This window comes from Nesoenas mayeri (assembly GCF_963082525.1).
Source record: "Nesoenas mayeri genome assembly, chromosome: 10".
Classification (NCBI taxonomy): domain Eukaryota; kingdom Metazoa; phylum Chordata; class Aves; order Columbiformes; family Columbidae; genus Nesoenas; species Nesoenas mayeri.
The window spans coordinates 24,489,035-24,616,527 of record NC_137560.1 but is presented as its reverse complement, the minus strand read 5'-3'; the positions used below and the strand labels follow the sequence as shown (position 1 = coordinate 24,616,527).

At 48.5% G+C, this 127,493-nt stretch overlaps 1 protein-coding gene across 1 annotated transcript; it reads left to right on the top strand.

Annotated features, from left to right (window-relative positions):
* Positions 1-41,897: 41,897 nt before the first annotated feature.
* Positions 41,898-120,370, top strand: FGD5 (FYVE, RhoGEF and PH domain containing 5; the record flags this gene model as incomplete). The annotated part of the gene is made up of 22 exons (XM_080350196.1): positions 41,898-41,904; positions 42,147-42,350; positions 53,662-56,569; positions 75,547-75,676; positions 84,829-84,887; positions 84,997-85,027; positions 91,236-91,387; positions 91,944-92,100; positions 93,331-93,418; positions 96,261-96,311; positions 97,762-97,820; positions 101,344-101,415; positions 102,115-102,183; positions 107,870-107,953; positions 108,967-109,046; positions 113,163-113,262; positions 113,639-113,776; positions 114,787-114,889; positions 116,558-116,688; positions 118,154-118,282; positions 119,475-119,623; positions 120,315-120,370. The coding sequence occupies 22 exons, from the start codon at positions 41,898-41,900 to the stop codon at positions 120,349-120,351; spliced, it is 4,938 nt and encodes a 1,645-aa protein (XP_080206322.1). The 3' UTR covers positions 120,352-120,370.
* Positions 120,371-127,493: the final 7,123 nt, after the last annotated feature.

Sequence of the window (127,493 nt, the reverse complement as noted above, 5' to 3'; positions counted from 1 at the left end):
TTTACATTCAAGGTAGAACCTTGTGCTCCACCAGGAGTTAAAGACAAAACTCGTTTCACTGTTTTCTAGTAAAATGTACGTGGTAAAACACTTTCTCTAAGGGAACCAAGTATATTCCATTCACAGCAGATTTCTGTCACGTTGTAATCTGCTCTAAATGCTTTTCTGTAAAAGACAGACATTAAAATCAGGTATTACTGAATTTAATCTTTATTACACACACTGCCCTGGTGCCATGAAAAACCTGCTTTAAAGCATCAGTAACATACAGTTTTTGCACTTGATTTCAAATACACCTATGCATAAAGAGCTATAAAAAATGTGCCATTAGGTAACAAACCTAGACAAGCAATTATTCATGCCCACACTTTGGTTCTTGGTACTTACACTGGATGTAGTCAAAGATGTCTCTTTCACACTCTACTAGCTAGGGCCTCCCCCAAAACTCACACAAGCTGATTACAGGCGGGACTTGAAAGTCAGAAATTCCATACAACTGCCAAATTGCCTGACTGCCACGACTTTTCAAATTTGATTGAGAGTGGCCTGGCAACTGTATCAGCCAGTTCCCCCAGGACACGGGAAGGCCCCTCAGCGGCCCGTGGACCCTGTGCGTCCGGGTTCCTAGGGTGCCCTGGAACGCGACCTTCACTCCTGATGGGAGGGACTCCATTCCTCCATTCCCTGTGCGGAGGTTCAGGGGCTTGAGAGATGTGGTAGGAGAGATGACCATTGAGAACTGAGGCCAAAGAACTGCTGACTACCTCAGCCTTCTCCATGATCGTCGCCTCTAGTTCTCCTATCTTATTTATTTGGGGGTGTGGTATATGCATTTCCTTTCATCTTCCTTTTATGCCCAACACATCTGCAGAAACCCTTCTTATTATTCTTTGAACCCTCTGCCAAATTCAACTCCAGCTGTGTCTTGGTTTTCCTGATCCCATCTCTACACATCCAGGCAGCATTCTTATATTGAAAGAAAAGCATACGTTGAAGACAAGTTTGAGGTTACAAGTCATTTGCAATTCAGCCATGCAGACATTCTAGATTTACAGTCTATTCAAGTGCATGTATTCCAGAATTCCATACACTTCACTTTCCCAGACACCTGTTGCAAGAACAACATTCCTACTCAAGAAAGGTCCAGCACAACTGCCCTGACTTATAAATTACTGGTGTTCAACCACCGCAGTTACAGTGCTAGCACTCACACTACAAAGTAATGTCAAAGCAGCATGAGAACATAGGACGTAATTCTGAAACTGGATATGAAGACCCAGTTGTGAGCTGAAGTATTCTCGCTCATAGAGATCTGCAGCTGTGCAGTGCCTTCCATACTACACAAAGAACCCAGATACCTGGTAAGTGAGAGGTTTGGAAAGTGGAAGGAGATATTTGAATGCAGAACTTCAAACAAATGCCCGTGATGTACCAGACATCTAATGTACTCTTAGCTTTACTGGTTAACAGTTCTTTTGTGTGGACAGGCTGCTCCATCTTCTTTATTTGGCAGCTGACAAACACCATGTGATGAAGCAAAGGAAGCAAGAAAATAAAAACGAAATTAACCAGATTTTGGATCTGTCATACAGGACTTGGCTGATGCCCTGCCCCCAACCAGATTTTGAAAAGCACATTTCCAAATACATGTACTGTTGAGATCACTTGTATTCTGGATAGGCTAATAATAAATGGCACATGTAGAGCAGGCATGAAATTGTAAACATAAGCCTCAGAACTGTATAAAGCCAAGATGAAATTAGAGCCCTGTGTTAAAGGTTTCCCAAGCTCTGTGTTTCATTCAGAAGGTGGAAGCTTTTTGAACGCCAGTTACAAGGTCAGCTGTACCAACTGGCACCCCGGTGTAACCTCCCAGCACTGCCCAGCTCAGCAGCTGCCAACGGACCCACGCGGAAGGACGGCCCTGTGCCTCGGTCATACCCCGCAGACAGACCACCGAAGGGTTAAAAAGAACAGTGCTCTGAAACATCTGGGTTCCCCAGCCCTCTTTCGCTAGCGCCTTCCTCAGTGCCTGGATGAGATGAAGCTGTTCTGTTGAACACGACCTCCAGAGGTGCTGGAGTGAAAGGACGAAAGCGACACGCGCAGCCCCGCACGGCGCAGCATTCAGCCCTTCTGCACTTACACGGCTCGGGTTCCCATCAAGCAACCCCTCCACGCACGGTCTGCATCCCCAGCCTTCAGCAGCTGCGCCCTTTTCAAGTTAATGCTTATTCCTATGGGGCGTAATCTACCTGTTCCATCCCTGGACTCCCCCCCGTCGACACCACCTGTTGACGTGACGGTTTTCCCTCCTCAGCCGAGTGCCCCTGCAGGGCCTGTGCACCCCGCTCCTCTGCGGGAGGAGACGTGAGCGTTTCCGTGGGCAGCAAAAATATTTTGATGGAAGTTTCTTTCCCATGGCTGGCTGGAAAAGCTGAAATTATCCATTTCTCTTCCAGCAAAATTCTCATTCTGCTTCCTTTTCATGGCATAGTTTTGGCTGCTACTTTGAACTGGAGTCGGTCAAGCAGTGAAGCAGCACCATTTATGCTGACGGCTGAAGGCTGGCTGAAGTCACGCAAGATGTCTTTATTTTTTAATTTTTTTTTTAATGTGGAAGGCTAGAAGTCAGCCATCACCAGCCCTGGAAAGAACCCCAAGGTGGCTGTCTGCAAAAGGAGAGCAGAGAAAAGCCTTGGCCACCTTAGCTATCGAGTGTCAAAACAACAAAAACCCACAAACCTCCAAGATCTGGGCTCAGGTGCAGCGACGGCCCTGGCCAGGCGAACAGCGGCCCGCGGAGCCAGCCAGCCCCACACGGGCAGGAGGCTGCAAACTCACCCTGCGGCTGAACCGCGGGGCCTCTCAGATACTGACAGTGGCTGCTCCATCAGCTTCCTTTTGAGCGAGGTAATGTCCTCTCACATAGTATAGTTTGGGCTGATCTGGGCTGAAACCAAAGGCCGGTTTCATCTACAGAGGCTGCCAGTTAAGTTGTCTGGCTGGAGGAGTTCCCGCCCGTGTCACCGCAGCGGACGCAGGGAGCGAGGGGGGCGCGAGGGGGGCGCGAGGTCGCTGGTTCCAGCCGCAGCGCCGGGCTGAGCTGCCGCAAGCCACATGTGGGACTAAGGCACTTTAATGTAACGTCAGCTTCGGATGGAGGAGGAAATGGTTAAGGCTCAGAGTATCATTAAAACGCACCACACACACACAGACATGCACGCAATATATCTATTAATCAGCTTTGACTACTGCACTTCAAGACATCTTTTAAAAATGCTGTAAATATTAGAAAATATGACCAAAATTAATATCAGTAACTCAGTCTGCTGGGAAAGAATTCGCCTGTTTCATATAGTCATTCCCCAATAATGCTGTGAGTCAAGGGAAAGCAACATTGTCTTAGGACATCTGGGATACAGGACAGTGAAACTAACTGTAAATAGGAAATTAAACAGATCTGTTCTGTTGCCGGTTCCAAATTACAGGAAGTCTAAAAGGAAGGAAAAGGAAGGAAACACCATCACTGGAGGAAAGGCATTGAGTTTTGGGGCTTTGTTTTATTTTTCCTTTTTATTCTGTTTACAGAATTTGTTTTAAATGCTTCCCAGATTTTCAGTTTGGAATTTGTTTCATATTATACCCCATCATGTTGTTATTTCTGCAATGACAGTATCCTTTTGATTCGTGCATTTAAAGGTCACCAAAAGAAGTGCATGGCTGGGAGCAGGTGTAAGTGCATTTTTACAGAGCAAACGTATGTTGGGCAGAGAGAAGCGGCCAATCCGACGTGCGCGGCCCCGCGAGAGCCCCACCCGGGACAGCTGCAGCAGCCCAGGGCGCTCCGAGTGCTCGCACGTCTTGGGAAACACTCAACGCTTCTCCACACGAGCCCTGTCCTGGTGTGCACGGGAAACATCTCCGCTTTGGTCACTGAGGAGGGCGCAGGGCTGATGGGAGGTTCCTGCTGGCAGCCTGTTGTGCTTTGTTCTTGGCTTCATAGGACTATTTTCCCTGTCATGTTTTGTTCATATCATCAGGGAAGAAAACTGGTTCCATAAACTATCCATCAGATTATAAGTTGCCTTTCAAGCCGTAATTCTCAATTACTATCCAGCTGCTCCACACAGCCTGCAGAGACTGACAACGCAGACGGCCAAAGGAGTGCCATGTAGTAAACAATTGTCTAAAATGGGCTGTGGCTTTCAATCCTTTATTATTTTTTTTCCCTACTTCTCCCGTTTTTCTCTTTGGTTCTCAAGGAGCAAAACAGGAATCTTTAAATAGAATGAAGGACACACCAATAAATACCTGCCACAAAAACATGTTGGTTGAAATGGCACAGTACGGTACAAGCTGTAGCGCTAGGAATTGTGGATTTGAAGTGCTGACCTTTCAAATGGTGATTTGTTATTAGCACTGCATGATAAGTACCAGCGCTGTCAGGCCCGCCTGGTTGCAAAAACTTATTTTTTAGTATGTATTATTTTGCAGTACTACGGTGCAGTTGAGAAATGAGACCCCACTTCACAGCTAGAGGAAATAAATAAAACATCAGTTAAAGTATCACCGAGGTCAAAGTGCAGCCTCCACGTGCAGAGGTGATGCTTTGGGAAAGCACACTGACCTGGTGTGATGACGGCCGATACCACCTTCTTCTCCCACCCTCGCGTTCACGGTTGGGCTGTGACCTCAGGCTGGAGTGACAGGAGCAGCGCAAGCAGCTGGTGATTTTATCTGCAACTCCCCAGATGGGCAGAGCAATGTCACCTTTGTGCTGTGTGGTCTCACCAGCCAAATACAGTGGATGACAGAGGAACTCAGAATGAATTTGCTGGCCACAAGCACGGGCAGTCACTCACTCAGTGAGGCTCATGGCTTGTAGCCCAGGATGTGCTGCCATCAGTCGCTCACCCTCTTATGTCTCTGCATGTGACACCTGCCTGCTAAGGGATGGCTCCTGCTAAGGCATGTACAGGTTTCACAGTCGGATGTGACTAATTAAATGCACATTTCCCTTATCTGAGAAGCCCACACTGCAGTGAGAAATGGAGAACAGGCTCCAGGCGAGCTGCCAGGGGACTGACAACCATGTGGCTCAAGGAGAAGAAAGTTGCCCAGGAAAACTCCCTGCGCATTTGCACTGCAAGTTCCTGAGTTAATGGACTTTAACGAGATCTTAAAAAATACACATTTTTTTGCCCAAAGGAGAGCACAATGACTGTGGGCCAAAGGTTTGGAGTTCATTGCACTTAGAGCTCATGCCACTGGAAATGAGCCCAGCAGGCTGAGGTGGGCGGCAGGGCCGGTCCCTCACTGCACGGGTGGTGAGGATGCCGGCCAAGAGAAGCCTCTGCACGGGGCCTCCAGCACCGTCACTGCAGGTCTGTGCTCCTGCATGGGGAAACGCTTGGGCTCTGGGGAGCTTCATCACGCTCCCCGAGGGTTTTGTTCCTGTTTCTTTCAGTCTAGTGCACATGGGACTCTGGTTCCAACATGCACTGAGAAACGCATCATCAAGCTCCTGCAGCCACAGGGGAGGTGGACATGGCAGGGCCAGGAACAGGGACATGCTTCCGGGGAGGAGAAACACTTCAGTGACGTCCAAGTTTGCAAAGGGAAAATGACAGCGAGCAAAGTTCTCTTCTTCAGTCTGCTTAGCTCCTGAGCCCTCCTGGGGAGTTAAAGGTCACAGAATCAACGATTTCACAAGTCTCTTCCCATGGGCTAAGTTCATCCTCTTGATGCTGCTAAGGGTGATCTTCAATGATTGTTCATATAGAATGTTTATTGTATTAAATACTAAAAGCTCTGGGGACACAGAGATTCTCAGAGAGAAACCACTATATAAAACAGAATCGTACTGTGTATAATGTACATATTCAATAAAGAGCAAATTGCACAGGTTCTGAAAACAATAACTCTCTCCCCCAGTTCTGGGAGATTTTTGCTCTTTACCTTTCAATAAAGCTGGCAAAGCATTTGACAGGGTATCTTCATAACAAAGTGCTCTCTGGAGAGTGTGATAAATTAATATGGGCCAGAAAACTGCCAACATTAAAACAACACTTTATTGGTGTGCATGTCTAGCTACTCCCCATGCAGACTCATTCTCATTATCTAAGAGATGCTGTGTGAAACTATATAAATCTGCAGGGCAGGAGGAGAGGAACGGGAGAGAGAAAGAAACCAGTAAGAGAACCTCAAGGACCTCTAAGACCAGGAGAAAACAATCCACCTTCATTTGCTAAGAAAATCTCCCTCCCCATGGGAGCCAGGCACTGCATTTGTGGTGGGCCACAGAAAAGTATATCTCCCTCCCTCCTTTCCCTCATTGCATGCAAAACATTGGATTTCTGTTAAGTGCCTTAAGATCTTACCTTGTTAAAGTACTGACCATAAATAGGCCAGAATCCAGACAACTGTGATTCTGTGATCACCTGTGAGGGACCACATGGATACGACTCCTGTGATGGAGTGCAGTTCTGCCATGGTGGAAGAAAAGGATGTGACCACAATAGCACAAGTATTCATCAACAATTCGGTGTCTTGAGAGTTAAACACACCAGTTCTCTTTGCAAAGTCCAAGTAGTCAAAGGGAGGTGGTTCTGTGCGGCTCACATAATGAAGTCATGGAGCTCCCTGCCACAGGGCAGGTGGATGTCAATAGTTTAAGCAGATCTCAAATGGGAATAAAACTCCTCTGTCTCCAGGAAATCCTGGAGCCACAGACCTGTGGAGAACGGGAAATCAGCCTGGAGACGATCATAACCTACACATCTGCATCTGCTCCTCTGGGACACAGGACGCTGGCCTGGCCAGACTTCTGGTGTGACCCGCGTTGTCACGCTTACCTCCTTGGGCACCGGGCGGGAGTCCTGAGACTCCAGGAGAGTGGCACATGCCAAGAAAACCGTCCTGTAAGGCCACAGGCGGCAATAACTGGTGCGGTCCTTTGCCATGGCAATGTGTGGCCAGACACAGGCTACAGACACTCAGCAAGGTGTCCTCCGAAGCCCTGGAGGGGAGGCCACTGCCCACAGGCCACACTCTTCATTCTTCTCCAGCTGGGACCAGACTTGCTGCCAAGGACAAGAACTAAACTAAAAGCAGTTTTGCAACAATAATGCTGTTCTCTAGAATGAGCTCTGCTGTCAAGAAAAGGCACCTCTGCCTCCATGCAGGCTGCTAATAGTGTCCTGCATCCCATGGCCCGAAACAAGGGATTTCTCAGACCTGTCCTGGGCTGCTGCCTTGAGAAAATGAACACAACAGCTGCAATGGCAATACCCTTCACCACCTCTCCATAACAGAGATATTGACAATCTGGGAATCAGGAATACATTCCCATAGTCGGACCCAATTCCAGCTGGGAAAATGTAATTTACAATCTCAGCAGCTCAAACCCATCTGGAGTACTTCAGGACCATATATTCTGCAGGCAGCATGGATTATTTATCCTGAAAATCTTTGGTGTAAAACACATTTAAACCTCCGTTTAGTATCATGATGTGAAAGTCAGCATCTTTTAAAGAGCTTACTCCATGCTCTATCAGCATGGGAGAACTTCAGCCAGCAGGATCTACTGACTACAGCGGAAGATGGCGATCCACGAGAGCTGAGCCTGACCTTCCGCCTCTGTGCTTAGGGCAAACCAGAGTGCGATTATCACAACTAACAAACAGCTGCAGGCACAAATAGTGCCTGTGCAGAGTTCTGAAGTACACCAATATAGGATTAGATCCTCCACCAGCATGACCCCGAGTCAGTCTTTCCAGCCTGCCTGGGCCTTCATTTTCTGACAAAACAAGGAATGAGAAATCCTTTCTTTCAAAAGAGGCAGGATGAGAGCAGTAGCCAACACGATAAACAGCTTTTCTGAGCACTTAAGGCTGCCGATGAGAGGCACCATGGGAATGAAAAGCACCTCGCTCCCTCTTCTGCAGAGGAAAGTCCCTCTTGACCCAGCCCACCTGGAGACAGGCAGAGCGGGCTGCGACCGGGTGCCAGCCAGGGGCAAAGCTCTCGACAGCTCCAGTTCTGAGCCCGTGCTCGCTCCTCGTGCTTCCATGATACTCTAGTTCTAGTCTACTCTAAAGGCACCGGAGTTGCCTGGGGCTGGTGTCCCTGTCAGCCCTCACAGCTTTGGGCAGTGTCACCTGTGACTGTGGGGATGCCGTGCACGCCCACGCACAGCCCGCCCGGTGCAGGGATCCCGCATAGCCCGCCCGGTGCAGGGATCCCACACAGCCCGCCCGGTGCAGGGATCCCTCACAGCCCGCCCAGTGCAGGGATCCCACACAGCCCGCCCGGTGCAGGGATCCCGCACAGCCCGCCCGGTGCAGGGATCCCGCACAGCCCGCCCGGTGCAGGGATCCCGCGCAGCCCGCCCGGTGCAGGGATCCCGCGCAGCCCGCCCCGTGCAGGGATCCCGCGCAGCCCGCCCCGTGCAGGGATCCCGCGCAGCCCGCCCCGTGCAGGGATCCCGCGCAGCCCGCCCCGTGCAGGGATCCCGCGCAGCCCGCCCCGTGCAGGGATCCCGCGCAGCCCGCCCGGTGCAAGGATCCCGCGCAGCCCGCCCGGTGCAGGGATCCCGCGCAGCCCGCCCCGTGCAGGGATCCCGCGCAGCCCGCCCCGTGCAGGGATCCCGCGCAGCCCGCCCCGTGCAGGGATCCCGCGCAGCCCGCCCCGTGCAGGGATCCTGTGCCAGGCCGGCACTGGCTGTCCCAGCCTCACTGGCCCTGGCACTGCCGTGTGTTCGCTCACAGCCAAAACCGCTCACCAGCTGCTCCCACAGCACAACAGCCACCCCCGGGACCCACCGGGACCGTTCCTAGGGCAGAACAGCAGGGACGGGGTGATGTACGGGCAAAGTACCGCACAGCTAGGAAAACTCTGCTGAGGGACCACTGTGCGCGTTTGCTGTTAAGTGGCTTACAGATGAACTTCAAGATCGAACTCGTGTAGAACAAAGTAACATCTTAGAGAGAAATGACCAAAACACTCATCTATATTGTAGAGGAAGGAAAGAACACAATGATTCAGGGACAATGAGACCTAGTTATGTGCTGATTTGAGACACTGATCCAGGAGGAGGATGGTGATACCTAGGGAAATGTATCTTAATTTGAAGAATCAGATAGCCAGTGAAAAAGAAACAGAAAAATAGACAGAAAAGAGAAAAGCAGATTTACTTATATGCACTAATATAGCACTGGGAAAAAAATACAAAACTGGGTAAAATAATCCATCCAGATTTACTGGCTGTAATAAGGCTGTAATAAGGTTTAAAAAGATTAATTAATCACAGAGACATGGTTCTCTCAGCAGCCATGTAGGACACTACCTATTAGAATTACTAGATCGTAGTGCTACCCCAAAGGCCCCTGTTGTGATTAGCAGCACACGCTTCAGGTAAGGTGCAAAAGACCAAGCGCGCCATGGAGATGAAACACCCTGAGAGGTGGATAGCAAGGAGAGGAGTGGAGACACGTGGGCGAGGGCAGGATGGCACGCACCAACTGGGCTGGTGCTCAGCTGCCGGACCAACCAGAGCCAGACCCCAGCCCTGAGTGCACAGGTGTGAAACTGCAGCCACTGTCCTGGCCACGTCATCCCAAGCCCTGGTGTGACAATCCAGTAACACAACTTCAGACCCCTCCTATCCCGCGACAGCCTCCCCGCCAGCGTGCTGTGGCCGGCAACCATGGATTCAGAACAGCTCTAATCCTGCTTCTGGTCCTGCCTACCTGCTCTATCACAGCTGGAATAAAGTTATCTAAACTCTGTGCTGTGTACAAATCTTTCCATGAATCAACACCCAAAAGAACGTGCGAAGTATGCTATCGGAAAGAAATCAGCTGTAAGCCAAGAGAGGTGAAAATACTGTATTCACGCCAGGGAAGGTAATCTACGAATTCTCAACACATGGAATTTTCTAATAGTCAGTAAGTGTATAAATGTAATGCAGCAGAGTCATTCAGCAGCATTTTGTTTCCATTTAAACCAAAACAGTTGCTTTTAAACAGGCTTTTTATCATCATCCCACTCTGCTTACTCCACATTTTCACTATCATGGGCCTGAAGTGAAATTGGCTATAAACCAAAGCTAAGCTGCCTGTCTTGCTTTCTCTTCGCAGACACAGGCGAAGAAACAGCAGTGATTGTGCACACAGAATTAGATTTCAAAAATCGTGCAGCTGGCTATACAGAGAAAGAAATTAATTATGCAGCTTTTAAATTTACGGTGTTGGGTTTTGGTTTTGTATTTTTTTCTAAAAAAGGAGGTCAAAACTGAAAGAATAGAATATTAATCTGACACTCCATTTCTATAAACGCTTTAAAGTAATGATACTGCTAATGAACGCTGAATTACAGTGTAAATCTAATAGATCAACTCCTGGCACCTAGATTATGATGACAGGACTTCATCAGGTGTAATGAATATACCAGAGGAGTAAACAACGATTATCTCATTATGTTAAAAATGTTACCTATTTTTCTTTATTAAGGAAACACGCATTCCATTTTTCCCTGTGACAATGCAAACACCTGCGGAGGTGCTGGGCAGCCGGGCTGAGGCTGAGCGCTGTGCTGCCTGCAGAGGTGCTGGGCAGCCGGGCTGAGCGCTGCGCTGCCTGCGGAGGTGCTGGGCAGCGGGGCTGAGACTGAGCGCTGCGCTGCCTGCGGAGGTGCTGGGCAGCCGGGCTGAGCGCTGCGCTGCCTGCGGAGGTGCTGGGCAGCGGGGCTGAGGCTGAGCGCTGCGCTGCCTGCGGAGGTGCTGGGCAGCCGGGCTGAGCGCTGCGCTGCCTGCGAAGGTGCTGGGCAGCCGGGCTGAGCGCTGCGCTGCCTGCGGAGGTGCTGGGCAGCCGGGCTGAGGCTGAGCGCTGCGCTGCCTGCGGAGGTGCTGGGCAGCGGGGCTGAGCGCTGCGCTGCCTGCAGAGGTGCTGGGCAGCCGGGCTGAGCGCTGCGCTGCCTGCGGAGGTGCTGGGCAGCCGGGCTGAGCGCTGCGCTGCCTGCGGAGGTGCTGGGCAGCCGGGCTGAGCGCTGCGCTGCCTGCGAAGGTGCTGGGCAGCCGGGCTGAGCGCTGCGCTGCCTGCGGAGGTGCTGGGCAGCCGGGCTGAGCGCTGCGCTGCCTGCGAAGGTGCTGGGCAGCGGGGCTGAGCGCTGCGCTGCCTGCGGAGGTCGGGAGCTGTGCCTGCTCGCTGCTGTCAGAATGAAAGCGGTGTCTTCAAATGATGAAATAGCAAATTAAGGAGGCTTTCTTGGTTGTGTTGAATAAGTTTCACTTTCCAGTTGTGCTTCCCACCTCACCTTCGTGCCTTTTTCTGATTGATTTAGCATCGGTGTTTTCCAGCAATAGTGGAAAAATGAGGTTTTGTCATTGTTCATAGAACACATGGTCCAAACATGAACTTTCTGCAATGCACGGTTTGCTCAAGGGTGTTTGTTAGCTTTAGCTAAGAGCAGCAGTAAGAACTTTTAGACGGGGAAACAGAGAACGAAGGCTTTTGATTTTGGTGCACGGTGTCTCAGTGAACTCAGAGCTACCAGACAGCAACGTCTGCACCAGCCGAAAAAATCCTTTGTGTGAGGACTTGGCAGCTGCTTCAGACCACGCAGACTGGGGGCAGGGACACACAAGGCCAGGCAAACCTGGATACCTTATGATACTTTAAAAGGTTACAGTAGAGCAGAATGCTCCGCCTGCTTTCTGCACTTGTCTATAGATACCATACAGCCATAAACTCAGCTTTAAGAGCCAGTTCAATGGATTTTGTCATTATGCTTAATAGTATACAGCAACAGAATAAAATTGAGTTTGAAACTTGGTCAAGAAAGCCTAGAACACTTTAGATCCAGCCATGTCTTACAACCATGTCGCTGCAGCCATTAGCTCTGCAAAATGGTGAGTTTGTGCAGATGCAGGACTATACACCTGTATCCACAAACTCTGTATTGCAACCATTGTAATGATACTGGGGGACCTTTTCCTGGGTAGAACACAGCAGAACCGCATTCTGGAACAGACACAGCATTCTTCACTTCCCTGAAGCTGCAGACGTTGCTTACAGTGCAGCACAGGTCACAGCTGGTTTTTGTAATGCCGCATGTCACTGCAGGATGGCGGGTACAGATACATCCCGGGCAGCTGTCATTAACAAAGCCACGACTCTGGGTGGTCTGACTCCCACCTGGCGCTGTTTTAAATCCAGCTACCGCTCAGCTTGTCCTTTAATGATTACCTGTTTTTCCAGTCCTTCTCAACATTGTTCAGAAGGTTCGAATAGGTGCAATCCTGAGCAGACACCCAGGAAAGTGGTGGTGCTCAGCACTGGGCATCACTGTCTGATCATATGCTGACCAGTGGAAAGCAGCTGCAGATCTACTCAGGTGGAAGCTTACAATGTTTTGATTTTGGCCCAATATAGATACTTTACAGCATGGGCGCAACACGAGGATCACACAGCACACACATCTGTTCTAACTGCAGCTGGAAAGAACTCCAGAAAACCGCTCCGAGCGCCTCAGGCGCGGAGCCCCCGGGGCCGGAGCCGGAGCCGGAGCCGCGCCGGCCCGGGCTCGGCACCCGCTGCCGCGTCTCGCTACGTGACAAGCTCCGTCATCAACACTGCCTGGTTTTTTCCTTTCCTTCCTTCTCCTCCCCCACCCTCCCAAATTTGTTTTAATTCTCTATTTTTATCCCACACAGTCGGAATCCAAACACTGTGAAGGAAACCAATACATTTGCATTCTACTGAAGCACTAGGTGCAAATGTCTGCCACCAGGCCCCTACCCGACCACATCTAAGTTTTATGACTCCTGCAACGCATTGACTGATGTGGTAACTGAAATAATCTTCCCTCTCGAGTCTTGGGGACAGCTGAGAAAGGCTAATAATTCTTGATTTTTATCACAGACTTCGTTTCACCCATACTCTGCTCGGGGAAAGGCAACATTTAAAGCCAAGTGAAATTCTACAGCTCTAGGGAGGAGTTCAATACGAAGTGAAAATTACAAGCTACAGAAACCAGGAGAACACAGTATAGATACAACTTTCTCTCAGTACTCACAGGAGTCTGCCTCTGGAGCGGTATTTCCAACTGACACTAATTAGTTTCTAAAGGCTGGTTACTTGATGGTGTTTACACAGTTACGACGAAAGTTTGTTGGCAACTGGGGCTCGAGATCCAGGACCCGTGGGATCTCTACTAAAGCTGGGTGGGGGTTCTGCCTCCTTCAGGTATGGATGTGGGTATCTGCTTTGGACAATGGTCACATCATTTCAGATGGAACACTTCTATTTCAAGCAACCCAAAGGGCTGGAAAGAAAGCAGTTAAGTCTCTGTTGTGCATAGCTTGCACGCATCCCTCGTAAAAGACCACGATAGGTCCCTTCCTGGGAGCAGCAGCTGCTCCTGCAGACAGCAGCTATATGGATTTTTAAATATAACTAGACGGGGAGAAATATAACATTCAAATACACTTGCCTCCCATACACATACATGTAGGAGTCCTGTATCACAAGATATATCAGAAGATCTAGTCTCCAATTAGATCCAAATCTTGCTTGGATTTGGGCCTATTTCTGATTGTTTCTAATGATACTGTAACCATGTACAAGCCAGCAAATACACTAGAAAGACAAGCAACCGCAGACCTAGGACTCCTCCTCCAAACAGCTACCTGATTTGCTGATACGTTAATCCATCTCACTACTTACAGGATTTATCCCCCTTTCTTGTTCCAGATTTCCTAGGGGTTAAAAGGCAAGAGAAAGCTGCTGCTGGAAATGCAGTTTTGGTGTATTCTCGGGGGGGGATTAACTCAACGTGAAGAGGTGCTGGGGCCTGGAGGTACTCAAACCAGGTCACCACGTGCTGTTCAGGAACGCCAGCAGCGAGCCTTGCTGTCAGTGCGCATCTCTCGTTCGCCTCATCCCCAGCCAGCTGAAATACTTCCAATCAAATACCTCTGTGCATCTACCTGTCTGGATAAATCTGCTGTCCCTGATGAACACAGAGGGATCGCTAGATCGCCACTCTATCACGAACGGCGGCGTTGCTGGGATGCAGACGGGCTGCGCTCTTCCTGCAGGGCGGGGTGGAGCTGGAGGGCATTTCTTGACAGAAGTGCATCCCTGCCAGCTGGCAAAGTACCTCCTCTTTGGGGAAGACCTTGTTCCCCACAGTTCACATCAGGAGCCCAGAGCCCACTGCCCTCTGCACTGCCTAATGCTGACAAGGAAAACCTAGCAGCACATGAGCAACGTGCTTCACCTACTTTAACTGCAGGTTCAAAACTGTTCCAGTACGGACTGCCTGGAGGTGCACAGGATGTATCAGGCTGCAAAATGGAAAACAATACCACAAGGGTCCATACATTTAGATAATTCTCTACTACCATGCCTTGATCTGGAATTTAAAAGCCCTGTGCTCCGAAACAGGCCAGAACTAAGACAAGAGTGTGCAGCCATCCTCAGTTGTTACATTAATGGTATTCATTTTGTTGGTTATTTTTAGTATAGCCATAGGAAAATGCTTGCATGTCATGAACAATTACAGCTCCAAACACACCTCTTCACTGAAACAACAGCTGTGGCAGCCGACTGGAGGCGGCTCCTCAGGCTGGACCCGACTGTGCTGGTCCTGCATGGACCACCCGCGGCCTCAGGACCTTCCCCCAGCACCAGGTCTGCCACACGCATCCAAAGATGCTGCTCCTACTGTTTGTGTCTGCAGTAGGCATGAGGCCAATCTATCACACTACTGTTTTTTCAGATCTGATCCCAGTTTTATCAGCTTCCCAGACCTGAACAAGGAATTGATCTGGTTTTCTTCCATTTACAATGAGTCAGTTTAAGAGTTAGGAGGTGGGATTTTCTTTTATAGAAGCCAAACACTGAAAGCACTTTTATAAGCTTCATAATATATATTGCAGGCAATCTTCTTATTATAGAGATTTTTAAAAGTACAATGAGAAAAACATTAGTTGGATGCCATGATCTTTCATTGTGCGGCAGCATTAATGGATGAAAAAATGAATTGTTCCTTTTCATCACCCATAAGCAACATGACAAAGGGCACGAGCTCCTTCCAAGATTCAGCCAGTCTTCAATCCTTGCAATATATCTTACAGCACATTTCAAAAACTCATACCGTATGTATGACGAGAGGGGAAGTTAATCAGTGCCACATCTCTGGCTTGTCGTCGTGGGTCCTCCGATCATACAGGAAATGTGGCAGAGAGGTGGAGTAACTCACATCTGACAAAAGCAACGGTTAATATTCATAGCCATCTGGGCAAAATGCATGTTATCTGACGGCTTTTCAGGAAATCATCTTCATGGTCTCATTTTTTGGTCTGCACTTGGAGTCTTTTTTCACCTTTTCTTTTCCCCGTGTAAATCACAATATTTTATTGAATGAAACAGACACAATCTAGGCTCAGTCTGGAAGAATAAATGCTGAGATCATTCACTTCTCCTCATCTCGGTCTCACGACAAGCCTATGGAGCATCTCTCAGACCAGTGCTCATTTGAATGTCTTTCAGGTGTGGAAATGTTAAACACGGTCCTGGCCACTGTGCAATGCAAAAACAAGTCATTGACTGGTGGCTGATTCTGAGCTCCAAGAGCACAGTCTCATGCTCTATTGGGACTGTAAGTGAAAATGCTTAACAACTTCAGAGCTTCTCCGCATGCATGAGCTTCCAACATCAAACCTTGCAACTCCACTGCTTCCAGGTCCTCGGTCTGCATGGGAGGCTGCTCGGCCAACTCACACAGATCAAAACTGTGACCAACAGGCTACGGTTTTGCACCTCGTCTTTGAGACAACTAGCTGTTCAAAGCTGGGCACGCTGAAGTGACGATGACTTCAAATATTGGGTGTCTCACGGGACAAATCCCGCAGGGATCCCAACCTGTATCCCCAAATAAATAACCATCCTGATTGACTTTTGAGTTAACTTCTTTCCAACAAACCTTCATCTGCTAAGGGTATGTTGGGGCTTCACTAATGTCTGTAAAGTGCTGCGGGACTTTTAGCTCCATGTTAGGGTTACTGTTCATCTTGCTAGCTGTTATTAATTTGTGATCAAAAACCATGTAACACAGCACACAAATAAACCACCTGTGCTTTGAAACAAAAAACAACACAGCAATGAGGAGTGCACCGGAATTAGGGGTCATCACCAGCATATTGAATTCCTGGGCATAACCGCATGCTTATGAATATGGAAGTCCAAGTAAGGGCAAGACCTTCATAGTGGGGTGAAAAGTCACGAGAGCCAGGAATTTTATGTGGACATTTCCACACTGGTTACTAAGATGGCTCAGTGCAATTAGAGAAACTTCTGATGCCAATAATTTTTCCATATTCATCCTCACATCTAAGATCATAACCCTAAGGTTACAAGGCTATTGATTTGAGATCCATTTCTCTGAAAGACGTTTCCCACCACAACAAAGGCTACTGACAACAGGCAAGAATATCCTTGATGCCATCACAGATCACCTTGGCAAGTACCAAGCTGTCCCTCAACAAGTGATCATTCTGCAGATGTCTCCAGCGTAGTCACTTGATTACGCCAGCCCTCAAGCAGCAGTTTCCTTCAGCAGGCACCAGGGTGGTATGGAGGAAGGCCAGCCCTCTGAACAGATCCATAGGAGGAAGGGGGTACTGTGGATGCTGTTTGATTGTCAGGCTGGAAAAAATTTCAGCTCCCAATTCCCAGTTTCCCACGGCTCTTCTTCCACCCTCTATCTGCACCCTCTCTAACCTCTCTCTGCTGACCCCTCTCACCAGCATCACGAGGTGAGCTGGCAGGATGTGTTTCAGTACCGGACATGTCAGGGTCAGTTTTCCATCCTGCTGGTCCTGCCTCCTCAAGGAGTCAAGGAAGCCGCTGGCATCTTCAGTGCGATTACTTCACGTAGCTCTTTGTAGGTTTTGCTGCTGGATCTCAAGGTTACTAAATAAGCTCGACATACGCTGTGCTGGGCCTCTGGAAGTAGGATGCGGGCAGCTCTTGGTATGTTAAGCAGACAGGTAGATCATGTGGAAGGGGAGAAGTGGATAACCAGTACACAGCTTGAACCAGGGTTTCGAGTTTGCCTCCGTGGAAAACCACTATTTACAGCCTGTAAAATCAGAGAATCATTTTGTTTGGAAGAGACCCTCAAGATCATCGAGTCCAACCATAACCTACCCCATGTACTGCCCCGTGTCCTGAGAACCTCATGTCCGTCTGTCCAGCCCTCCAGGGCTGGTGACTCCAGCACTGCCCTGGGCAGCCTGTTCCAATGCCCCACAGCCCTTTGGGGAAGAAATTGTTCCCACATCCAACCTCAACCTCCCCTGGCGCAACTTGAGGCCGTTTCCTCTGCTCCTGGCGCTTGTTCCTGGGGAGCAGAGCCCGACCCCCCTGGCTCCAAGCTCCTTTCGGGCAGTTCAGAGATCAGAAGGTCTCCCCTCAGCTCCTGTTCTCCAGCTGAACCCCGCAGGTCCCTCAGTCTCCATCACATTGTGCTCCAGCCCCTCACCAGCTCCGCTCCCTTCTCTGCACTCGCTCCCGCACCTCAAGGTCAGCATGCTGTTGGCCTTTTTGGCCACCTGGGCACACGCTGCTCCATGTTCAGCTGTCTCTTGACCAACACGCCCAGGTCCTTTTCCACCGGGCAGACTTCCAGCCACTAATACTCTCACTCTGCAGCATCTTGTAGTTCATTTGTAGACAAAAATGACGTATTTGTGTTAAAGTCTTTGGTGGATTTTTCTTTCATGGATGTGCCTAATCAATTTTTGAATCTAGTTAAACTTCTTATCTTACTATGGTTTCACTATACCTTGTGTGAAAGCAATTATTGAGAACGCTTTTGTCTATTTTAAATCTAATATCTTCTAGTTTAATTTGCCATCTTCTGTTCTATTATCAGCGGAGAGCTGAACACACTGTCTAAAAAACAATGAAACAAACCAGGTGTCCTCATCCTGGAACAGAGTTGCTGGGATTGCCAAAGTCTCTCCACAGATTCGGTTGTCTCATCTACTCTTCAGACTTTCTAGTTTTATAGCCTTCTTCTGACACGGGGCAGGGCCGTGGCACTGATGGTGTGACCACGATGCTGCTTTTTCTGTTGGAGTAATGATGTTTGCTTCACTGCTTCTTCCTCTTCTAAACACTCCTAGCAGCTGACATGCTTTTTGACCATGACCAAATACATCCACAGCAGAACAGCAAGCACTGACCACAGCTCTGTATTTGCAAGAGCTACCAAAGGATCAATTTTAACATGATGGCAAGTTGAACCTGTGACAAGCGCAATGCAGATCTGTGACTTCCAGCGCGTTCCTCAGCCCCGGGCTGACTGACAAATACCAGGTCACGGCTCGCGTCTGGATTTCATACACTCAAGGTTCAGAAGAACTCTTCAGGATCACGTGGGGAACGCACAGTTTGGCTGGCTGATGATAATAACTGCCCATTCAGAAACTGTCCCTGGCAAACACTGATTGCTTGTCCTGTACACAGGCATGGTTCTTCCACACTTCATCAGTATTATCTTGCATTTGGCCTTTTCTTGAAGGGAAAAGGGCTCACACATGACTTCTAAAGAGAAGAAAGTTAAGTTTCCCTGAACACTCAATAATGAAGGACAGAGCTTTCACAGCCAAGACCAGTAGCTGACTGTGCCCTTTGCAGTGACCTCTGTCTGCATAATCTAATGGCTTTGCATTGATATATGAATGTGTTTATGTCTTGAGGCAATTGCCGAAAGCGCTAGAGGGCAACAGTAAATGTAGTCAACCATTAAGCAGGGTCATTATAAAGAAATCAAGAAGGTTTTAATGAATTTCACTGCAATACAAAAGCTTCAAGAGGCTACTTCGTGTTCTGCTTTGTTCTGCAAAACAAAATTCAATAGAAATTAAAGATGCAGAAAGAGGTAGGGCTGCTCACCCACAGCTGCAGTTTTATAATCCAGCCACGCATCGTAGGTTCTTCTAAGACCAGGGGACTTTCCATCCAGGATTTCAGTTCCTGGTTCTTTTCACTTCTCACCCCACTATGAAGGTCTTGCCCTCACCTGGACTTGGATTCTATGGTTCTGTGATTCTTGGGGAGAACAACAACACGCTCATTGCACTCCCACCTGCCTGTTCTCCATCCGCTTTTCGGCCAACCAGGTAGAAGACACAGAGCCGCTGGTCTGAGCTGATGCCACAGCTGTTGATGTTCTTATGATGCTGAAGCTAAGCAAATCTTCTCCCATGCCTTCACAGTGTATTACAAACTTACTCACTGCATTAGTCTCACCCAGGCTGAGAGAGACAACCTGTTGTTTGATGCCACCTTCAGTCATCTAGAGACCAGTCAGGTATGAACTGGAAAGCTGAGCTGAAAGACACTGAATTTCTCCCTCTCCACCCTTCCTGCCCCCAGGGATCCCTGTCCATCCAGATCACACACTGCTCAAGTCCTGACCCCACCACAGTCTGTATGAAAAGAACAGGGGATCCGCAAGTGTTGCCTCATTGTAGGCAAGCACTGAGCGATGGCAAGCAGGGAGTCACTTAACTGCACAGTTACTAAGATTCCAGCTGTAAAAAATACATCACTTTTTAGCTTCTCAGTTTTGTTGGGTTACCCGTGTCTGTCTGAGAATAAAAACAACACCCCCCCCACCCCAAAAGCCAAACACATTTTAAAATGCCAACTAATCACTGCAAGTGTTACAGCAGTAGAAAGAAGAAATAAAAGCAAGCAGCCTGGGCTCCTTTGTCACATCTGTGCCTAAAATAAATCACCCAAATAAAGGTTTTAATACCACATTAGTGCATACAGCAGTTTATTGAGTTTATGGCTGATGGTTAAGCTTTATGAACGCTTAGTATTTCAGTGCCACAAGGAAGGAAGTGCTGAGCACAGATGTTTAAAATGAGTGATAATAGGATAATAAATTACTGCAAGGTAAAGACAGACTCTCAACACCATGGACGTACTGCCGTTGTTTACGCAGCACACTTATCTGAACACACCGAGCAGGGAGCTGCGGGCAGCGCCCAGCAGGAGCTGCCCCGGCGCCCGCGGCCTGGGGAGCCGCTGCTCCCACCTGACCGCGAGCGCTCCTTTGCTCACAGCTCCAGCTGAAGTCTGATGATCACGAAGCCACCGTTGGAGGTGGCAGAGGCTGGGAGGGGATGGAGGCGTTGTGTTCCCTCTTGAAAGGCAAAGCAAAGCAGTTCTCATGTCACAACTCAGGGGAGGGAGAAGGGGGTTTTAAAGAAAAGGGAAGGACAGCTCCAACAGGAGCACAAGAGTTGAGCCCTTCATTTTAAGACTAGACCAATAAAAGAAATGTAGAGTAGGTCTGTGCCTAATTTTTGCCTTTCTTTTTACCACCTGCTCCCAGCGTGTGCTTGGTCTGGACTATCAAAACCACACAGCCCGTTCCTGAGACAGGCCTGCACTCCAGCACCTGTGCTCATCCTGACGCCGCGCTGCCCGCAGCCCTTCCACCTTTTCTGTACATCGCTCTGTGGCCGCTGATCCTGTTTCAGAATTTAGACAGCACATCAGGCAACCCGCCACTGCGGACCTACTCGGACAACGTCTGACTGAGGGACAAAGTCAGATGAGGACTCGTGCAGGAGAACAAGGGCCAAGGAAAAGCTGAGCAAGGCAAAGGGGAACCTGTCCCCCGCCAGCCGGCTGCAGGCCAAGGAGCCACCGGGAAATAATACACAGTCACTGCTGCCATCTCAGGCACCGACGTGCAGAGGCTGGAACATTACCATGGACCACGACCTCCCCATTCAAATAATTCGTTCTGGAAGGGAGGTAGCCAGGGAAAGAGGTTTCTCAGAATTTCTCACCAGCATTTTGTCACACAAGCAACTAAAAAGGGGTCTTACCTTTCCCTTTGCAGGGGTAAAATAATTCATATGTGGGTAATTATTTTCTGTTCGTCTTGCAAATATGAGAGGAGCCTACATTTTCTCTTTAGTTCATACCTCTACCAAAGAGAGTTGGTCCAGAAAGAAGAGTTTCAAAATGTCTCAATTTCTACAGTTTAATTTACTTTTTCTCCTTTTGGCTGAGAAATTTTAAAGCCAAATGTCTGACTGTGGTTCTCCCATTGGGAAAGGAACACAGCACCGGTGGGCTCGCTCCCACCACAGCCATCAGCCCAGCTTCAATGTCTCACGCTGGGTACTCACAGCTGACTAAACCCATACATGGTTTTAATATGTCAAAAAACGCTGGGCAATTTGCCATCTGCCTAAATGCATCGCTCCAGTTTGTCTGTTTGCTCATTGTTAAATGGTATATAATACTCAGGCAGACCGCACGTACATGCAAATCAGCATGTAACAAAGGAAGGAATCAAACGCACTGCTCTTGGCTCTTTGGTTTGCTACTAAACCCTGATGACAGTTCTGCCACACACCTCATTGTTTAGCTTATACATTCATGTTTTCCACTGTAATCCTGCTGGGTCTTGGCACAGGTGCAGAAAAGGCTTGTGCTCAAGCTGAGCAGTAAATAACTGAACTTGCAATTATGAGAACTGATGTCAACACTTCATGGCCGTTTCATAGCGCCCTGTGCTGAACCAAGGCATGAGATCTCCCTTCTTTTATTAGCTCTCCTGAGAGATACAGGATTGTTAATATTCATCTTCTTTTGATATGATTTAGTTTCAGAGACTCCATGGGAACCAGCTGGATTAGAATAACAAAATAATAGTAAATTGCTTGTGGCAGAAATTGTATAAAAAGTTCCTCTAATACATTCAGTCTCTGGACAGCAACAAGAACATGATAACTGAATTAGAATTTTAACCCGATTCTGACGATTGATGAAGCAAATACAACCTTTAAACCAAAAAGTTCCCTCCCCCCGAGTCACATCTGAGCTGTCAGTACAGAAATCTGGTCCACCTCCTTCATGAATTAATCTATTTATGTATTGCCTTTCGCAGGGTTCCTATTTGCCACAAAACCAGCCAACCCAGCTTATTTTGTTCTGGCGTTATTAAAATTACTATTACCATTGCAAATGCTTCCAAGGGAGATAATATTAATAACAGTCTCTTCCATCAGATCGTGTCAGGTCCTGGGGTGATTAATATTTCTGTCTGCAAGAAGCATTGTATCATTTAGAGAGAGCATATTGCTTGGCTCGTAGGCTATTCTTCACGGTCTGTGAAGAGTGCCTTGTGATCTGCCATTATTGCCTTACTGTTTACACAGCTTGAGATGCCTCATAAAGCAGTTAGGAATGAGCCCAAATTCAGACAGATTCAGATCCGAGAAATGAGAAAACCTGACCCAAAGGTCTGCAGGGTGCTGGGCCCTCTCCATCCCCGCGTGGCACCCCGCTCTGTCACCCCTTCCCTGCCCGGGTGCAGCTGCGGTTCTGCGCGCAGAGCCGGCGAGCCCGGCCGTGCCACGGCGACCATGGGCAACCTGCTGGCCCCAAAGCACCACGGGCTCCTTACAGTTGTGTTCTACATAATACTATACTGTGTCTGTGGGGAGCTGCTATTCTATTTTGAGACAAGTCACTTCAGTTCCTTGACAAGAACCAGGAATCAAGATTCGTTTTTATTCTCATGGAAACAGCCATAATCTGGATCTCCACAGGAGGCTTGGTGACCCACTCTCACTTGTGTAATACAGACCTGAGTGGAGCAATCCTTATTTTGAGCACAAGTTGTTCATGGATTCTATTCCTGAACACCCAATGAAAGGTGCACTTTAATTTATGCAGATCACACACAGCGCGTGGGTTAAACGGCCAGTTGCTAAGGCAAACTCGAGCGCAAACCTTGCTTCCACAAAGTCTGGTCTGTGCCACAAATGATGGCTGAAGGTCCAGGAAGATCTGTCTCCTCAACATCAAAGTCAGTGATGGCTCCTATGCCTTTAGTGCATAGGTTTGCAGATTACTTAGATCACCTTGTTTCTCAAGTGGTTGCCCCCAGATATCTTTTCCCAACAAAGCTTGGACCATTCTTCCTGCTTCCTGATCACCTGGTTGTAATGTGCCCATCCTAATCTCCCTCCCAACAACAGGCAGAAATGACTGATTCGCTTAAAGCAGCCAGTATATCCTGCATTGGGTCCAGCTTATATGTGTGGCAAGAGGACATAATACCCGGTGGCTGAGTGAAAAGACAGCCCTGTGAAAGAGAGGGAAGAGAGAACAAAGCACGACGTGAGAGAGAGAGAAAGGACAAACAGGAGGGAAATAAGCAAATGAGAAGCCAATTATGTATTTCTGATTTTTTTTTAAATTAAAGAGAGAGGGAGAGAGCGTTTCATCCTTATGGGCGTATTTTACTGTGGGAAGTGTTTTAATTGCTTTCATTCTAAATCGAGGTGAATAATCACTATCATAGCTTTCATTGCATATTGCATTATCACAAAACTGTCCAAAATCAGAGACGGGGCAGTCCCTTGATACTGCACACAAACATATTAAGACACACACAAACACCAGAAACCACCTGAGACTTAATTACTTCTGTCTCTAGATTTACCCTAGAGGTCGGTACATGCTTTCCCCAAGCTGCGGAAGACGAAAAATGCATACTGTGAAATCTCTGACAGAACTTGCTCATAGAAAAGCTTAGTTCGATATGGTGGCCCTTCAGAGACAGAATGCCATCTGAAACTATTACAAGTCAGAAGGGTGCCTGGATCTTATCAAGCTTGTTCCAAAAGCTCTCAGAAGCGCTGGAAAAACGTGAAGGCTTTCTTTTATCCTATGGCTTGGCTAAATGACCTCATTATGGAAAACAAACCGTGTTCCAGCCAGCTGTTATCATTTCATCCCCACCCCCGTGCTTATCTCCTTTGAAGCTGAGCAGAACGTGGAGCTACCCAGAGACGACGCGCGCTCCCCACGCTGCCCGCTGCCGTGCGCAACAGCCTCCCGCCGCGCACAGCGCAGCGCCGGCCGCAGCGGCTCCGCAGCCCCGGAGCCCCCGAGAAACACCCGCCATGGGCCGCTCAGGATGTGCCGGGACACCAGCTGCTGCCGGGAGCACATTTCAGACCTTCCCATCTGGATCTCGCAGTCGGGAGGGTCACCCCGTGTGGCCCCACGCTGCCAGCGTACTTGGGAAGTTCACTCATGTCTTCCAAAGGTCACGCTGCATGCAGAGCAGAGTCAAAATAGAAAATACAACTGGAGAGCGGAGCTACAGCAAATGGGGAGGAGTAATTACACCTCTTATATTTAGCTCATCTTTTCAAGGTGCTAAGTTGTAAATACAGTTTTGAAGCTCAGCTGTAAAAATTCACATCTTGTTTGTGTGTTTTTAAATTGCGTTCCACAAACACATGAGTCACATTCTTACGTAGTATGCCAAAACCAAACCAAACCAAACCAAAAACCACAGAAATATTAGTTCCAGGAAAACAATTATTTCCCTTTTCATTTTTGAAGTTACTTTACGACAGCATATGTATGTTGTTTTCTTTAATTATTCTTAAAAAACAATTATCAGTGTGTGTATGTTTATATTTATACGCCATAAACACATGTACATACGCACACAATAATCAGTGCATGTGTGTAAATACATACACAAGTACGTATGTAAATCTCTATGAACAATAAGCCTATTATGTGTATATTTAGAAGCCTGACAGTTCAGTTGAACCTGATGAGAAGCTTGTAATCTTCCAAACTGGGATGTAAACCAACAAATTACAGGCATTATGAGGTTGTTCAGTGGCCAGGTCACATCAATATGGTGAGACACACTACGGATTAATATCACCTACCACGACGAGTCACTGAAGCTGACTTGCCCGGGCAGTAGTTTAACTGAGGTCCATTACATAGTGCCCAAAATCAAGTAATTATGGGAGCACAGTCCTGGGAGGTGTCTTGAAGACAAACACAGGGCCAGATTCTCTTCTGGCGTGATGCTGGCGGAGCGCGGGACCCTGCTGGGAACTGGCTGTCCTGCGGGGACAGCGCGGCCGTGTCCCTGCTCGGCGGCAGCCGCTCCGGCCAGCTCCGTTCAGCCTCTCGCCTCTCCGGGAGCTTTGCGGCAGGACTCCCGTGGCGCTCGGGCGGGACACTGTCCAACGCGCCTGCGGCACGCGGACCCGCGGTCCTGGCGGGCACCAGAGCTTCCCGCTGAGGCAGCAAATCTTGCAGGACTGCACGGCACTCACTACAGATCAACAGATCCCCCTATCCCTGGCGCCCACTGCAAAGGACAACTTAGGTGACCAGGCTGTTAGAAATAAAAAGATGTGTGACTCCTTCCAGGAAGTGTCTTTATCATCATTCTGCCTTCGAGGTGCAGATTCCACCCCGGGATCTACACACCTGGCCTCTTACAGACATTCTGTTCACAGGGTGCTTAGAACTTAGCCAATAGCAACACAAGTACTAACACTGCCAATATTTATCAGTTTCTTCTAGTCTGTTTCAGTTTTGTTTAAGGTGTCAGCTCTTCCAGCAGGAAAAACGTATTTTTTCCTTTGTATGCTTAACAAATAATAACAGCAAATCAACTGAAAGGTCTTTGGGACACATTGCATCTGTATACATGTTCATACTTTCTTCCCAGATAGATCCTAGTCATAGTTTAAAAAATAACACAAACTACTGTCTTTGCTAATTAAATCCAGATGTGGACCTATGTTATACAGACTTCATTTCAACTGGTTCTTTTATCAATTTTTGCACTATACCTACAAAAAAAAGGCTTTGTGCTGCACTGGTACAGAGGAAGCAGATGAGGCTCTAGATACGTGTGAGCAGTGCAGGCGATACAAGGACAATCATGCACATATTTTTCCTTCAAACTGGACTCTTTGCAAATCACTTTCCTAAATTCTCCTTCCTGCCCACTGAAGAAAATTATTCAGTGATTAATCTACATCTGGCCTACAAAGAAAAAAGTGGAGGTAGAAAAATTTGAGGAGCTTACTCCTGCTATAAAAAAGGATGGAATGCAAAAAGCAGCAAGAAACTCAGCTGGGCAAGGGAGTTTTATGGGTACATCATATAAACCAGGGGACTTCCAAGCAGGAGAAAACCACGCAGTGAAAACTGTGAAGACCGAGACAGGAGCGTGGAATCAAGGATGTGAGGCAGAAGATAAAGCGGGAATGTGAAGAGGGCAGGACACAAGCAAGGAAGGCGATCAGCAGCTGTGCTCCGTGCAGGCTACGGCAGAACAGGACCACTGCTAGATCTGAAAATTAGAAGGCTACAGTAACCAGGAGAGAAAGGGCCAGGGTTTGGGTAACTTCTCTGTCTGAAAAGACAGTTAAAAACAATTCCTAGAGACAAAAATTATAGCCTAACATCTTGTTTACAGTTGTAATTTCTATTTGATGGAGTTATTGTCAAAGAGATTAGCAACTCCTTTCAGTTCAGAGACATTTAAATTTAGCAGCAGGAAAAAGAAGTTTGTTGAGTGTGGAATCCACCCCTGCTGCTTCAAAACAATCAGAAACAGGAAAAAGTAATCAAAAGGGAGTTCTAATGAGTTATAGAGCCATTGTTTACCGGGGAGGGCTGAAAGCCTGAAGCCCAAGCCTGGAGGACCTCCGTGACCCTGCACTGCCTCTTGGTGGCAAAATATTTGCTTGAAATTACGTCAGAACAACACAATGCGTGTGTCTGAAGGCCAAGGGGGGGACACATTGAGAAAAATAGTGGAAATTCCCTGAGTCTCTGAACGTACTGCAGGCTTTCCTTGAGAAACAAGGCCAGGTGGAGCAGCCGTACGCGTGCGCCCGAGCCGGGGAGCAGCGCGTCCAGGGCAGGGGCAGCCCGACCCACGGCGGCAGCGCCGGAGAGCCGCGCCGGGAAGCAGCGCGGGCAGCCCGACCCGCGGCGGCAGCGCCAGAGAGCCGTGCCGGGGAGCAGCGTGGGCAGCCCGACCCGCGGCGGCAGCGCCGGAGAGCCGCGCCGGGGAGCAGTGCGGGCAGCCCGACCCGCGGCGGCAGCGCCGGAGAGCCGCGCCGGGGAGCAGGCTCTGCTGGAGACGGGCTGAGAACAGGAAGCTCGTTTTTCCAGGGAAATAATTATACAGAAACACTGGGGTTTTGAAGAAGAAGACTTGTTGCTTTCCCAGAACTCTCCGAGGTAAAATAGCCCAACAGTAACTCACTGCTCAAAACCGACGGGGCAATTGTGCTGCAGTGCTCACCAGCAGTTACTTAACCAGTAGTATGTGTCTTAGAGAAGCCTGCTGCACCTGGCTGGTCATGGAATGATCGCATTCCTCTCTGCCCGTCCCTCGGGACTTCTTGGGTAGAAAAATCCCTGCCAAAATGCTCATGACTTGTACTTAATGCAAGTCACACTCCAGAGAGCGGTACAGACTCCAGAAGCCTTCTCAGAAGCAGCTGAGGAGGAGGAAGCCAACAGGTATAAAAATAAGCAAAAGGACGAATGTTTCCCGGGGAAAACAGGCACATTAAAATGGACAGCAGACCTTCTCCCCTGGCTGCCCAGACAGCGGTGCAACACGTGGGCTCAGGTCACGCAGCGTGACCTGCTCAGCCACACGCTGCATGACCTACCAGCCCGCCAAAGCCATATTCCCAATATGACAACCGGCAGCGCGCCAGCCAGGCCTGGGAACAGCGCGGTGTGACGCTGGTGAGCCAGCTGGCCCATCTGGCGTGGCCGGTGGCACCGTGACAGCTCTGCCGTGTCCCCAGGATGCCCCAGCACTGCGGAGCCAGGCGGGACACGACCCTGCTGCCTCCAGGTAAATGGTCCCCACGCAAATTTCAGTTCTTGCAATACACAGCTAATGAAAGCAAGTTTTCCTTTTGCCAGCATGATGTCACTAACAAAATCCTTCAATTTTGTCATTGTTGCCACAAATAATGAACTGAAGAAGACAGAAGAGAGTCATCCTCCCTACAGGTAAAAGGGAATGCTATTTGACACAGTACTCAACATTTAACAAACACTAAAACTGCTGCTGCTTTGTATATCTGTTTCACTAGGAAAACTGGAAAGCCAGACCAAGTATTTGTATTTCACCAACACCTAGTACACTATGAACAGGTTTGTTAAGCTCCCAGATTTTATTTCACTTTCACCTTTGTTAAAATTCCAAACAGCCATGTTTTATCTGCACAATACCACTTAATCAGGCATAAGGCTTTCTAGAGAAATGTAAAACAATAGCTTTGTCTAAAGTCATATAATTTCCTATTGACTTGTCTCACTCCACCAAGAAGCCAAAATACTTCAATTAGATAGAATGTGTAAAGTCAAGCTGCAAATAAGAATTTACAAGCAGAAAATACCTATAAAGAGACCTTTGAAGTGGCCACTAAAATTCAGATTCTTCAGCTTTTTGCAAGGCCAGCTAAAGATTTTTAGTACATTCACATCCATAACACCTACAGCTGCCACTGTAGCTGCAGTCAGCACGTCTGCAGGTCAGGTTCAAATGCGCTGGGGCGCAGAAGCCTAACTACAACCATTCTTAATATTTTTGGCACTTATTCTTCAAAACCACAGGCCCTTACAAGCACTCATTTAGCTGCCAATCTGGAAAATGCCAGAATGTCTCAAAATGTTATTTACAAATGAAATACAGGTCATCAGCTTGACCTCTGGAGCAGAAGAAAATATATATATTTTCAAGATGGCAGGAAAAATAGCTGTAGTTTCCTTTCTTGATTAAGAAAAACATGTTTTGCCTTGTCTTATATCTGTAAGCAAAACTGGATCTGGGAAAAAAAGACATATAGTACAAGGCACAACTACCCCCGCCTTCCTCGCTGCTCACTCTCTCCTGCAATTGTGTGAAAGCGAGGAAGTAGAGGCCTGGTAGAGACTGAAAAACATGTTTTTCTTTGAAAGTCCATCCGCAGAAATATTTATCAGCTGTTGGCAAAACACACAAAAAAATAATATTCTTTTTTTAAAAGCCAGAAACAAATAGGTCCTCTTTTCACGGAAAAATGGAGGCTGCTTGAAGTCCCTGCTGTGAAAAACATGTTTTTTATTTACTGCTCACTACAAGTCCCTCGGGTGTTTTGCCGCTCGGATCTGCAGCATTACCTCGTGCGTTGCTGCCCTGGTCAGTCCCAGCCTTCCTTCTTCGTGAATGGATGTCACCAAAGCCATCCATGGAGAAGAGAATACAACCCCCACTCACCCAGCTGCTGTGAATACCTGGCTGGTGCGATGGGCAGCGCAGGACGGCCGGGGCAGAGCGGCCGTGTCCTCACGCCCCAGGGCAGCTGCAGCAGCGCGACTCCTGGGAGATCCCTCACAAGGTCTCTGGTTTGGAGGATGGCGTGGCCCCTGCACAACACACCAGGTCCGAAGTCCAGCCAAAGCCAAACCCCAAACCCTTCTCTGGTTCGACACAGGCAGCCTGGTAGGTCTCGGTCCAGGATGGTCTTGTGGGTACATAAGGACATCATGAACTAGGAGCTAAACCCCTCTGACAGCTCCCAGTGGGTCCCACAAACAGACCTTTCTCCCCAGCTTCCCTCCTCTCTTCAGCTCACAGCGGGGAAAGTTGCTCCCAAAGGAAACACAACAGGATCTGCCAAAAATGGATCTAAACTCTTCTGCCACAAACAGCTGCCCAAGGAAGAAACAAAAAAGGTAGAACGAAGTCCTTTATTTTCCCACTTCATTTCCTTTGTGTCCAGTTATGCTGAAATCGCAGCACTTCACAAGACGAAGAAGAATCCTTCATTACGGCAGGAAGAAGGACGCTTCGAAAACGTGGAGAGATGCAAAAATGTCCCAGAACTAGCATGACTTGAATTCTAATGGCTTCAGTAAAGAGGTGTGCAGAGCACTGCAAGAACTTTAGAGTGGCTACTGTGTCTGTGTTGTAATCATATGGAAGTAATGGGCTAAAACCACTCTGATGCACAACCGGTTCTATCACTGTTGCCTTAACTAAGGTATTCAAAAAACATCCTCAGAATGACCACGAAAAGGGTCTGGATAAGCCACAGCTAAAGGAAACCAAAGGTGTCTTGGAGGGATGAAAACCCAGGTAGAACATTGTCTAGCTGGCTGCAAAAAAAAATCCAATATTCTGATTTTAGGAATGCAAAGTACTTTTAGCCACATTGAGAATATAGGAGCTAGTGGGTGCTCCATAGCTCTGAACAAACAGTCCGAAAAACGGTGCAGGGCAGGAACATCTGGGGACACACTGGAGTCTCCTGGTTACACGCATTGAGAAGGGTCAAAGACAATGATGAAACTGTCTCCGCTACTAGAATCAATTACGCTAATGGACGTACAAGAAGAGGGAGTAAGGAGAGGCCAAGTGCTTCGTAGTCATATGAATAATAAGGTGTTAGTGTCTCATATCCGTCCTCATAAATCGAAACACTTAAGAAAATGAAATAGTTTCTCATAATGTAACTTGATTAAATTGTGTCCCTCTTTTCCTCTGACTGGATCATAAGCGGGCTCTGGGATCTCTAACTCAGCTTTAGAGGTATCATAAATACTACCACTCAGAATATACAACTCTTGTGTGTCTTGTCACTTCAGTCCTCCATATTGAACTCCCTTCAGCTGAACTTTGTAGAGCGAGATAAGGACTCAGCAAAACAAGTCGATTCAATGTGAATCACGCTAAGCCATTTATTACAGAAACAAGTCTCCTTATATACGTAACTATATTCTAATCACGCGTCCACGCTCCAAGCATGGATTCGTTAAATGAGTATCGTGGGCTGTCCGTGCGCTGGAGTCTCGCTGATGATACGTCCGGTGATTCACGCCACGCCAGGAGCCCGGTGATTGAGGAGCGCCCCTCTTTCTCACAGCAGACTCTGTTCTCGAAGGAGCCCTGAGATACCTTTGAGCCTGACTAATTCAGCAACCGGTCTTAATCTATCAAAACCCATCCACAGAACTTTACTCCTCTCTTCTTGATGCCCTGTCACTGAAGATCTGAGTCTGGGACTGGCACGTAGACAAGAAACGAAACAGCGTGAGAAGCTGCAGTACGAGCCCACGCTACCAGACGGTAAGGAATTCAGTATGGTTTTTATTTAACAGCCCACCTGCCGGGAAGATCTTTAATTCAGACTTCACATGATGTCTGACTTGAAAGGTAACCACGACACAAATTTACGAGAAGCAAAGTTTCATTAGCTCCAGGACTCAATACTTCTGAAATAAAGTACTACCAGAAAGCTGGTAGAAGATACTCTTGCTCTACTTGGACAAAATGCTTGTACAGATACCTCCTGCTTTGTGTACAACTTCTTACCCCAGTGATGTCTAAAAATGATCAAAATGTATAAGTGGGGACTGATTCACTAGGAACAGTATGTGGCAGTTGTGCTACAAAACAACAAAGAAGTGCTGCAAAGAAGTGAGCTGCTAGATACCTTCCACAGAGAAATCCTGGTGAAGTCTGAACCTAATGCTGGAACGAGGAGTTAAAGGGATCTTTACATCCTTGAACAGCTGCAATGAATTAGAAATGCCTGCTAGAGGCAAAGCCGTGCCAGGCAGAAGAGGTCTCAGTGCCGATGCTCCAGACAAGGAGCACACCTGAGCGCGCAGGTCCCAGGAGCTTTCAGACGTCCTTGCTCATCCAGCAAACTACGACTGGTGTTAGTGGGGCTTCTCACCACACACACCAGCGCCCAAGAGCACGCTGAAGCAGTTAACTGCCTGGTTCAGTGCGAAATGAGTCGGCGTTGCTGGAACACCTCACGCGCACCTCCACGCGAAGCACAAGGACCTGCGCTGCAGCCAGGCTGGGGGAACGCACAGGAGCTGGAAAGCACCTGGCCTGCTCTGGACAGGTAGGAACAGAGAAAATGGTCTTGGCTGCCCATCCTGGTTTCAGTTTGGACAGTTAGTTTTCTTCCTAGTAGGTGGTATAGTGCTGTGCTTTAATATGAGCGTAACGTTGAGAACACACTAGTATTTCAGTCGTTGCCAAGCAGTCAAGGACGCTCCAGGCTCACGCTGTGCCAGGTGCACGGGCGGGAGGGCCCAGGCAGGACGGCTGCCCCGCTGACCGCAGGCACCTCCCGCTCCGCGCACCGTCGTGCTCAGCAGACAAAGCTGGGGAAGAAGGAAGGGGAGGACATTCAGAGTGATGGCGCTTGTCTTCCCAAGTAACCACTGTGCGTGATGGAGCCTGGCCTTCCTGGACATGGCTGAACACCTGCCTGCAATGGGAAGCAGCGACTGAATTCCTTGTTTTGCTTTGTTTGTGTGGCTTTTGCTTTACTTATTAAGCTGTCTTTAGCTCAGCCCACAAGTCTTCTCACTTTTATTCTTCCGACTGTCTCCCCATCCCACTGCGGGGAGCAAGTGAGCAGCTGTGTTGTGTTCAGTTGCTGGCTGGGGCTAAACCACCACAATAAGAAATTCTTTGCACCTCAGAACTTCTTCATCCCAGTTTTGGCTTCCAGCAGAACTGGCTCCAGGGGACAGATATATCACAAGCAATTTATCCCACAATCTGGGCCACTGTGAAAAATATTTACATATTCTGATCATACCACTTTTGTATTAACATCTCCTCATGCAGTGTAACATCAATTTTTAAGACCTAGCTTTAGGTTTCTTCCCCCAAAGAATAAGTCACAGAAACAGTGATGAACTGGAAACCACATAGAAGCTATCTTGTGTCACACTGCATTCTTACATTTATAACTACACTAAACCAAGGAAAAGTATATCCAGCTTGTATTTAGCTTAAAACTCACTGTTTCGTCACCTCATCTGCTGAGGGCAGTGAACACGAGCTTGTCTGTTTTATGACCAGGATCAGTCAATCTATCAAAATAAAATGCTTCTCTCAGCAAACTTTGTTTCTCCCTTGAAGAGCCACTTGCAGCAAAAGGACACACTCCTGTGTGTACGAAAATCCCAGGAAACATGTGAGAATCCCGTCACTCTGCTCTCAGAAGGAGCTGAACGCAGGGGCAGCCTCTGAACGCTGCCGTGTCCTACCGCGCTGCGCCCCGGAGCCTCGCAGCCAGGAGAAGCACCCGCACACCCAAACGGCTCCGCTAGACCGGCGGAGCCGACAGGGACAGGTCTGCGGCTGTGAAAAGGTGATCTGGCAGGCAAAATTTACACCCAAAACCAAGATAAGAACAAGGATTTATCACTGTTCACTATTTTCACCTACTGCACTTGCTTTTATTCTGTGAGGTGCACGTTAACACCCTATCAGATACAGCTGACCCGCATGCTTTTTTAAAAGAACCCACCACATTTGAATTTTAAAGGCAAATTTTTGACTGTCTGTGCAAATACAGAATTACAGAAGTTAATGCTCATTTCAGCCATGCTCCACTGGCTCTGCTAGCAGTGGTCCTTCAATGATGCAGACTGCCAATTACAAGCATGAGTGTATTTTCTCCAGGCCTACAATGGACTGCATTCAAACTACAAGTGATTTCCCAAAAGCTCCACTTTGTACTTCTCAAGAAGACCTGACCATAAGTGGGAAACTATTCGATGAGCAAAGTATGAGATGTCAATATTTTCAGTCATATGATACTTGTGGGATACAAGAAGTGGTCATTAAAGAAAAATATTACTACATGGTATTAACATACAGTATGCAAAAAAAATGAGAGGGTGAGGGTGACAATGTTGCCATGCTCAGTCACCTCTCCAATGTCAAAGTGGAGGGACAATATTACAAAGTTATGTTCCAGAGGCTGCTGACACAGGATTGGTGTTTAGTTATGAAGATTGAAAGTATTTATAAATGCTTCCATTGGATAGGATTATGATGTGCTAATTAACCTAACAAGGCATGGGCACAGAGGGGTGGGAGCAGCAGTGCACGGAGGCACTGCCCAGCCTTCAGGGCAGATTATGGCTGCAGCTGTGAACTCCAACTGCATCCGCTATGGCACGCCAGGGGTTAACAGGAGCCTCCTTTGTCCAGGGGTTGCTGTGAGACGGTTCCTGTACCTCAGGAAGCAGGGAGAAGAGAAGTTTCCTGTTTTGAAGAAGGTTCAAGAACGATTTTCTTCCAATCAGCCAGCAGATGCCTGGGCAGGAAATGGAGAAGCAGCTGCTAGCCATGCTGTGGCCAGCGGCCGTGCAGCCCAGGCAGCCAGATCCACCATGGCACTGTGGCCAGCGGCCACGCAGCCCAGGCAGCCAGATCCACCATGGCACTGTGGCCAGTGGCCGTGCAGCCCAGGCAGCCAGATCCACCATGGCACTGTGGCCAGCGGCCGTGCAGCCCGGGCAGCCAGATCCACCATGGCACTGTGGCCAGTGGCCACGCAGCCTGGGCAGCCAGATCCACCATGGCACTGTGGCCAGTGGCCACGCAGCCTGGGCAGCCAGATCCACCATGGCACTGTGGCCAGCGGCCGTGCAGCCCGGGCAGCCAGATCCACCATGGCACTGTGGCCAGCGGCCGTGCAGCCCAGGCAGCCACGTTCCTCATGCACTGCGGCCAGCGGCCGGGCAGCCTGGGCAGCCAGATCCACCATGGCACTGTGGCCAGCGGCTGGGCAGCCAGATCCACCATGGCCAACAGGCCGCAGTGACGAGCAGGCTGCAGAGCGGACGGGAGGACTTGTGGTGGAAGGTGCCTGGAACGAGACTGACACTGGAGCCAGACCAAAACAAACCCAAATACTGGGAGGAAATGGGTGTGCTCCTTCCTCCCTATATGTACCTCTCACACAGCGCACTGCACCCAGCATATGGCCCTGATAAAAATGAGGTGTGTAATTAATTGTTGTGGTTCAAAACAATGCTCAGAGGTAGCAACAGTCATTGCTGCTGTAACCTTTTCTCTCACTGGTGATTCACTGCCGAGGGAGACTTGTATGTATTGGGGGTGTCAAATTCATGGTCCCATCAAATGCAGGAAACCAGTCAGAAATTTCTCCAGCTGGGTGGGGCTTTTTTTCCTCTTCTTTTTCAGATGAAATTTAGCAAGGGTGTCTGCTGACCTCCAGGAGCTAAATTCAGCTCTGGTCCCAGTGCAGACAGAACTGCTGTTGACTTTGTTTACACCAAGTCTCAGCCCTTTGACTCAGTGCCCAATTTTTCTTTCACTGACACCACTTTTACACCTGTATAACGTCCGACCCTCAATGGTGTTGCTCCTCACTCACATTTGCTCGCTTTGAGTGAAGTCTGGAGCACCATCTGCTACCCTTCAGCTTCCAGCTCACCATTTGATTCTTTGTGATGTTACTTCTGCTGGTGCTTTATGCAACAGACAGCATCTGAGAGGCTGTGAAAGGCTGGAGAAAAACAAGACTAGCTGCATTAGGTAAATGCATAGAAGCCTGTTTTCAGGGACTCCACTGTTTGCTGCCGGTAGAGCTCTACTGACACGGCAAATATGGGCACCAAGTGTTTTGAAGTGAAGGACTGCCACATCTTACTGAGTAAAGATAAACATGTTTCTGGACACATCCTTGCCCAAGCTAAATTACATTAAATGAAGCTTTGCCTGGGTAAGACATGGGCCAAAACTGAGCAAGGGCTTAAGAATTAGGCATCTGGGCAGTTGAGAAGGAAATAAAATCTCCACAGCTGTAAGGAAGGAGTGGACTCAACGGTGGCACTGTGCAAGCTCTCAGATTTTGTACCACTGCCTACAAATATGCTTTTTTAATAAGAACGATAGGAATCTCAAGAGACTTGATTCATCAGAGGAACTTTGATGGCACCATGAACCCGAAAGGAAGCACATAAACCTCATTCCTGAGAGGACTGATGCTATTGCTAGGGGCCCATAACTGAAAATGGCAAGTGAAACCATTAGCTGTTCATTTGCCTAAGGGGCGGTCAAAGACTTATTTAGAGGATTTCACAGCTGTATTCCTTTGTGAGGAATACAAACGCAGACTGTTCTCCCAGGGGCTGAATCCGCTGTCCTTCCAGCCTCCCTCTCCTAAAGCATTCCGGGGTCTGTACTCACCAGCCATCCTTCAAAATCTACTTTCTCTTGCAGTCTGTGATGAACTCCCGTAACTAGATAATGGACAGCATGTTTTCAGTGCTACTCATGAATAACTGGCAATTGTAATCCCTTTTCTCTTATTGCAAAAAATAAGAACTGATAAAAAGATATGCTATAAAGTAACAAACTGCTAGTACAGGAGAGAACTTGTACCTATAACTCTCTTGTACCTGTAACTCTCCTTTTCCTCTCCATTCTCTTGGTGTTTGTCTCCGCTTTTCTTCTCTTGCCTTTGATTAGGATATAAACTGTTCAGGGCCAAGGCTGTGATGTGTGTTTGACGGGTTCTGTGCTGTCAGCTCTGATGTAAAGAAGAGCAAAAATATAGAGTGAAGGAAGCAAGCAAGCTCATTAAAAGGTACAGTGGTGCTCAGAAATTGGAAGAAATTATCTCTGTATGCAAATTACACCAATATGAGGAGATAACGCTGTTCACTTCAACATGAGCAAGCTTCACTTTAAGATACTTTCAGTTTAGCTAGTTGATGGGCTCCTGGAGAGTCAGGGGTTTCCTACCAGTCCCCAAAAGACTCAACATTTGTTTGAACTTCTCTCTTCCTAAGAACGGTTCCCCACTCATCTTTGAGATCTAATCCAAGGGATGGTCCCTCATCTTCCTTCTCCACCAACAGCTCTCAAGAGAGCATTAACATCAGACTGCAGGGTCCTGGAACGCTGCAGGGCAACAGGCCTGAGACAAGGTCCTGCCAAAGCACCGAAATGCCACCACAGCAGCAAACTGGCAGCGGCCTCGGGCTCCCGGCAGCCAGGGCCAGGCTGTCCAACCGGCACTGCCCGCGCCTCCCGGCAGCCAGGGCCAGGCTGTCCGACCTGCGCTGCCCGCACCTCCCGGGGCAGCCAGGGCCAGGCTGTCCAACCGGCACTGCCCGCGCCTCCCGGGGCAGCCAGGGCCAGGCTGTCCAACCGGCACTGCCCGCGCCTCCCGGGGCAGCCAGGGCCAGGCTGTCCGACCTGCGCTGCCCGCGCCTCCCGGGGCAGCCAGGGCCAGGCTGTCCGACCTGCGCTGCCCGCGCCTCCCGGGGCAGCCAGGGCCAGGCTGTCCGACCTGCGCTGCGCGCGCCTCCCGGGGCAGCCAGGGCCAGGCTGTCCGACCTGCGCTGCCCGCACCTCCCGGGGCAGCCAGGGCCAGGCTGTCCAACCGGCACTGCCCGCGCCTCCCGGGGCAGCCAGGGCCAGGCTGTCCAACCGGCACTGCCCGCGCCTCCCGGGGCAGCCAGGGCCAGGCTGTCCGACCTGCGCTGCCCGCGCCTCCCGGGGCAGCCAGGGCCAGGCTGTCCGACCTGCGCTGCCCGCGCCTCCCGGGGCAGCCAGGGCCAGGCTGTCCGACCTGCGCTGCGCGCGCCTCCCGGGGCAGCCAGGGCCAGGCTGTCCGACCTGCGCTGCCCGCGCCTCCCGGGGCAGCCAGGGCCAGGCTGTCCAACCGGCACTGCCTGCGCCTCCCGGGGCAGCCAGGGCCAGGCTGTCCAACCGGCACTGCCCGCGCCTCCCGGGGCAGCCAGGGCCAGGCTGTCCGACCTGCGCTGCCCACGCCTCCCGGGGCAGCCAGGGCCAGGCTGTCCAACCGGCACTGCCCGCGCCTCCCGGCAGCCAGGGCCAGGCTGTCCGACCTGCGCTGCCCGCGCCTCCCGGGGCAGCCAGGGCCAGGCTGTCCAACCTGCGCTGCCCGCACCTCCCGGGGCAGCCAGGGCCAGGCTGTCCAACTTGCGCTGCCCGCGCCTCCCGGGGCAGCCAGGGCCAGGCTGTCCAACCTGCGCTGTCCGCGCCTCCCGGCAGCCAGGGCCAGGCTGTCCGACCTGCGCTGCCCGCGCCTCCCGGGGCAGCCCTGGGCAGAGGGGAACGAGAAGAGAGGGTGAGGCAGACACGACCTCCCAGTCACTGCAGGAACACAGGGCTTCACAGGCACAGCAACTGGTCATCAGGCAGCAATTACATCAGTCTACAACTGCCCCTAGTGTTATTCCATCACAGCAAGGTAAATATCTAAAAAATGGTTACCTACCAGTATTCAACATAGGTGACTATAACTATACTCAGCTCATCACAGCTGCCCACATTTCCCTGTAATTTTATGTGCCATCCCAAGGAACGCATGTAGTTGTAACATGTATTCACTTTCTTCCATCCTGTTTTAGTAAATGATTTCTCTTTTTGTGACATGCAGCATCAGCTTACCCATGAATGATTTAAATGCCTGTGTACAATAAAGTTAAAGCAGATCCACGCCAACAGAACAGCCTTCCCCCCATACCTGAAGCCTTTCGGATGTGCCGGGCACCGTTCAGAGATAAACACGGGGGATCAGCAGCCCCTCCACGCTGGGGCTCTGCCGGGTCAGCAACAGGGGCGAGCGCTGTTCACCCACCGCTCCCTGCCCCGCGGCCGCCCGGGGGGCACTGCCAGCTAGAAATCACCCGGAAATACCAAAATAACGTGAATATGGGTCATTTCTCAGGCAACTAAGACCAGATGCATGTAAAGATTTATAAGGTTATGTTTTCTGAAACTGTCCTTATTAGGAAGTAGGAAGTTTAGTTCAAGGTCATTTTGGGGGGAAAAAGCCTCCCCTCCCAATGCTGTATTCTTAGTTGGGTGCCACTGACACCAAAACAGCAAAGAAACCCCTAAAACCCAAACCTATATACGTCAATGAGAAAGGGACAGCAGGGTGAAAGATCATGAAAAATGCCATGACATACAGTTTATAACGAAGCAGACCTCAACTTGGAGAACATCGCTATGCAATAGCAGGAACAGGCTTAAAATGACCATCAGGATGCCTAGGTGGTGCAGTATGATAAACAGTCACTAGCCTATATTACGAAAATGGAAAACAAGCCTACAACATGGCAGGTAACTCTGATCTAATAGGGCACTTGAGTACACTGAGTAGCCCTACTTCAAACAGATGCTTAGATTTAAGCATGTATTTAAAACATCTGTGGGATGGGGACCTGTAAGCCTAGAATGTTCACCTGAGTTTTAAAATTCATTAGACCTATTAAATGGATAGTTTGGCTATGTTTTGAATGAAATGCTTTGTTAAAAGTAATCTTATTATTAAAAACTAGTTGGAATTATCTAAAACCCATATGTTCCATTTATTTTAGTAACTGAGTAATGAAAATAGATGTGCTGATTTCAATTCTAGTCAATTAAGTCACGGATTATCCCTGAGGAAGATGGTTCCTCTGTGCTGACCTCTGCTGCTTCCAGGAGTGTTCTACGCAGCGTGGCCTCCACCCTTCAATGCTCTTCATTGCAGAAAATTCTAGCAGAAGTGGCTGCAGAAGTTTCCTATGACCCTTCAGCACCTCCTGAACTTGCATTCTCCTTCCCATCCTTGTAGCACAGACCATTCCCCACTATTTTTGAAAAGGGTTAGAGGACAAACTGACAAATTTAAAGTAGTTCTTCTAGGGTTCTTATTTGCATTTAGCTATAAAGCTTCTAAAGCTTTTCATCATTTCAGTACAGGAAATTATATCCTGGATTGTCTTTCAGAATGACGACAGACTGTAAGTCTTTTGCTTACTAAAGATACTTTTGATTTTTTTAAGATAATGATCACTGCACAAATGTTTGTTTCTTTTCCCTTACTGCACCCAAACTGTAGCTTAATTGCCCATGTAGCAGAGTCCTTGGGGCCCAAAACTAGCCTGAACTGCTCAAGAACACGTTCCTTGGTGAACAGCAGGTTATCCCGTAGCAGTGCGTGCGCTGCATTTTTAACCAACACAACCCAGTTCAGAGTGCACAGCGCCGGGTCTGGCGGAGCAGCGGGGGCGCTGGCTCCCGGAGCTGCCCTGGCCCCGGCGGAGGGACGGGCAGGCGGGAGCGGGGGAGACGCCTCACCCTCCCCAGAGCCGCTCCGGAACGCACCCCGGGCAACGCGGGCCCCAGGCCAGGCCCCGCGGGACCGGCACCTGTCCCCTTGTCCCGCAGCACTGGGTTCTGCTGGAGTGCTGAGCTGCTTTCACAGGAAACCGGGAGAGAAAAAAGCCATTCTGCTTCCAGGAAATTTTTCACAACCTGGTTGGCTGGATCGAAGCCTATGAAGTTTCACAGTTCTTTGCCCTACAGCAGACCAAAGAGGATTTTGAGAGAGACGCGCACTAAAAACAGCAGAGCAACTACAAGACCAACTGGTCTATTTGCAATTTCTTTTACAAAGGCTTTGTTTTGCTACTAACAGACTTAGCCAACGTGTGTCCGTTATGTAGCCAGGTACAAGAAAACTTTGCTACCTAGACTATGTTTTCTAGACTATTAGGAAAAAATCCCAAATTCTGCAGCCCACACTCTCTGTTCTTCTATGAAAACATGTTTCCTTCCTTCCTGCTGTCCCCTCCCCTTGTGCATTAGTATTCTGAAGCTGCTTAGCTAAAAAGTTATTCCCCTAGAAAACATGTTTAAGAAAATTTTACAAAATCAACTGTACTGTGCTTGATTTTTTTAACTTGTGCTTTTTTTTTCCATTGTGTCACATAAACTTTTTCCCCCACTTTGCAAGACTCTAAATCTGTATTCCTGAACCCGCTCCAGACAACACTTTCTATTGACCTAAGTTATTTATGTTGATTGACACAGACATCAATGCTGCGGGTGGCAAGAATAAATCAGGGACCAGTGCATGAAGACGGGAGAAGACCACATGCCCGCTGGCCATAGGTGGGCCAGGGAAACCCATTTCATTCCATGCCCCAGGGCACACACCAGGCACGTTATGCTGTGAGGGAATATACAGGTTTTTCCATCTCTTCATCATGTCTGTCAGAACAGTAACAAGCGAGTTGCTACTGTGAATTGATACATCTCCAAAACCATACAGCACTGCTAAGGCTTGCTTGGAGATGTAGTGATACAGCCAGGGTCCCTAGAGAACCAGAACCCCGCAATCCTGGACACCAGCCCCAGTGGCAGAGACTCAAGCCCACAGAAAGAAGGGTTTAATCCCGATTTCTCTCACTGCTTGCTTCCTCTCTTCTGAGGTCTGCGCACTGATGTGCAAGGTGCTCTGCACTCCACTGACAGTGAGAGCCTGGGCTACACTGCACAGCATCTGCCAGCAGGATGATGTTAGTTATCAGGTACTTTGCAAAAGCAGGACTAACGGCATCTAAAATGAAGTTGCTCTGGATAGTGTTAGCAATAGTCCTGATTTCTGTGGGATTCAAAGTGTCAAAGCAGGACCTGACTGCTTCACACACACGCCGGCCTCAACACCAGGCAGGTACAACGTGCTGCTCCTTCCTCTCCCCAACCTGCTGGAATGGCAGGGCTCTGGGATGTCCTGCCCTTCGCGGGGACAGCCCCTGACTCTGTAGCAACCCTTGGGAACAGCTCAGCCCTCCTGAGGCTTCTTTGCCAGGGAAGGGAACTTTGCAGAGTTGTTTTCTTGCACCAGCAGTACCTGCTCCACAGCGAAGGACAGCATGGCTCTGTCGTGCCCCCACTGAAGGATGCAACACACTCTTGTCTGGGGGTTAGTGCTGCTGCCAGCTTGAAAACATGCAGGAAAGGCCCAGCCACAGGATGCCTATGTTAACTTCGTTGAGTCGGGAGCTGCTTTGTGGGAGAGGGGAAAAGACAGCAGCCCGGAGCTGCCTGCAAATGCTCTGAGCAAGCGTGGTTTGTGCGCAAGGGCCGCCCGGTGCTTCCCTGCGCTCAGACACCGCTTCCAGCAGCAGGTGCTGTCGGCTCCGCAGGGATGCTCCGGGGCCGCGAAAAACGCCCGGGTGCGGGGCGGGGCTGGGCCGGGGGCTTCCCCGAGCCTCCCTCCTTGGGGGTTCCTAAGAGGGGATGAGCGTTTCCCGCGGAGGAATGGAGCAGGGAGGGGGGGTGAACGCACTGGAGAGGATGGATGGAGGAGGGGAAAGCATGGAGAGGAGAGAAGGATGGACGGTAGGAAAAGGATGAAGATGGGGAAACAAATGGAAGGGATGAAGGGGGAAAGGATGGATGGAGGAGGTGGCAGGAGGGATGGGGGATGGAGGATATATGGAGGGAGGGGAGAAGGCGGGAGGGGGCAAGGCAGGAGGAGAACCAAGGAAGGTGCAGAGGGGGGAGCAAGGGCGGTGGACAAGGAGCGGGGGACGAACGAGAGGGAACCCGCTGCGCCTTTAAATGTTCGCGCCCTTGGGCAGCCGCGCTGCGTTCCCCGGCCCCGCGGGAGCCAGCGGGCTCGTCCGCGGCGGGGGCTGCCCGGTGCCCCGCCCGGCCCAGCGCCGCCGGCCGAGCGGGGCCCCGGCCGCCGCCACCGCCCCCCGACGGGCCGCACGGGCTGGGCGGAGGCGCCGCGCTGACCGCCCCCGAGCCGGCACCGCCGCCCGCCCAGCCCGCCGCGCCGGGTGCGGCTGCCCCGCCTGCGCTCCCGTGCCCCCGGAGGGGCTGCAGGGCCGGGCTCGCCCGCGAGGGGCGAAGGCGGCGGCGGCCCCCCGGGACCATGCTCTGAGCGCCCGGGGCAGCCAGCGAGCAAAGTTGGGTGGAAGATGAACACGGCCGGTAAGTGCGCGGGTCCTGCGGGACGGCTCTCCACCTCCAGACATCTTTCGCCCGGGGCCCGCAGCCTCCGTCCCTCGGGCCGGCACACCCCACCTGCGGGGCCGACACCCCGGGGACGGCAACCCCGTCCGGGCGCTGTCCCTCCGGGGCTTGCGCTCCCCGTCCCGTCCCGGCATCCGCCCTCCGGGGCCGGCGGCCCCCGGGGCTGGCACCCCTCCTCCGGCCACCCTCGGTCCAGGGCTGGCGCTCCCCGCCCCGCAGCCCCGCGGGCGCTGAGCGGCTCCCGGGGGCTGTGCGGCCCCGCCGGGACCAGGGGAAGCAGCAAGGGCGGGCGAGGCAGGGCGGTCCGGGACACCCCGACCGGCAGATCGGGAGGGCTGACCCGCTGAAGGACGCGGCTCTGCACCCGCTCTTCCCGCGGACACATTTAACCCCTCACAAAGCCCCTAGGAAACGTGCTGTGACTTTCTTTCTGAAAGGTAATGCTTTTTTTGCAGAATTTTCTCTCTAAGGCAAACCCAAACCTTTCCTCCTTCCGTTAACTTCCCAGAATTTTCCCTTGATGGCGACTGAGAAGGTGAAAGAGACAGAATGAGAAGGGAACAGATAATTAAAGACAAGATATTCAACAATTAAACACTAAAAGAAGTCACTGGAAAATTGGGGCAAACTTTAAATTCTCCCCAACATTTTCTGATTTTCAGGGATGATGCATATGCAAAAAAAAAAATGTAACGATCTAGGAAACAATTATTACTAACTCTGGAGTTGTTTAGAAAAATCTACTGCTGCATCTATAATTAAAGAGGAAGAGAAACAGTCCTTTTGTGTTAGCCCTAAAATTTCCCCCTCCTTGTTCCACGAGGTGAACATTGCTGGGCACCTCACTTGCACGGGTACATCCTGAAGCCCAGACATTTCACTGCTAGATACCCTGCCCCACAACTGTCATGTGTTGGGAAACTGTGAATCATTGTTTGCCAAAGCACTGGAACATAGGATTGGAAAGGATCTTTTAGGTCAAACCCTGCTGTTGTATCAGCATGTTGTACCACTCCTCTGAATTTAAAGCAAAAGGTTCTCTTTCCCCTCGGAACAGGGAAGTGAGACACTCTCCTACCCGAGAGGTGGGGACATTTCCATTCTATTTTCTGATCCTGTCTGGACCGGACTCTGTCCCTCCCAGGCAACAACCTCATTTGGAAGTTAAGTAAGCCAGCCAAAAATTGCTTTAGCTCTGATGCTCCAAGCTCTCTTTCTTCATCTCTGTTATCTAAAACAGACCAGCTCTAATCTGATCCTGTTGTCAGTGGAAGTGCAGCGTAAGGAATATCAGATGTATCCATTTGTAAAGACTTAAACGTTATTTGTGGTTTTTGGGGGGAGGTGGGGTGTGGGACTATCTTCATTACCAAAAGCAGTACCCATTGTTACAGAACACAAGGTCATATTACTCCTTCTATTAATTCATCAAATTATATCTTAAACCAAAGCCTTTTACACAGCTTGCCTGCTAGTCTTCTCACAAAACTGAGAACCTCTTGCCTTTGCTAGTTCTCCTAGTTTCCAGACCAGATTCATTGCCATTTATTCTTGTGATTACATTGTCCTTTTGCTTAAAAATAGTTCTTTTCCTCCTCTGGTGTTTACCTCCAGGTTGTATTTATAGAGTGCTCATATCCCTTCCCAGCCTTTGTTTTGTACATTCACACAATGCAAGGAATGTCTCTCCCATCAGTGCAGAGCAGAACTTCCTACCGAATCAGGAGAGGGGGATTCAGAGCAGCACAGCCAGGGACCAGCGTTAGCGATCTCTGTGTTGCAGTAAGTGATGCACAGCACCGAGAATCAGTCGGATGTGCAGGCTGATATGGCAGCCTTGATCCCACAGAAGTCGGAATAATGACAGGCAGAAAACAGGAAGGGAGATATGGATTATCCTCAGAGATGTGGAACTGATATGAAAGAGGGAACGATCCCCCCAGGGGCACAGGAAGTCTGTGCTAAGAGACAAGACATCTCCCAGCCCCGCACACGGACCTCCAGCCCCAAGCGCTGAAATGACGCTGCCCATAGAACAATGTATATGTCAGACTCCAGATCGTGTAGAGGTGTAAGCAGATGATATATTCTTTAAGCTGCTACTGAAAGTGATACAAGAAAAGCTGCCATAGGTACCTGTCAGAGAATTTAAACCAACATTTTTTAGGAAGCAATATATGAAACAACACGTGAATATAAACTGCCTGCTGCAGTGTGAACTTCCTGTTGTGAAATCACAGCAAAACCAGAAACATCACAAACACTTTAGTTACATTAAAAAAAAAAGATACGTCAGTAGTTTAGAACCAAGATTATTTAATTGTCATGTGTATGTGATTTTTCACAGTCAGGCCCCCAGCCCTACCAAGACTTGTACATACAGTCTGCTAGAGACAGGGAAAATGCTGCAGAATTTTCAGGATCAAGATATTTTGGTGTTTGAATTAATCATTTTCAGATTACGTTGCCTTTAGGCTTTTCTCCTTCCCCAGCAGTGTTTCTCTGTGGGATGTTACGCTGTTGTATTTTATTTACAGATGACTGCAATGAAGTTGTGTAGTAAGAGAACTTTGTAAGCTATTGATCTGATATCCCAGAGTCACAATGCATTGATCTAATCACAGCGATGGATTCCAGTAACTGTACAGAACAGCATTTTATTTCTGCAGCGTGGGATGTGCTCTGACAGCCCAGCTGTTATTGTTTCAGCTAAGATTTGTAAGACGAAATTCCCATGGGATAGTTACTACTGACTATGGGTCTGTCTTCACATCAGTGGAGCCTTCTTGCTATATAGAGGACTTTAGCTCACACATTTGAAGAATATACACTGATAAAAGAGGGCAGATGTTCTTCAAAAGTACCAGACTTATGCAGAAGCTGAAATACCATTTTCATAAATGTCTGAGGCATTTAGGAGCCAACGACCTGCTGGCTGTGAACAGTACCACAGATCAAGTGCCTAATGCCCCAGTTCTCAGAAGACAAGTAGCTAATTCCTGTTCAAGTCCAAGCGGGAGCTGATACTCAAACGTGGACTGAGGTCCCATGTGAAAGGGAGATTTGCACTCCTACATCATTAGAAATCCTAGTCTAAATACCTTTTCCATTTCAAGTGACTCCCATGCAACTCTGTTTTCATTCCTTACACGACTTTTGTCATTTCAAACTTTTCTCCAGCAGCGTGAATAAGTGATGCATTCACATGCTATAAAACAAACAGAACTACTTTTGCAGTGCACGTTGCAAAATTAACGACAACTTGGTTATTTACAGTATATCCTGGGGTCCTACCAGTGACAGCACTGGTGCTTTATGAGTTGAACCCCTCAACAGGATTCCACTTTCCTTGTAAATCACGGTACCTCATCTGTTCAATCTCCAACACACTGAAGCAGGTTACAGAACTTATGCTGGGTACTTAATTCAGAATGACATTAAAATGGCTTATCTACATAGGCAGCTTATACACACCCTCAGTGCCTGGCTTCGACAGCTGGCAGAATTGTAATTACAGGTTGGAACCTACAGCTTTCTGTACTGGAAATGTAATAAATGAGTTTTGAGACTCTGTGCTTGGCTGCCATACATTCCTGGCAGCATTACCGTAGTGATGGATGCCCACGTTCTGGCCAGGCCCAAACCCAGCGTTCATCCATCCAGAAGAGCTGTTCCTTTCACGTAGAGCCAAGCTCCATGTGCTATTTTGATACCAAGCTCTGTCTACCATTCTCTCAGAACAATTTCTTCTCTAAGGAGTAAGCAGCACAGTCAAAATATAAAGCCATGTATTGGACAGACGCGGGTACCGAATTTCTTCTCTGTCCCGCTTTGTAAGAACTTGGTGTTGTTCTGGTAGCTGGGCTGTGTAAAGGTCTCCCCGTGCCTGGTCAGCGCAGTCACGCCGGTCCCACGAGGCTCTGGGCTAGTGCAGCACACGTGGCTTTTGTCACCACTGCGAGCTCTGCGACACGTGCTCACGCTCTGAGGGGACAGGGAGCGCGAGCACCCTGGCTGCTGTATTCGGGCAGGTGCTTTGTTGGTTCATAAACAGGAATGCTACCCTGAAATAACTTTTATCTCTCCTGGTCCAAATAATTTTTATGTCTGTAATAGCGTTTCAGCAAGTGACACGTAAGTGAATTTCTGTATTTACTGCTATTCTTAAGGTTGCTTATTTGCATTTCCTCAACAGTAGGACTTCGCTTGCTTCAAATGGGGAATTTGATCCCAGTCCTTGGAAGAAGTTACAGATTTACTTGATAAAGGCAACTGTATAGATGCAAAGACATACACTGATGATGTCTGTGTGGTATTTTAGAAGCGCAATCTGATTTAAGAGAAAAGCATTTATATGAGAGAAATAACGTCTGGGTTAATTAGACTAAGGAGTACTGGCAGTAGCGCATCTCTGTAGTAGGTACCCGTAACATTATCAGATGGTGGTATGTGTAGGGCTGGCACCAGAATTATGTTGATACTGTCCGACATTTTCTTTGGTAGAAAAGCAAAAAGAAAAGTTTCAGATTACAAAGTTCACTTGCTGATGTAAAGATTGGTGAAAGGATAATTACAGAAGTAGGTGGGGAAGTTATATGAACTGATCTGGATCATTAAGTTGGATACATTCAAACTACACTCAATGCGCATTATAAAGCTATCAGTTTAGAGACAACGAACATGCAACACGGCCTTGGGAACAATTTAGAGGTTATAATGGGCAAGTCCACACGATCCAGTAACAAGCTAATGGAGCAGTGGGAACTGGGTCTGAACAAGTACTGAACTCTGCAGACAGCATCATCAGTACTCACTGAGGAATTCTTCCCATAGGGCTGCCTCACGTATTTTGTAGGGGCTATCGGAAAAGGCTCCGAAAAAATCCAAAAGAAAAAACTTCAGGAAAGGCGAAATTGTCCAACTACAAAGATGTAATGAGTTAATTTGCTCAGTTTACCAAAAAGAATGTACTAAGACATAGCTGTAGGTAAGTATACGTATCCCCTAGAGAAATACCAAATAATAAAAGGGTCTTTAACCCAGTGGAAGAAACAATAACAGATACTGGAGATAAAAGCTGGAGATAGAAGCCAGGCAGCACTAACTGGAAATAAGGGCTTTCTTTTAAAAATGAGCAATTCATTACGGGACTAAGATAAGGAAGTTAGTAAGGTATATAGTCCACTTTTTGCTGACTTCAGACCAAAGCCTTCTACAAGATAAGCTTTACTTCAACGTGGCTGAGTGAAGCGATACAGCTCCTGATCAGAGCTGAACAACACTCTGTGATGCCCTTGTCTGTATATTCTCCCTCTACCTCCTGCTTCTCAGGCAATTTCCATCTGTGGATTGCTTCCTGGGCTGAAGCTGTGACAGACAGGACTTGGGTGAACTGGCTTCTACTGGCTTTCTAGGTTTGGTGAAGTTCCATCCCACTGTTGCAGTGTGGTCCCTCCACCTGCACTGTCACTTCCACCCAAAAGCTCTGCAGATCCCTGAACATCTCATTTTAATGTGTCTGAGTTCAATTAATGCCAAATGCATGGAAAAAAAACACAGGTCCACAAAAGTTTTTTGATCAGAAAAAGCTACTTTCATCATCTTAAGAGATGCCTGAACTGGACTGTAGCACCAGCCAAGGCTGGCACTAAGTAACTGCACCGCGGAGCTACGTCATTTCCTTGGCCACCATCAGAGAGCATGGGCCTGGGACACGTCTACAAATATCCCTCCAAATGTGAAACCTCAGTGTTTCATTTGGTCTTCACCCCAAAACCAGCTGCTTGATGATGGGGTAGTGGTGTTGGTAGATATGGTCTCTTTTATGTCCTAATTAAGTCGTAGGGTAATTCCTAGATCTGGAGAACATTGGAAAGCGGGTAGTTGCAGTGTTTCAGGCAACGTACCACTACAAGACGTTCCTTGTTTCAAAGAAACACCTGCACAGGGAAGGCTGTACGGGTTGATTACCATCCCAGGAGGGCTGCCAGGCTCGCGGCTCAGAAACGTGGAGGAGGGGAATGCAGTTCGGGTGGGCGGCAGCGGCTGGAGGCGGCTGTGCTGAGGAAGGCGGGCAGGGCGCGGAAGCCCCGTCCTTGTCAGCACAAGGAAGCTTCGAACAATAAGGGGAGGAGCAGGCTAAAGAAATTCCTATTCCCCAAGAGTATCCTTTTAAGCACAAGGTGGGTGTGTCTCCCTCCCACATAAAACACATCCCAAAATAAACACGCACACTTATTTGTGAACATACACATTCCTTGTGGTGCAGTGTTGTTTTGTGTCCATATAGAAGTTACAGCCAGAACCTTTCAAGTGGCTCAGACAGCAAAGGAAGCAGAAACTGAAGCAAAATGAAATTGTCCTGATAAAAGGCAAACAGTGGTGCTTTGTTTTCACTAATTGTTTGGGTTACTTTTTAAACAAACACTTGTACTGCTCCCACTGCCTCCCCCACCCAAAAAGTGCAAGGAGCCTGGTGAAAGGCAAGAGCAACACCCAGAACGTTAGGAAAAGACTTCCCAAGTAACCAGCGGTGACCAGCAGCTGGCACAAGTGGGTAAAAGCAGGACCTCACAATGCCTATTTTTACTATGCTATTAGGTTGGTGCAAAAGTAATCGCGGTTTTGGACTGTGAGTTTTAAATCATAATAACTAGGCTCAAACACATCTTTATTAATCAAAATAGAAACCATTACAATCAACACAGTTTTGCCAATCAGAAGTAAGACTCTTTACTCCTGTAGTGTAGAAATCCATGCTTTGGGATTCGACAAACTCCTGGAAAGCAGTTTCTGCATCCTGTTGTTTGTGGAAGCGTTTTTCCTGCAAAGAGTTGTCGAGATGCTTGAAGAAGGCAGTCGGCTGGTGAGAGGTCAGAGGAATATGGCAGATGAGGCAAAACTTGGTAGCCCAATTTATACAACTTCTGAAGCATTCGCTGTGCGACGCGTGGTCGGGTTTTGTCGTGGAGAAGAAGGGGGCCCTTTCTGTTGACCGATGCTGGCTACAGGTGATGCAGTTTCTGGTACATCTCATAGATTTGCTGAGCATACTTCTCAGATGTGATGGTTTCGCTGGGATTCAGAAAGCTGTAGCGGATCCGACTGGCAGCAGAGCACCAAACAGTGACTATGACCTTTTTTTGGTGCACGTCTGGCTTTGGGAAGTGCTTTGGAGGTTCTTCTCGGTCCAGCCACTGAGATGGTCATCACTGGTTGTCATATAAAATCCACTTTTCGTTGCACATCACAATCCAATCGAGAAATGTTTCATTGTTGCATAGAATAAAAGATGACACTTATCCACTTATCCAGCTTTTTCACCTTTCCCATTTGCTTCAAATGCCAAATGACCATAGAATGTTTGATGTTCAGTTTTTCCGGCAACTTCTGGTGCAGTTGTAAGAGGATCAGCCTGGATGACTGCTCTCAAGTGGTTGTTGTCACCTTCTGACGGCGGCCACCGCGCTCATCTTCAAGGCTCTCATCTCTTTTGTGAAACTTGTTGACCCACCACTGCGCTGTACATTCGTTAGCAGTTCCTGGGCCAAACGTGTTGCTGATGTTGTGAGTTGTCTCTGCTGCTTTATGACCCATTTTGTACTTGAATAAATTTGCTTTTTGTTTGACATCATTTCCATAGTCTAAAATAAATATAAACAGCAAGTACTAAGTCATTAATAAAAAACAAAGCAAGAAAAGTGCGTTAAAAGCATGTATCACATCACCATGTTTAAGAATGCATTTCAATATCAAATGGCAAATTTCAACAATGCGAAAACCACAATTCCTTTTGCACCAACTTAATACGAACAGGGTCCATTACCATAAGTTCTCTTCCACTAGCAGTGTTACTGAAGGCAGCAGAAGGGAAAACTCAAGATGACTTGGATTCCTTTTCTGTAGGAAGCTGTCACTGGAGAGAAAGTGGTTAACTGTGTTTAAACTATATTTTTTTAAGTGGATGTCTGCATAAAGGAAATGAGTTCATTACCTTACTTTATTTTCAATTCGTTTATAAGACAAAGCTTGGGAGATCCTGGTATTCTCTGCAGTCCAGTCCTTTTCTCGTTACTCAGTGTGTCCGTACAGACGCTCCGTCTGACAAGAACAAGGATGAGAATGTCCTAGCCCAGGGACGGACATGTGTCCCGCAGCTGGACAGGCCTTCCTAGGAAAAGCCAGACACCGTGGGAGCGATCTAATACCTCCAAAGGGGTATTTCTTCCTTGAAGTTAGTCCTAAAAATGCCTCGCCATAGTGGTAAGGGGTCCATTGCTGATTTCTGGTAGGAATGGTGTAAGGACTTAGTTGTAGCTAATAAAAATGTCATGCATTTTACTACCAGAAAGTTGGTTTAGGATGTTCAGCTGTTGCAGTAGCAGATTTAAAATTCTGAAAGGTAGATCTGGCTGGGAAGCCAGACTTAGGAGGTGCTCAACCCACCGCTATTCCCTCCCCAATTATTAACTGGCAACTGTTTTCAGCCTTCAACTTCCGCAGACCTGCCGCTGGCAGCAACCAAAGCAACGCTACTTCAGCAACGGGAAAGGGTTGGGCACATGTTTCTGAAATAATCTGGAGGGAAAGGTTAGCTACCCATTCTGTGATTTCAGTAGGAGTGCAGAATCATAGAATGTCCTGAGCTGGAGGGACCCACAGGATCATGGAGTCCAACTGCTGTCCCTGCACAGGACACCCACAGGTCACCCCGTGTGTCTGAGGACGCTGTCCAGTCTCTTCTTGAACACTGTCGGGTTGGGGCCGTGACCCCTCCCTGGGAGCCTGTTCAGTGTCCAGCACCTCTGGGGAAGAACCTTTTCCTCCTGTCCCACTGACCCTCCCTGGCACATCTCCTGCCGTTCCCTGGGATCCTGTCGCTGGTCTCTGAAGAGAAGAGTCTGGCGCCTGCGCCTCCTCCCTTGTGAGGAAGCTGCAGCTGCGCTGAGGTCTCCTCTCTCCTCCAGGCCGAACGTGATCAGCCCGTAACAGACAGAGGCCGCGCGCAGCGACGCTGCGTAGGGAGCACACGCGGCCACGCTGGAGACCAGGGAACACGCAGCTCCCGCTCCCTCCTTTTCCACAAGCTGCTCTGAGCCTCCTACACGCAAAGCTGGATCAGGTAACAGCCCAGATACAGAATAATTCTTCATCAGTATTAAGCACCTGATTAGAACAGACTTTTCACTCCTGGGCTAAGCTGAGATCACTGACTTCAGTTTTTAACTTAGAAGAAAACTCTCTGGTGTCTCATAATTCTAGAAAGGCTGTTTTCTGACTATATCAGAATGCCAAACTGTCAGTATCTTTGTGCGTATTGGAAGAAATCTCCAATCTCCCAGAGTCTAACCAAACAAATATGCCAGTATTAGTTCAATACAAATTACTCCAGTACTCAAGTACCATAACACCAAGTATCAGAACAATCAGAGAAACATTTTAAAGCACTCTGCATTCAGTATTACTTTATTCCCAGGATGGTGCACAGCTGAATTTTAATTGTCTTCCCTTCCAGACATCAAAACTCTGCATTCCAAAATACTCAAAATATGCCAGCATGGCAGCTATGCTTCCTGAAAGCTACACCATGATTTAGGACAGGATTTCGCATAGGAACCATGTCCCTAATGGCGTCTTTTGAGATGCTGTTCCCTTTTTTCCTGTGTAGGGTATGAAGATTCTGCACAAAGAATTGCTCCCGCCTCTCTCATGGTGAAAGTTTGTCCTGTGCTTTTCCTTACAATGGAGAGCTCCTCTTTTCCCAACAGAAAGTGTTAATTAAAGTTATAAAAAGAATTAGAGATTTCCAACTGATTAACCATGTAATTACCTATTGATGGCCAGGAAACATTAGTAAGAGCAAACTCCTTCTCTTTACTTACTACCATCTGTAAACATTTGGTGCGTTGGCTTCTCACACCACATATTTAATGACATCTAAAAATCTCATGAGGGAGGATCCCTATTGTTTCCTATTTATGCAGCCTTACAGCTTTTCATTTATTTATTTAAAGAATAGTAATTGCAGGACCAAGGCAGTTGGAAATGGCTGTGGCATGTAAACTGCATTGTGAGTAAAATGCCCATATATGACTTGATTAATCTAGCTTCAATCTAGTTTATTGTGAATCTGCTCAAATTCCTCTACACGCGTGTCAGCACTTCCACTGTAAGTAGCCTAGAGACCCCAACTAGCATTATTTTACAATTCACTTTCTTAAATCATATTCTGATGTTCCGAGAAGACTGTACCTGCAAGGGGTCCTGGCATTTACAGGAGGATGAAGGATCTTTCAACTAAAGAAAGGACCGAAGAAGCTGTACACTGAAAACTGAACTTCAGTTTGTTTACACCAGTAGCTCTCATCATGTTTTGGGTTGAAGTATTCTGCTCAGTGCATTACAGCTCAGCTGCATCATCAGTGTAAAGTATTAGCCAAGCTTTCAGCAAATCATCCTATCTCTCATGATTACATTGACAAACAAAATGTAACTCTGTATTCTGTTACCATGGTGATGGCAGCGGGAAGACCGTGTGTCTGGGCACCAGGCATTCAGTTAGACTTTACCAGTTCACGTTCAATGTTGTTCAAAGCCAAAATCCTGCAGACTACCTACTGAAATTAAAATAATTGCCTCTAAGTGTTTGTATGTACTGTGCTATAGTTGAACAGCTACTATGGCTGAAAGGCATTTCTTTCATTACAGAGAAACACTTTAGCACCATTGAATCAAAGAGTTCACACTGAATCTCAGAGCAAACATTTCTGGGGCAGGATCAGACAGTCTCTGCTGTCATTAGGACCCGTGAGTGTGGGAGGTGTCACCACCGCGGGTCTGTGTGACACCCCCCGGCTCTGCAGCTGAACATCCTCCTCTCCCCCCAGGTGTGATAAGTCTGCACCGAGTTCAGTTCAGTTCTGACCTTAAGCCCGGAACAGCCCAAGCGCACACGCTTTGTTCCTTCGGTGCTCTCTTCAGAGCTGAGCTCCTACTGGCTGGACTCTTCCTGCATTACAAGTCACTGGTGTAAGATAAAGTCTACTGTAGGATAAATTCTGATGGCTTTAATAAGAAACCAGCATGACTAACATAGCTTTTCTCTCTTTTCTCCAGAAATCACAAAGCCACCACTAGCACCGAAACCAAAGATTACTGGTCATCATTCTCCAGTAGCTGTCTCCAAATTTTCTCCCTCACTGCCCAGGGCTGATATTCTTCATAACCCCAACTCTATGTCTAGGGGTCCCAAACCACCTATTGCTCCCAAGCCAAAATTCTCATCTGACACTGAGTGCAAATCCAGTGTTTATACCAACAATAGCTTAAATAAATGCTCAAATGGGAAACTGGTATGTCTTGATGGAGAGCTGTATGAAGGAAATCAATGCAATGCTGACTGCCCAGAATCTGAGGCAGATAATGAATACATTGTAGTTCCTGATGCTCAGCTGACCAGCAAAGACTGTAATGACTTGGAATGTGAGCATGATCAAAACCTAGACTCCTCTGTGGAAAATGAAGTCTCAGAACCTCCAGAAGAGATAGAGAAGGAAGAGGCTAACGTTGCTAATGCTGAGGATACTGGTAATCAAGAAGTCACCCAAGATGAGCATCACAACTCTTCAGATATTGCTGAACCAATGGAACCAGACTCTTCAGAGTCAACCACAGACTGTGACCAGTCCAAAGCACTTTGTGAGGAGTCCTCAGATACCCCTGATGAGGACAGTGATGCTTCCAAGAATGTAGATGAGGATGTTGTAGGCCATCGTGGTGAAAGCAAAAACAAGGAGGAAACTTCTAACAACCTGGAACTGGTTAAGAACAAAAGTGATTGTAAGACTGACAGTGATAACATTTTGAATAGAGATAATGAAGTAATGGGTGATATCTGTCAAGATTCCATTGTAATGCCACTACCCACAGATGAATCAATCCCAGACTGTGGGAACACAGGGCAGCAGGAGGAGGAACTGCCTGAGACTTCAGAAAAGGGAGATGGGTGTCTAGCAGATGATGGCAACCACAGCGTGCATGCAGAGCTTGATCTGAACATGGAAGGGGAATTAGAAAGTAGTGACTGTGCAAGCCCTGATATGTTGCCTGATGAGACCAGTGAAGAAACAGCTGCTGGCTTAGAACTGCGTGAAGATGAACCCACTCCTGAAAATGGTTCAGGAGAGTCCATTCATCAAGCAGTAGCTGAAGAGGAGAAAGCGGAACTAGAGGAGCACAATAATACAAACATGGGAAACGCCAGTGATGGCTGCCAGATCTCGGAGGGGAGTGGTGAGGAGACAGGGGTAGCCTGTGAAGCAAGCCAAGACTCCGGGAAAAGGGAGGAAGAAACTGTGCATGCAGAGAATACGGATGATGGCTGTCAGATTGCTCCTCGTGAGAATGAATGTAGTGAGGAACTACCCACCGAACAGTCACATGAGACTCTTCAAACAGAAGGGACTTCTCTGGATGAAGATGGTGTGATCTCCGGTAGTCCACCCAGCAGTCCAGGGATGGAACCAGAGCTGGAAGATGCGACTGTTGAAGAGCACAGTGAAGGTACTGTGGAAACCTCTACGTCACATGAGCTGCAACTTGAAGACAACGAGGTGGAAGCAAACAGCCTCAGCAAAAGCCTCCCAAGTCCACCTCCACAGACCCCACTTGAGGAAGAGTTAGAAGTCTGTGAGCATGACAATATGAATGTAGAATGTGAGACCAAACATATCCTGCACAAAAGTCAAGCAGTCCCTGAAGTGGTCATTGTGCCTGAAGAATCAGAGGAAAGAGAAATCAGCAGTGATTCCCTAGATGACCCTTATGTGCTTCCCGCAGAGAATGAAATTGCTCACGATGGGCAGACTGATTTAGGAGCTGATCACAGTACAAGGGATGAATTAGGCACGGATGGGGAAAACAACTTGCTGCCCATTGATCGTAAAAGCATTGTTACTAGAACACGGTCACTCTCTGGGAAAATGCCGGGCTATGTTCCAGAAACAGTTCCTGAAGAAACTGGACCTGAAACTGATTTACCATCTTGTCGCAATGGCTCCGGGACAGAAGATTTAAAACCAGCAGAAGCCAATAGGGCATTACCAACCAAGTCGAGACGTTTCATTTTATATCCTCGATCTTATTCTGTTGAAGGGAGAGAGATGCCAGTCTCTGTTTACAGAGAAAGTGATGGCTGTATCCTGGATGATGGTAGAATAAGAAAGACAGAAGACAACTTGTCTTTGCCTTGTGTCAATGGTTCCTCAGGTAGTTTTTCCCAGAGAAATCTTCTTTCGTCATGTGGCATATCTACTCCATCCTCAGCTGTTGATATACCACCTCCTTTTGAACTTGCCTACATCACCAAAAAGCCGATCACTAAAAGTTCCCCTTCACTTTTGATAGAGAATGACTCACCTGATAAGTATTCCAAGAAAAAGAAATCTTCCTTTAAGAGGTTCCTCACTCTAAAATTCAAGAAGAAAACTGAAAGTAAAGTCCATGTAGATGTTAATGTTTCTTCTTCAAGGTCCTCATCAGAGTCTAGCTATCATGGGCCTCCAAGGCTGACAGAGCTGGACAGGAGGAGCCTAAGTAGCTCACCTCAACTAAAATCACATGTGGGGAAGCTCCGTGCATCTGAGTCTCCTTCAGCCATTCTTTTCTACAAGGATGGTAAAAGAAAAGGAACACCCAAGTCCTTCAGCAGGACTGTGTCAAGGGTGGAGTCCTTTGAGGACCGGTCCAGACCTCCTTTCATGCCACTCCCATTAACAAAACCTCGGTCCATCTCTTTTCCAAATGCTGACACGTCTGACTACGAGAACATTCCTGCTATGAGCTCTGACTATGAAAACATACAAATCCCTCCTCGAAGACCCACGAGAGCAGGAACGTTTACGGAGTTTTTTGAAGACCCCAGCAGGGCGTTATCTGCTGCTAATGAGAACGACGGCTACGTGGATATGAGCAGCTTCACCGGCTTTGAGAACAAGCAGCAAGCCACGGACCAGGAAACAGAAAGGTACTGTAATAAATTACTGTGTAAGACCTGCTAGCCTTGGCCAGCCAGGCCTCCCCTGCCCGCTGTCCCAGGCAGATCCTGCTGCCTGCCTTACGCCCCTCAGGAAAGGCTGGAAGAATACCAGATAAGCCTTTATCAGTGAAAAAAAGAGACACTAAATTAACCCTTTACCATGTAAATGTGCGCTAGCAAGTCCAGGGGATCTGAATGCTATGATTTACAGATACAAACCAAAGAACATTTAAAATACTTGGCTTCTCCAATGGATCTCATTGTTGTGTCTGGGCGGGCAGGGAGAGGTTGCTCTGTTCTTTAGAAAGAAAGTTTTCTGAGGACTGAAAAGAGACCCTATTTGCACGAAGGGGTCCTGCTTCATTTTCTCCTTCCTCTCAATTCCTCAAAGCCACGGTATATATATATGATTCATCTTTCAAATTACATCAGTTAAGAAAATCCCAAATCATAAACTAATCAGACTAAACAATTAATTTTTAAAGTTGCTTAAAGCCTAGTATTATGACCCTTTGACAGACCTGATGATTTATAAATTAATTAGATAGCTCTGTCTGAAATAATATGCATTGCTAACATTAAGAACAATCTTTCATCCCATTGCATTAGATTATTTGCTAACGAGAAAATGTCCTTTTCATAGTTACAAAGGAGAAATGCACTCAAGACCTTTGCATTTGAATCTGCTGTCAGATTATAGCATATCATCAGTGGAGATGTAAATAAGAAGAGCGTTTTCCATTAAGTTAATGCTAAACAGTTTATGTGAAAACAAGGTGCAAAGCAAATGAACGAAAAGGAATGTCTTTGATGTAGTTGTATTTTGTCAGACCTTTGTGAAAAAGACAAGCATCTTAAAAAGGTTTTCATGTCCATTTTCATCCATCATTCTCCTTCTAAAAATTTAATACTCCTTTCTTTGCAACTATTTTTTTCTGGTCTTCTCCCCTGTCACTGTGAATGGAACAAACCATCCCACTTTCGGTATTTCAGACTTGGGCAGTAAAAGAACTTTTCTTTTAACACCTCTGAAAGAGTCTTGCAAGCCATTTTTAAGATGGGAATGAAGTACAATGCTTTGTCTTTCTGAGAGAGGCCAGAACGGGTGAATCAGGGCAGGTGGGGGCGGTGAGTCAGACATGGGGAGACAGACTGTATGGATGCTCAGGCTGCGGACCCGACCGTGCGCGGGGCTGGGACACAGGCCTGTGGTTTGGCTCCTGCAGGGCTGGGATCCTGCGGCGCTGGCGCTGGGACACGGTGGCACAGAGGGTGGCACAGAGGGTGGCACAGAGGGTGGCACAGAGGGTGGCACACGCAGCCATGTCCCCAGCACGGTGCCCAGCGGCAGCAGGGCCTGACAGCCTGTCAGTCGCGTCTCGCGCCCCGCACGCTGACGTGGGCTCTTGGGCAAGCTGGCCAGTTCTTTGTGTCCACGAAACGCCACCCATTTTAGGTAGTTCTTAAAGAACCAAGTTAAAAATATTAAAACTACGTCAATTGCTGTGACTTGGGCCCATTTATGAACTTCCTGTGGAAGCCTGTTGTTTCAAGGGGAGAGCCAATCCAAACTGCTTCAGGAAGTCTCAAGGTCAAGGCGTGAACGTAATTTTTGAGTCTGCTGCTTGTTGTGCATGTAGTTTTGCGGTTGGGGGAGAAATGAAGGCTCCTGAACAAGCTCTTTATCAAGAGAGCTGGGGTGGAAGGGAAGAGCATCGGGCAGACAGCAATACACGTACATTGCTGCTAAGATAGCTGTTATTTGTGTGTTTGTCAGGATGTTTTGGACAGACGCCTGAAAAGGTTGGATGAAATATAAATGGTTAATACATATCCAGTGGTGTAACATACTTGGAGAAACTGTGTATGGTCTTGTTGTAGAGCAAAGCAAATTGTATATGTACATGACCCATTTACACACGCATACATGATAGATGGACACGGATGTTTTATTTCCTGCTAAAGCAGTTCTGCCTAGAATATCCCTCAATGGATTTAAGCTTTCTAATACAAACACCTATCAACCACAGCTCTACCACAGCCACACAGGAATAAAAATTACTTTGAACTCCAGCCTGCTCTTACCCTGAGGCTTATTTCAGCCATTTGAGAGTACAAGTGTGTAGATTATACCCTTGCAATACGTGAGACTGGAGCTTCTGAACTTTTCCTCAGTGCATTCACCTGCAGAGCACTGGTATTTAGCATCTGATGAGAACTTGTGCAATTGCTACATTTTTGGATGAATGACCAAGTACAACTCTCTTATTACATTTCAGAAAACAGAATGACAGAGTGCTAGAAAAAATTATAATAATCTGAGAACCTCCAGTACTGTGTGTGACCGGGGAGACGCAGGGCAGGAGGGGCTCGCAGCAACTGACAGGCGAGAAGATTCACTGTTTAATCTTCTTGCTTAAAAGGAAGGATCATGTGGAGCAGGTTTAAACCAATAATTTCTAATTAGAAGCAATCACGTTTATAGAAAAAGTCCAATAACTGTAGTGTTCTATGAAATATATCTTAACTTAGAATTACCGTTGCCAAAATAGAACTGGGAGTATTGCCCCCTGAAGGGCGGTTATTGTGTATCCCCAAAATTTAGCTATCTGGTATTAATAATTAAACTCTGATCTGGGTGTATGACAATATAGATCATCATTACCCTTCTGCACAGCGTAGAAATAATGAGATATAAGTGGAACTGGGCAAAATTGCCCATATCTTTCCCTAGTCCACACAGCCTGAATCAGACTCGATTTTCATTTGCTTCTGAAAAGTCCCTTCCTAGCCCCTTCTCTCTGAAGGGCCGCACGACGAAGTGCAAAGCACCAGAAACCAACTGCTCAGGCTGAAAGCAAAGGGCAGCTGTGCCCAGCTGTGGGACAGCGCGCTGTACCCCGTGGCACCACCTTCTCCCCAAACAGCGCCAAGTCAGCCGTTTCACCAAAGCTACTGGCTAAACTTCCAGCAGGTGAAAGTCAGTTAGAATATTCTGGCACATCTTAAAGAATAGCTCCACTAACCCAGCCTGACCACCAGAGCAGCAGCCATGCGTATGGCAGCATGATAAACATCACGGGGATGGGAAAGAGATACCTCAGACACTCATTTCATCATCTACCACAGTATCACTGCCGGTGCTTTTAGGAGAGATGGAGAGAGTCTTTTATCAGGGTTTACATAAGGTCAGGAAGACGGCACAGGTTGGATATTTTCAGAATTTCTTTTCCCCCTTTTGCTTTCTACTTGAGTCCATAGTTTGGATTTACCACGTTTCCTATGTCTCAATCCTTCTTTCTGCTAAGTGCTCCAAATCCAGAGAGGAAAGAAGATAGGGAAAAGGAATAAAGGGAGTACAACTATAGTTCCACAGCTAATCCCACTGTGATGTTGAATATTTGTAAGAAAAGAGCTGAGAGCCCATGTTGCTGCCACCTGTACATTCCTATATCCCTCTATATAAAATGTTGATCGATACATGCCAGAAGAACCCTTCTGATTATTGTACTTCACCAACAGCAGGACTTGCTCAGACTTTGACTCTCAGGTGAATTCTTGGGGGCCAGTGTGGGGATTCCAGTGCCCTGTGCAATCACACCAAGGTTCATGGTAACTCCAATACATCTCTAGAATTGCAGTCTGTAAATTACTCTCAAGGCTCTGACTTTTCACTGCTTTTCAAGACATACAGCACCCATCTGATGCTTCTCAGCTTTAGTACAATCAAGAAAGATCATTACCTCTTCAGTCTCCTGTTCCTTTGCAAATGTGTTCTATTCCCAAGGGATTTGCTTCTTCAAGAGGAATATGGAGAAAAATTGTGTTTAGTAGAAAGTCAGGAAAAAAACATGGTTTAAGTGTCAAGCAGGCGATACCTTTCCTTTAATTTGGCCAGACTGAAGCAGGAACACATGGGTGCTTAGGGACCGATACCCCAGTGCCAGCATGTGAAGTACGAGTCCTGCAGATGATGCCTCACAGGTGAACAGCTGTGAAAGGCTTTGTGAGCATCCTTGGGCACAGCCACTGTCCGTCCGGGCTCCTGCCAGGGTACGCACAAGATCACAAGGACTACGTCAGCACAGACCAATTCCAAAATATATAGGAAAACCATAGTATAGACAGCAACGTAACAACTGCCTATGGCTGATGTGCCATAGCGAATGCAAATCCATGTCCTTTAAAAGGAGAAAAATCCAGTTGATGATCTGTTATTTCCCCTCCAACGAATCAGCTGTCCCCTTGCCTTACCACTGGCTTCATCAACCTTTGTTTTATCTAATTACGCCACTTAAGTGATTATATCTTCTCTGCTCCCTGTGGAGCACCAGCCCCAGATCAGCTCCAGTACTGCAGCCAGGACAGTCTGTATGATCACCTATCCCCTACCCTTCTGGAACACACACAAAAAACCCTCACAAAAGCTGAGAGCAATACATGTCATAGGACATGAATTCTCTGCCTAAAAATGATCTGAATAATATGCCACTCATACCTTCCTATGCCCTTAAGCTTAAGGTGAAATCTAAACCATTTGAGTGAGTTTCCTCCCACACAGCACATTCCTGGCTCTCCCTGCTCCTTCAAATTAGCAGCACATATGTTGTAAAAGACCAACACCTAGAAAGGCACAGTGTGGTATCTGAGCACAGCATATGAAAGATAAGGTGAAAGTATAGAGATAATTATGTAATGGAAGCTTCAGTGTAAGTAGTTCACATGATGAAATAGCAACAACCAAGAAAGGACAATCAGTGTTGTTATATTTAAAATAGTAAAAGAAATATACAGGAATGTATCTATTGTTATAATTACAAATCAATGTCATTTATATAACCTCAAGGAAACCCACAGTTGTTTAATTTACAGAAAAGCCCAGTAAGTTTCCAAGTAGGAAGAGGCCTCTTAGAAAACACGACACAGCCATACTGCTGGGTCTGCCGAGCGGCAGCGCGTCCGAGGAGCGCGGATGCTGCACTGACGGACAGACGTCCGAGCAAGCAAAGAGACACTTGTTCGGGGAGAAACACTCCTGAGGATAATAAACGTACCTGATAAGATTTGAGAATAACTACTGAAAGAATCCATGAGCTCTTTATCAAAGGCTGATGAGGAATTCAGCTCCGCTCTTTATCTGCATCCCTAACACGTTTAAAAAAAAAAGTCAGACAAGTCCTTGCTGACCTGAGGCTCAGGAAGGGTGCAGTTAACCTACAGGGCTGTCATTTAATGCTCAGAGCAGAGACGTGCAACCTTAAAGTCTTACACAGACAAGGGCAGAGCAAATGTTCAGGACTGTTCTATGAAGTCCAGAGTGAATTAAACCCACGTGCAACTGCGCCCATCAAAGCAGGGGGAAGCTGAAGATGTCACCTCTTCACTTGCTTAAATTAGCTGAATAAATCAGATTTTCTTCATCAATTTATTCTCACTCTACTCCATTTTATTTTTCTTTCAATTAGTGAAGATATTTGAAACAATTTAACTTCTAAAGTAAGTCAAATAATAGCCACACCACGGAGTTAGGCCCCAAACACAATCCAGCTGAAGCCTGTAAGAATATCTGCCTTCAAATGCCTTTGTGTACTTTCCTCATTGCCAAAAAGTTCTGGAGAGAAGCATCTTAGGAGGCTATAGGTCTCACATATTCTCTGTCATTCAAGCAAATGTAGCTATAATTGTGGCTCATAAACCAATTCTACTCTCCTATGAGAAAAATAAACCAGAACTGTTTCTAAAAGGATGGTCTGTTTTACTGCTACTTCACATTCACACATTTAAGCTCATTCCAAGAGTAAGAAAGCGGAAAAGGTTTCTGTAAAGGATATTAGAAGAGTTTAGGAAATCTCTTCACAATTGGCTAGAAATCCCTTTCATTTAAATATTAGTCAGAAAATCAACAAAGACCTGAAAGGATCTTACAGGAGATGGCTTAGAGCCTGGCCTTGCAAATCGCTAATTTTTATAATGAATGTCATTGCAATTCTTTTCCTTGGAAGACTTTTACCTTTTAATAAGAGGCTAAGTAGGCAAAACCTTCCTCCCACCAGTGATCACTGGCCCTATGTGCTGTAGCCACAGACAGGTGTGTTTGTAAAAGCCTATATAAGAAAATGGGTGAGAAAAAAAGTGCATGGAGTAAAAGACGAGATAATCTGCATGCTAGAGAACTGCAGAGCGCACGCCAGCCAGCGTATGGGTCTGTTGTATGGAACCTGCTGACAGTTATTAAGCCAAGGAGAAACATGGTGATCATACGCATTGTGAGAGGTTTTTAAAAGAAACATAAATTAACTTTTAAAACTTATATACATCTATACATAGGGGTATTTAATCTCAATGCGGAACACATGCAGCACTCTGGATCTTGTAGATGGGAAAAAGTCCCATTAAAATGCTGTAACAGAGGGACGATTGTGCCTAGATACAGTGAGACATTTTCACGTGTGATCTGGTGAACACGATGGAAAATACAATCTCAGCAGCTTTTAGCAGCTGTGGCATTTTGCAGCATAAACCTGAAAAGGTTTTGTAAGATCATCGCAGAACAAGGGATCCCAGTACTATACCCTGACTTGAGGCTGTGCACAGCCTATTGAAACCCTTGACAATAGCCCCAGCCAGCTCTGACATGAGTCATGTCTTTATTTCTGTTTATTGTAGAATTGTCTGAATTGCCCCAGGGAGTGAGAAGGTGATAGCGGTTCGTGCAGGATGTCCAGCTGCTCACAGACAGGAGCAGCCCGTGGAGATAACCCTGCCCAGGCCTGGGCACAAGGCGTGCTTGTCTTGGATTGTCAGGTTTAGAGGCCTGGGGAATTGTTCTCCCAAGATGGCAAGGACAGAAAAATTAAATGCACTTTGATAGCCGAGCTTTTCAAACAAGCACCTTTGAGAAGTATCTCTGGACAGCACCAGTAATGTCATTTCGATACTGAAGATGGAGAGATTGTAATACATCATCTAGATTTAGGTATCAATCTTACAGCAGCTCAGTGCCCGCTCTCGAGCGGTTTGTCCCGGTTCATGTCGACGCAGGTGTCAGGAGGGCAGTACAAGTATTCGGGAGGGCAGCGTGCTCCCTGCACAGCTCTGCATTGCACACACAGCAGATGGACCCACAATAGCCTCAGAGCTGCCACTGCTCAGCCACAACGCACTGGACCCAACCTGCCCGTGTTTATGAGGAATCACGGTCCAACGCACCTTCCAGGAGAGGCCCCCAGTCCTCAGCAGGTGTTGGTGTTATGAGTACCGGGACTCCATTCTGATGGCTACTTTTCTAATCAAATGACAGTGCAGAGTAGGAAGAGTGGCCACCTTCATGCCCAGAGGGCTTATAAGCCTGGGTAGACTTCTTGGTTTACTCTGTGTCCATTATATGAACCAGAAATACATTTCAGGGAGGTTACACAAAAGTAGCGAGTCTGCTGTGTATTGCAAATTTACCCTAGATTATGTTTATGGGGCACAGAAGTGTGTGATTCAAGCATTCCTAGCACCGCTCAGAAAAACGCGAGTACTGCAGACAGGGTGAGGAGACCAGCCGGGAACAGGGTCAGGTCTGTACTGCCGCGAGCGCTCAGCGCGCGCCCTTCGCTCCCGCCTCCGCCCTTACCGGGGAGATCTACTGAATGAAACGCTGCACATCACAATTCTGCAGCCTTTCCAGAATCCACTGCTCAAAGATACGGTGCATATCTCTAGATTAGATTTGTAACAAAAACAGCAGAATCTTATTGCATTTTAAATGCAAATCTAACCTAGTAGTTTATGGTTTGTTGTGCCATCCAGCAAAGTTATTTATAATGCACAGTGCATTTTTAATTATCCTACAAGAATTTTTCTTTTACAGGACCCAAGGGGGGGGGGGGGGGGGGGCGCTAATGCAAAAAACACCTCAAAGATTTGCTGTTCAGTGGCATGCAACAATTAATTTAATCTTAATCGACCAATTAGAGTTAATAGATAGAAGAACATATTTGAGAGGCACTGCCTGTTTTGCCAAGACCCCTCCCAAAGAGCTTGTAAAAGGACCCTTTCACTTGAGCAACTGGCTCGATTAATTAGACGCTGTTCTCCAGAAGCCCAGAGCAAGTTCAGCCCCCCGGCCAGCGATGCCCTTCGGCGCCCGCGCAGGGCCCACGGCCACGGCGGCGCCCGCGCAGGGCCCACGGCCACGGCGGCGCCCGCGCAGGGCCCACGGCCACGGCGGCGCCCGCGCAGGGCCCACGGCCACGGCGGCGCCCGCGCAGGGCCCACGGCCACGGCGGCGCCCGCGCAGGGCCCACGGCCACGGCGGCGCCCGCGCAGGGCCCACGGCCACGGCGGCGCCCGCGCAGGGCCCACGGCCACGGCGGCGCCCGCGCAGGGCCCACGGCCACGGCGGCGCCCGGGCGGCCTCAGGCTCCTGCTCCCAAAGGAAGCTCAGACAGGTACTTGTCACAGAAGCACACCAAAACGACACCACGCCAATAAGCTTAAGCCAGCTTCAGTTGAGCGCCACAACCAAACAGACTAAAACCCAATGGCAGAGATCGGTGCAAGCCAGGGGGAACCCAAAACCCGTCAGCGCTGCAGCAACACGTAACGAACGGCAGGTTCCACGCACCGCGGGCAGTGTTACCAGCACGTGGCCACACGGGAACCGCGGCCCCGCAGCGCACGCGGCCCTCACCCGCAGCCTCTCACCCACCGCGCGGCACAAACCGCCACCCGCGCGGGGAACACGGGCTGCTCGGACCCACCCAGCAGAAACAGCCACTCACCGGCAGCAGGGCGGCTCCACCCGGGGAAGGCTCCTCAGCCGCTGCCCGGTCTCGAAGAGGCTCCAGTCCCGGCCCCGTTGTCCCGGCAACCCGGGGACCCGCGGCGGCTGCCGGCCCAGAACCTTCTCTGGGCGCGGGCCCCCCATTGGCTGAGCAGCCTGTCCGCGGCCCCGCCCCGGGCGCCCGTGCGGGGTCCCCGTGCCCGGGCCGGCCCGGCTGCGCGGGGCGGGCACGGCGGGCAGGGCGGGCAGGGCGGTGGCGGCGGGCAGGGCGGTGGCGGCGGGCACGGCGGGCAGGGCGGTGCTCAGGGGCCGCCGGCCGCCCCGCTGGGAGCCTGGGCCGCGCCGGGGTGCAGCCGCAGGGCTCTGGCAGCCTGAGGCAGGTGCTGGGCCTGTTCCCCATGCGGCCCCGCTCAGCTGCCACAGGGTAAACACCTCAAACACCTGTCTGTGGGCAGCTGCTCCTTAGTCTTGAGTACATGTAGTAAACCGGGATGAAAACCTCGGGTGTTAACCCACCTCATCTCCTGACGCGCCGTGCAGGCGGGTGCACTTGCTGAGGAGCAGCTGGTTCGGTTTTCTGACGGCAGCTCCTCGGGGAGGCGCGTGGGGCGTCGCTGGGCACGGCCGTGCTGCGCCCGCGCCTGCAGGACGTGCGGCGCGGCTTCGAGGTCAAATCTGCCAGGCCTTACCTAGATCGGGACAATGCATGAGCTAAAACCGAATCTTTACACTTTCTGCTTTCATATTGTCAGGCTTAAAAAAGACAGACAGTGGCAGTGAAATAAAAACACATCGCAGTGAATATGCCCAGGGTAAAGAGCCACAGTGAGAGTGACATATAGTAAGATGACATAAATGTAAAGACATGTTTTAAACTGTGCTGGACAAACAATGTATCTGCTACTTTGATTGCAGCTCTAAAGAAAAGCATTTCTTCACTGGCTGCAAGAGAAATAAAATGCCCGTGCCTAACTGAAAATCCAAGAAAAAAAGTAAAGGAATTCTGTAGTTCCCAACAAGTGATTGATAGATAGATAGACAGACAGACAGATAGAGAGACAGATAGATATTGAAGTAAATTTTGAACTAAAACGTACTTTTGAATGGGAGAATTAAGATGGTTTTGATTTTCCAGAAGTATTCGGGCGGAGCAGAATTAATTAACATATTAATCCCAGCCAAATGTCACAAATCTACACAATTTTTAATCGTGCCAAGCTTGATTTTTCAATTAAAAAAGCCTCAGCCAAGCAGAACTGCAGCCAGCTCTAATTTTACTCTGGGAGCTGAAACTGATGCGTAAGAGACAGAAAATCACTGAGCACTTTCATTCAGCCCTACATTTGGCAGTTAAGCTGTATTTCTCTCCTCCTGAAAACATTCTGCTCTAACTACTGAGCAAATCTCTGAAACGCAAGAAAATTCAGTTCACTTGATGGTTTCTCCAAACATCAGGAAAGAGAAGGCAGATACAAGGTCTGGGTTGGTTCGAACTGCAGGAGCTCCGCTGTTTTCCTGGTGAGGCTGCAGGGTAGTGGAGTCTCAAACCCAAGGTGTGCTTCCAAGTCCAAAGGGAATCCCTGCTGGAAGCACGACCGCGAAGATAAGAGGTTTCTTAGTAGTGTCAATTCCCTTCGTATGTCCTCAGATCTCCCTGAAAACTGAAAGGAAAAGCTGTCAAAGCTCCCTGCCCTTCCGATAGGGAGGTATTGATGCACATCCAGCTTGCGGGACCTCAGGAACTTTAAAACGCAAGTGACTGGGCGCTCCTTAATTTGGGACTGGTCTTTGCGGGGCAGAGCAGCATTGCGGACACGTCTCCCTCCCGCTGCCCGAGTCACGGAACCTTGCAGCACCCGCACCAGGGAGCACTATTGCAGTGATTCGGGAAGAACATGATTGCATTTTTCAATGTTTTTGCCAGCCCACAAACAAGTGACAGGGCCGACACGTGCTGGCCTGAAAGCAACAGAGAGCCCGGTGTTCAGCTTGTGTTTCGTAGTAGCAAAATGAGGTTGGGGATCTTATCGTGAGGCCAAGGCACATTTAGCACAAACCGCCACTGCTTCAGAAAGACTGCGCGGGCAGATTTCATCCAGGGCTGACTGCCCGTGAAGGTCGTCCTCCAGAGTGAAGGACATTTTGCTCAATAGCAAGAAAGGTTCTATAATCTGTGCAGATTCCTTTGTGGCTCTGGCAGCACAAATAGCTGGAGTAAGGCTGACAGTGGTAAGAGAGGAGTTTGTTAAGTCTCACTCCAGAAGTTGGTTCTGTTCTGTTTCGGTTTTAAATAGGCAATATAACTAATGTCATCTAGACAGGTTTCCTTCTGATGGCAGCGCCACTGCCGCTTTCCCTGGCCGGCTCCCAGAGCTGGCTGCGCGCTGCTGATAAAGCAGCGGATCCCGCCAGCCGGGGAAGCAACAACTCCCCTCCCGTCTCGAGGGTCCTGCAGGGCAGCATGGTCTTCATTATGCTGAACTTACCATGAGTATTTTCCATGGCAAGTATGGAATAACGAGCTGGCAATAAAATGAAAATAGAACATAAAGACTCTGGTTCCAACTTTTAATGGCTAGGTTACACTGCCAAAAATAAACAAAGGAAGAATAATCAGGAACATACCCCGATCTCCGATCAGCGAGATGTGCCATGTCATCAGACAGTTCCTTTCTGTGAAATGTATCATCTTCTTTTAACTGGATCCAGAACTCATAGTCAGAAAAACACTGGTGAATGTGTTGTAGTCGGAAAAGTGACTCTGTAAGCGGAATCTGGCTGAGCATGTGATACTGTGCCAGATGGTCATTTGGGGTACATGGGTTGCTCTGCTGAGGATCTGAGCAGCTGTTTATGATTTGACTGCCCTGGCAATTCAGTGTAGCACCTGAAAATAGAGCAAGCTCAAACATTTTCCAAAAGGGAACAATTCACAAAAGCCTTCTATGTGAACAATATATATTCTCTGACAAAGTTTAAGGGAAACTCCCATATGCCGTAGACTAAGATACAGAAAAACCAAGCTCTGCTTCTCCCAGGTCTGGTTTTCATCCTAGATCGCATTGAATCGGTCAGCACTGCGAGTTGGGATTCTAAGTTTCTCACATCCCAGTGCGTAAAAGACCAGCCATACAGAGGAAGAAATACCCACAGGTTTTGGTCTCAGGGCAGCCAAAAATGGACACGGTTCTGCTTCATTTCTAGAGTATCTGAAAAATGTATTTGCAGTTTTCTGAGGCTTGGAAATAAATTTCTAAGCTTCAGGCTGCTAAATCGTCCATTGCGGGCGTTCTCCAGCGCTCGCCCTCCTGCAGCAGCCGCGCCGGCCTGGCCGTGGGAAAGCGCCCGAGAGCCCCCGCAGAAAACAGCAGCACCGCAAACGGGACTGTTAAACGGCCCCAGGTAGATTTTCCGTATCTCAGCTTGGCTACAAGAATGTAAACATTACTCTGTGCCTTGACTTTAATAAACACAGGCATGATCCTGGGGGTCCTCACCCTGCTTTGCCTTAATAGTGAAATCCCTTCTACTTTGCAGACGAGAGGAAGAACAGGAGCAAAACTGTGCCTCAGCGGAGCTGGACAGAGCAGTTCTGGTTTAGACTCTGGGAGGGATCTGCAGTTTCCAAAAGCCTTCAGTCTTATCTGTATTTTAAACATGACGTTGCTCGGGGATTAACCACTTTACACAAGGACAGCCAAAGCACAAAGCAGTTAGGAAACATCCGAAGACAGCAGCAAGGAATTTGTGGTAGGGCAGGGATTTCAGCTGTGCCTCGCAGCCGGTGTTTGTTCTCCGCAGAGCTGTACTCCCACAGCCCCGGCCGACCAGTGACGCTCACTTCTTAGAGGAGGTAGCTTTTTCTACTCCTTATTAATGCAGTCCTAGGTGGTGGGCTTATTCTGTCACTGATTCATGAGAGGAGTAAGTTTTACAGTTGGTTCAGAGTGAAATCAGAGGGTCTTATTCAGCTCAAAGTTCACAAGTATAAATACGAAGTGACTCCTCTAAAACCAGGGTTAATTCCTCACAGTTTTGCACCACTGTATCCTAAGTCAGCCTGTCACGAAGATAAGCGCTTCATAGAGGAGAAGGGCAGAAGTGCTGGGTGGTTTCATTGTCAGAGGCCATTTGTGCTGTGACTAGGTGTTGCTCAGCAAATCACCTGAAACCCATCCTGATAATTAGTGCCTGTTTTCCTTGTTATGTTCTGTCTCTTGACAGATGTGCAGTATGGAAAGTTCAGTATGGTGCAGATGTATGGCCTGCACGGTCTGGGAAGGAAGAAGAGTTTCACAGCACAAAACAGAGACTTCTGTCTCTGCCAACGCTTAGGTCTTCATTTTGCCCCCCTCAGTTCAGGTTTCCAAGCACTGCAAGGATTCAACACAGCAAAAGGTTACCAGAGATGGGGAACGACAGGGTGCTGGCAACAGCATTTAGCAAGAGGAAGAAAAAGACGTGAGAGCTGTGCTGGTGCCTAACGGACAAGCTCTGCTGGTGCTGCTGGATAGAAGAGTTCTGGGTGCCCGTGAAGCTAATGATTTAATGAAAGTAAAAGCTCTGTGGTGCCTGCCATGCCATGTAAATAATGTGCTCGAAGTAGTCTATAAAGGGCAGAGCTGCCTCTAATAACCTGTTATGCACCACCAGCCGCCCCATTGTACCTTCTGGCATGGAGGGGCCTCGGGCGCGGCGCGCCGAGCGTCAGGCCTGGCCAGTTCATTGCCAGGTCAGCTCTGGGGAGGAAGCGGCCCCTGTTTACAGGAAATGCGGGACAGGGCTGCGCCCGCCGTGCCTGCGCGGGGTGTGCCCCTTGTCTGAGGCCCAAGGACGTCGTGTTTTGTTTTCAGGCATGTCCCCCTTTTACTGTTGCCTTGTTTTTCCCCGTGGTTCGAAGCGCAGGGTCGGGAGCGCGGTGGGGCTCGCGGTGCACCCGCGGCGCGTGGGGCTGAGCCTGAAACGCGTTAGCCGTGCAGGTCTGTGCAGGTGCCTCGAAGCAGGAGCAGCCCACCCATCCCAGCACGTCTGGGACACGGCTGGTGAAACCTCACCGCCAGGCTTTCTCTGGTCCCTCCTCTACTTACGCTGGCCCTGGCCGGGCCAGAGGACATTCCCTGAGCTGGAGCCCAAGCCCCTGCGCGCTCCGCACCGCCTGCACCAACATTGTGGTTCTGTGAGCACCTCCTGGAGCAGGGGCTGAACCTGCAAGAGTTTTGTCCCTAAAGTTGTTCAGAACAGAGCAAGAGCCTTATGCACCTGATCAGAATTCCTCTTCCCCTCTCCTATATCCTGCACCGTAACAATCCAAGAAAGAACAAACGTCAAATGTAACCATTTGTGGCACAAGGAAGAAGTCCCTTCTGGCCGTGGCAGGCAAACAGCTTCTGCCTCAGAGTATGAATGTGATTGTCCCTCTGTCACCGCGCCTAGTCAGGCTTCGTATGTTATCAGCAGACACCTTGTCTTTCCCGCCGTGTTCAGACTGCCGCTGCGATGCTTGCCTTGATGATCTGCCGTAACAGGGACCTGACTGGCTAAATGCATTGCACTAATGGGCATTTCCTTTTATAGGCTTTAAATGCATTTGGACTTTAATTTCCTTTAGTAATGAGACTTCCTTTTGCAGAATGAATTAAAAAAACAATTTACGAATGGATACAAGAAAATAAATAACCAATTTGAACAAAACAGGGCCATTCAGGACCCCACTGCCTCTCCCAGTTGCCATCACTGCCGTAGGTTCGTATGACTGTCCCACCACGAGGGTCACACGGGTGTGCTCATGGCCCCATCCCCCTTGCTTTGCCCGGCGATGGGGGCAGTCACAGCGGTCTCCGCTGGCCCCGGCCTCCCACGCGACTGACGTGGGGGAACCCTGTGGCACCAGAACCACAGAACCCCTGATCCCTGCGCAGGCGCTCATTGCTTCAGGGGCATGCTGAATTGCTCTTGACTGACCACCAAACTGCCAGCACGCTCACTCTGCCTGAGCAGGTTCACTTACTAGGCAGAAGTACACTGTAAGTCTGTCCCAACACACCTGATCATACCTTAGAGACACTGTGATGGATCCACTGCTCTGGCATTTGAAGGAACATTGCCAGCACGTCTTAACAGCCTGGCCAGCTGCATTTCAGATGTACAAAGAGCCACAGAGTGCAGAGGATGGGTACTCCACAGGTGCCACAAAGCATAACTGAGAGCTGCAGCAATGCATTATATACATACCTTACAGGAGTACTTCCCTTCTCCCAGCACGATCACTGTGGGAGCACAGACCATGAAGCAGAAGGCAGGTGAGATTTATGAGCCTGTCTTCAGGATGCAGTGCTTAAAGTACAGATTCACTGAAAGCACACTGCAGGTACCGGGCATTTACATCACCTAGCGGAAGGGACAGGCCTCGCGTGTAGATTTCCACAAACTCAGCTTTTTTCTTTCCTTTTCTTTTGAGGCAGTTGGTGACTCTAAAGAAGGAAACAAGACATGACGTGTGTGTGGCCAAGGGATGAGCCTACAGCCAAGGGCTTTTGTGTTGTTACACAAACGAAAATACACAGTCTTCCTAGACCTTTATTATAATAACCTTGGCTGAGTATTTTTGTCACTGTTAAAACCTCCAGTTAAAATCTTACATCTCACCAATGCTGACTGAATAACTTCTAAAAATCCTAATGAATTGATATGATTATTGCTGAGGAATGGGGTAGAATTTGCAAAGCTATTCGAAGGATAAGTGTCAAATAAAAAGAAGGGCAGGTATCTCTTTGAGAATTGCACATTCAAGCTAGACAAAATGCAGTATTTGTCAGTGTGCGAATCGCGGTCTGTGAGCTCTCACGGCTGCCGTGTATCTCCACCTGCTCCCTCAGGCTTGTCCCGGCCGGTGCTCTGGAGGGATCACAGCTAGCAGGACTCATGTCTTGATTTTATTAACAAAGGAACGAGTGCTATCACAGTGATCAGTGCAGCTTCCCTCTCCTTGATGGCTTCATCCTCCCCTCGTCCACAGATCCTTTTCCTTTGAGGTCCAATGTAAACGTCGCAGTAGGGGCAGGATAACCAGAGAGACGGTAGACTGCAGAGCACTTTTCTCCAGATGCAGCAATACGTGTTCCGAGGTGAAGGTCCACAGATAACCCGTGCAGCGCATCCATACAGCTGCTCCCTGCCCCACGCCTATCAGCAGCTCTGCTAATTATAGCGTAACTGGTGCTAAATAAAAGGCGCTCGTTGCACTGCTCCTCCTGCATTAATTCAGTCAATTTAAGGTTAAACTATCCCCGAAGGCCCATTGTGTCCTTTGCTGTGCTGGCTGACTCTGGGAACAATTACAGCGATTTCTGGAGGAGCAGCAGAGAATGTGTCTGCAATCTGCTCTCACTCGGCCATGTCTTTGCTGCAAGGAAGAGAATGAGTTGGGGATTGCCATGTCTATTGAGATACTACCAACTCTGAGACTGTTTCTCCCCTTATTCTCCACACCCACACTTTTACCACCATCTTCCATTGCATTAAAGTTCATTGCTTGCAGTAAGCTTATTTGGCTTATTTGTTAATGAGCTAAATACAAATATTATTTCACATAAGAAAGAAATGCAAGGTTGTGAAAATTTATGACTCATATATTATATATGCATAATTATTTCATTATAAATTATACTATATATAATTATAATGGTTAAGTTTACAGAAAACCTTAGCCTTGTTGCAAGTGTAGTTTAAGGTAATGAGTCTGGCATGATGTCATGGTACACGTGCTTAGATTTGCCATGTAAGTCACACAAAGTGCCAGGATCCCTTTTGTCCCTGAGGAAGAGAAAACTGCTGTAGCTGATGAACACCCGTGTTCATTCTCTCGTTTAAGAGCGTGTTACATAGGCAAAGATCACACAATTCCTGAAATGGAGCTGCTTCTCAAATACAGGAGTTGTTGTTTTAATTCAGTGTTTCTGTATCCTCTTACAGAAAGCAATTTCTATCTCAGTTTGTGTGCATTCATTTCTGTGCATTCCCAAGGACCGAAAGGATGTGGAGACCCGAGTGCTGCTGGAGAAGGGCGGGAGGGAGGGGGCGACACGAACGCGCTGGTGCCCATCGCGCGTGCAAACGGGACCCACGACAGCCTGGGACTTCTCTTTAAATACAAGCCAGTGCCACTGCACTGCAGGCCTGCTGTAAATGAGGCCCGTGCAACAGTTCAGCAATATTGCAAGTTTTGCTGCTGGATGAGCCTTTAATAATGCCATTCATAATGATTACCAGACTAATATACTGAAGCATTCTTCCCAAATTATAATGTGTTCTTACATTAACATAATGCAGTCATTTATAAGACAGAGAGAGAGAGAAGGAGGGAGGGACTTAATTTCATGTCTGCTGGGGCAAACAATTACAAATTGCAGAAAGGCTGTGCAAGTAAGGAGGGAGACTGGCTGAACTATTAATAAGCCTCCCGAGCTGCTCCTGTTATCTGCCTCGCTCCGGCCCTCACTGCGCTGAGGCCCCTTTGTTGTTGTAGCTGGGCAGGGTTTCGGAAGTGTGGCGATGCCGCCCACGCTGAAAAACTGCAGACACTACTAATAAACAAGAGCAGACAATGGGGCGAGCGGCGCTGCTGCCTGGCCCCGCGCCAGCCCCGAGCGCGCGGGACGAGCGGCGGCACCGCGGGCGGCAGCTGCACCCGCGGGGACCAGAGCGCGTCCGCAGCCCAAACCGAGCGCAGGGCTGCAGGGAGCTCCCTTTGCGAAGCAAGAGCGAGTCTGGTCAGTGCCCCCCATTAACCCATCCCTGCCCAGCCCCCTGTCACTCCAGCATTCCCTTTGAAGCTTTGGATGTGTTCACATCTGGGATTCCCAAGTGGGAGATCAAAGCAAAATACAGAGATGAGGCAGAAATGAAAAAGCAAATGAGTAATGTTTCAAAGGAAATGAGAACTGAAGAAACCATAGACACAGAGTAAGCCAGGCCCACATCACAGACCGAGCTGGTGGGCCATCAGATTTGGTTTCTCCAGACAACAATGTTGGCGGGACGCCGGAACATGCCCCTTGAAACGTGAAAGGCCCGGGGCCACTGCGGTGCACACGCTGTGTGTGAACTCACCGAGCGATGCTGTGGCCAAAACCACCAATCTGATCCTTGAGGGTAAAAACACCGTAGTCAGGTGGGAAGCGATGGGTGTTACCACTGCTGTACTTGGCACTTGTCTTGCCAGTGCTGGAATATCGAGTCTTGTGTTGCACTGAAAGAACGGTACTAAAATTGGCTGGTAGTAAAAACTGGTGCTAAAATGGTTAGTAAATTGGATAATGCTAATGGATAATTGGATGAAGTTCAGAGATTTTAGAATTATTAAATAATAAGAGGCATGATATAGTAAGACACCAAGATCTTCACCTATTTCATATAAAAGACAAAAGGAAGGGACAACCTGCATAGAGCCTGTGAGTACCTGTGCAGTAACAACGTTTGGAAGCCTGCCTCCAAAGGAGCCAGGTTTCCAAAGCTGCCGTATCTGGAGCAAGGCACACTCAGAGCAGCAACAGAGACACCTTTCTAAGGCAAGGGCAGCACCACCCGGAGAACCCACCTCTGGTCCCGCTTCGTGGACGTTTTGTAATCGCTGGCAATTTAAATTAAAAAAGACCTGAAAGAAAATGCTGGGAGGCCCGTGGCCTGTGTCCCGCACCAGATCCAGTGCTCTGCCGCGCGGCCCCCTCGGGGCTTCTGGGCCCGAATTCACATGTCCTTGAAACAGCTCAAGGATTCTGGGATCTGAGTATCTTGTGCTTTAATTGATGCCATTGGTATTGCATTTATACTTTTCTCATGCTTTTGACGTTTTCCCAGAACAAAACGTTGTTACAATATCTAACTTCCGTTTTTAATGAGTACTGAGATGTTAGTATGACGTTATTCCATGATTTTGAAGGGTTGATTAGGGAGGAACAAAGCAGTTTTTGTTGCAGCTAAGTGCCAACGCCGTGTTCCAGAATGAGCCAGAACATTGGTACTTTAGGGAAGCCCGAATGAGTTCAGTTGCCTTCCTACTGCTCTTTTCAGACCCTTCTGCTTGCCTAGACGTTTGCTGTTGCGCCCGGCAGCGACGGCGGCGCCTGGGGACGCCGGGCTCCCCGCGCGGCGCGGGCCGGGCCCCCCTCAGCCAGGCTGTTCCTTCTCCCCGCAGTGCCTACACCGAGCCCTACAAGGTGTGCCCGCTCTCCGCCGCGCCCGCCGAGCTCGGCACCTCGGACGAGGAGCAGAAGAGTTCCGAAGAGGAGGAGGGCGGCCCGGCTGACCCCAGCCTCGGCAACAAGGTAAAGGAGCTGGCAACGGGGAATGCGTGAAACCCGGAGAGGGATTAAGGGTTGCAGGAACCTGGATTCTCAGCTGTCTCTGCTCTTTGCCTGGTGCTCATTTAGAAATGTCAGAGCCATCAGTCCTTTACTCCCCCAGTTCACCAGCAACAATTTACCCCCATAGCATGTGGCAAAGCCAAAGAACTGCATCCTGAGGTGGGCAGTGGAGCCATCAGGAAAGGCCTGACCTGAATGTCAGCAAAAACGTCTCGCTCAGAAGAAGGATTTAGCTGCAATCTTCAGAATTTTAAAACTACACTGAGTAGGGAGGGTCCTTCTGCCAAGGAGAAGCACAGGTAGACTGATTCTAGCACAATCCGCTCTCTTCAGGCATTTCCAGAAGGCGAAGCTTTGTTTCAGGGCAGGTGTAGAGAGAGGGGAGCAGAATTTTCCTCTTACCAGTACACCAGTTCTTGAGAAACAGAAACTGCAAACAGAATGACAGCAGAGGGCAAATGAAACAGCTGTTGCACCGATCCCTCCATTTCCCTGGATGCTGTATCACCTCCGGGTCTACACTGCAGGGTGCGGAGCTGCCTCTGGCACCAGTGCAAAAGACCGATCTGATATCCTTGCTGACATGAAACAAATGAAACAGCTGCAAACAACCTCATCTTTTTTACCGGGAGATTCGTGGAATGTTTTTGATTGCTTATTTTCACACAGTTTTGGAAAGGGAAAAGACTTTACATTTCTGACATTTCCTGTTAAATGAAAAATCACTTTTCAGTTCTATGAGTTAGCTGACAGAGCGCTGGCATTTCTGAGCACACACCAGAGTGTCACCTAAGCCGGTCCTGTTTCTCAGCCTCTCTCAGTTGTGATGCCAGGGGAGCAGTGACAACAGAGCTGTGACTTGAGCTCACAAGGGAGACGCATGCGAACACTATGCACTGGCTATGTCTAGCTACAGGCTCTAGAAGGAGGTTGCAACAGCAATGATTTTATCCCGGATAAGCCAGTTCCTTAGTAAGCCAAGTCAGAGGATTGTGTTTGTTTGTGGGACCGAGAAAGGATCTAGAGAAGTGGCACCGAGACACCTTGGCATGTCTGTTGTTGTAGCATGAGTAGGGCAGGCGTCACTTTGACAAACTCGGGGTGTTCCGGGAGCCATCCTGTCAAAGCCCACGTGTCCCGCTGTCCCCAGGACCCAGTGTGCTAAGGGAGACACCGGACGCGGGCGCCAGAGGCCTCCCAGCGCCAGGGCCCCTCGCCGCGGCAGCCGCGCGGCCGGCTGCGTGCGGACGCAGTCGAACGGGCCGGCGACCCGGCTTCTCGGAACAGCCGTCAGTGCCGGGTTCTGATGCGAGCGGTGCCATTTATTTAGCTGTTGTCTTTTGGTTTTTCTCACCCGCTTTCTCCTAACCTGTTTGGTGGAGAATACCAAGACTTCCAGTTTACAGCAGACTTTTTTCCTCTGAGGTTTCTTTTTAAGGCTCATTTCTATAAGTAAATATAATTTTAAAAATTAGCTTTATACACATTTTTCCTGGCATTGTTTCAACAGCTCGTCTCCCTTGAGATCCTGCTCTCCTGGGGACCAGATTCACCGGAGGGTGGAGAAATGCTTAAGGCCTGTGGGAACCCCTGTTCTGTAAACAATTTGAATCGTAGCCAGTAATATATGTTGAGGTATTTTTCACATTATCAGCTTTATTTTAAAGAGCAAACAAAGCGGAGCTTTCGCCTCTGTTCCGTTACAGGAGTTTTTATCACTAAAAACCTGCCTGGAATGCGGCGGGTATAAAGATGTAGAACGTGAGGTGGGTTTTGAGGTTTTGCCTTTATTCACGGGAGCACCTCAGACCCTGAGAAGCTTCGCACTTGTCATTAGAACTCACCTGGTGGTTTTGATTATTCTGTATAAAACTAACAGTGAAAATTCATTGTTTCTGGTTAAATAAGCACTTTATTTCCTTCTCTTCAGTCTGCTGGCATATGATAGCCTAGAAAACTCAGAGGCAGGGAATGCTGTAAGTTTTCTTAACCTTTGTGATTCTACTTGGCTGTATGATAAAAAGCAATGCCCTTCACTTTCACTACCAATGCAGATTCACTCTTTTTTTTCTCCTGCTAAGCTAATTTAGAAGACCTCCTGGCCCATCTCGCATCCATGTGTCTTTTATATATGTTCATTCAATTAAATCGCTCCCAATTTATCAGCAGGTGACACATGGCTTTTCTGCACTGGGCTCCCGAGGTTACATGATGGCACCTGAGCTGCCTACAGAGAAAAAACAAAGGAATTAGGGATTCCAGTTAGGAACAAAAATCTCGCATCAAATCAAATAAGGACTTTGTCTCCTACCTCTGAACCTTCACTCACTCGGCAAATGCTCAAAGTCCAGAATGTAGAACCCCAGATTTTTCCTCTCATCATTGAGCTGGATTCAAACCCGAACTTTGTGACAAATCCATCTTTGACCCACCCAGCTAACGAACATTAAAGGAATTAAAGGGGAAATGAGCTTAATAGTTCAGCTTTGACTGGACACCAACTTCAAACTGAGTCCCCTTTGGCAGAACTCAGTTTTTGTAGCAGTCTCAGATTTTCCAGCTATATAGGAAGATCAGAAATAGAGACAATATAATCTCGAAAGTCCGCTCTGGAGAAGCTCAGCTCCATGGTTTGAAGTGGACTGAAATCAGCACTTGCCGGTAGGTTTCACCCGTTGCTGGTTATGATCTGAGTTTCGGAGTTGCCTCGGTAGTTGAGGAAGCTGGGGGTCACCAGTTGCCCCTCTGCAGCTTGTGCCTCTCACTTCAGTGTCAGAACCTTCAAGCGAGATTCTCCAGACAGTTCCTTTTTCGCAGGTACTTTTTAAGACTGGATCTACTGTCCAGTTGGTCCCTTTCATCGCTAACTTCCTACAACCTCCAGCTGTTACGGAACTGCAGACAGCTGTTTTCCCACGCCTAGCCCTCTGTCTGTCTGGAGATAGGGACCCAGCGGGGAGGAATGGATCCAGAGAAGAGAAAAAGCCTTCTGATGCAGATCTGAGATCAGACTGGTAGGCCAGGCAGCCAGCCGGGCGCGGGCCCTTGTGTTCGCGGTGGGACACCAAGCCTGCCAAGGCACTCAGTGCGGGGACAGCGCAGGAACGTCTGCCCGCCCTGCGCTCACAGCCCCGAACCACGGCACAGGCCCCGTGGTGCTGAGCACTTCCTGAAGAAACACGCTGAGATGAAGCACAGGTTTCGGGTTCCGTGGGGCCGGGCAGGGGCAGGAATCCATCCGCCCATTTAAGAATTCATTTCTCCAGCACCTTGCAGAAGCCATGCGGACGGTCCTGTACCAACACTGTAAGACGTGCTGCCTTGGACAGGGCTTCACGAGCTACTCGCTTCACACTGTTGATCCCGACTGTGTCACACACAAGCTAAAGGTGTGCTGGTCAAACAAAGTTACAGGGCTTAAAACAACTCAGATACTCAGTGGAAGGCGTTTAGACGGATCCACTGCACAATCTGCACCGCAGCGATAAGGGGACGAGTCTCCCTTTGCAGGGTGCCTTTGGAAAGACAGAGCAGCGGCTGGGTAAGCGGGTGCTAGGGATATTGTAGCAACACCAGCTATTTTAAGAACTCTGTTATAGTTCAGAATAACATATAGCAAACCCTACATTAAGCCACTAGGCAAAGGAACAATTAAAAACACTCTCTGTAACATGCCCGTAAACACAGGAGGGAGTTTGATATGGAGAACTGAAGGGAATCTCAGGAGAATAGTAAGAAAATAAAGTGATTAATCTGGGTGAATACCTGTAAGAATTCTAGTCTATGAAGCACTCAGGAAAGAAATGAATACAAATCCTAGGAAAAGTAATAAAGCCATAGCTGGAACACAAGTACATTTCTTTCATCCAGAACACAGCTAACGGTATAGGAAATCTATAAGTAAACCGATCTGCACGCAAATACTGTTGAGTTTGGTCTAAAACCAGCAATATGTTACAAGCAACTGTATACAGCCAGCATATGAGATGTGATCTTACCCTGCTAGCAAAATGTAAAAGTTCCGTAGCGAGGTGAATAGCATGTAGAGCAAAATGGCACAAAAGAAAGGGAATTCAGACCAAATGTGGCTGAATTTTATCCCAACGAAAAGCCAAAGCATTCTGGCTCATCGTTTAGGACTTCAGGTTTAATGTATGTAATGCTGGCCTGACTGGCGGGGTGCGCATTGCCATTACCTGGTGGTGTGCCCGGGGGCGCAGGAAGGGGAACTTCACAGAATCACAGAATCATTTTGGTTGAAAGAGACCTTTAAGATCAGCGAGTCCAAGCACCGACCCCGGGCTGCCGGGTGTTCAGACGGAACCGATGCCGTGCCGCCCTTGACAGCAGGCGGCACTGCGGTGAGGTGCTCACCCTGCTGCCGGTATCGGAAGGGGGGACAGCAACCCAGCGGGCAGACGGAGGGGACCTGCGCCCCGCGCAACAGGAGCATCACGCTCTGCCTCAAAGGCCCCTCAACACGCAGGGCAGCCGCTGCCTCGTAGCACAGGACATAAAACTGCCTTTGCTGTTCCTTATCCATTTCCACTGGGTGGGCTTGGTTTCCAGATCCCATTAATCACTCTGTTTTGCAAACCTTTAACCTTCACACACTAAAACACAGACGCATGCACACACACAGACAAAACTGAGACGTGCTGGGGTTGGGAATGACAGATTTGTGTGCCTTGAGGAAGCACCAAATTCAGATGCCTTTCAAGGGACAGCTCTTGATTTATATAACAACACAGATCCCCAGGAGAGCTGCAGTCTGGCTCCTCAAGGAAGGAGCCTGGGAGACAGGACATGTCAACTACGTTTGCTTTTCTCTCACTGATTCACAGAGCCAGCCTGAAAATGTCACTTGTTCCGTAGTGCCCCAGTTCCCTGCTGACAGCGCCGTGACAGCCCCGTGGCTGCTGGATCCGCGCGGTTACTGAAGGGCTGTTGTGAAGTCACCCACCCAGAGCCTGGAGCTCACAACCTGCCGCCAGCCGCGTGTGGGACAGTAAAGCTCTTGTGCTGGGGACCATCCTGGCACAGCACGCCTGCCCCGGGGAGGCTGTGAAACACGACACATGCGTAGGAAAACGCACAAAGAGACGCGGTTTGTCTGTGTCACACAAGAGTGGAGCTGCTGCGAAGTCTGGCCTAGTTACCCGGCTGTTGAAGTGCAAAGGTTCCTGCTCAGTACTCCAGAGCAGTGGCTTGCACAGCGCTTATGCTCTAGTTTTAGTGAATTGTTTTGTGACGACTTATGCTGCTCTTAGTCCACACAACCCCATTCCAACCCCACGGAGGCAGATTCCCCTCCAGCCCCAAGGTTTTTTAAGCTGGATCAGGAGACAGGTCTGGTTCTGACCGAGGTTCTGCCAACAGCTGGGTCAGCATGACCAAGAGCTGACCCCGTGCTCCGCGGAAAGTGACGGCACTGTCACCAAAGTACCGTCTGACCAAAGCACAGCCTGTCAGGGCCCGCGTCTGACGCCTCGGCATTGCTCAGAACAACGCCAGAGCATACAAGTGACATCCCCACGCCAATGGGACACTACCACACAGAGCGGAGTCCTGTACCAAGGGCCACATCAGCACACTCGGCGTGGCCATTAGCCACCTTGCTCCACTGTCCACTCCTTTCCCCTCTCCAGCCCAAAAATTCATTCTATCAGAAGGCACAAAACGGACACGAAACCTAAAGTTTCTCAGTTTGAACTACGTAAGACTAGTACTTAACTTCAGCTGTGCTCACACGTGTGCTCTGTAAAGACCTGCAGGGTCTCAGATCTTTACTGTTCTAAACAAAAGGTTTATGGTGGTGGTTTGCTTCATTATACATTGGAAACATCAGCTATTGGAGGAGGAGGTACTCTGAGCAAGTCACAAGTCATCTCTAGGTCTTAGTTTTCCATCAGTAAACTTGATATCCCTTTGGAGGAGAGCTATAGGGTTTGGTTCATTAGCCAATAGAGAAATGATTGCACAGTACCACCTCTGCTTTGCAAGTTATGCTGATCAGCTGAGCCTTGGCAACTGCACAAGCTTCTAACCTGGTTAAAGTGCTTTTGTGTTTGCGACCTTCCTGACACCAGCATGTTTTTCAAAGTGGAGAGAATTGGGTGATACTTCAGTTATATATTGCAATTTTATATTGTGATAGCAAGCATTTTACTAAGATTTGTTTCTGGGGGGACGGGGCGATGCGGCTCTGCAACACGAGCGCGCGGTGGAGCAGGAGCCGGGGTCCCCGCGGCGCGGCCGGGCGCAGGTCCTGAGCCGGGGGCTGCGCACATCACCGAAAGGGGGATCAGAACAGTCACCCAGGCTTTGCTTCAGAAGCTTGATGCTTGAGACCGGCATCCTCTCCATCTCCTATTCCCAGAAGTTTGACTCTGGACACTGTTGTCAACCTCAGAGTTCATTTCCTGGTTAAACAAACAGCAATTAAATAACACAAGACAGGCAACGCCTAGAGACACGGTGTCAAACTCGCCAGAGGCCGTGTGACAGCGGGGTCCCTGCGCTCGGCCTCTTGCTCAGACCCGTTAGCCACGAGCAGCCGCGGCAGCGCGTGCCCGAGGCGGCGGCCGCGGGGACAGGCCTGTCCTGGGCCGCCACCCCGGCCAGGTGACCCTTCGCTGGCTCTGTTAGGCTAGGCCTGCGTCGAGAAAACGAGAGAACGGAAAGCTCGGTGCCTCCAGCGTGTTCCTAAAGCAGCTGGCACAACCAGGCACAGCACGATCCCCGAGAGCTGTTCACAAAGTGGAACAGGGGGAAGGGGCAGCCAAATATTTGCTCCCAGCGGGAAAGTGAAATGAAGGAAAAAACGTAAGATCTTTCTAGTGCACTCCGTGAGCTCCCCAAAGCAAGTGATTCAAAGCATGCTCTTTGGCACCCACCAGCCAGAAGGAACAAGGCACTAGGGGACATACCCTCAGCCTCCTGGTGCTAAAGGAGAGAGGGATTAGACATCTGGGACTGACAAACACTTCCCTCTCTATTTCCTTTGGCTCTTGCAATCTTCAGTTGCCTCTCAAAAAAAGTACACAGAAATACACTAAAGATGAAAAAACCATCACCGTGACACTGTTTATTTTCTATACAGGAAGCCTCATTCATTTAACGCATCATCATGGTTCAAGGACTTTTGCACTCATACTCACTATTGATCGGATCATAATTCTCCCCCATGGCGAAAACTCTGAGAGCAGCCAAGGGCGTTGGTGTCCCCGTGGCGCAGGCGCCGTTCGGCTCGTGTGCAGTCGGCACTGGCACCGCCGGCCACGTGCTCGGACTGGCGCTGGCTCCTCTGAAACACGCAGCGCTGAATTCACGTGTTACTGCTTGAATTCCTTGCTTTTGTAATGAACATCTTAACTATTAAAACTAGAATAATCTTAAAAATATAACTTCTGTCCCATCACATTAATTTATGGATGTTGGGCAGTGAAACTGCTTCGATTATGTTTCATTTGATGTTGCTAGTGGGTTTTTTACACTCCACGTATCCACATGACTCGATTTCAGCGTCCAGCACTTCAGGGGATGTTTCGTTCTTTCCGACACTGCAGCTCAGGGCAGGCGGAATGAACCAGAAACTTTGCGAGGGGAGTAAAATCCTGAACGCTGGAAGGTGATTCCCCTATAGATACAAAAGTTGGCAGACAGTTCTATCATATGCCGGATCACTCGTATCCCAAGGGAATGCTAACGGGGAGCAGGAACAGAGAGTAAAATGTCTATAATGCATTTAACTTGAACTTGCTTAGACCTTTTTTACTGTTCAGATCTGCTACATAAATCCTGATTGTGTATCTGATCTATCAAGTGTGAATTGGGAAGCCAGCATTTGTGGGAAGCTGAATCTAGATTTGGGGTCTTCACAATACTTTTTATGAGGGTCTCAATTAAGCTTTGTGTTCCCTGACCCCTCATGGCCCCTCATGCAGAATTTAGGGAGGAAACACGGCCACAAACTTCCCACCTGGCTGTTACACCGAGGGACCGCACCACACCTCACCAGCCCCGGTGTGTCACATCGAGGGACCGCACCACACCTCACCAGCCCCGGTGTGTCTGTCACACCGAGGGACCGCACCACACCTCACCAGCCCCGGTGTGTCTGTCACACCGAGGGACCGCACCACACCTCACCAGCCCCGGTGTGTCTGTCACACCGAGGGACCGCACCACACCTCACCAGCCCCGGTGTGTCAGACCGAGGGACCGCATCACAATGAGGGACCGCACCACACCTCACCAGCCCTGGTTTCTAGCGTACCTGCTCTGGCAAACAATGTCGCCAAGTTTTGCTGCTGAACCCCTCTTCCCTGAGCCCACTTTAGGCCACCGGGGGCTACTGGTTTAGTTCCCTCCTTCACCACTGCTAAATAAGTCACTTTTCCCAGTGTTATTTCCATGCTTGGGTAATTTCTTACTGTAAGGATGAGTCCTGAAATAGAAGCACAATACCCTAATTAGCCACTTGTACCTCAGAGCCATACACTTTGCTTCTTGCACAGTTTTCTGTGCCTTCTGAGATGCCCACCAGGTAAGGAGATTCCACTGAGATGTCACAGCGTTGTCTGCTGGAGTGCTGAACTGTTTGCTTTTTGGAGATACGGTCATTTAGCTTAGACATTTGCTCAGCATGCAATAAAGCCCTTTGCCACATTTGCTTTCGCAGGTCTCAGAGCAGTCAGAACCATTTGGAACACGACCATTTTGATACAGAACTCCCTTTTCCATGTAATGAAGAGCACCGAGCACATGGTGTGAGCCGCAGCGGCCATGCAGCTGGCCTATGCAAAGCTGAGCACTTTCTGCTTCTCTGACAAATTTTGGACCTGTAAAAATTAACAGAAAATCTATGTCCTTTTCCAGTAAGAAAAGCTGTCAAGTTTCGAAACTTGACAGCTGCCTTAGCAGACATTATATTTTACTATATTACCAGTATTTGAATTGTGGACTCCAAGATGCCAGACACTGAGCAACGAAGAATAAAAGCCTGGTAACTTTCTAGTGAAGGAATACGTCTGTTCGAAGCGCTCTCTAACACTGCTTTACTTCTCGGAACGAGACATCTCTTTACGGTCTTTGTTTTCTGCTGTTGACAGAAAGAAGGCCGGTGCAGAGCTCACCTCATTGCCCAGGAGCTGCTGTCTTCGGAGAAAGCGTGAGTTCCCTGTCACAGCCTGTCTGCTGCTCTCCTAGACCGGGACTACGCAGCCCACCCTTCAGCATCAGTCCCACGGCAATTAATAAAGGTTTGTCTCTTTCCTCAGATACGTGGAGATGCTCCAGCTGCTATGTACGGTGAGTAAATCAGTTTGATCACTGAAACCTAACTGCCCTTTTATTTAGCTGCAGTTTAGAAGACATAAGAGCACTGAAGGGCCTGAGGTGAATTTGAGGCGGAATGGCTGACGATGAAGCATTGCAAAGGAATCCGCCTGGCACTAACCCGTCCTTGCTGCAGATCCGCAAATGTGGCGTTTGCCGTGGGCAGCGGAAAGTGTTGGCCAGCAGTGCCGGGGTCGGGTGCGCGGGAGGAGATGGTGACAAACGGCAGTGAACCCTCTCTCCAGAGACAGGAGCAGAGCTGTGGAGCACAGGGGGTTGATTTCGGTGGATTCACTCTGCCTCCTTTTAAGCTTATTTTTTCTGGTAATGCAATCCCAGCCAGTTAGGGCCAAAGGCTTTCTGGACAGCATATCTCAGCTCAGGCAAGGTTTTCGCTCTGTTCCCCACCACCAGCCTCCTCGAGAAAACAGTTTCTAAATGCTCATCTTCAAGTCTCAAGTCTTGTCTCCTCATATAATCCCATACGTTGGTAAGGAAGGCAAGGAACTAAACCACACCCGGGCTGCTCTCAGAATGAAAAACAAGGCTTTTCTCAAGCCTGCAGCAGAGCAGTTTCCCATCTCATTTCCCGGCTTGGCCGGAGCTCCTGTCCATTCAGCGTAACAGAATCTGTTTGGCCCTTCAGCGGAGACTTTAATAAATTGATTGATTGCCAAAACGATGACATTTCCATGCACCCACTCTGCTATTGAACTGAAAGAGTGGAAATATTGTGTTAGCTCACAAATTTGGTATCAGTTGGTGTGGCAGTAGTGATAAAAATCTAAGGGGGTAGCTGTTATTTGCCTACTCCGAGGTAAAGCGGCTCTCTGGAGCGGAGAGGCACCAACGCGTTCTGGACTGAGCAGATGGGCAGGGCCCTGCAGTCCAGGTTCCTGCTCTCCTGGTCCTCACAATTTCGTTTTCCAAAGTTTGTTAGTCTTGATATTTCCTTCAGGATCATTTCATCCGCAAACTTTCTCATTCCTTTCTCCTGTTTCCCTTCCCCGGTAATGCCGGCTGCGCTCGTCACCTCTTCCCCGGCGCTTGCTCCTGAACAACAGCGCTGCAGCTTGCTTTCTCAGCCTCGTGTTTCACACACTCGCGGACCAAAGCCTGGTTTATTTGCTTCCCTTCAGCCAGACTTTACTAGATGTGCACAAATCAAACTCAGTGTGACTCAGACTGATTGGGATGCCGGTCTGTGTGGATCGAGCATTTGTCTGATGGTGTACCATTGCTCACATTTATTTTGTCTTTGGCTGTTGTACATAAAGTCACCTTTCCTGTGCATAACCCCCTTTGAAGCAATTATTCCTTCCCTTCGAGGCATTTACTGAATTAAGGGGCCTAAAAGGACAGCTCTGCACTGAAAAACACCAGCCAGAACACCCCCCTGCTCAAAGGAAGTCAATCCTGTTTCCTGGTTTGCATTTGCATCAGAATTACAGGCCACAGTTCTTAGAAACACCAAGAAGCCAGATTTATACTTCCTCAGCATCTGCAGATATGGAAACGATATGGATGGATACAATGTTCTCAGCCTCTGGAGCAGTTTGGGCCGGTTAAACTCTGCTTTCAGAATTCTTCTGGGCAGCACATTCTCAAGAACAAAGACTAAACATCTGATTTAGGAGCCAGGATTACATGTTAGACCGAACAGAACTCCATCTTTCTAATTATTAACACTTCCAGTGAACGACTGGCTGAGCCTTTTCTAGTCCTGTGAATGTCTTGGATGATGTTCAAAGTTCTGTTGCACCAATCAAGTCATTACTGTCCTAATTAAACACTTTCGTGAATGGAATGTGGTGGCTAAATGAGGAGGTAGTTGGCTGTTAGACCCTCTGAAGCTCTTGTAAAAGCCTAAAAACACACTGTCACCAAAAAAAATAGCCTGCCTTCACTCATGGTAGGCTGCTTTTTATTTCTAATTTATTTACTCATTGTTGTCTTCATCTGCAACGGGAAAATAGCTATGCATTGGCCAGGGAGCTTCTGCAGTGGGCATGCGGAGCCAAAAGAGCTTTCAGATAATCTGCGTATCTCCTAAGAGGAGAGGGAAGTCACACTAGCACATTTGGCATCTGGACAGTTCCCTGCTAACAAGCCCCGCTGATGGGTATTCACAACGCGTATTCTACAGCTTGCCAGATCTGCAACTCGTTTGCAGTGTTTGGGACGAACGTGTGTGTTTGCACGTGAGTGTGTGCTGAGGTCAGGGCTCCTGACCCAGACTGTGCCCGGCGGTGCAAGGATAAGGCGCTAATTGCGTCTGCTGCGACGGTGTTCCTGCTGCTGGTCTGGCGTTGTCTCTGCTGAGCTCAGTAATGAGAAATCTGGGACGATCACCGCCCGGCGCAGACCGAGGGTCCCTCACTCTGCTACGCGAGATGCGCCACTTGCTAATTCAAGGGTGCCACCTTCACTTCCACCGGGACAGAGGCTGCTGGCCGTCAGGAACACACCTCCAAGAGCCAGACTGGCTCACGGCACCCTGTACCGCATCTCGCGCCTGCGCTCGGCTTTCATAGGAAGACTCTGCCTTCTCCTTTGAAATCTCGACCACCCCTCGGGTGCGGTGCCTGGATGTCCAAAAGAGCCGTGCAAAAGAGCTGGGCTTACTTATGGGCACCCAAAATGCAATGAAAAGTTTTATGTTTCAAAAATGTATTTTTCTAGTACAGCTGCCAACCTTATATGTCACAAACCCAGCTCGGTTGTGCTTTACAAGCACAGACAGACCCTGGTGCAGGCGTGGGCAGCACACAGGGCGAGATCTGTGGGCTCAGACACCTGGACAAGACGGAGCTCTGGGCCATGGTGCCAGAGCCTTGAGATGAACAGCTTCAGTTCCTGTTCTCAGAAAGCTGTGACCCAGCAGCCCCACATGCGGCTGTTTGGTTCCTCCTGTGTTTAGCTATGGGGCTTGGGTGACAGACCTGGAGACTCAGGTGCCAGGACGGACGGGAGTCAGTGAGCCCGCAGAAGCACTTTGCGTCTCATTCATGGCTTCCCAGGCACGCAGCATTTTCAGTAGTGACATAATTATTTTTTTAATGGATGTTTATAGTGATTACTGTTATGCTGCAGGTTTTTTCTTAATCATTAGGAAGCTGGCTATCCAGGCAACTGGAATGAAATAATTTGTCTGAGAATTCATTTCAATCAAAGGGGCAGGCAATTAATGACTAATTAAATCCACTGAGATGCTGTGGGAAAGGAGTGTTAATCTTGTTGCCCAGCTATGGTGGAAAGCGGACAGACACAGAGCTGTTCGATGTTAATTTGGAAAAGATGACATTTCTATAACAGGTTACTTAAGCACATCAGGAGTGCCCTTACTGGAGCTATTCACTTCCCCAGGCACAATAAGTTGAAAGAACCCTTTGGATCCTTTCCCCTTCCCCAGTCTGGATTAATTACGATGACTGAGGACTCAGAAAGGTTGCAGACTCCTCTGAGTTCGGAAAAGCAGCCAGAAGACGGCTGGAAAGCCTCTGGCGCACACGGAGGGTGAAGCGTGCCGCTGGGGGGGCTCGCTCTCACCCCAGAGCGCGGGAGCTGCGACGGCACCGGGACTGCTTGTGGCGCTGGGCAGGACACACTGTGGAAGTCAGACCCAGAGAATTAGGAAACACGATCATACTCTTTCAGAAAATGTTATGATCTTGTTTTATCCAGGATATAGTTAGTCAAAAAGAAAACTGTCATAATGTTGGTTTTTTTGTTTGTTTGGTGTGGTTTTTTTCCCTAGTTCTAGTGGCTTTTCAGAAAACAAACGCCTCATCCGTCATAGCTGGCAAAATTCCGCACTGTAGGTAGGACTTTCCTTTTGGCTGGCATGTATCAGATGTTCCAGCCGGCCCAGCTCACAGCGCGCGTACATCACAGCTGGCACTGTCACAACGGAAAAGCCGGGAATTACTCTGAGGACACGAAATCCGGCTCTTGCCTGCAGGCAGTTCCTACCCGTGAGGAATGCAGAAGTTCTCTGGCTCCTTACAGCACCTTTCAGCGGGAGCACACGTACCAAACTGGTCCCCAGCAAGCTGAAATCAGTACAGCTGCCTTGATTTCACCAGACTAAAGTGGCCTATATGAAGTAAAACAGAGATCCCCAGTGAAGCACAATCTGTTGAGTTGCTCATACCGGATGTTAGCAAGTTTCACGGAAATTAGTTCTTTCAGACTCCTCCTTGGTTACTCCATGTATGTATAAAGCTTAACAAGACAGAAGCCGGAGTCACGAGGAACGCCACGGTAAATCCCGGTGTGGTGCAGGGAAGTTCGTAAGATCGTTCCTGAAAGTTCAGGGAACAGACTTTGACTTTTTGGCAACAGGTTTCGTGATCACTAGATCCGGAGAGAGGAAGATGCTCAACCTATCCCATCCTGGTTCAGGGCCGGGCAGAAACAGCTTGGCATCTCTCAAAGAGCTGTGCGACCTCAGGGGTTGCTTTTTATTAAGCCCCTGCTTCCTTTCACAGCACATTTGGCCTTATCACACACCGGGGGTAGGGGGCCAGGAAACGGTCTGAGTGGAAAAATGGAGCCGCCGTTTCTGTTAACTCATCCAGCACAGCCACCTTCTCAGCAATTGTTAAAGCCACCGCAATCTTTTTTTCTGATGAATTGGCTTCTGTGAACAGACACAGAATGCTTTTAAGACATTTTCGAAAAAACATTGGTTTTAATAATAAATCACTGTTTGTAGAGTAGTGTGTGAACACATACATTCCCCGCACGGATCTGGCCAGACAGGTCAGACACTAACGCTCCTGCACACGGAGCCGGCGCTGGAGCGGCGTCTGAGGCCGCTGCGGGAACAGCTGGTGCCACGGCCCCAGCCTGCCGGCACAGCAGGGCTCGGCTCTGCTGACGGGTGCTCGGGCCTCGGACGCGGTTCTGAGCTACCCGACCCTTCCGGAGACCAACTACATCCCCTTCTGGGACTTGGGTGCTGTTTGTTTGTTTTTCCTCGGCATGCAGTGTTAGCGTGTCCATAACACGCGGTAGATTCTGTCTTAAGTCAAAGTTGGCTGTTTTCCTAGTCATGCTATATTCCAGTAAGTCTTGTGCTCTGGACTGTTGACTAGACCATACTAGAGCATATCATATATCATATCATATATCATATCATATCCTATCATGTCATGTCACATCACGTCACATCACATCACATCATATCATATCAATATGCTCTCTCCTGGCTTCAAAGTCAGTGAATCTAAGTATATTCAGCTGCAAAGCCTCTGTCCAAGTATTTTCAATGCTGAATTTAAAACCAATAACTGATTTGAAGCACTTACTGGAAAAAATGCAGCATGTGTAGGCTGGCTATCAGTAAGGGAACGCTGCACGGCCCCGGGCTCCCCGTCACACACATGCAGAAAGGAAGCTCAGGGAAGGACAGACGGTGTTTCTTGCGGAAGGAGGCTTTGCAATCCCCCCGTCGGCAGCTGCTGCACCAGAGGAGTCACCAGAAGCCGCCGCACCTCGCGGTTCGCGGAGCCTCCCTACCGAGCTGTCGTTTTGATTACTTTCTCTGGTTTTCACTCTCACCCCTGTTTTCCTCACCTCGTGCAATAAAAGCTCCATGCACTTCATGGCTTACTGGGATGCAGAAAAAGATTGGAAAAGGTCTTGGAAAATTATTTGTTCTATAGCTTAAATTTACAGATTCTTCCTCTCTTTAAGTTCGGAGCTGGAGACAAGTGTTGCAGATTTTATCACAAGAAACTTAGACATTGATGTTTTTCATGTCAAGCTGTTGGACCCAATGAAATGGCAGGAGAATCTCATCCTTAATTTTTAAAAGTTATGTATCTGGTTACAAAACACTATAAAAATGAGACCAACTATACCCAAAAAAACAGGAAAAAAAGGCAAGCTAAATAAAAAGATACCAAACTTATTGTATGCATAAGGGTCTGATGGCTTGGTCAGGTGAAATATTCAATTTTGGGTTGACAGAATTGTGGAATTCAGCTGAAAATGTTTATGAACTAGTGGATGGAAGAAAACATATGCTATGATCTCCTTGCTATTCTGAGCACACTCTATCAATGGCATCTTATAATTCCTAGAAACCATAGTTTATGAATCAAGGAATTGTAATGATGATTTCAGAAGAGACACTTGAACTCTGTTTGCTCGATTTCTGTATTGTTGTTCACAGGATTTCTATGAAGTTATCTTGAAAGTGCTTGGAGATGAAGATGAACATGAACAGGAGGAAGTTAAACTCAAGCAGGGTCTGAGTGAACTTCCTGAAATTTATGAATTGCACCAAGACATCCTGGGAGAGCTGGAAGAAAGAGTCCCCAGATGGTAAGGTTGCGATGGTGCCGGGCGAAGGGCTCAGCGTGCCCCCTCGGCAGGCGGCGAGCCCCTCCGTGCTCCCGACCCACGAGCAGGGCCGGGATCCAGCAGAGGTGAAAGCGGGACCTCAGCTGCGCCGGCGGGTTGTGCACACAGGCAGGAACGGAGCAAATGTAGAGGCTTTCAGGCTAAGAAACCAAACGCTGAAACATCTGCGTGGCCACAGCCCGTGAGCCCACGATGGCCCCGCGGGTCGGTGTGAGGACAGCCGGCTCCGTACGCGTTGCGCGCTGGTGCCAGCTCGCAGTCGTCACCAGGCGGCTCCGCACGCGTGGCCTGAAGGTCACAGGCGTGTGCCACGGGACGATCGCCTGCTGACAGAAACGCCGCGGCAGCCGCGGCCGCAGCGCCCGGCGGGCCCTGCGCAGGGCTCAGCGCGGGGCGGCGCGCTCGGCTAAGGAGGCCTCTGACTTACGCCGGGCTGCCAGGCCTCAGTCTATCGAACGGCTGAAGTAAGAATGTCTAAAAGGAATTACCTCTGCTCCTTTTCTTTCTGTGGCCCTAGGGAGGAACACCAGAAAGTTGCTGATGTTTTTCTCTCCAGAAAATCAAGGCTGGATCACCACACAGCATATATTATGCAGTTTGATAGGAATTTGGCTTTGCTAGATGAAACCTGCCTTAAATATTCCCAACTGGCTACCATCATTCAGGAGTTCGAGGTAAGGCTCCCACGTTGTTCCACCTGCACCCACGTGTGTTTGTGCCGCAGGGCTGACTCAGATGTTGGTTCGGCAGCTCCAGCAGCGCTGGGGTGGAACGGGAGAACAGCTCTCTCCACACACCCTGGTGCTAAATCTGAAGCGAGCTGTTCACACGTGCGTGATGTGTTTGTGTCTGTGTCTGTTTCAATTGAGGCCTTATAGAACAGAATAATTTAGGTTGGAAAAGACCCTTAAGATCATAGGATCCAACCATAAACCTAACACAGCCACTAAACCACGTCCCTAAGCGCCTGTTCAACCCCTCCGGGGATGGTGACTCCATCACTGCCCTGTTCCAATGCCCGACAACCGTTTGGGGAAGAAATTGTTCCCAATATCTGAACTAAACCTCCCCCGGTGCCACTTGAGTCTGTTTCCTCTCGTCCTGTCACTTGTTCCTTGGGAGAAGAGACCGAAACCCTCCCCACTGTAACCTGTGCAATCCATGAGCAGCCAGTTTCTCCAGGAGAACGCTGTGGAAACCTGTCAAAGGCTTTACTGAAGCCGAGGTAAACAACACCCACAGCGTTTCCCTCATCCATTCAGCTGGTCACTCTGCCATAAACAGAGAAAGGCAGGACCTGCCTTTCATAAACCCATGCTGACTGGGTCTGATATGCGGCAACATGCAATGGGTTGAAACTAAAGGGTGAATGTAAAGAGAAAATGCTGCTTTTCCATGTGCGTTAAATCAGATCACAACCTCATTTTGTTTTCTCGTAAACACTCTCTAGACATTTGATTCCAACTCAATCACAAGGAGGTGTTTTACTGTATTTTGTTCAATTTCATGTCTTGAAATAAGACACTAAAAAAGATGCAGGCAGAATAAACTTTCAGTCCAAAAAAGAAACCATTATAAGCTTCACTGAGGTGTGATATATCTGTCTTCAGATGCCACCCTAAAATCTCTACCCAGCCCTTACCTGCTAAATGGCATTTGCTTTCTGTACATTTCTCTCTGAGTCCAAACTATTTGTGAATGATGCCATAGGAAATCAACTGTTTAGAGTACTTATTTATAGTCACAAAGACAGTACCCCCCGCAAGCTGGGCAAACTGGGTACGGTTCAGTGTAATTTGGGTGTCTGAACAGTAGCAAGCTTTCACAGTACGTATCGGGTGGCGATAACTTGCTGCGCTGGCACGTCCTGATCTCTGTGTCTCCTTTCCCTTTGCCGAGGACAGCGGGGCGCGGGGGGCGGCCCCCGCCGTGTCCGGCACCAGCTGCTGAGCGTGGTGCAGCGTGTCTTCCAGTACCGCGTGCTGCTCACAGGTCAGTAACACGGCTCCAAGCCACTCGCGGGAAACCCTCCCATGTTGTTCTAAAGCTAAACCAGGGCTGAAGCAGTGTGGGATTTCCCGGGAACTTCAATATGCACAGGATGTGGCGAACACCAGGGAGGCCAGGCAAGGAGCAGGCGCTTCTTCAGCACAACCACGCTGAAAGGTCACCAGAAATGTCAGTCAGGTGCTTTTAGCCACTCCTTCTGTGAATTGGGAGAGAAGAGTTCAGCCTCATTGCCAGCAGACAGGTTTGACTTATTTATGTCCAGGGCAATGATCAGAGACAGCAGGGGACAGTAATCCCCAGCAAGGGGACCCTGCACGACATCCCCTATGACGGGGAGGCTCCGGCTCCTTCTACTCCATCGACACATCGACACCGCCGTGCCCAGCACCGCACCCTCGCCTGCGTACAACACACGTAAGGCCAGCGATAAGTTTAAGTCAAAATCCCAGTTCAATTTATCTATCTGCACTGTAGGAGACAGAGATGCAAATTTACATTACCAGTACATTGACAGATTTTGCGTTGACGGTAACGCCTTCCCTTTACATTCAGGACCATATACATCACTCCCACGCGGAGTCTCTCCCGGGGGGTTGTGTCCCCGTGGTGGCTCACCGTCTGCAAGCCACAGCAAACCCAGCAGGTCTGCGCCGTGAGGGGGACCAGCTTGCTGGAGCAGCATGCGGCCCCTAGAAAGAATCCTGACGTTTAGGTTTGTAACTAATGAAGTGGTTGGGGAAGGAAATGGTGAAATGTAACAATAAACCTCGGAGTTGTCAAGTAACTTAATCTGATCGGAACACAAAAGAGTAAGGATCCATAGACATAAAGATGGAGAAACAACTTTGGAAGTATGTCTAACTGCGGGTGGAGAGGGATGCAAGATGAGTTATGCATGGGACGGTAAAAAGGAAGCCATCAACCCTGCCCGTGCTCAATGGCCGACGAAGGGCACAGCACGTTAGAAGGGTCTTCTATAAATGCAGCAGAACAAAGTGACCCTATGGATTTTTTTCATAGCACAGATTAGGAGCGGTTTCATCTTGCTCCACACACTTTGATCAAGGATGCAACTCATTATTCACAGCTGGTTTTGCCTTTTTAGTACAAGCAATACAAATGAACACCGGATGCCAATAGCACAACTGTTTTTCTGTCTGACTTGTTTCCCTCTCTGGGTGTGTCTACGTTAAGGGCAACTTTTCCAGACTTGTTGGGTTGCCATACCTAGCAGTCTCGCGTGATCCTTACAATGTTTTTAGCGCACGCAGACAAATAACGCACCTAAGAAAAGGCCTTGGCGTGTCCCTCAGGAGCAGCCCAGCATGGCCCCTTTCCTGGGCCCACCTCTGTGGCCCACACGGAAAACCGCCAACATGAAGCGCGGTATTTTGTGAGAGCCGGAGGGGTTCTGGTGCCGCTCCCGTGGTGGGATTGTGTCTGTGCTTGAGGCAACTTGAGCTCCTCCTTGTCCCAGGTACTGGCACTGGCTGGGAAAGTGAAAGCTTTTGTGTGTAGTGCGGGAAGGCCTGCTGGATTGAGATATTCCAGAAAATAGGCTTACTGCCTCAGTTCTTCACCTCCAGGAAGCAAGCCCCTTTGTCTGCTAGGACAGGGCGTCTGGACAGTGCAGTCCTTCAGATTCTCTAGACAGCAAAGAGAAAAAATCTGCAGGTGGACCTGAGTGCTCGTAACTAGCTGTTCCTGCCGGACAAGGGAGGGTGTTTTATGAGGATATTGGTCACCAGCTACTACACTACCACTAAAAGGAGTTGCCCTCGTGGGCCAATGTCCGTAGGCAAGGCCCGCGCCTGCAGCTGTGCGAGGAGCACGGGCTGCACCCGCGCGCCCGCGCCCCGGCGCGCTGAACCCCGGCGGGTTCCGGCAGACGCGAGGGCGCAGCACCGGAGAGAGAACGCCATTCAGGGGAACGGCTGCTCACGCACAGCGCCGTGTCAGCACAGAGGCCCGGTTCTTGGATGCAGAATTTAGGAGCCTGAATTAATCAGAAAGATAAAAATTAAGTATTTCAGGATTGGGCTTTTTAAATGGCGGCACTCATACACTGCAGTCATTAAAAGTGTAAAGATCCCGACAAAGAACAGACATAAAAGAACAGACAGATGACGCAAGGCAAGTAGTCCAAATAAAACTGACACGTTAAAAGTTTGCATATAATTAAAATATAATTCCTGTAAATGTACGTCATATTGTGTGTATTTTACAGAAGCTACTTTCAGAAAGCGACCGAGTTCAGTAGTAATTGAACTCTGCGTTTCCAGAACCAGAGTCTCCTTCCTGTGTCTATAAGATGCACATAATTAATTTACTATAACCACAGAAAATCAGTCATTACAGCAAAACCCATTCATTCATACGGGAAGACAGAGTTCATTAGAAGAACAATTATTTGTAAAAATGGTGCCACTCAGCAATTCTCTTGGCTGAGAAACAAGGGAGTATTTTTGTCCCTCTCTTTTTAGCTGTTTATACCTGCCGAGTGATGTGATGAGTCGAAATCTCTATCAATGCTCTTGCATTGATTCTCGAAGCAGAATGCAGTCCAAGATGAGTTTTGCTTTGGAAACAGGCTACATACATTAATTACTTGGGAACAGAGACACGGAACACCGCACGGATGTCCCGCCCGGCAGCGCCCCGGCGCTCTGGGCGCCCTGCTCTCGCGGGGGATCTTCGGTCCTTCCAACCCAAACCATTCTATGGCTCTGTGGTTGGGGTTTTATGTTTTAGCTAATAGCACTACAAATTATGTGGATCTGTATTCTGATTCTTAAATGTCTGTATGTTTGATTCTTTTCTACAGATTACTTGAATAATCTTTGCCCTGATTCTACAGAGTATGAAGACACACAAGGTAAAACAGAACGGGTAGAAAAAAAATTCTGCTTTGCTAACTCTCTTTCTAAAGAGGTACAGGATCTATACTGGTAGTACATGGAAGAGGATTATTTTCAAGATTTTCTGTTAACAGGTTAGATGTGAGACCTGTAAGAACTGGTTACTAATTTAGACAAATTATTTAGGGCAAAATCCCTATCCTTTTTTTCATTTAAAAATATGGGCTTCTTATTGTTTTGTCACAATGAGCAACAGAAGAAGAAACTACCATCTATACAAATATGGTGCAGATATGGTAGTTCTGCCCTAGCCGCCAGGGAGGCTGCAGCCCTCTGTGGCTCCATCCGTGTTTGGGCTGGTCACTGTAAGGCCAACTGGGACGGCTCCCCCCGCTTCTTTCTGTCCCGCTATCTGCGGTCTGGCTGCTGTGCCCTGTGAACTCCTGGGAAACCCAGGAGGTTCGAATCATGGATCTCTGTTCTGGGTTCCTTAAGCCCGAGTAAACTTGAAAGACATTGCATAAAAATCAGCTCTGCACAACCAAGAACAAGCCCAGATGTTCAGCTGCCAACACCAGTCTTTCCAGCACACCAGATGGATGAAGCAGAAGTCTCTTACTCGCACTAACCTCAAAGTAAGGTTTAACCTTGGACTCAGCGGGAAGAGCTTCCAGGCTGGAATAAGCAGGAATAACATTGTATTGATGAAATCAGTTCACCTCTGTGTTACACTGAGAGTAATCATAGCAATAAGGCCTGTGACTGACTGCTCTACCCCAGAGCAGGACCTTGTGCAAGATTCAGGGCAAGGCAGGCGCCCAAGCCCTGTGGCCACGATTGCCTGTCCCGTTTCTGGCCAGCAATGGCCAGTGTGCCCCCAGGCTGGCCAGGAACAGGCAGGATGCCCCGTCCCACCGCGGACCCGAGCCACACCGTGCCGCTGACCACGGCACCAAACGTACCCCACTGGAGAACCCAGGTGGTAATTAATGTCACCACTTCATCCACACTCCTGTCCGAACAGGATGACCCATCCTCTCCTTCGGCAGTACGCAGAAACAGGTCACCTCAGGTTGCCATGGCTAAAGCTGGCTTACATTAAACTCCCCCTACCACAAGCCCTAATTGTATAAAATCTGCAACTAGAAAACATGAGAAAAGGACTTTGTGGCGTGCTGGGTGCTTAAGAGCGGCCCCGTGAACTCTGGTGGTCAGCACGAGCGCGACGCAGTTTGACACAAGGGAACGGCGGAGGGAAGGGGAGCTGCCGGCTCTGCGCTCTGCGCTGCGTTCTCAGTTTGCTGGGCAGCTGCATTCTGAAAGCGCCCAAGTCAAAGGAGCTGCTGCTGGGAATGCTGTTTGCTTTCTTTTTTTCATTTTAAAGATGCCCTTGCAAACAGAAGGGATGTGGGTTATTTTCCTACTCTTCTATGTGATTCATGGTGTTTGTTTTGCTTCATCCCTCAGCTGCCTTATTCATCGTTTCTGAAATCACGGACCGAGCCAACGACAGCATGCTCCAAGCGGTGAGTCCCACTGCTCCCTGACTGACCGCGTCTCTCCTGCTCATCCGCTGAATATCTGTGCTAAATTCTGGAGCCTCCTCCAGGGTGAGACTCCAGGCTTTACACAGAACTGGGTTACAGGATCCCAGATATGGAGTAGGTCTGTGCCTCCTGTAACTGAGATCTCAAAGTTTGCACAGTAACCTCGGAGCCGTAGGGATACTTGTGTTAGAGGTTGAGAACTGCAGGAGCTCAGTTCCTAACAGATCAAGGCCACACATCTTCTGGCACCGGTGCTTCCTTAGATTTCACTCAGATGAACACTTTTGTGAAGTCAGAAGCATACATAAGTGGCCCAAGTCAAATTTACTGTGTTGCATTATCATGCTATGATTGTATCTCCACTAAGCCACGCTTTAATCTGAAGAACGCCACTATATCGTCTGACTTTTACAGATGTCACAGGCTGTATAATCACTGCTATTAATAATGTCTCTTTTGGAACAATTTCATCACAAATTCCACATGGATTTTGACACTTTGTTTTTTATCACATCATCAGAGCACATCTGCTCTTTTCCAAAACCGTGGCCTGGAAGAGATGAAAGAAAGTTTCCTTCATTCCCATCTGTTTGAAGCTGTGGGGTTTGTGGAGGCACAGGTTCATGAGAATCAAAGTACAGTGTTCTGCTAAATCAGATGTTGTCCTCCTGAATTAATATCCCATCCACAAAAGCCACAACCAGCAGTTCTTTTCTTTCAGTTTTTAAAAAATGCAAAGAATTTAAGAAGTTACTCTAATTACAGAACAAACAGAACAACGCCACTCTAGATAGGGTGTTAGTAACTTGTCACGTACCTGGCTGAAGTTCAAAGCAGTGATTTAGACTGGGCATGTACCTGGAAGGGAGAAGATTGCTGCTGCCACTTATCGACTCATCAAACTACACTCCAAAAATCCGACAGGAGCACTGAATTATGATCTACATTTTCTGTGGAATACCAGTGATTCATTATTAGCTTTTTTGTTTTACGATACTAACACTCCAGCAGTTTTTCCCCAGGAACTATTAAGCCAGAATTTTCAGATACATTATGATATCAGCTATCTCCGCAGCATTGTCATCAAATAGGAAATTATTATTTGCAGTTTACAGATGTGCAAACAGAGGCATAAGGCATACCATCACCATCTGTAACTCTTGAACCCAGCAGGGTTTGTACTGCGCTCTGAAGTTCTGCAATCCGTTAGAGGCCCTGAGGTGCTATAAATCACTGATGCTATTAACAGTATCAACATCAGCAGCAGGTGAATTGCCTGGGGTGAATGTGCCGTTCCTCCTGCACAGACATCGTGACGACACGGTGGAAGCTGCAGGTCTGCGATAAAACGGCCAGAGGGATTCAGCCGCCCACATCTGCAGCACCAGAGGGTGGAGCTTTGTCTTAATTTTTTAATCGCAGCTTGAGAAGGATATTTGAAAAGAGAATGAGGATAGTTGAAAGGGCAATGATGATAGTTTTAAGCATAATTAAGAAAACTATCCCAACAGGGAATTCTAGGGGAACTGTAGGGAAGCTAGACCCCCTCGGCTGCCCACGTTCCCAGATGAATGCCTGTGCTTCACACGCGATGGCTGTTTGGCTTCCTCCAGGAAATGAGTCCGAGCCGTGTCTGTGCATTTCCTGGCGAACACGTGTCCGCATTGCAAACGTCAGCACTTGAGCAGGCGCGGGACGAGCCCGGGGATGCGGCTGCAGCGGCGCCTCCGGCCCCGCAGAACCCCGCGGCGGCGCCGGCACTGGCCACAGCGCGTCCCGCAGGACGAAGAACGGGCTTCCAGCGTGGAAGCTGTCCATCCGACAGGCTTTGATGGGGCTAACATACCCTTTTAGTGACGGGAGAGGCTTTTGCAAACGCCAGCTCTCCCATGGTCCTTGGTATTTCTAGTGCTATTTTTTTATACATTCTGTTTCCATTTTGCTGGTCTATAGTATTTCAGAAGTGGCCTGAAAAATTCTATTTGTTACATCCTGAATAGCAAAAGAGATACCTGATGGCTGAAATTCTTGAAATGTGTCGCCTGCCGGTTACGCAGCGCGGTCACCATGCAGCCCGTGCCGGCCGCGGCTTGCCGGTGTTTCCGTATGTTTGATATGCGGTTACTGATCACGAGCTAAACTTACTATCACGCTAAACAAGTGTTATATTTCACTAGGGCAGTAACATATGGAGGCATTTCAGGCTTATCTCAAAAAGCAAGCTGAGATAGGTACATTAATTGTTTTAGCTGAAATACAGGGTAAATTAGCCTTGACAGACCATCATGTCGACATGGATATGCTCCTTCTGGTTTCTGTGATAGCCTTCTTAATTAGCAGATTCCATAGACAGCACTGATTTGTATCAGGCAGATACACTGTACAATCTAATTGAGCTTAACTAACCCCAGGGGTATCTTAATGCCCGTCAATGGAGCACAGAAAAACAGACCATTATCCCTCATAGCACACAACTGTAGTCAAAGGCTGCCAGGTCATGAATCTATATCAAATATGGTCCTCAGCCTCTAGTTTATCTGGGTGTGTAACTGAGGATTTAAGATGCAATGGCTAATTTAGACAAGAGACTCCTAATTTTCAGACACATTCCAGCGATGACTCATTGCTGCTGTGCAGCCGTTCTGCTGTTCTGACCCGATAAAACCGCAGCTGACTCCTGTATACAAGCCTTTGTTTTAGCAGCCTCACCTGCAAAATGGAAGGAGATTTGAAAAGACTCTAGTAATACTGCCAAGGTACAGACATCCCTTCTTCCTCCTTTGTATATCCATCCAAAACCATCTACTTTTATGAGAGCACAGGCTTGGCTAGATTGATCTTATTTACCATCCTCGTAGTTCAGGAGTTCACGCCACGTGCCAGCACCCAGTGACCGTCTGCGCTTTAAGGCCAGGCGGGCAGTTAATAGTATCAGTTTGATAATAAACTTCCTGATTTTTGCAAAGCATCAAAAGAAAGATGCGGCTTCATTACCTGCTTACTAGCTAACCTTCTAAATGCCTATTGCAAAGCCTTTAATCCATTATCACAGAATGTAAGCCTCCAGATAATCCTAACAACAGCCCTAGATTATCAAAGCATGCTTTGGATTACCCATGTCATGCCAGTAACGCACAGACCTTTGGAGCAGATACTGCACTTCGTCTCTGCTTCCAGTTTATTAGCTCCCAGAGCAAGAAAGTCAGCAAAGAGGCCAATGTATAAATACCATATGGAGTTAGCAGGCCATTCTGAAGGTGAACTGAGGTATCAGAAGCAGCAGGTGTGTAGAAGTCCAAAGCAGATATGAATACAGGTGATGAAGTTTTACAAAACCCGTAGGGCTGGAAGAAGACTTTCTGGGTGTAAAATCCCTGGGCTTAGGTCTCTCTGAAACCTCGTTCTGTAATTCCACTTCTGGAGAAAACAAATGGTGAGGAAGGGGGGGAAGGTTTGCTGCTCCGTCACCACGAGCGCTCCTCACGGCGGTTTGTCTCCCCAGGAGAACCTGCAGAAGCTGGTGCACATCGAGCACAGCGTGCGAGGGCAGAGCGGGCTCCTGCAGCCGGGACGGGTGAGTGTGCGCAGCCCCTGCTCCCCCGCGTGCACGGACCACTCCCCACAGCTACAGCTGCTGTTTGTGTGAAGAGCCATCACTGGCACTGTTCTAGAGAGGAAAACTGCACCCAATTCTGTTCTCCATCTGAAAAGCATAGATGACTGTTAATCCACTGATGCGGGTCAGTTATTCTAGACCTTTTCAAATGTTACTGCAATCAAGTTCTAGTATGCTGGTTTAGCTGCTTAGGTACATAGTGCTATCTACATACCCAGTAACAACACGGACACACAAATACCGTGTTTGCAAACACATACAGATCACGTGTGCAGGCACAGTTATGTGGTGCTGAAACCCGAGGCTTTAGCTTTTCTTTTTTTGGTCTGCCTGTTTTAGAGGAGTTTTAAAGACCAGAGTTATTTTCTGGGGCCCGTTCCATGTCGGCTTTGCAATCTGTGACGGAGCAGGCGCAGTGGGCTGCGGACAGCGGGTTCGCCCCTCGGTTCTGTCCAGCGCAGGAGCAGCAGGGCCGGCCCAGGCAGACAGCAAGCCAGAGCGCAGCGGCGAGGCTGAAGCAAGAGTTGAGGCGTCTCTCTCTTCCTGTGCTGACGAAAGCCATTATAGTAGCTCTTTCCTCAGGAGGAATATTCTATTTTCTCACTGAAATTCAGAATGAGAAGTCTCAGGATTACAACCTGCTGTTTTTTCCTTCAGATTTTTGTTAAAGAGGGAACACTGATGAAAATCTCTGGCAAAAACAGGCACCCTCGGCATTTGTTCTTGGTAAGATCTCTTTTATATTTTCACTCTCTCTTGCATCTTCTCCTGCCCTTATGCAGCCCCGACTCCTGGCAGAAAGTTCTGTGCTGCGAGGCAGGGAACAGCCGGCAGCGATGCGGTGAGCCAGGCCGTGCTGCCGGCAGCGCCGGAGCCCTTGTCACCCGTGTGCCCGCGGCCCGGCACGCACAACACGGGCTGCGCTGCCCCGCTTGTGCCACAGCTGCAACTCACAGCCCTGACTAGGCCATAATCCTGCAAGGAGTCAGGTTTGCAAGGTGATCAGGAGGACGGGAGCTCCCAAATACTCTCAGCAATCAGGCTTCACAGTTGAAAGTCCAACCCTAAGGCTCTAGGAGAACTGATCAGAAGTAACAGAGAACACCCTACCGCTATAGTTTATGAAAGCTTGCTTTGGGTGCACTCAGGAGAGATTTGCATGCTTTTTGCCAAAATCATGACTTAGTTGCAGCCAAGGGAAACCGGCCATGCCAGAATCCCCAGGAGCTGGTCCTGGCAGCAGCGATCTCAGGCGCAGTGCTCTGAAGCCTAGTGACGGCCGCTCCATAACAGACGATTCTTGCTGCCTTACCGATCTCTTCTGGTACACTCACCTTTGCTAGTATTACAAAACATTGTGGAGCTGTGGCTAAAGCTGGGACCAAATCCCAAGAAGCTGTTAGTGTTTCATCTTCCAGTGTGTTCATACCTGCCACCATGACTCACCACTATGGCCAGTACTGAAGTGTCACAAAACTAGCTATTGTAACTGACGCAGAGAATTTAAAAGGCGGATCAGAAATCAGGTTGGTAGTAAGCATTGGCAGGAAAGTAATTTAAACTGAGATACGTTTCAAGCAGTCCACAACAGTTGTATCAGATGGAAGGTCACAGGGGACTGAAAGTATTACTGGAATAAAGAAAGCACAGAAATGAGGTTTTGTCACTGTCTAATTTAGGAACTATTTTTGATTCCTGAGGAGAGTTCAGCTGCTCAAACCCGGATGTTCACTGCAAAGGGAGACATGTCTCTTGGCAGCTGCAGACATTACAGTAGCCAATGTCCTGTTGTCAATAGATGCTCTCAGTATTCTGAAACAGCACTTTTTCTTCCTTACAGTCAGAAAGGCAAACTGTGACCCAATGTGCTGTCATGCAAAGTGTGTGGTGGAGCTAAAAAGACATAGTGGTCACTTTCAAGAACCATAGAATTGGCTTCTTTCTGCTCCAACACACTGAAGCCGCAACCACGTCAGGCCCCTGTGCTACGTCTCCTGCTGAGGCGGGACGGGGGTGATTGCATCTCGGAAATAGTTTTACACCTATTGGCAAGTATCTGCCGTTGGATTCTGTGATATTTTTACTCAGTCTACTCTACCCTGAGAGCCCCTGAGGTTGTAAAGCAACACCATGTGTAGTGCAATTGCAGGGAGTAATTCCCACATTAGCACCGGAACGGGTTTGCATTATCTGCTTGTCATTGCTAGTGCTCTGGGTTCTCTGTTGTGCCACCACCACTCGTGCATTGCTTAACGGACTATTTAGCCTGTGGATACATTAAGACAACTACTGCACAGCTATTCCAATGTATTTTCATCTTGGCACATAACATCTTTACCCCATCGGTCTTAGGGCCCTACCAACCATCACGGCCAATGCGTTTTTGTCACCCGAGGCCTGCACAGACGTGCCTCCCCTGCCAGGACGCGGCGCCCAGCCCGCACGCTGCCCGTGCCGCGGGACACCGCGTGGGGAAGAGCCCAGCCCAGCCCCACAGAACCCCAAGACCGGAATGATCTCCTAAACCCCACATTTATTTTAAGCCCTTATCTTGTAAGGACCGTGTCATAATCCTTTGAAGACACTGGCAAAACTCAGGTAGGGTAAGAATTTGTCTTAATGTATTGAACTAAAAAACTTTCAGAACTGGTGGTTTTTTTGATACTTGGCATGTCAGCTGCCACCTATAAAGATCACCAGAAGCTAGCACATATAGATGTAGTTCGGTTTAGCTTTCAGTGAAATAAGTATATTTACCTTAGCTACATGAACAGCATTTTCTGAAGCTCTTAACGGTGAACTTGCTCTGACTGAAGCTTAGTCAAGCCCAGGACGCCGCGAATTGCAGTGGAGTGTGCACTGAGGGGTGACCCTGTGAGTGTAACCCCCGCACTAGGACACCTGACCTGCACACCGCGGTCCTGAGCCCGTCACACGGAAGCTGTAGTGAGGACACACAGGTGCCTGCCGGGCCCGGCCCGTGCCGGCGCGTTCAGGGTGCGCTGTGGCGGCGTGCGTGCGTGCGCTCGCGACGCGTGCCACGCGGAGCGCGTGTCTGCGCACAGCCCGGCCGGCGCGGGCGTGCGGGACACACACCGAGGGGCTGTCGATGTGCATGTTTCTGCGGGGGTGCCCTGTATCACAGGTTCCTGGAGCTGGCTGTTCTCTGCAGCCGATGGTATTGTTGACTCTGGTGTTTCCTGGCAGGATGTTTGGTGAGTTTTCTGTGCGCCTGTTTCCTGAGGCCGGGCTCTGTTTACAAGGATGTTGGGGCCTCTGCAGCACAGCAGGGGCTGCTGACACGGGCCGGTCCCCTCAGTGCCCCCAACCGCAGGACTCTGCATCTCAGACACTGTCTCTTATCTCACCCTTCCAAGAATTTCTCTACAAAGGCTGCTTGTTTTGTAAGCGGGGTGCAGGAAGCTGCTATCAAATGCAAGACTGTTAAATGCTCGAGCCGGCAGGGCTGGAGCACAGGAGGTTTTGGAGTCAGAGCTTGGAAAATGCAGCCCCACACTCATTGAGGTTGCTCCACGGACACAGAGGGGATGCTTAACGCAGACTTGAATAGAACACGACAGGGTTCATAGCGAACTACCCCTTAAAACATTCAGAAAGAAAAAACACCCACACGCGGTAGGCACTTCGAGACACAGGGGGCATTATGTGTGGATGCCAGCAGTTCAGCAGGGCATAGATAAACTTGTGTGGATCAATACGTTTGAACACTGTAGGTTAGAAAACTTGCACTGACCTCTAATGTTACAGGGTTCTCATCGCAGCAGAGGAGACTGTAAAAAGAAAGGGGAAAAAAGAAAATAGTAACAGAAAAAAAAATTAAAGGGGGTCATCCTTAACCAACAGTAATAAAAGAATGAGCTGCTTTTAAAATAAATGTATAACTTTAAAAACAAATAAAGGAAACGCCGGAATCCTGAAGCTCTCTGCTGGGAGCTGCGCTCCTCGAGCGCAGTGCCCGCAGCCAGCTCCCGGCGCGGTTTGGAACCAGCCCCAGCGGAGGAAGGGCCCTTTTCTCCTGTGATCCTCTGAGCGCTCAGGATACAGCAGAATCACCAGGCAAATACGAGACCTCACTAGCATTCTCTCATTTCACAGAGGATTCTCTTCCTGTTAGCCAGGAGGTCTGCCTGCCCTTTTACCATCTTCACACCTGGCTGATGGGCTCCTAGTTGCTACTAGTAATATCAAGTGAAAAGAGCTTTAATCTGCTTTTCACTGGCACGGTTACAAGTGCTCAGGCTGTGAGGAATTCTCTGGTTATACTGGAATCATCGCGTGGTCAGTCCTGCGCAGGCGTCACCATGCTGGCTGGATTAATGCTAGCACGGACAGTCAGTTATGGAGCGATAAGTAAATCACAGAAAGAACTCCGTGACAAGCCACGTGTCACCTTGTTCTAAGGCAATTCTAATGTGTTGTTGCAAAAGGAGTAAATACTCCACTTTAGAGCACAAAGGACGTGAGGCTCCTGTGCTGACTCTCAGTACGCTTCCACATCCGCAGCTGGGCAGTGTGATCTTAGAACAGTTCCGCGCTCCACGCGAGCTCAGACGGCCCAGGACACGGCGTACGCAGTACAGCGGCCAGTGCCGCAGGGCATCGAGCCTGTCTGCTAAAATGTTAGAGTGAAATGTTTCAGCGTTTTCTACAAAAATATTGGCTGATCTCAGTAAACTCAATTCAGTTTTTAAAAGTAGCAAAATATGAAGTACAAGCTTTGGGGAAAGTCACTCTTCAGTGTATTTTGCCTTACATTAATGGGAATCTGTATTTTAAAGACAGGCAGCTCACACACGTAAGCCTGATTTGCTGTGATTCAAACAGCTACTGAATAAACTGGTGTTGACAAGTGAACTCATGACCCTAATAAAGGCAACAACAGTTTTGCTGTTAAGTCCAAGGTGATAAGGATTTAATCCCCTGAGTACTAATTCCATGTAATTGTCTGTAACCATTGTTCCCGCTCTGTAAGAAAGCTCAACTATGACCTTTCAGGAAAACACCCATAAGGCTGCACTTTCTGTTTTGGTGGGTTTTTGGGGTTTTGTTTTTTGGGGTTTTGTTTGTTTATTTGTTTTTCAGGCAAGCAAATTAGTGACAATTTTACACCAGCAGTTTTAGGTGATCAGGCATTATTATCAAGACCTCAACAATTCCAGTCATACAGGGTACATTTATTGCCAAATCATGCTCTAGTTTCTTCCTTCCTTCTCTGTGTCTGTCTTTATTACAGTTTTCCTTCCAAAATATAATATTATTACCATTCAATCGGCTATATTTAAACGTCTTTGTCACAGAGGAATCCAAGTGAAGCTAGTTTCTGCCTGCTTTTTAATTTCCTGAGAATGCCTGCACTATGGCGCCTTGTCTCTGGCACCACGCAGCATCGCCTGTGCCTCGCTTTTACGTTGCTTGCACATCTTTGTTCGTAGTATCCAGTACAGTCACCAAGGGGCTGAGTCCACGCACACGGGTGCTGACGAGCAACCAGAGAACACGACCTGCTCGTTCGGGTGACACAGGGCATGCACAACATGAGTTACTGCTGTTCCTCCTGTTACAGCAGCGCAGGAAAGAGAGGCCAGCAAAGACAGGGTCCAGTGCTGCTGTTTCATTTATGTTTGTTGGCACGAAGGTAAAAGGGTGCAAAAATGTCAATGATTAAGTCAGGCAAGAAGCAGAGAAGATCTGATCCCGTTTCATACAAAACTGTTTGAAAAACATGCTTTCTGCAAGGAGCTGTCAGAAATATTTGGGGTGTTCCGGTACAGGTTTCTTCCTCATAAAACAAAAAAAGTTTTCTCCTTCCCGGCCATGGGGTCTGAGCCCAAGGACAGTCCCTGGAGCCTTCCCGGCCGGGGGGTCCCTGCCCAAGGACAGTCCCTGGAGCCTTCCCGGCCGGGGGGTCCCTGCCCAAGGACAGTCCCTGGAGCCTTCCCGGCCATGGGGTCCCTGCCCAAGGACAGTCCCTGGAGCCTTCCCAGCCATGGGGTCTGAGCCCAAGGACAGTTCCTGGAGCCTTCCCGGCCGGGGGGTCCCTGCCCAGCCCCGGGCAGCTGCAGTGCCCTGGGCAGCCGGTCGGTCACCGCAGAGCCTGAGCACGGCGCTGCCCTCTGCACTCTGCTTCACCCAAGCTGAATAAGCAGAGCTAATTATCTGCCTGCTCGGCCGTTAGCAACAGTCCACACTGGGCACAAGCAGAGTCCTGGCCGCACACTCGTCAGTGCAGTGGACACGCAGCTCTGGATCTGACCTGTGTGGCCTGGCCTGTCCTCAGTAACAGCCCCAACAGTTCATCAAGTTACTGCTGGTTCTGTGGTGCCCCCAGGAGTACCAGGCAGGCCTGCAAGCCATATTGCAAATTATTGATTGTGTCTTTCTCTTCATACAGATGAATGATGTTCTACTGTACACATATCCCCAGAAGGATGGCAAATACCGACTGAAAAACACCTTGGCTGTGGCAGGCATGAAGGTAACGCCCCATTTGCATTACATGCTGGAATTGAAGTTGTATAGTGGGCTGTTAGTGCTCTGCTGGTTTATGTCTCGTATCCAGCTGAGCGCAAGGGAAGGAGGAGATGAACCTGTTATCAGGGGATTCCCTTGCCTTTTACAGGAGGTAGAAGGAAAAATAATATAAAGCAAACATAAAGATTATCTATAAGGCTATGACTTAGTACAACAGCCTTATTTATGCTGCATATATAATACAAGCCAAAATAATATTTACCATCTGAACACAAACCTAGAGACAGAAAAGATTTACTATCCCGTTTTGTTTATTCCTCTCTTCATGCCTCCAGCCAACACGTGGTTGTTCCCCACCACGTATTCACTAGGGCCTAGTCTGCCTGGTTTTAACTCCTGCCACTCAAAATTTACATCAGCTTTCATTTGCCTGGTTTCCATGTGCCCTTTAAGTGTTTTCATCACGAGCATTAATGAGTTCAAAAAGTGATCAGCCAGCTTCACGGGGAAAAGGTGTACTGGGAGCTGTTACATGCAGTGATACAGTCTCTTCTTCAGCGAAGAACTGCAGATTACAGAAACTGGACACAAATGTCCTATTCTTACACTCTTTCCTGAAGCATCCATTGGTACTTGTGCAACAGGAGATATTGGGTTGGAGGGGTCTTTGCTTCCTACCTAGCAATCCATTATTTCCATTCATTCCAAGGAGAGCCAAAAGTTTTGCCCAAAATGCTCTGACACTTGTCAGACTAAGCATCTCCTGAGCTTGTCATATTAAAGCTGAGCCCTGATTGATACTTGCCTTACAGTTGGATTAAATTAATCTTTCCTTTAGCAACAGCACCATGCTGAGTAGCGAGCACTCCTCCTTACACCAGCAGCTCAAACCCAGAGCACGGCGCCTGCCCGGCTCTCTGGAGCAGGGGGCTGGGACGTCACGGCTCCACGCGCACTGAGACCGGGGCGGCTGTAGGCAGTTTGACTCATGTTCACACGCGTGCTGTTTGTTTCTAGGTCAGCTGCCCAGTGACAGAAAAAGCCCAGAATGTCCTGAAGATTGAATATGACGAATATTGCCTGACCCTGTCAGCAAGGTACTGTCCCCAAACCGCCACGGCAGAGGGCGTTACATTCTAGAGTTGCATCTCTGCGTTAGTCTAAACAATACCCAACACTTAACTGGTGTCTCATTCTTTTTTTAACCCCATTTCAGTCTATGCTATTGTGACAGACAGTGACTGAGTGCTTGATTACACAATGAAGATATTAATTATAAATGTGAAGCTCGTAAACTGTCACTAATTCAACTCATATACCCAGTAAAGATTAGAAGTCAGCTTTTGATAACATCTTAAAGAGAAAGGAAAGAGAAATCTGTTACGAAGAAGCCTGAGTCCTTCCTGTTATCTTTCACACTTCTTCCCTGTGACACTACGATTATGTTATATCGCCCCTTGTAGAAGTTCACTTGTTACCTTATACCACTAGGGCTGCGAAACTGCCGCAGAAAATAGTAATTAGGTAATACCATGCAATAGATATAAAAGCATTCGATAGTGCATAGATGACAAAGCAAAAATTAAACCTCACTGGCAGCCTCATGGGTCTTTCTAATAAAAGGAGTTTCACTACAGAGTTTGTACGGTGCTAGTATTGACTGCAGCTGGGAGCCAGGATCTCTGTCCGGGGGCCACAAGCCAACAGCAGGAGATGGTAGGTCAGTTTCTGATCAGAAGATAGCAGTGTATTGCATTTTTTAATGCTTCTAGCTCAAAATTATCCTGCAAAATTACCTAGAGCTACAGCAGAAAGGTGGTTGGCTTGATTTTCAAGTGTAGTTTACTAAAAAGACAGCACACTAGCAGTGGTATTAACATAAGGTCTTCAATGCTCTTAGGTACTGATTTTCCCACCATCGGCCTCCAGCTCCAGCATGGCTGGAAACACAGCAGACTCCTCTAAACCGCAGAGTGCAACAGAGAGACAAGAGGGCGCTTTCTTGATCAGAATCAGAACTGGGAGCTCCCATCCTTCCCAGGGCGCTTGCCATCTGTGGGCAGTACTCAGATACCCGTCCAAGCCTTTTTGTCTACTTTCTTTTATAACCCGCAAATTAGAAAATATCTGAGAGTTTCTTAGAACTGCTCATTCATCGCAACCCCCAAACACACGCACAGTACTTGTGAATTGCCTGCTGCCCGTTACCGAGGCAGGGCGCACAGTCCTGTGTTGGAGAAGGGAATGGCTGCTGCATGTCCCCTTTGTTGGGGCAGCGGGAGCTGCCCTAGTGAGAAGCTCAGGATGTTCTGCTTGCGTTGTTGTGCTGTTTCTCTGCCTTTCGTACTGATACCAAGTCTGTGCTTAGTTAGCCTAAACAAAGCTTGAGGCCAGTATGAGCTGTGTTTCTTTGGCAGTAGATAGAACCAGGGCCTGAGATCAAGGTTGCTCTTCTGATAACAGTCGGACGGAGACTCACTCTTACCGGAGCGCTGGGGCAGAGCCCTTTCCCCTGATGTACTGCTCATCCTGGGACCAACCTGCCACAAGCCTCCCCAGACTGCGCAGGCCGGCAGAGCTGACGGGACACTAGCGGGACAGCACGTCCTCCCAGCCCAGCACACGGCAGCCTGCGCCTGCCGCGCTCACCCGCAGGAGCACCGGGAACGCGCCTCAGAGCGGTGCTGGCTGATCACAGCGAGGTGCGGCAAGTCTGCGCTGAAAGCTCCCTGAAAGGCTGATTGACAGTGACAGCACTGCAACAAACCCCCATCCCAGTCCAGTGCCTGTGTTCCATGGATGTCTCCTTCTGTCCAGGAGACTGCAGTGACAATTTGACCCTCTCTTTCTGTTTGCTTAAGGAAGAATAGATGAATCAACATGGATAATTACTAGTTCATCACAAAAGGCGCAGCTCAAAAATCATACAAGGACCAAAAGTGGCAATAGTGAATCAAGGTCTGAGCTCTGGACATCAGAGGTTCAGCAAAAATTCCTCTGAGCCTTCACGCAACCAGTGAAATAGCTAATTAAGAATAGGCTGACATAATTTATCTCACTTATCAGCAGATAGGTATTATTCCACATTTAGACACTAATAACCTGTGATTACTGCCTAGAGATGTTTAATGGAGTGGAGAAGAGGTTAAAGGGGCCAGTTAGATATCAGGCTTTTAATAGCAGACTGTCCCTCTCATCTGTCTTTCCCAAAGTGGTTTTAATTTACATCACTATACGGGCCATGATTTCCTTTGTTTTTTAAAATTGTATCTTAATTCTCAAGTGAAGAGAGTTTCCAAGAATTAGCAAGAGAAAGGTTGAAACCAGGACTTCTTTTAGTGCTTTGCAGGCTGCAGATGTGATTGGTCTGGAAGACAGAGACATCTTCAGATTTCTTAGAAAGTGCAGCCTTACAGGACTTCTGGTGGTGACAAGGGCTGCCTAGTAGTGAGACTGTTGCCAGGGACGATCTGTAGCGCAGCCCCTGGGCTGGCAAAGATCAGCCTGGACGCAATAGATACGCTGGCTCCCAGCTGCTGCTCCAGGTTTGCTGAACTTCGCAGGGGCTGGTGTTTTTCAGGCAGTAGGTTATGCTCACAGTGCAGAGGGATGCTAAGGCAGAGATCACTGACAAAATCTGGCATTTCCTCTCTTTTTGTGCTTTTTTTTTATAAGACCACAAAAGACAGATTGTTGTCAGATGTCTTGTTTGGTGGCCTTCACGAGGACAGCGTGAGGAAGTCACAGCTGAACAGCAGCTGGCAATGATGCCACTGCTATTTTGTACAACAAAGTCTCGTGGGCAGCTTTACTGTGGGCGGCTGGTGTGACTTGGGGGGGAGACCGCCCTGAGCCACGTCCCCTCCGTGACCGCTGCTGGGACAGCCGGTACCGGGCAGCACCCATGGAGGGGAAGTGCAGCCTGACATCCCAGCAGGAGAAGCAGCGGACAGGCAGGACAGCTGATGGCTGTCCCAGGGCAGGCACAGCCCTGCGCTCCCTGAGCAGCTGTCCCAGGGCAGGCACAGCCCTGTGCTCCCCGAGCAGCTGTCCCAGGGCAGACACAGCCCTGTGCTCCCTGAGCAGCTGTCCCAGGGCAGGCACAGCCCTGTGCTCCCTGAGCAGCTGTCCCAGGGCAGGCACAGCCCTGTGCTCCCCGAGCAGCTGTCCCAGGGCAGACACAGCCCTGTGCTCCCTGAGCAGCTGTCCCAGGGCAGGCACAGCCCTGTGCTCCCTGAGCAGCTGTCCCAGGGCAGGCACAGCCCTGTGCTCCCCGGGGAGCTGTCCCAGGGCAGACACAGCCCTGTGCTCCCTGAGCAGCTGTCCCAGGGCAGACACAGCCCTGTGCTCCCCGAGCAGCTGTCCCAGGGCAGGCACAGCCCTGTGCTCCCTGAGCAGCTGTCCCAGGGCAGACACAGCCCTGTGCTCCCTGAGCAGCTGTCCCAGGGCAGACACAGCCCTGTGCTCCCTGAGCAGCTGTCCCAGGGCAGACACAGCCCTGTGCTCCCCGAGCAGCTGTCCCAGGGCAGGTACAGCTCTGTGCTCCCCGAGCAGCTGGACCCACTGCTTTGCCTTGTGCTAAGGGGGCATCTAGGGGCCGGTCCGGAGAACTGCTGCCTTCCACGCATGACAGCAACTGCAGGGAATGTAGCAATTTCTGTCCCAAACTGTTGTCCTGGCCTCTTGCCAGGTGACTGGAGACAGTCTGTGATGGAGCTAGTGGAACATGGAAGCACTCACACGTCTGCCCTGGGTGACACACTTGTGTGTTTCCCAACGTGCAGATCATCTAAGCGTCCCCCTCTAGATGAGCATGAACACGCTTATTCAGAGCAACCCTGCCAACACTATATGCCCTAGTGTGCCTGAAAGAGGGGGCAGACATGACAAAAAAGGAGACATTTCATAATGTCCTATGTGATCTAGGGTTGAGTGGCTTATAGCAAAGTCAGAGACTACTTTGAAAAATTTTCTGGGCATTTATTTCCTTCCTGGTCACAGGCGTAACCATGGATCTACACGAATCATCCTGCTGAATATGCCCAACAGTCAGTTTTGCTCCTGGTCAGAAAATGCCCAGTTCAACACAGTGGTGGGGAAAAGCAAAAAGCAAACATTCACAAAGTGCAGCTTTTCTTCTCTCATCCACAAACAGTTTGCCTCAGTCCCTGCTGCGCACGGCATTGACTGCTCTGCTCTATTTCATCCCGCAGCTCGTGCTCGGAAAGGGACGACTGGTACAGCTGCCTCAGCAGACGCATCCCGGATGACCACAAAGCCCACAACCCTTCCACTTTCCACAGCAGCGTGGAGGTGAACGGAGCACGAGTCTTTCAGTGCTTGAACGGGGAAGGGGGAAAGGAGAGAAAGAGGAAAGGAGGAGGGTTATAAAAGCATGGAACAGATTTGGATTGTGTGGGAAATGTCCCAAGTTGTAAAGATATAAAGTGCTCAGGCCCCTTTCAACTGAAGGCTCTAGAGCTTTGTATGGATATTACTGCACCATGTACTGACCGGCCAGTGTTTCGGTGCTGACGCAGCTGTCTCACAATGTGCATTTGGATTTAGGAAATTTGGGGATCTTAGCAAGTGAAGGTAGACTGAAATGAGATGAGAATTGTATGTGATGTACCAGGGCTGACTGAGTGTGCTTTGGACGCTGCTTCACTTGTTCGTTTTTGATTTTAAGCTACGGGAAAGGCTTGGAATCCCCCTGGGTGAGAGGCCTCCTACTTTGGTACCCGTGTCCCACGTCATGATGTGCATGAACTGCGGCTGCGACTTCACCCTCACGCTGAGGCGACACCATTGCCACGCCTGCGGGAAGGTAAGAGCTGCCGCGGTCCTGGGAGGCCCCGTCCCACCCGCGGACACTGCTGCAGACTTGCAGCACCATCCAGACCAGAACGGGACTTCTGAAAGAACTCGTTAGTGCTCTGCTAAATTAGGTAATTAGGTTTCCGATGCCTCTGGTAGGAACAGCAGAAACCTTCCTTGAGGGTCACATGAATTCCCAAAGGCCAGTAGTTGAAGACTCACAGGATAATTGTTGCTGAGTCAATTCTGATATACAGCTCTAGAGACAATGCAGCAATCAATAAAGATACAGGCTCTCTTCTGGACCAGAGCAGTAGCACCTAGTCCACGTCCTTCCCCTAATAACAGCTGGTAAAATTATCCTCCAAAGATGTGAAGAAGCTCAGCAGTAGCGCACGGTTTCACCAGTGACAAGGGGAAAGTTTGCTCTGTAGCCCATAGCAGAGCTGCTGCCTTCTCCCTTGAAGACAAGGAGATCTATAAACCTTCTTTGTTCTGTCCCTTTATCACTGACTCCAGACGTAAACCTGCAGCCCTGTTTAATCCATGGCTGTCTTTTAGCCTCAGGGATATTTTTTGTTGTGTATCAAACTACCAGTAATTTTTGATAGTATGAAAAAGCATTCGCTTCATCATTTCTCTAATTCCACAGGGAAAAATCAGTCTGAACCTACACAGAGGCAGGAACATGCGAGATGCTTAAGCAAACAATGTTACTAACAAAACTATGGAAACAGTTGTAATATGGAAATGGTCTTTCTGTGATACACTAGTGGGGAAGGTGTAAGTTCCCAGGAGATGGGGACAGCAATGGTGTGCAACCAAATGCAGTGATCAATTCTGCTTGTCTTATAGCAGTGCAAATCTACAGCGATCACGTCGGTCAGCACTTACCTGACTGCCACTGTTTCAGGAGTCGTATCTGGTCCGCTCTCTGTCTTCCTCTCCCAGCCAGCTCAGAGGATCTGTTTTGCATGTGCATATATATACATTTACATGTATCTCTCCTTACTGGAACAGATTGTATGTCGAAATTGTTCGAGAAACAAGTACCCTATGAAGTACCTCAAAGATCAAGCAGCCAAAGTCTGTGACAGCTGCTATGTGGAACTAAAGAAAAGAGGTAAGGTTCTTTCATTCTTGGCAAAACCAGCAAACCCATGTCCTGCGTGCACAACGGAGAGGCTTTAGGATCTGCCTGCCATGCTGTGTCGTGCTGCAGAGGATTCATCATGTCAAGCACGAGGCCTGTGCGTTGAGGCCCCGGGAGCGCGGCAGCTGAGGCTGTTTGCGCCAGCCAGGTGCTCCGAGGGCTCGCCCGGCCTCTTGGTAAACCGGAGCAACAACGAGAACCCCGTGCTGCGAGGAGCGGGTGCGGGGTACGCGGTCTGTCTGGTTCGGAGAAAGGGAGGCCAGGGGGCGAGCCCTGGCTCCGCGGGGCCCGGGGAGGGGACGAGCGAGGGGCGCTGGGCTCTGCCGCGGTGACCCAGGCACAGCCCGCAGGGAACGGCCTGAAGCTTCGTCAGAGGAGGCTCAGCCTTGACTTGAGGAAACATCTCTTAACCCAAAGGGTGGTCAGACACTGGGACAGGTTTTCTAGAGAGGCGGCTGATGCCCCAAGCCTGACGGTGTTTGTGAGGCATTCGGACAATTCTCTCGGTGATGTGCTCCAGCTTTCGGTCAGCCCCGAACTGGGCAGGCAGTTGGACGAGATCGCTGTAGATCCCTCCCAGCTGAAACACCCTGTGAAGTACTTACAGCTGATAGCTCTTCCCTGTCATTTGTAACGAATTATCCACTAAAATCAAACAATGGCTTTGCAGTTCTTCACTGCCCTCATCCATGCCGTAGCTTTTACAAGAAGAAACGCAGAGGTAAAGTGCAGAGTCACTAAGAGCTCATCTACATGGGCAGTTAATCTGGTTACCAGTTAAAGCCTGAATTCAAAGCAGAGAGCTACTACCTAACTAGAACTCTGCATTATTGTCCTACTATAAGTCCCTTTTCTGATTTAAAACCACATCCAAATCAAAAAGGGGGGCAGGAGCTACATATATATGGACAGAAGATGAACAGTAAATAACATTCTTGCAAAACTATTCATGTAAACAATCTCTAAAAGTAGGCACATTGTACTGTCAAGGATAAAAATGTGTGGACAGATTAAGTTTATTTTTTCCGTCCTGATTAAAGAAATTCACACCAGCCAAGCAAACCCATGAACGGATGCTGTCACAACAGCCAAAAAAGCATCCCCAAGCCACGGCGTGTCCAAGAAGTGACAGCCTGTGCTAAAACAATGCTGTGCGTTACTCAGAGCTTGCAGACAACGTGTGTTGCCAGAAGCGAGATGAGGATGATATGAACTCGGGCAACTGAGGCGAATGGAGACTGACAGAGACAGAGTAACTGCCGTGCAGAACTCCCCGAGAGCGGTTCCGACAGAAAGAACGTCACAGTAGCGAGTCATCCTGCAAAGGTGTCGGAGCACGGAGGGGAGAGGTGGAAAAGCCGTTTAAATTAGAAGAAAACAAGCTGTGTTTTGTGCTTTGTCAGCTTTTTTGCAGGTCTCTTGAGTATCTGTAGGTTATTACCATTAACCTAGGATGCTATTAAATCCACCTAGCTAATCAGACATAAAGGGGGGATTTGAAGGAAAAGGCTAAATAAAACCTGGCTATGGAGGCATTTCCTCAGTCATTCACATCGGTGTGTCGTGCGTCTCTTACGCCAGTCTGATATGCACAGATTCATCCATTTCTTCCCTTTCTGACTTTCCTTCATCTTGCAGAGCGGCCGCTAAGTGTGAGCTTCCCTCCAACCTCATCCAGGTCTTCAAGTAGTGCCTTCTCCGCTGTCTTCCACAATATTCATTATTCATCTTTCAAGAAGCAGAAGAAGATCCCTTCAGCTCTTATGGAGGTAGGAGTGAGCTGCCTGAGAAAGTCCGGCAGCTGTGGAGTATGGCGTGTCTGTAAGTGTTCTGTATGCGGTGGGCTCAGCCCATGCCCTGGTCTACTTCGATCACACAATTACTTTTTTCTGTTTGTTTTGGGGTTTTTGTTTGTTTGTTTTCCACAATAGTGTTTAAAATACAAAATCCTCTGAATGACAACACAGCCATTAGTCCCAGCCAGCACGGGTTCGCGAGGGGAAAGTCCTGCCTAACAAATGTAATGTAATTCTACGACGAGGTTACCCACCTGGCTGACCAAGGGAACCTGTGGACGGGACCTGTTTGGGTTTCGGTGAAGCCTGCGGTCCCGTCCCTCACGGTCTCCTCCTGGACAGGCCGCCCAGCGCACAGCCGCGCAAACACGCAGTGCGGGGGGCGAGCAGCCGCCCGCGAACTCCAGCACGCGGAGGGACTGGGATTTCACTGGAATCGGCAGGGATTCATTGCATTAAAGAACAGGGTGCAAACACCTTCTTGATCTCATTTTTCAGTAGAGACACTGGAATTTCTTGAGGTTTATTTGTGCTGTGGTGAAACTGAGCCAAAGATAGGAGCATGCAATACAAGCACCTGAACACTGAAAGAACCGATGCACAAATTTCAGCCCCATTAAGAAAAAAGCATTGCCTTTCTATCCCCAAGGAGGTGGCACATGCTTATTAGTATGAACTGGCTCACAATAGTATTGCTCCATAACTTTTTCTAACTTATGTACCCAGGTCCCGGAACATTTCTGTTCTGCTTCAAAACACTGCTATACCACTGCTTAGTCTTCTTGTGTCAGAGCTACAAAAGCTGACTTTGGGTCTGTGCCCTTTCTAAATTCAGTCCTATGGCAGCTTACTACTGTAACTCATAACGTACTCTGCACTGTGTACATGTAGTTCCATCTACTCAAAATACGGGTCTTTAAGAATATTAAGCACTTAGATCTCAAAATAATTCTGTGAGAGGGCAGCACTTAGAAATATTATTTCACAAGTGAAACCAAGTCATAGTCAAGTGGTTAACACAAACAGATATAAAACCATTGTGAAGCCTTCCATATATCCACATCTTAGAAGTGTTCAATCATAAGGCTGTAATTCCCTTTTGGAAGAATGTATTTTTAATATACAAAAATAACCAGACCTGGGAAAAGGGGCAAGTTTGGCTTCTCAGAGCACAACTGTAAACTTGCTGACCTCAATAATACCTCAACTGCATACTTGCCATGAGAGTTACTGAGAACCAGAAGTTTAACCAGTAATCTTCAAGCAGTTAAAAAGAACCATAATACCATGCTTATATTTTTTCTGTCTCAATATTTTTAACGGTCTACTTATGGTTTCACAGACACAGACCTGGGTGTCTGGTGTGATGTGAACCTGCACGGTCAGGTGGGGAAAAGCCTTTGCTGGGTCAAACGCCGGTTTCTCCGCCCTGCTCCAGGTAGCAGCCTCGGGAGAGGGAGCGACCATCAGCGGCTACCTCAGCAGATGCAAGGGCGGCAAGAGGCACTGGAAGAAACGCTGGTTTGTTATCAAAGGCAAAGTCCTCTACACCTACATGGCGAACGAGGTACTGTGCAACCTGACTTGAAGTACCTCCCTGCGTTCCCTTCTTTGCTCCCTACAGGCAGCACAAGTAGATGCTGAGCCTGGCAGCTCCGCCGCCAGCCGAGGACGCGAGACAGCAACTAGAGCATTTCTAATGTGTTTTCTCTCTTCCCAGTCCCTTTCCTTTTTTTAATTTCTTCTCCTTTGTGAACAGCTCCAATACACATAAGCCTGAAGTGTAATGTAAAGTTTGGTCATAACAGACATATTTCATAAGCAGAAGCATAAAAATTCATTTTGCTGAACAAAGGGCACAGAATACAAGAACTGTAGTAATAGCAATATTTGGTACTTTAAGCCTTCAGAACACTTTGCAAACATAAATTATTTAAACTCTCATCACCATTGTGGTGGCTGCATGAAGCAACACTATCCCCTTTAAACAGATGAGGAGATAGAGGCACAAAAGAGTTCATGATTTGGTGAGCAATTCAGACAATTGGCACCAAATTCTGTGTCCAGTACCTTTACCTCACCTCTGCCAACCTGAAAAGCTGTCATTTCCGGTTCAACAGCAGGGTAAAAGCAACAGATGGCTAATTACACTTTGCATTCCCAGTTTGCAATGTTGCTTTTAAAAGCACAAGCAAAAGCAACATACATATACAGAAAACATAACCTAAATACAGTGACCAAAGCTGCAGCTATCAGTAACAGCTGAACCGCAATTCTACCAAGGCTCATTGTTTTCTTTAACTTGTACAAAGCAGTGTCTGGCAAGCAAAATTCATGGATGTTTCTGAGGAGTAAATTAACAATTAACTGCATTACCAGCTCAGAAATTTCAAAGCAGCATTTTTGAAAGCAAGTGTGCTGTTTGAGACGGTGCACATTTCTGAGAGAGTTTCTAGTGCAATGAAAGGGAACGACAGGGTACCAAAAAGATGAGCACTTGCACTCGGCAAGCAAAGCTGGTTGAACGAAGTGCAACGGGGAGCGGGTGTCGGGGCTTCAGAAGCGCCGCCGTGCCGCCCCGGCTCTCAGTCGCCTCTCGGTTGCCTCCTGGACCATTACGTCAAAAACAGCCATTAAAGTCACAGCTAACTGACCTTCATGGCCGCGGGGGTAACATCCGTGCTTAGTTTTCAGATAAAGCCCTCAAACCGGTACAAGCCTGCTCTCCAAACGCTGCTTCTCTTCTTGTGTGCTTTCAGGACAAAGTTGCCACAGAAAGCTTGCCTTTGCTGGGTTTCACCATCGCCCCAGAAAAGGAGGAAGGAAGCACCGACACGGTTTTCCATCTCTACCACAAGCAGACTCTGTTTTACAGCTTCCGAGCGGAGGACAACAGCTCGGCACAGAGGTACAGGCCGCACAGGCCCAAAGCTTCACGGAGGGCTTTTGTCCCCTCTCAGTTCAGAAAGCCTTCATAACAGAGGAAACAGGCTGTTCACTGAGCCCCAGGGCACGTCACCGGCCCGCGGGACACCAAAAAAATCCACCTGGTGCTTTCCAGTTGTTCAGGAGGGAGAATTTGCTCCCTCGTGTAGGTAAAGAGCAGGCTGAGTCTCAAGAGTCATGCCTAGATGTCTGTCCGGCGTGGTAACTGTACGAAAACTTCTCTGATTTATGTATTCTATTTATTCATCACTTAGCTTCCCTATCAACAAATAGTTGTTTAGATTTCCCATTCTAATGCTGCTGTTTCCACATAATAAAACACTCACTAAATCAGTAATAAAAAGGCCAGCACCTCAAGACACACAGGGAAGGAAATAAGTGTTTATGGGAGGTTTTGTTGCTTTTAAACATACTTCAGTGGTTTCACCTTTCCTGTTCTAAGACACCACTTGTACCATCTTTGAGATTGACAATAAATCATTGGTAAAGGTTGTACTAGAACATAAGAGTCTGAGTATCCAGTTCCTTCCTTTAATCATAAACCATAGCTCCTCACTAGGGCTGGGATGAGAAATACAGTCCTCTTCAGGCTTTTTGTGCTTAAAATACATGTAACTTTACATGCACTGCTTTTTCTTTCCTGCCCCTTCTAGGTGGATTGAAGCCATGGAAGAAGCGTCCGTGTTATAGCAGCTATCACTCAGTGGACTTGGATCAGATTCTCAGATTCTGTACATTCCCAGCAACGCTCTCCTGTCGTACAAACTGAACAGTGTATTTCAGGCTACGTACACTCGATGTGAACTGTTTCCAAATTGCTCTTTTGCTTCCTTCTTCTTACCTCTGTGTTTTTGCAAATGGAAACTTTCAAATAGAGAATATTTATGGTGATCTTTATGTCTGTGCAAGTTCAGCTTGTACTATAAGCTTCTCCTCTGATCCCACAGTAAACTAAGTCTAACATCAAGACAAGAAAATACATGGAAATACTGACTACAGTAAGTAACAGGCTCAGTTTTACTTTACAGCACTATCATATTTCATTGGGTTGGTTTTGATGTCTACCATGAAACGAGAAACGATGTAGTAAACAACAAATGGTCATTTAAAGCACTTTATTATTTTTATTGAACCACAGCTTCACTTCTTTGTGTTTCTAAGGAGTTCTGTGGCCTGATTTATTACTCATCCATTAACAAGTGCCAGCATGAAATCATGCCCCGTGTATGCTAAATTGCTTCCACAGACAATGAACGAACAACACATTGAATTAACCTGGTCTACCAACACTTCACTGGCCGTGGTCCAGGATAATTACTTACTATCAATTTATGATTTTACGCAGACTGCTGCATAATTTATTTTAAAGGGTTTAATTTCATCCCACTGCAGTACTTTGAAATGCACTCGGTAGCTCTGCAAACCCAGATGCTGAATGCTATCACTTTTCCGTAAATACTGCATCAGACTCAAACCCAAAGGTTATCTTTAATTTATTATAAACCTACAGACAGTTTTATTTAACACTAGCCTACCTAGTAGTGTTAAGGTTTTCCCCACCTATTTAAACAGCCATTCTCCCGTTGTTTCTCTGTTCCTGTTCCAAAACGTGCTCACGAGCTGGCGGACCCCGGCGGCGCTGCCTGGCCCCAGCCCCGGCCCGGCGCGCGGCTGCGGGGCGCGGTGCCGCTCGCGCGGTGCCGCTCGCGCGGTGCTCTCGGAGCCGGGCCGGCCCGCGGTGCCGCTCGCGCGGTGCTCTCTGAGCCGGGCCGGCCCGCGGTGCCGCTCGCGTGGTGCTCTCGGAGCCGGGCCGGCCCGCGGTGCCGCTCGCGCGGTGCTCTCGGAGCCGGGCTGGGCCATGGGTGGCTTGGGGTTGGTTTTTATATTTTTAATGGTTTGGAGTTTTTATAAAGAAGGTTGAGAAGTGGTGTTCTAATCATTGCAATAAAATGATTTCATGTCCTATATTTGTGATAATATTTGACTGAGGAATAGAATGGCATTTATGATTAAAATATATCTTTGTATAAAAATACCATGTTCAAGAATTTACTTACATGAAAATGTATTGGGGGGGATTTTTATCACGTTCATTTTTCCGTTCCTTCCAGAAGCTTAAAGGATATCTGAATTTTTGGCCCTAACAAACTGTTTAGAATTGTCTGTATTTTTAAAGGTCTACTATATGTATCAAAATTATAAAGGTAGCTTAAAAAACCCCCGAAAAACAACAAATACACACCTACCACTAAATAAAAATATAGTTGTTTTGGGGTTTTGTTTGATGGTGGTTTTTTTGTTTGTTTTGGTTTTGTTTTTTAATACATCTGAGTCGGATAGTTTCATAAAATGTAGGTTATCATATGCAAACAAAAACCGAGTATGAGAAATGTAAAACTTCTGTACGTTTAGTCCATGTGTGAACACCAATGTTAACTCCTTGCTTCATGTTAGAATCATGGCCTTGCTACCAGTACACTTTAAATGTTTATCCCCCCTTAGAAATATTTTGCACTGACAAAAGAATAAGACAACGTTGAATAGAGTAAGATCTCTAACCATGGCCCAAACAAACCAGAACTGCACTGCAGAATACCAGTATTATGAAGATTTAGGTGCTGACATTTACTGACTCTTGTATGAAGTTTTCAGTTACAAGCAAGAAATGAATACATGAAAATATTTTGTTGTAAAAAATAAGACACAGTGCTATTAGACATTGTTTTAAGTAACGTGGAAAAATAAAAGAGCAAAACATAACTGCAGTTCTACAGGCTTTTCCTTTCCATTATTTTTACCTTATTTAACTCCAGCGTTGCAGTTCCAGTTACTGTTAATGGACACCAACCTACTAAGCAATTCTCTGACAAGCCGAGGAAGGGCATCAGGTCAGAAGGCGGCAGAAACACGACTCAGCGCTGCGCAGCGTGAGGCCCCACTGCGGGCACCTCCTGCACAGCCGCCCACCTGCCCGCTGCAGTCAGAGGTACCGACCGGCTCGACACGGCACAAAGGGCACAGAAAACGAAACGTCCTCACAGTTTCAGTCCACTGTTAATCCAACTTGAGCAGAGCTAGGCACCAGAGACAGAAATTATCTTCATTCCAGAGCTAATCCAGTAATCACCTTTTAGAAAACGCTAACATCCTATAATAGATGTACGTAGAGACACAGTTTACTATGTCTCTACATTTACTGACAGCTTTCTTCCTAACTAGTAACTAGTATTAATTCTTCAAAACAAAGACTGCTCCACACCTTAACAAATGTTTCAAAAAAATGTAGCAATAAGTCACAATGTACTGGCTGCTCAGGCAACAGCTCAGGTGCAAGCTGATCGCGCTTGTTTCAGTGGTTTTCTGCTTATTTGCTACTTATTGAAAAGCATTACAATTATTAGCCATTATCTGCGGCTGTTACTTAGATCTATCTTACAGTATTTGCCTAATTAAGATTTTTTTTAAAACAGTTATTATTTTTCCAAATGATGGTACAAGTCATGGGGAGCTGGAGAGTATTCAGACGTGACAAGACCCTGTGCCAGCCCAGGAGCGCGGCTGGTCCTGCTGGGACCGCGGCCTTTCCCGGTGCCCCCGCGCTGCCGCGGGGCTGACGGGCGCACACTGTGAACACCCACGCTGCCGCAGGGCTGACGGGCGCACACTGTGAACACCCACACTGCCGCGGGGCTGACGGGCGCACACTGTGCACACTCACACTGCCGCGGGGCTGACGGGCGCACACTGTGAACACCCACACTGCCGCGGGGCTGACGGGCGCACACTGTGAACACCCACGCTGCCGCGGGGCTGACGGGCGCACACTGTGAACACCCACACTGCCGCGGGGCTGACGGGCGCACACTGTGCACACCCACACTGCCGCGGGGCTGACGGGCGCACACTGTGAACACCCACACTGCCGCGGGGCTGACGGGCGCACACTGTGCACACCCACGCTGCCGCGGGGCTGACGGGCGCACACTGTGCACACCCACGCTGCCGCGGGGCTGACGGGCGCACACTGTGCACACTCACACTGCCGCGGGGCTGACGGGCGCACACTGTGAACACCCACACTGCCGCGGGGCTGACGGGCGCACACTGTGCACACCCACGCTGCCGCGGGGCTGACGGGCGCACACTGTGCACACTCATACTGCCGCGGGGCTGACGGGCCCACACTGTGAACACCCCGCGCTGCCGCGGGGCTGACAGGCGCACACTGTGAACACCCCGCGCTGCCGCGGGGCTGACGGGCGCACACTGTGGACAACCCCAGGCTGCTCGTGCCCTGCAGTTCCGGTACCGCAGCCATGCAGGGGCTTGGACTGAAATGTCCAGCGAGTGTCGCTGCTTGTGAAGGGAAAAGAAAGTACCAAGACTTGGCCAGGGGAAAAGGTGTTTCCCTGTGCCTTTGTGAACCTCCTGCTGCACTAGAACATCAGCCCAGCTTCACCAGGTACTTGGGAACACGACACAAACTTAATCCAACTTTATATTGTCACGAATTTGTATTTTGCCTCAGAAATCTTGAATCTGCTGTGCATGTTCAGTAGAATGAAAAAAAATCTTTACCGCATAATTGCCTTCCTTTGCCTCAAATATTTTTAGATGACAAAGTTGATTTTAAAAAAGGGTCAGTCCACCTGTACGTTCACAAAGCTATAACCCGCTATCAAATAAAAAGGCCATGGGCACCAACACGTGTGAAGAGGCGCCCCGTGTCCCCCGCGCGACGCCTCAGCAGAGCCAGCGAGCCGCCGGGCGCACAAAGGGACCGGGTGGGCGCCCGATGGAAAACAGCAGCTGACACTCAGGCTCCTAAAACACGCGGGTCCAGTGACACTACAAACATGGCATTTCAGGATGGAGGGAATCACCGTGTTCTCTAGTGCTCCTAATGTCCTTGTAGCACACTGTCTCAGTGGACAGCGTGTCCTCTATTACCTTAAATTAAATCTGGCTGCACTTGCACTCGCGAGTTCGCTACAGAGAAGTTCAAAGGCAAATGCCACAGACTGCACCCAGACAGCATTGCATCTCTTCCACTGCACATTCTGGGGATAACAGCAAGCAGCATATAACAGATAATATAGACACTTCTTTTAAGATGCATCTTTTACACACTGGAGCAGTCCCCACTGCGCAAGCAAGGCTTTAATTCTGACCACCACCTGAGTGTCAGAAATGCAAGGAATCACTCTTCCCTCTTTCCAGAATAAACAGCATGTCATTAGCTATGTAACTGCATTTCAGATAAACCAGTAAAGCTCTCCAGAACTCTGAAGTGAGATTTTCCTGCAGTTGACAAAGCCTGGAGCAGACACCAAGCTGCTTGTCTGAGACAGCATAGAGAAAGGAGGGCAGAACCCCACAGGATGCAGGTCACACCTCAGCGCTGCCCTGAACACAAGGACTTGTACTTCAAAAATACCTACTCACGCTTAGAGATTGAAATGGAATGTGGCATTAACAAGACAAAACCGTTTATACTATTAAAACCTTCTCGGTCACTTGTAACTGCTGAATTCTTCCATGCTAGGCATCAGTTTTGCTCTTAAAATTAACCTCAAAAGTTTCAGGAAAACTCTCTCAAAATTTTAAGCACCTGAAATGCCAACCTAAAAAAATCCAACCAACCAACCAGAACTCTACAATAGTCAATCCCAAATATTTAAAACACATGAACAACCTTAAATCCTACTTTTATTTTGTGTTTCTTGTCTTGCCCTGTCTTTTGCCCCCCTCCAGTCCACTACGTACTTTTACTGCCACCACGACCAGTGCTCCCGGCCCGTGCCATGGGTGCTGTTCCAGCCCCCTTTGCGCTGGTTGTCTCGTTCCACACCCGACACCCCTCTGTCCCTGCCATGTGCACATCTCCCATCTCACCTCCGGTCAACGGCGAATTCACCTGTTTCTCCAGGCCAGGAGCAACTCCCACGGGGTCTCGCCACTCTTCCTCTGTTCGGCCGCTTTGCAGAGCAATTCTTCTGAGGCAACTGTCCCACAAACGGGAGAAGCTAAAATGTCCTTGTTATCAGCAGCAGAGTCTGAAGAAGACCACCGCTACAATCCTCTCCAACCCTCGGCGGCGGCCAGTCGCGCAGGTCTGGAGGAGCCTGGCTGGAGCAGCGCTGGCGTGACGCAGCGGCTGGGCCCGCTCCTGGCAGTGCAAACGACGAGGAACACGGACACGACTCCTCCTGTCCTCCAAACCTCTCCTCGACCCGCCAAGCAGGAAGCAGAGAGAGGGAAAGCAGCAAGTCCCTGCTGGCTCCAGCGCTGTCCGTTCTTCTTTTCAGTCCGTTGGAGACCTGTCGGTAAGTGGAACAACAAGCATTTGCAAGAAGGCAACGAAAGAGGATGGACAGCAACTGCAAAAGACACTAAAGACTAAATAATAATTTGTTACTTTGGAGTCATGTTTTTTTTCAGCTATTAACCAACCTTAAATAAGCCCACAGGCACAACGTTTGTCTCACTAGAACACAAGCGGTATGTCTGTGTCAGCTACCAAAACTAACCATAATAAACCTACCAGCCTGTCACTATCACAACTTGTGAGCTTCAAATATAACATTTTCAAGATTTCAAGTAGCTACAGATATTAGTAAAACACTACATAACAGAACTCGGAATTTGTTCACTATTTTTAAATGCAAGAAACAAACTAAATCACACACTCAGAAGTTGTAACAATATTTTTATTTCCATACTATGAAAGCATGAAGCTCTAACTTGGGATGCCTCCCCGCACCCTGCCCTGGAATCCTCACAGATGTCAGTGGATACCCTGGAATGTTTTTGCAAGGTAACACTAGGCAATCTTATGCGATTTATTTTCAAATTACTGTGCAAAACATTCAATAGGGTATCCGGAGGCTTTGCTTAGTAGGATATGCAATTCTCACTACTGTCTTTTCATTTCCAGTTCCTCTCAGGTAGAGAAAAAATACACCTGTAAAGAATTTCTGTAGATGTTGTCTCCCAGCCATGTCAGTAACTGATTCAGCCATTGGCAACATTCAAACCAAAACCATTTATTGGCAGCATTCAAAGCCGTACAGCATTTTGCTTCAACAGACTAGACCACTGGTGTAAATAAAGTTGTTACTGGGAGCGCTTGCAAAGCTCGAAATTCCAGTCCACTCCAAATACTGGTAGCCAGAGATCAGGAAAGTAGAAAGGAACGGGTTGGCAACCCAAAGCCACAGAAAGCCTGGACCTCCCTTTTAAGAGGTACAGGCGAGAGAATTTGCCAGTGAGCAGAAGCAAATAAATGTAAAGAAGAGCTCAAAATAATCATCCAAGATTTCTACATAAAGCAGAAATGTAGCTGAAAGCATCCTAGCCTACTTCATCCCCATTCTATATACACAGATGTTCCTGCTCACAAAGATAACTCTAAAAATCAAGAGCTGCTTTATTCACTGTGGGATTCTCCTCGGGTTTATTCGGACAGTGACAATCCATCACTGAAGAGCACTCACCCGAACAAAGCCATCACAAGCAGCAGTCTTGTCAGAGAATTCTCTGACCACCAGACCAAACTATTTTCTACCTAACCACGAACACAGCTGGTGTGACAGCAATAGTAAAAAGGTTACAACTTTCATTCTGATGAAAACATTTTAGGATAAAATAAAGGACAGAAGATTAGATTCAGTTTAAACTTGCTTACAACCATGACCCAACAGATGCACATCTCACTGTTTAAAACCAGACTAAGAACAATTAATTCCTTTAGTATATTTCACTTGCAAAAGGTGAGCTTTTTTGACAAACCCTCTACTTAAGAAACCATGCTGTGCTCCGAAATGCTGCTC